Here is a 133,824-nt window from a genome sequence, read left to right as displayed (position 1 = left end):
TTCATGCTGGGGGTTGTGTTTTAGGGTTTAGGATAGTGAAGTGGTGCTTGTGTAGTGAAGGGGGTCGTGCTGGGGTAGATTTATGGTTTAGGGTAGTGCAGTGGTGTTTTTGTAGTGTAGGGGGTCGTGCTGGGGGTAGTGTTTTAGGGTTTAGGGTAGTGCAGTGGTGTTTCTGTAGTATTGGGGGTAGATCTGGGGATAGTGTTTTAGGGTTTAGGGTAGTGCAGTGGTGATTGTGTGGTGTAGGGGGTCGTGCTGGGGTAAGTGTTTTAGGGTTTAGGACAGTGAAGTGGTGTTTGTGTAGGGTAGGGGGTTGTGCTGGGGTAGATTTATGGTTTAGGGTAGTGCAGTGGTGTTTGTGTAGTGTAGGGGGTCGTGCTGGTGGTAGATTTAGGGTTTAGGGTAGTGTAGTGGTGTTTGGAAAGTGTAGGGGGTCGTGCTGGGAGAGTGTTTTTTGGGTTTAGGGCAGTCCAGTGGTGTTTGGGTAGTGTAGGGGGATCGTGCTGGGGTAGTTTTTTAGGGTTTAGGGCAGTGCGGTTGTGTTTGGGTAGTTTAGGGGGTCATGCTGGGGGTAGTGTTTTAGGGTTTAGGACAGTGCAGTGCTGTTTGTGTAGTGTAGGGGGTCGTGCTGGGGGTAATGTTTTAGGGTTTAGGGCAGTGCAGTGGTGTTTGTGTAGTGTAGGGGATCGTGTTTTGGGTAGTGCAGTGATGTTTGGGTAGTGTATGTGGTCATGCTGGGGGTTGTGTTTTAGGGTTTAGATTAGTGCAGTGGTGTTTGGGTAGTGTAGGGGCTCATGCTGGGGGTAGTGCTTTAGGGTTTAGGGTAGTGCAGTGGTGTTTGTCTAGTGTGACATGCTGAGGGTAGTGTTTTAGGGTTTAGGGTAGTGCAGTGGTGTTTGTGTAGTGTACTGCTTGATGCTCGGGGAAGTGGCTTAGGGTTTAGGGTACCACAGTTGTGTTTGGGTAGTGTATGGGGTCGTGCTGGGATAGTATTTTTGGGTTTAGGGTAGTGCAGTTATGTTTGTGTAGTGAAGGTTGTATTGCTGGGGGTAGTGTTTTAGGGTTTAGGGTAGTACAGTGGTGATTGTGTAGTGTAGGGGGTCGTACTGGGTGTAGTGTTTTAGGGTTTAGGGTAGTGCATCGGTGTTCGTCTAGTGTAGGGTTTCATGCTGGGTGTTGTGTTTTAGTGTTTAGGATAGTGAAGTGGTGTTTGTGTAGTGTAGGGGGTCATGCTGGGGTAGATTTATGGTTTAGGGTAGCGCAGTGGTGTTTGTGTAGTGTAGAGGGTCGTGCTGGGGGTAGTGTTTTAAGGTTTAGGGTAGTGCAGTTGTGTTTCTGTAGTATTGGGGTAGATCTGGGGATAGTGTTTTAGGGTTTAGGGTAGTGCAGTGGTGTTTGGGTAGTGTATGGGGATCGTGCTAGGGGTAGTGTTTTAGGGTTTAGGGCAGTGCAGTTGTGTTTGGGTAGTGTAGGGGGTCGTGTTGGGGGTAGTGTTTTAGGGTTTAGGGCAGTGCAGTGGTGTTTGTGTAGTGTAGGGGGTCGTGCTGGGGGTAGTGTTTTAGGGTTTAGGGTAGTGCAGTGGTGTTTGTGTAGTGTGTCATGCTGGGGGTAGCGGTTTAGGGTTGAGGGCAGTGCAGTGGTGTTTGTGTAGTGTACTGCTTGATGCTCGGGGAAGTGTCTTAGGGTTTAGGGTAGCGCAGTGGAGTTTGGTTAGTGTAGGGGGTCGTGCTGGGGGTAATATATTTGGGTTTAGGGTAGTGCAGTTGTGATTGTGTAGTGTAGGGGGTCGTACTGGGTGTAGTGTTTTAGGGTTTAGGGTAGTGCAGTGGTGTTCGTCTAGTGTAGGGTTTCATGCTGGGTGTTGTGTTTTAGGGTTTAGGATAGTGAAGTGGTGTTTGTGTAGTGTAGGGGGTCATGCTGGGGTAGATTTATGGTTTAGGGTAGCGCAGTGGTGTTTGTGTAGTGTAGAGGGTCGTGCTGGGGGTAGTGTTTTAAGGTTTAGGGTAGTGCAGTTGTGTTTCTGTAGTATTGGGGTAGATCTGGGGATAGTGTTTTAGGGTTTAGGGTAGTGCAGTGGTGTTTGTGTGGTGTAGGGGGTCGTGCTGGGGTAAGTGTTTTAGGGTTTAGGACAGTGAAGTGGTGTTTGTGTAGTGTAGGGGGTTGTGCTGGGGTAGTGTTTTAGGGTTTAGGACAGTGCAGTGCTGTTTGTGTAGTGTAGGGGGTCGTGCTGGGGGTAATGTTTTAGGGTTTAGGGCAGTGCAGTGGTGTTTGTGTAGTGTAGGGGATCGTGTTTTGGGTAGTGCAGTGATGTTTGGGTAGTGTATGTGGTCATGCTGGGGGTTGTGTTTTAGGGTTTAGATTAGTGCAGTGGTGTTTGGGTAGTGTAGGGGCTCGTGCTGGGGGTAGTGTTTTAGGGTTTAGGACAGTGCAGTTGTGTTTGGGTAGTTTAGGGGGTCATGCTGGGGGTAGTGTTTTAGGGTTTAGGACAGTGCAGTGCTGTTTGTGTAGTGTAGGGGGTCATGCTGGGGGTAGTGTTTTAGGGTTTAGGACAGTGCAGTGCTGTTTGTGTAGTGTAGGGGGTCATGCTGGGGGTAAGGTTTTAGGGTTTAGGGCAGTGCAGTGGTGTTTGTGTAGTGTAGGGGATCGTGTTTTGGGTAGTGCAGTGATGTTTGGGTAGTGTATGTGGTCATGCTGGGGGTTGTGTTTTAGGGTTTAGGTTAGTGCAGTGGTGTTTGTGTAGTGTACTGCTTGATGCTCGGGGAAGTGGCTTAGGGTTTAGGGTACCGCAGTGGTGTTTGGGTAGTGTAGGGGGTCGTACTGGGATAGTATTTTGGGGTTTAGGGTAGTGCAGTTGTGTTGTGCAGTGGTGTTCGTCTAGTGTAGGGTTTCATGCTGGAGGTTGTGTTTTAGGGTTTAGGATAGTGAAGTGGTGCTTGTGTAGTGTAGGGGGTCGTGCTGGGGTAGATTTATGGTTTATGGGTAGTGCAGTGGTGTTTGTGTAGTGTAGGGGGTCGTGCTGGGGTAGTGTTTTAGGGTTCAGGGTAGTGCAGTGGTGTTTGTGTAGTATTGGGGATAGTTCAGGGGGTAGTGTTTTAGGGTTTAGGGTAGTGCAGTGGTGTTTTTGTAGTGTAGGGTTCGTGCTGGGGATAGTGTTTTAGGGTTTAGGGTAATACAGTGGTGTTTGTGTGGTGTGGGGGTGTCGTGCTGGGGTAAGTGTTTTAGAGTTTAGGGTAGTGCAGTGGTGTTTGGGTAGTGTAGGGGGTCATGCTGGGTGTAGTGTTTTAGGGTTTAGGGTAGTGCAGTGGTGTTAGTCTATTGTAGGGGTTCATGCTGGGGGTTGTGTTTTAGGGTTTAGGACAGTGAAGTGGTGTTTGTGTAGTGTAGGGGGTCGTGCTGGGGTAGATTTATGGTACAGGGTAGTGCAGTTGTGTTTGGGTATTGTAGGGGGTCATGCTGGGGGTAGTGTTATAGGGTTTAGGATAGTGAAGTGGTGTTTGTGTAGTGTAGGGGAGATCGTGCTATGGGTAGTTTTTTAGGGTTTAGGGCAGTGCAGTTGTGTTTGTGTAGTGTAGGGGGTAGTGTTTTAGGGTAGTGCAGTGATGTTTGGGTAGTGTAGGGGGTCATGCTGGGGGTTGTGTTTTAGAGTTTGGGGTAGTGCAGTGGTGTTCGTCTAGTGCAGAAGTTCATGCTGGGGGTTGTGTTTTAGGGTTTAGGATAGTGAAGTGGTGTTTGTGTAGTGTAGGGGTTCGTACTGGGATAGATTTATGGTTTAGGGTAGTGCAGTGGTGTTTGTGTAGTGTGGGGGGTCATGCTGGGGTAGATTTAGGGTTTAGGGTAGTGCAGTGGGGTTTGGAAAGTGTAGGGGGTCGTGCTGGGGGTAGTGTTTTTGGGTTTAGGGCAGTGCAGTGGTGTTCATCTAGTGCAGAAGTTCATGCTGGGGGTTGTGTTTTAGGGTTTAGGATAGTGAAGTGGTGTTTTTGTAGTGTAGGGGTTCGTACTGGGGTAGATTTATGGTTTAGGGTAGTGCAGTTGTGTTTGTGTAGTGTAGGGGGTCGCGCTGGGGTAGATTTAGGGTTTAGGGTAATGCAGTGGGTTTTGGAAAGTGTAGGGGGTCGTGCTGGGGGTAGTGTTTTTGGGTTTAGGGCAGTGCAGTTGTGTTTGGGTAGTGTTGGGGGTCGTGCTGGGGTAGTGTTTTAGAGTTTGGGGTAGTGCAGTGGTGTTCGTCTAGTGCAGAAGTTCATGCTGGGGGTTGTGTTTTAGGGTTTAGGATAGTGAAGTGGTGTTTGTGTAGTGTAGGGGTTCGTACTGGGATAGATTTATGGTTTAGGGTAGTGCAGTGGTGTTTGTGTAGTGTGGGGGGTCATGCTGGGGTAGATTTAGGGTTTAGGGTAGTGCAGTGGGGTTTGGAAAGTGTAGGGGGTCGTGCTGGGGGTAGTGTTTTTGGGTTTAGGGCAGTGCAGTGGTGTTCATCTAGTGCAGAAGTTCATGCTGGGGGTTGTGTTTTAGGGTTTAGGATAGTGAAGTGGTGTTTTTGTAGTGTAGGGGTTCGTACTGGGGTAGATTTATGGTTTAGGGTAGTGCAATTGTGTTTGTGTAGTGTAGGGGGTCGCGCTGGGGTAGATTTAGGGTTTAGGGTAGTGCAGTGGGTTTTGGAAAGTGTAGGGGGTCGTGCTGGGGGTAGTGTTTTTGGGTTTAGGGCAGTGCAGTGGTGTTTGTGTGGTGTAGGGGTCATGCTGGGGATAGTGTTGTAGGGTTTAGGGCAGTGCAATGGTGTTTGTGTAGTGTAGGGGGTCGTGCTGGGAGTAGTGTTTTAGGGTTTAGGGTAGTGCATTGGTGTTTGTGTGGTGTAGGGGTCGTGTTTGTTGGGGGTCATGCTGGGGGTTGTGTTTTAGAGTTCAGGGTAGTGCAGGGGTGTTTGGGAAGTGTAGGGGTCGTGCTTGGTGTAGTGTTTTAGGGTTTAGGGTAGCACAGTGGTGTATGTCTAGTGTAGGGGCTCATGCTGGGGGTTGTGTTTTAGGGTTTAGGATAGTGAAGTGGTGTTTTTGTAGTGTCAGGGGTCATGCTGGGGGTAGATTTAGGGTTTAGGGTAGTGCATTGGTGATTAGGTAGTGTAGGGGCTAGTGCTGGGGGTAGTGTTTTAGGGTTTAGGATAGTGAAGGTGTCTTTGTGTAGTGTAGGGGGCAGTGCTGGGGTAGATTTATGGTTTAGAGTAGTGCAGTGGTGTTTGTTTAGTGTAGGGGGTGGTGCTGGGGGTAGATTTAGGGTTTAGGGTAGTGCAGTGGTGTTTGGAAAGTGTAGGGGGTCGTGATAGTGGTAGTGTTTTAGGGTTTAGGGCAGTGCAGTTGTGTCTGTGTAGTGTAGGAGGTCGTGTTTTAGGGTAGTGCAGTGATGTTTCGGTAGTGTAGGAGGTCATGCTGGGGGTTGTGTTTTAGAGTTTAGGGTAGTGCAGTGGTGTTTGGGTAGTGTAGGGGGTCATGCTGGGTGTAGTGTTTTAGGGTTTAGGATAGTGCAGTGGTGTTTGTCTAGTGTAGGGGTTTATTCTGGGGGTTGTGTTTTAGGGATTAGGATAGTGAAGTGGTGTGTGTGTAGTGTAGGGGGTCGTGATGGGGTAGATTTATGGTTTAGGGTAGTGCAGTGGTGTTTGTGTAGTGTAGAGGGTCGTGCTGTCGGTAGATTTAGGGTTTAGGGTAGTGAAGTGGTGTTTGGGTAGTGTAGGGGGTCGTCCTGGGGGTAGTGTTTTAGGGTTTAGGATAGTGAAGTGGTGTTTGTGTAGTGTAGGGGGTTGTGCTGGGGTAGATTTATGGTTTAGGGTAGTGCAGTGGTGTTTGTGTAGTGTAGGGGGTCGTGCTGGGGGTAGTGTTTTAGGGTTTAGGGCAGTGGTGTTTGTGTAGTGTAGGGGATCGTGCTGGGGGTAGTGTTTTAGGGTTTAGGGTAGTGCAGTGGTGTTTGTGTAGTATTGTGTGTAGATCTGGGGATAGTGTTTTAGGGTTTAGGGTAGTGCAGTGGTGTTCGTCTAGTGTAGGGGTTCATGCTGGGGGTCGTGTTTTAGGGTTTAGGATAGTAAAGTGGTGTTTGTGTAGTGTAGGGGGTCATGCTGAGGTAGATTTATGGTTTAGGGTAGCGCAGTGGTGTTTGTGTAATGTAGGGGGTCGTGCTGGGGGTAGTGTTTTAAGGTTTAGGGTAGTACAGTGGTGTTTGTGTAGTATTGTGTGTAGATCTGGGGATAGTGTTTTAGGGTTTAGGGTAGTGCAGTGGTGTTCGTCTAGTGTAGGGGTTCATGCTGGGGGTCGTGTTTTAGGGTTTAGGATAGTAAAGTGGTGTTTGTGTAGTGTAGGGGGTCATGTTGGGTAGATTTATGGTTTAGGGTAGTGCAGTGGTTTTTGTGTAGTGTAGGGGGTCGCGCTGGGGGTAGTGTTTTAGGGTTTAGGGTAGTGTAGTGGTTTTGGGTAGTGTAGGGAGTCACGCTGGGGGTAGTGTTTTACGGTGTAGGTTGTGCAGTGCATTTTGTGTAGTGTAGGGGGTCATACTGGGAGTAGTGTTTAGGGTTTAGGGTAGTGCAGTCTTGTTTTTGTAGTGTAGGTGGTCATGCTGAGGGTACTGTTTTAGGGCAGTGCAGAGGTGTTTGTGTAGTGTAGGGGGTCATGCTGGGGGTAGTGTTTTAGGGTTTAAGGATAGTGCAGTGGTGTTTGGGTAGTGTAGTGGGATCATGCTAGGGTTAGTGTTTTAGGGTTTACGGCAGGGCAGTTGTGTTTGGGTAGTGTAGGGGGTAGTGTTTTAGGGTTTAGGGCAGTGCAGTGGTGTTTGTGTGGTGTAGGTGTCATGCTGGGGATAGTGCTTTAGGGTTTAGCGCAGTGGTGTTTGTGTAGTGTAGGGGGTCGTGCTGGGAGTAGTGTTTTAGGGTTTAAGGTAGTGCAGTGGTGTTTGTGTAGTGTAGGGGGTCATGTTTTAGGGTAGTGCAGTGATGTTTGGGTAGTGTAGTCGCTCATGCTGGGGGTTGTGTTTTAGAGTTTAGGGTAGTGCAGTGGTGTTTGTCTAGTGTAGGGGTTCATGCTAGGGGTTGTGCTTTAGGGTTTAGGATAGTGCAGCTGTGTTTGGGTAGTGTAGGGGGATCATGCTAGGGTTAGTGTTTTAGGGTTTACGGCAGGGCAGTTGTGTTTGGGTAGTGTAGGGGGTAGTGTTTTAGGGTTTAGGGCAGTGCAGTGGTGTTTGTGTGGTGTAGGTGTCATGCTGGGGATAGTGTTTTAGGGTTTAGGGCAGTGCAGTGGTGTTTGTGTAGTGTAGGGGGTCGTGCTGGGAGTAGTGTTTTAGGGTTAAAGGTACTGCAGTGGTGTTTGTGTAGTGTAGCGGGTCGTGTTTTAGGGTAGTGCAGTGATGTCTGGGTAGTGTGGGGGATCGTGCTGGGATAGATTTAGGGTTTAGGGTAGTGCAGTGGGGTTTGGAAAGTGTAGGGGGTCGTGCTGGGGGTAGTGTTTTTGGGTTTAGGGCAGTGCAGTGGTGTTCATCTAGTGCAGAAGTTCATGCTGGGGGTTGTGTTTTAGGGTTTAGGATAGTGAAGTGGTGTTTTTGTAGTGTAGGGGTTCGTACTGGGGTAGATTTATGGTTTAGGGTAGTGCAGTGGTGTTTGTGTAGTGTAGGGGGTCGCGCTGGGGTAGATTTAGGGTTCACGGTAGTGCAGTGGGGTTTGGAAAGTGTAGGGGGTCGTGCTGGGGGTAGTGTTTTTGGGTTTAGGGCAGTGCAGTGGTGTTTGGGTAGCATAGGGGGATCGCGCTAGGGGTAGTGTTTTAGGGTTTAGGGTAGTGCAGTGGTTTTGTGTAGTGTGTCATGCTGGGGGTAGTGGTTTAGGGTTTAGGGCAGTGCAGTGGTGTTTGTGTAGTGTACTGCTTGATGCTCGGGAAGTGTCTTAGGGTTTAGGGTAGCGCAGTGGAGTTTGGTTAGTGTAGGGGGTCGTGCTGGGGGTAATATATTTGGGTTTAGGGTAGTGCAGTTGTGATTGTGTAGTGTAGGGGGTCGTACTGGGTGTAGTGTTTTAGGGTTTAGGATAGTGAAGTGGTGTTTGTGTAGTGTAGGGGGTCAAGCTGGGGTAGATTTATGGTTTAGGGTAGCGCAGTGGTGTTTGTGTAGTGTAGAGGGTCGTGCTGGGGGTAGTGTTTGAATGTTTAGGGTAGTGCAGTGGTGTTTCTGTAGTATTGGGGTAGATCTGGGGATAGTGTTTTAGGGTTTAGGGTAGTGCAGTGGTGTTTGTGTGGTGTAGGGGGTCGTGCTGGGGTAAGTGTTTTAGGGTTTAGGACAGTGAAGTGGTGTTTGTGCAGTGTAGGGGGTTGTGCTGGGGTAGATTTATGGTTTAGGGTAGTGCAGTGGTGTTTGTGTAGTGCAGGGGGTCGTGCTGGGGGTAGTGTTTGAAGGTTTAGGGTAGTGCAGTGGTGTTTCTGTAGTATTGGGGTAGATCTGGGGATAGTGTTTTAGGGTTTAGGGTAGTGCAGTGGTGTTTGTGTGGTGTAGGGGGTCGTGCTGGGGTAAGTGTTTTAGGGTTTAGGACAGTGAAGTGGTGTTTGTGTAGTGTAGGGGGTTGTGCTGGGGTAGATTTAGGGTTTAGGGTAGTGTAGTGGTGTTTGGAAAGTGTAGGGGGTCGTGCTGGGATAGTGTTTTTGGGTTTAGGGCAGTCCACTGGTGTTTGTGTAGTGTAGGGGATCGTGTTTTGGGTAGTGCAGTGATGTTTGGGTAGTGTATGTGGTCATGCTGGGGGTTGTGTTTTAGGGTTTAGGGTAGTGCAGTTGTGTTTGTGTAGTGTACTGCTTGATGCTCGGGGAAGTGGCTTAGGGTTTAGGGTACCGCAGTGGTGTTTGGGTAGTGTAGGGGGTTGTGCTGGGATAGTATTTTTGGGTTTAGGGTAGTGCAGTTGTGTTTGTGTAGTGAAGGTTGTAGTGCTGGGGGTAGTGTTTTAGGGTTTAGGGTAGTACAGTGGTGTTTGCGTAGTGTAGGGGGTCATACTGGGTGTAGTGTTTTAGGGTTTAGGGTAGTGCAGTGGTGTTCGTCTAGTGTAGGTTTTCATGCTGGGGGTTGTGTTTTAGGGTTTAGGATAGTGAAGTGGTGCTTGTGTAGTGTAGGGGGTCGTGCTGGGGTAGATTTATGGTTTAGGGTAGTGCAGTGGTGTTTGTGTAGTGTAGGGGGTCGTGCTGGGTGTAGTGTTTTAGGGTTCAGGGTAGTGCAGTGGTATTTGTGTAGTATTGGGAATAGTTCTGGGGGTAGTGTTTTAGGGTTTAGGGTAGTGCAGTGGTGTTTTTGTAGTGTAGGGTTCGTGCTGGGGATAGTGTTTTAGGGTTTAGGGTAATACAGTGGTGTTTGTGTGGTGTGGGGGTGTCGTGCTGGGGTAAGTGTTTTAGAGTTTAGGGTAGTGCAGTGGTGTTTGGGTAGTGTAGGGGTCATGCTGGGTGTAGTGTTTTAGGGTTTAGGGTAGTGCAGTGGTGTTCGTCTATTGTAGGGGTTCATGCTGGGGGTTGTGTTTTAGGGTTTAGGATAGTGAAGTGGTGTTTGTGTATTGTAGGGGAGATCGTGCTATGGGTAGTTTTTTAGGGTTTAGGGCAGTGCAGTTGTGTTTGTGTAGTGTAAGGGGTAGTGTTTTAGGGTAGTGCAGTGATGTTTGCGTAGTGTAGGGGGTCATGCTGGGGGTTGTGTTTTAGAGTTTGGGGTAGTGCAGTGGTGTTCGTCTAGTGCAGAAGTTCATGCTGGGGGTTGTGTTTTAGGGTTTAGGATAGTGAAGTTGGGTTATGTGTAGTGTAGGGGTTCGTACTGGGGTAGGTTTAGGGTAGTGCAGTGGTGTTTGTGTAGTGTGGGGGGTCGTGCTGGGGTAGATTTAGGGTTTAGGGTAGTGCAGTGGGGTTTGGAAAGTGTAGGGGGTCCAGCTGGGGGTAGTGTTTTTGGGTTTAGGGCAGTGCAGTGGTGTTCATCTAGAGCAGAAGTTCATGCTGGGGGTTGTGTTTTAGGGTTTAGGATAGTGAAGTGGTGTTTTTGTAGTGTAGGGGTTCGTACTGGGGTAGATTTATGGTTTAGGGTAGTGCAGAGGTGTTTGTGTAGTGTAGGGGGTCGCGCTGGGGTAGATTTAGGGTTTAGGGTAGTGCAGTGGGGTTTGGAAAGTGTAGGGGGTCGTGCTGGGGGTAGTGTTTTTGGGTTTAGGGCAGTGCAGTTGTGTTTGGGTGGTGTTGGGATCGTGCTGGGGTAGTGTTTTAGGGTTTAGGGCAGTGCAGTGGTGTTTGTGTGGTGTAGGGGTCATGCTGGGGATAGTGTTTTAGGGTTTAGGATAGTGAAGTGGTGCTTGTGTAGTGTAGGGGGTCGTGCTGGGGTAGATTTATGGTTTAGGGTAGTGCAGTGGTGTTTGTGTAGTGTAGGGGGTCATGCTGGGTGTAGTGTTTTAGGGTTCAGGGTAGTGCAGTGGTATTTGTGTAGTATTGGGAATAGTTCTGGGGGTAGTGTTTTAGGGTTTAGGGTAGTGCAGTGGTGTTTTTGTAGTGTAGGGTTCGTGCTGGGGATAGTGTTTTAGGGTTTAGGGTAATACAGTGGTGTTTGTGTGGTGTGGGGGTGTCGTGCTGGGGTAAGTGTTTTAGAGTTTAGGGTAGTGCAGTGGTGTTTGGGTAGTGTAGGGGTCATGCTGGGTGTAGTGTTTTAGGGTTTAGGGTAGTGCAGTGGTGTTCGTCTATTGTAGGGGTTCATGCTGGGGGTTGTGTTTTAGGGTTTAGGATAGTGAAGTGGTGTTTGTGTATTGTAGGGGAGATCGTGCTATGGGTAGTTTTTTAGGGTTTAGGGCAGTGCAGTTGTGTTTGTGTAGTGTAAGGGGTAGTGTTTTAGGGTAGTGCAGTGATGTTTGCGTAGTGTAGGGGGTCATGCTGGGGGTTGTGTTTTAGAGTTTGGGGTAGTGCAGTGGTGTTCGTCTAGTGCAGAAGTTCATGCTGGGGGTTGTGTTTTAGGGTTTAGGATAGTGAAGTTGGGTTATGTGTAGTGTAGGGGTTCGTACTGGGGTAGGTTTAGGGTAGTGCAGTGGTGTTTGTGTAGTGTGGGGGGTCGTGCTGGGGTAGATTTAGGGTTTAGGGTAGTGCAGTGGGGTTTGGAAAGTGTAGGGGGTCCAGCTGGGGGTAGTGTTTTTGGGTTTAGGGCAGTGCAGTGGTGTTCATCTAGAGCAGAAGTTCATGCTGGGGGTTGTGTTTTAGGGTTTAGGATAGTGAAGTGGTGTTTTTGTAGTGTAGGGGTTCATACTGGGGTAGATTTATGGTTTAGGGTAGTGCAGAGGTGTTTGTGTAGTGTAGGGGGTCGCGCTGGGGTAGATTTAGGGTTTAGGGTAGTGCAGTGGGGTTTGGAAAGTGTAGGGGGTCGTGCTGGGGGTAGTGTTTTTGGGTTTAGGGCAGTGCAGTTGTGTTTGTGTGGTGTTGGGATCGTGCTGGGGTAGTGTTTTAGGGTTTAGGGCAGTGCAGTGGTGTTTGTGTGGTGTAGGGGTCATGCTGGGGATAGTGTTTTAGGGTTTAGGACAGTGCAATGGTGTTTGTGTAGTGTAGGGGGTCGTGCTGGGAGTAGTGTTTTAGGGTTTAGGGTAGTGCAGTGGTGTTTGTGTAGTGTAGGGGTCGTGTTTGTTGGGGGTCATGCTGGGGGTTGTGTTTTAGAGTTCAGGGTAGTGCAGGGGTGTTTGGGTAGTGTAGGGGTCGTGCTAGGTGTAGTGTTTTAGGGTTTAGGGTAGTGAAGTGGTGTTTGTGTAGTGTCAGGGGTCGTGCTGGGGGTAGATTTAGGGTTTAGGGTAGTGCAGTGGTGATTAGGTAGTGTGGGGGCTAGTGCTGGGGGTAGTGTTTTAGGGTTTAGGATAGTGAAGGCGTCTTTGTGTGGTGTAGGGGGCAGTGCTGGGGTAGATTTATGGTTTAGAGTAGTGCAGTGGTGTTTGTTTAGTGTAGGGGGTGGTGCTGGGGGTAGATTTAGGGTTTAGGGTAGTGCAGTGGTGTTTGGAAAGTGTAGGGGGTCGTGATAGTGGTAGTGTTTTAGGGTTTAGGGCAGTGCAGTTGTGTCTGTGTAGTGTAGGGGGTCGTGTTTTAGGGTAGTGCAGTGATGTTTGGGTAGTGTAGGAGGTCATGCTAGGGGTTGTGTTTTAGAGTTTAGGGTAGTGCAGTGGTGTTTGGGTAGTGTAGGGGGTCATGCTGGGTGTAGTGTTTTAGGGTTTAGGATAGTGCAGTGGTGTTTGTCTAGTGCAGGGGTTTATTCTGGGGGTTGTGTTTTAGGGTTTAGGATAGTGAAGTGGTGTGTGTGTAGGGTAGGGGGTCGTGATGGGGTAGATTTATGGTTTAGGGTAGTGCAGTGGTGTTTGTGTAGTGTAGGGGGTCGTGCTGTCGGTAGATTTAGGGTTTAGGGTAGTGAAGTGGTGTTTGGGTAATGTAGGGGGTCGTGCTGGGGGTAGTGTTTTAGGGTTTAGGATAGTGAAGTGGTGTTTGTGTAGTGTAGGGGGTTGTGCTGGGGTAGATTTATGGTTTAGGGTAGTGCAGTGGTGTTTGTGTAGTGTAGGGGGTCGTGCTGGGGGTAGTGTTTTAGGGTTTAGGGCAGTGCAGTGGTGTTTGTGTAGTTTAGGGGGTCGTGCTGGGGGTAGTGTTTTAGGTTTTAGGGTAGTGCAGTGGTGTTTGTGTAGTGTGTCATGCTGGGGGTAGTGGTTTAGGGTTTAGGGTAGTGCAGTGGTGTTTTTGTAGTGTACTGCTTGATGCTCGGGGAAGTGTCTTAGGGTTTAGGATAGCGCAGTGGAGTTTGGTTAGTGTAGGGGGTCGTGCTGGGGGTAGTATTTTTGGGTTGAGGGTAGTGCAGGTGTGTTTGTGTAGTGAAGGGTGTAGTGCTGGGGGTAGTGTTTTAGGGTTTAGGGTAGTACAGTGGTGTTTGGGTAGTGTAGGGCGTCGTACTGGGTGTAGTGTTTTAGGGTTTAGGGTAGTGCAGTGGTGTTCGTCTAGTGTAGGGTTTCATGCTGGGTGTTGTGTTTTAGGGTTTAAGATAGTGAAGTGGTGTTTGTGTAGTGTAGGGGGTCGTGCTGAGGTAGATTTATGGTTTAAGGTAGCGCAGTGATGTTTGTGTAATGTAGGGGGTCGTGCTGGGGGTAGTGTTTTAAGGTTTAGGGTAGTACAGTGGTGTTTGTGTAGTATTGTGTGTAGATCTGGGGATAGTGTTTTAGGGTTTAGGGTAGTGCAGTGGTGTTTGTGTGGTGTAGGGGGTCATGCCGGGGATAAGTGTTTTAGAGATTAGGGTAATGCAGTGGTAAGTGGGTAGTGTAGAGGGTCGTGCTGGGTGTAGTGTTTTAGGGTTTAGGGTAGTGCAGTGGTGTTCGTCTAGTGTAGGGGTTCATGCTGGGGGTTGTGTTTTAGGGTTTAGGATAGTAAAGTGGTGTTTGTGTAGTGTAGGGGGTCATGCTGGGGTAGATTTATGGTTTAGGGTAGTGCAGTGGTTTTTGTGTAGAGTAGGGGGTCGCACTGGGGTAGTGTTTTAGGGTTTAGGGTAGTGTAGTGGTTTTGGGTAGTGTAGGGAGTCACGCTGGGGGTAGTGTTTTACGGTTTAGGTTGTGCATTGCATTTTGTGTAGTGTAGGGGGTCATACTGGGAGTAGTGTTTTAGGGTTTAGGGTAGTGCAGTGTTGTTTTTGTAGTGTAGGTGGTCATGCTGAGGGTACTGTTGTAGGGCAGTGCAGAGGTGTTTGTGTAGTGTAGGGGGTCATGCTGGGGGTAGTGTTTTAGGGTTTAAGGATAGTGCAGTGGTGTTTGGGTAGTGTAGTGGGATCATGCTAGGGTTAGTGTTTTAGGGTTTACGGCAGGGCAGTTGTGTTTGTGTAGTGTAGGGGGTCGTGCTGGGAGCAGTGTTTTAGGGTTTAAGGTAGTGCAGTGGTGTTTGTATAGTGTAGGGGGTCGTGTTTTAGGGTAGTGCAGTGATGTTTGGGTAGTGTGTTCGCTCATGCTGGGGGTTGTGTTTTAGAGTTTAGGGTAGTGCAGTGGTGTTTGTCTAGTGTAGGGGTTCATGCTAGGGGTTGTGTTTTAAGGTTTAGGATAGTGCAGCTGTGTTTGGGTAGTGTAGGGGGATCATGCTAGGGTTAGTGTTTTAGGGTTTACGGCAGGGCAGTTGTGTTTGGGTAGTGCAGGGGGTAGTGTTTTAGGGTTTAGGGCAGTGCAGTGGTGTTTGTGTGGTGTAGGTGTCATGCTGGGGATAGTGTTTTAGGGTTTAGGGCACTGCAGTGGTGTTTGTGTAGTGTAGGGGGTCGTGCTGGGAGTAGTGTTTTAGGGTTAAAGGTAGTGCAGTGGTGTTTGTGTAGTGTAGCGGGTCGTGTTTTAGGGTAGTGCAGTGATGTTTGGGTAGTGTAGTGGCTCATGCTGGGGGTTGTGTTTTAGAGTTTAGGGTAGTGCAGTGGTGTTTGTCTAGTGTAGGGGTTCATGCTGGGGGTTGTGTTTTAGGGTTTAGGATAGTGCAGTGGTGTTTGGCTAGTGTAAGGGGATCATGCTAGGGTTAGTGTTTTAGGGTTTACAGCAGGGCAGTTGTGTTTGGGAAGTGTAGGGGGTACTGCTTTAGGGTTTAGCGCAGTGCAGTAGTGTTTGTGTGGTGTAGGTGTCATGTTGGGGATTGTGTTTTAGGGTTTAGGGCAGTGCAGTGGTGTTTGTGTAGTGGAGGGGGTCGTGCTGGGTGCAGTGTTTTAGGGTTTAGGATAGTGCAGTGGTGTTTGTCTAGTGTAGGGGTTCATGCTGGGGGTTGTGTTTTAGGGTTTAGGATAGTGAAGTGGTGTTTGTGTAGTGTAGGGGGTCGTGCTGGTGTAGATTTATGGTTTACTGTAGTGCAGTGGTGTTTGGGTAGTGTAGGGGGTCATGCTGGGTGTAGTGTTTTAGGGTTTAGGATAGTGAAGTGGTGTTTGTGTAGTGTAGTGGGTCGTGCTGGGGTAGATTTATGGTTTAGGGTAGTGCAGTGGTGTTTGTGTAGTGTAGGGGGTAGTGCTCGGTGTAGATTTAGGGTTTAGGGTAGTGCAGTGGTGTTTGGAAAGTGTAGGGGGTCGTGCTGGGGGTAGTGTTTTTGGGTTTAGGGCAGTGCAGTGGTGTTTGGGTAGAGTAGGGGGTCATGCTGGGGGTAGTATTTTTGGGTTTAGGGTAGTGCAGTTGTGTTTGTGTTGTGAAGGGTGTAGTGCTGGGGGTAGTGTTTTAGGGTTTAGGTTAGTACAGTGGTGGTTGGGTAGTGTGGGGGTCATACTGGGTGTAGTGTTTTTTGGATTAGGGTAGTGCAGTGGTGTTGGTCTAGTGTAGGGTTTAATGCTGGGGGTTGTGTTTTAGGGTTTAGGATAGTGAAGTGGTGTTTGTGTAGTGTAGGGGGTCGTGCTGGGGTAGATTTATGGTTTAGGGCAGTGCAGTGGTGTTTGTGTAGTGTAGGGGGTCGTGCTGGGGGTAGTGTTTTAGGGTTTAGGGAAGTGCAGTGGTATTTCTGTGGTGTAGGGAGTCATGCTGGGGTAAGTGTTTTAGAGTTTAGGGTAGCGCAGTGGTGTTTGGGTAGTTTAGGGGGTCATGCTGGGGGTAGTGTTTTAGGGTTTAGGACAGTGCAGTGCTGTTTGTGTAGTGTAGGGGGTCATGCTGGGGGTAGTGTTTTAGGGTTTAGGACAGTGCAGTGCTGTTTGTGTAGTGTAGGGGGTCGTGCTGGGGGTAATGTTTTAGGGTTTAGGGCAGTGCAGTGGTGTTTGTGTAGTGTAGGGGATCATGTTTTGGGTAGTGCAGTGATGTTTGGGTAGTGTATGTGGTCATGCTGGGGGTTGTGTTTTAGGGTTTAGATTAGTGCAGTGGTGTTTGGGTAGTATAGGGGCTCATGCTGGGAGTAGTGTTTTAGGGTTTAGGACAGTGCAGTTGTGTTTGGGTAGTTTAGGGGGTCATGCTGGGGGTAGTGTTTTAGGGTTTAGGACAGTGCAGTGCTGTTTGTGTAGTGTAGGGGGTCATGCTGGGGGTAGTGTTTTAGGGTTTAGGACAGTGCAGTGCTGTTTGTGTAGTGTAGGGGGTCGTGCTGGGGGTAATGTTTTAGGGTTTAGGGCAGTGCAGTGGTGTTTGTGTAGTGTAGGGGATCGTGTTTTGGGTAGTGCAGTGATGTTTGGGTAGTGTATGTGGTCATGCTGGGGGTTGTGTTTTAGGGTTTAGGGTAGTGCAGTGGTGTTTGTGTAGTGTACTGCTTGATGCTCGGGGAAGGGGCTTAGGGTTTAGGGTACCGCAGTAGTGTAGTATTGGGGATAGTTCTAGGGTTTACAGCAGGGCAGTTGTGTTTGGGAAGTGTAGGGGGTACTGCTTTAGGGTTTAGCGCAGTGCAGTAGTGTTTGTGTGGTGTAGGTGTCATGTTGGGGATTGTGTTTTAGGGTTTAGGGCAGTGCAGTGGTGTTTGTGTAGTGGAGGGGGTCGTGCTGGGTGCAGTGTTTTAGGGTTTAGGATAGTGCAGTGGTGTTTGTCTAGTGTAGGGGTTCATGCTGGGGGTTGTGTTTTAGGGTTTAGGATAGTGAAGTGGTGTTTGTGTAGTGTAGGGGGTCGTGCTGGTGTAGATTTATGGTTTACTGTAGTGCAGTGGTGTTTGGGTAGTGTAGGGGGTCATGCTGGGTGTAGTGTTTTAGGGTTTAGGATAGTGAAGTGGTGTTTGTGTAGTGTAGTGGGTCGTGCTGGGGTAGATTTATGGTTTAGGGTAGTGCAGTGGTGTTTGTGTAGTGTAGGGGGTAGTGCTCGGTGTAGATTTAGGGTTTAGGGTAGTGCAGTGGTGTTTGGAAAGTGTAGGGGGTCGTGCTGGGGGTAGTGTTTTTGGGTTTAGGGCAGTGCAGTGGTGTTTGGGTAGAGTAGGGGGTCATGCTGGGGGTAGTATTTTTGGGTTTAGGGTAGTGCAGTTGTGTTTGTGTTGTGAAGGGTGTAGTGCTGGGGGTAGTGTTTTAGGGTTTAGGTTAGTACAGTGGTGGTTGGGTAGTGTGGGGGTCATACTGGGTGTAGTGTTTTTTGGATTAGGGTAGTGCAGTGGTGTTGGTCTAGTGTAGGGTTTAATGCTGGGGGTTGTGTTTTAGGGTTTAGGATAGTGAAGTGGTGTTTGTGTAGTGTAGGGGGTCGTGCTGGGGTAGATTTATGGTTTAGGGCAGTGCAGTGGTGTTTGTGTAGTGTAGGGGGTCGTGCTGGGGGTAGTGTTTTAGGGTTTAGGGAAGTGCAGTGGTATTTCTGTGGTGTAGGGAGTCATGCTGGGGTAAGTGTTTTAGAGTTTAGGGTAGCGCAGTGGTGTTTGGGTAGTTTAGGGGGTCATGCTGGGGGTAGTGTTTTAGGGTTTAGGACAGTGCAGTGCTGTTTGTGTAGTGTAGGGGGTCATGCTGGGGGTAGTGTTTTAGGGTTTAGGACAGTGCAGTGCTGTTTGTGTAGTGTAGGGGGTCGTGCTGGGGGTAATGTTTTAGGGTTTAGGGCAGTGCAGTGGTGTTTGTGTAGTGTAGGGGATCATGTTTTGGGTAGTGCAGTGATGTTTGGGTAGTGTATGTGGTCATGCTGGGGGTTGTGTTTTAGGGTTTAGATTAGTGCAGTGGTGTTTGGGTAGTATAGGGGCTCATGCTGGGAGTAGTGTTTTAGGGTTTAGGACAGTGCAGTTGTGTTTGGGTAGTTTAGGGGGTCATGCTGGGGGTAGTGTTTTAGGGTTTAGGACAGTGCAGTGCTGTTTGTGTAGTGTAGGGGGTCATGCTGGGGGTAGTGTTTTAGGGTTTAGGACAGTGCAGTGCTGTTTGTGTAGTGTAGGGGGTCGTGCTGGGGGTAATGTTTTAGGGTTTAGGGCAGTGCAGTGGTGTTTGTGTAGTGTAGGGGATCGTGTTTTGGGTAGTGCAGTGATGTTTGGGTAGTGTATGTGGTCATGCTGGGGGTTGTGTTTTAGGGTTTAGGGTAGTGCAGTGGTGTTTGTGTAGTGTACTGCTTGATGCTCGGGGAAGGGGCTTAGGGTTTAGGGTACCGCAGTAGTGTAGTATTGGGGATAGTTCTGGGGGTAGTGTTTTAGGGTTTAGGGTAGTGCAGTGGTGTTTTTGTAGTGTAGGGTTCGTGCTGGGGATAGTGTTTTAGGGTTTAGAGTAGTGCAGTGGTGTTTGGGTAGTGTAGGGGTCATGCTGGGTGTAGTGTTTTAGGGTTTAGGGTAGTGCAGTGGTGTTCGTCTATTGTAGGGGTTCATGCTGGGGGTTGTGTTTTAGGGTTTAGGATAGTGAAGTGGTGTTTGTGTAGTGTAGGGGGTCGTGCTGGGGTAGATTTATGGTACAGGGTAGTGCAGTTGTGTTTGGGTATTGTAGGGGGTCATGCTGGGGGTAGTGTTATAGGGTTTAGGATAGTGAAGTGGTGTTTGTGTAGTGTAGGGGAGATCGTGCTATGGGTAGTTTTTTAGGGTTTAGGGCAGTGAAGTTGTGTTTGTGTAGTGTAGGGGGTAGTGTTTTAGGGTAGTGCAGTGATGTTTGGGTAGTGTAGGGGGTCATGCTGGGGGTTGTGTTTTAGAGTTTGGGGTAGTGCAGTGGTGTTCGTCTAGTGCAGAAGTTCATGCTGGGGGATGTGTTTTAGGGTTTAGGATATTGAAGTTGGGTTATGTGTAGTGTAGGGGTTCGTACTGGGGTAGGTTTAGGGTAGTGCAGTGGTGTTTGTGTAGTGTGGGGGGTCATGCTGGGGTAGATTTAGGGTTTAGGGTAGTGCAGTGGGGTTTGGAAAGTGTAGGGGGTCGTGCTGGGGGTAGTGTTTTTGGGTTTAGGGCAGTGCAGTGGTGTTCATCTAGAGCAGAAGTTCATGCTGGGGGTTGTGTTTTAGGGTTTAGGATAGTGAAGTGGTGTTTTTGTAGTGTAGGGGTTCGTACTGGGGTAGATTTATGGTTTAGGGTAGTGCAGAGGTGTTTGTGTAGTGTAGGGGGTCGCGCTGGGGTAGATTTAGGGTTTAGGGTAGTGCAGTGGGGTTTGGAAAGTGTAGGGGGTCGTGCTGGGGGTAGTGTTTTTGGGTTTATGGCAGTGCAGTTGTGTTTGGGTAGTGTTGGGGATCGTGTTGGGGTAGTGTTTTAGGGTTTAGGGCAGTGCAGTGGTGTTTGTGTGGTGTAGGGGTCATGCTGGGGATAGTGTTTTAGGGTTTAGGGCAGTGCAATGGTGTTTGTGTAGTGTAGGGGGTCGTGCTGGGAGTAGTGTTTTAGGGTTTAGGGTAGTGCAGTGGTGTTTGTGTAGTGTAGGGGTCGTGTTTGTTGGGGGTCATGCTGGGGGTTGTGTTTTAGAGTTCAGGGTAGTGCAGGGGTGTTTGGGTAGTGTAGGGGTCGTGCTAGGTGTAGTGTTTTAGGGTTTAGGGTAGCACAGTGGTGTATGTCTAGTGTAGGGGCTCATGCTGGGGGTTGTGTTTTAGGGTTTAGGATAGTGAAGTGGTGTTTGTGTAGTGTCAGGGGTCGTGCTGGGGGTAGATATAGGGTTTAGGGTAGTGCAGTGGTGATTAGGTAGTGTAGGGGCTAGTGCTGAGGGTAGTGTTTTAGGGTTTAGGATAGTGAAGGCGTCTTTGTGTGGTGTAGGGGGCAGTGCTGGGGTAGATTTATGGTTTAGAGTAGTGCAGTGGTGTTTGTTTAGTGTAGGGGTGGTGCTGGGGGTAGATTTAGGGTTTAGGGTAGTGCAGTGGGGTTTGGAAAGTGTAGGGGGTCGTGATAGTGGTAGTGTTTTAGGGTTTAGGGCAGTGCAGTTGTGTCTGTGTAGTGTAGGGGGTCGTGTTTTAGGGTAGTGCAGTGATGTTTGGGTAGTGTAGGATGGCATGCTGGGGGTTGTGTTTTAGAATTTAGGGTAGTGCAGTGGTGTTTGGGTAGTGTAGGGGGTCATGCTGGGTGTAGTGTTTTAGGGTTTAGGATAGTGCAGTGGTGTTTGTCTAGTGTAGGGGTTCATTCTGGGGGTTGTGTTTTAGGGTTTAGGATAGTGAAGTGGTGTGTGTGTAGTGTAGGGGGCCGTGATGGGGTAGATTTATGGTTTAGGGTAGTGCAGTGGTGTTTGTGTAGTGTAGGGGGTCGTGCTGTCGTTAGATTTAGGGTTTAGGGTAGTGAAGTGGTGTTTGGGTAATGTAGGGGGTCGTGCTGGGGGTAGTGTTTTAGGGTTTAGGATAGTGAAGTGGTGTTTGTGTAGTGTAGGGGGTTGTGCTGGGGTAGATTTATGGTTTAGGGTAGTGCAGTGGTGTTTGTGTAGTGTAGGGGGTCGTGCTGGGGGTAGTGTTTTAGGGTTTAGGGCAGTGCAGTGGTGTTTGTGTAGTGTAGGGGGTCGTGCTGGGGGTAGTGTTTTAGGTTTTAGGGTAGTGCAGTGGTGTTTGTGTAGTGTGTCATGCTGGGGGTAGTGGTTTAGGGTTTAGGGTAGTGCAGTGGTGTTTGTGTAGTGTACTGTTTGATGCTCGGGGAAGTGTCTTAGGGTTTAGGATAGCGCAGTGGAGTTTGGTTAGTGTAGGGGGTCGTGCTGGGGGTAGTATTTTTGGGTTGAGGGTAGTGCAGTTGTGTTTGTGTAGTGAAGGGTGTAGTGCTGGGGGTAGTGTTTTAGGGTTTAGGGTAGTACAGTGGTGTTTGGGTAGTGTAGGGCGTCGTACTGGGTGTAGTGTTTTTGGGTTTAGGGCAGTGCAGTGGTGTTCATCTAGAGCAGAAGTTCATGCTGGGGGTTGTGTTTTAGGGTTTAGGATAGTGAAGTGGTGTTTTTGTAGTGTAGGGGTTCGTACTGGGGTAGATTTATGGTTTAGGGTAGTGCAGAGGTGTTTGTGTAGTGTAGGGGGTCGCGCTGGGGTAGATTTAGGGTTTAGGGTAGTGCAGTGGGGTTTGGAAAGTGTAGGGGGTCGTGCTGGGGGTAGTGTTTTTGGGTTTATGGCAGTGCAGTTGTGTTTGGGTAGTGTTGGGGATCGTGCTGGGGTAGTGTTTTAGGGTTTAGGGCAGTGCAGTGGTGTTTGTGTGGTGCAGGGGTCATGCTGGGGATAGTGTTTTAGGGCTTAGGGCAGTGCAATGGTGTTTGTTTAGTGTAGGGGGTCGTGCTGGGAGTAGTGTTTTAGGGTTTAGGGTAGTGCAGTGGTGTTTGTGTAGTGTAGGGGTCGTGTTTGTTGGGGGTCATGCTGGGGGTTGTGTTTTAGAGTTCAGGGTAGTGCAGGGGTGTTTGGGTAGTGTAGGGGTCGTGCTAGGTGTAGTGTTTTAGGGTTTAGGGTAGCACAGTGGTGTATGTCTAGTGTAGGGGCTCATGCTGGGGGTTGTGTTTTAGGGTTTAGGATAGTGAAGTGGTGTTTGTGTAGTGTCAGGGGTCGTGCTGGGGGTAGATTTAGGGTTTAGGGTAGTGCAGTGGTGATTAGGTAGTGTAGGGGCTAGTGCTGAGGGTAGTGTTTTTAGGGTTTAGGATAGTGAAGGCGTCTTTGTGTGGTGTAGGGGGCAGTGCTGGGGTAGATTTATGGTTTAGAGTAGTGCAGTGGTGTTTGTTTAGTGTAGGGGGTGGTGCTGGGGGTAGATTTAGGGTTTAGGGTAGTGCAGTGGGGTTTGGAAAGTGTAGGGGGTCGTGATAGTGGTAGTGTTTTAGGGTTTAGGGCAGTGCAGTTGTGTCTGTGTAGTGTAGGGGGTCGTGTTTTAGGGTAGTGCAGTGATGTTTGGGTAGTGTAGGATGGCATGCTGGGGGTTGTGTTTTAGAATTTAGGGTAGTGCAGCGGTGTTTGGGTAGTGTAGGGGGTCATGCTGGGTGTAGTGTTTTAGGGTTTAGGATAGTGCAGTGGTGTTTGTCTAGTGTAGGGGTTCATTCTGGGGGTTGTGTTTTAGGGTTTAGGATAGTGAAGTGGTGTGTGTGTAGTGTAGGGGGTCGTGATGGGGTAGATTTATGGTTTAGGGTAGTGCAGTGGTGTTTGTGTAGTGTAGGGGGTCGTGCTGTCGTTAGATTTAGGGTTTAGGGTAGTGAAGTGGTGTTTGGGTAATGTAGGGGGTCGTGCTGGGGGTAGTGTTTTAGGGTTTAGGATAGTGAAGTGGTGTTTATGTAGTGTAGGGGGTTGTGCTGGGGTAGATTTATGGTTTAGGGTAGTGCAGTGGTGTTTGTGTAGTGTAGGGGGTCGTGCTGGGGGTAGTGTTTTAGGGTTTAGGGCAGTGCAGTGGTGTTTGTGTAGTGTAGGGGGTCGTGCTGGGGGTAGTGTTTTAGGTTTTAGGGTAGTGCAGTGGTGTTTGTGTAGTGTGTCATGCTGGGGGTAGTGGTTTAGGGTTTAGGGTAGTGCAGTGGTGTTTGTGTAGTGTACTGCTTGATGCTCGGGGAAGTGTCTTAGGGTTTAGGATAGCGCAGTGGAGTTTGGTTCGTGTAGGGGGTCGTGCTGGGGGTAGTATTTTTGGGTTGAGGGTAGTGCAGTTGTGTTTGTGTAGTGAAGGGTGTAGTGCTCGGGGTAGTGTTTTAGGGTTTAGGGTAGTACAGTGGTGTTTGGGTAGTGTAGGGCGTCGTACTGGGTGTAGTGTTTTAGGGTTTAGGGTAGTGCAGTGGTGTTCGTCTAGTTTAGGGTTTCATGCTGGGTGTTGTGTTTTAGGGTTTAAGATAGTGAAGTGGTGTTTGTGTAGTGTAGGGGGTCGTGCTGAGGTAGATTTATGGTTTAGGGTAGCACAGTGGTGTTTGTGTAATGTAGGGGTACGTGCTGGGGGTAGTGTTTTAAGGTTTAGGGTAGTACAGTGGTGTTTGTGTAGTATTGTGTGTAGATCTGGGGATAGTGTTTTAGAGTTTAGGGTAGTGCAGTGGTGTTTGTGTGGTGTAGGGGGTCATGCCGGGGATAAGTGTTTTAGAGATTAGGGTAATGCAGTGGTAATTGGGCAGTGTAGAGGGTCGTGCTGGGTGTAGTGTTTTAGGGTTTAGGGTAGTGCAGTGGTGTTCGTCTAGTGTAGGGGTTCATGCTGGGGGTTGTGTTTTAGGGTTTAGGATAGTAAAGTGGTGTTTGTGTAGTGTAGGGGGTCATGCTGGGGTAGATTTATGGTTTAGGGTAGTGCAGTGGTTTTTGTGTAGTGTAGGGGGTCGTGCTGGTGGTAGTGTTTTAGGGTGTAGGGAAGTGCAGTGGTATTTGTGTAGTTTAGGGGGTTGTGCTTGGGGTATTTGTAGGGTTTAGGGTAGTGCAGTGGTGTTTGAGTAGTGTAGGGGGTCGTGCTAGGGGTAATGTTTTAGGCTTTAGGGTAGTGCAGTGGTGTTTATGTAGTGTAGGGGGTCATGCTGGGGGTAGTGTTTTAGGGTTTAAGGTAGTGCAGTGATGTTTGGGTAGTGTAGGGGGTTGTGCTAGGGATAGTGTTTAAGGGTTTAAGGCAGTGCTGTGGTGTTTGTGTAGTGTAGGGGTCCTGCTGGGGGTAGTGTTTTAGGGTTTAGGGTAGTGCAGTGGTGTGTATGTAGTGTAGGGGTAGTGGTTTGGGGTTTAGGGTAGTGCTTTGGTGTTTGTGTACTGTAGGGGGTTGTGCTGGGGGTAGTGTTTTAGGGTTTAGGGTAGTGCAGTGGTGTTTGTGTAGTGTTGGGGGTCGTGTTTTAGGGTTTAGAGTAGTGTAGTTGTGTTTGGTTATTGTAGGGGGTCGTGCTGGGGGTAGTGTTTTGGGGTTTAGGGTAGTGCAGTGGTGTTTGTGTAGTATAGGGGGTTGTGTTTTAGGGTAGTGCAATGGTGTTTGGGTAGAGTTGGTGGGTGTGCTGGGAGTAGTGTTTTAGGGTTTAGGGCAGTGCTGTGGTGTTTGTGTAGTGTAGGGGGTCGTGCTGGGGGTAGTGTTTTAGGGTTTATGGTAGTGCAGTGGTGTGTGTGTAGTGTAAGGGGTAGTGGTTTAAGGATTAGGTTAGTGATGTGGTGTTTGTGTAGTGTAGGGGTCGTGCTGGGGTAGTGTTATAGGGTTTAGGGTAGTGCAGTGGTGTTTGTGTAGTGTTGGGGGTCGTGTTTTAGGGTTTAGAGTAGTGCAGTTGTGTTTGGGTAGTGTAGGGGGTCGTGTTGGAGGTAGTGTTTTTGGGTTTAGGGTAGTACAGTGGTGTTTGGGTAGTGAAGGGGGGTCGTGCTGGGGATAGTGTTTTAGGGTTTAGGGTAGTACAGTGGTGTTTGTGTAGTGTAGGGGGTTGTGTTTGGGGTAGTGTTTTAGGGTTTAGGGTAGTGCAGTGGTATTTGTGTAGTGTAGGGGTTCAATCTGGGCGTTGTGTTTTAGGGTTTAGGGTAGTGCAGTGATGTTTTGGTAGTGTAGGGGGTCGTGCTGGGGGTAGTGTTTCATGGTTTAGGGTAGTGCAGTGGTGTTTGTATAGTGTAGGGGGTCTTGCTGGGGATAGTGTTTTAGGGTTTAGGGTAGTGCAGTAGGGTAGTGGAGTGGTGTTTGTGTAGTGTAGGGGGTCATGCTAGGGTTAGTGTTTTAGTGTTAGGGGAGTGCAGTTTTGTTTCCGTAGTGTAGGTGGTACTGCTGGGGCTAGTGTCTAAGGGTTTAGGGTAGTGCCGTAGTGTTTGTGTGGTGTTGGAGGTCATTCTGTGGTTAGTGTTTTAGGGTTTAGGGTAGTGCTGTGGTGTTGGGTAGTGCATGGGGTACTGCTGGGGGTAGTGTTTTAGGGTTTAGGGTAGTGCAGTGGTGTTTGTGTAGTATTGGAGGTAGTTCTGGGCGTATTGTTTTAGGATTTAGGGTAGTACAGTGGTGTTTGGGTAGTGTAGGGGGTCGTGTTTTAGGGTTTAGGGTAGTGCAGGGGTGTTTGGGTAGTGTAGGTGGTCGTGCTGGGAGTAGTGTTTTAGGGTTTAGGGCAGTGCAGTGGTGTTTGTGTAGTGTAGGGGTCGGGCTGGGGGTACTGTTTTAGGGTTTAGGGTAGTGCAGTGGTGTTTGTGTGGTGTAGGGGGTCGGGCTGGGGTAAGTGTTTTAGGGTTTAGGGTAGTGCAGTGGTGTTTGTGTAGTGTTGGGGGTCGTGTTTTAGTGTTTAGGGTAGTGCAGTTGTGTTTGGGTAGTGTAGGGGGTCTTGCTGGGGGTAGTGTTTTTGGGTTTAGGGTAGTACCGTGGTGTTTGGGTAGTGAAGGGGGGTCGTGCTGGGGATCGTGTTTTAGGGTTTAGGGTAGTACAGTGGTGTTTGTGTAGTGTAGGGGGTCGTGTTTTGGGTAGTGTTTTAGGGTTTAGGGTAGTGCAGTGGTGTTTTTGGAGTGTAGGGGTTCAATCTGGGCATAGTGTTTTAGGGTTTAGGGTAGTGCAGTGGTGTTTTGGTAGTGTAGGGGGTCGTGCTGTGGGTAGTGTTTTATGGTTTAGGGTAGTGCAGTGGTGTTTGTATAGTGTAGGGGGTCTTGCTGGGGCTAATGTTTTAGGGTTTAGGGTAGTGCAGTAGGGTAGTGGAGTGGTGTTTGTGTAGTGTAGGGGGTCATGTTTTAGGGTTTAGGGTAGTGCAGTGGTGTTTGTGTAGTGTAGGGGGTCATGTTTTAGGGTTTAGGGTAGTGCAGTGGTGTTTGGGTCGTGTCGGGGGTCGTGCTGAAAGAAGAGTTTAAGGGTTTATGGTAGTGAAGTGGTGTATGTATCGTGTAGGGGGTCGTGCTGGGGGTACATTTAGGGTTTAGGGTAGTGCAGTGGTGTTTGTGTAGTGTAGGGGGTCGTGTTTTAGGGTTTAGGGTAGTGCAGTGGTGTTTAGGTAGTGTATGGGGTTGTGCTGTGGGTAGTTTTTTAGTGTTTAGGGTAGTGCAGTGCTGTTTGTGTAGTGTAGACGGTCATGTTTTAGGGTTTAGGGTAGTGCAGCGGTGTTTGGGTAGTGCAGGGGGTCGTGCTGGGGGTATTTTTTTAGGGTTTAGGGTAGTGCAGTGGTGTTTAGGTAGTGTAGGGGGTCATGCTGGGGTAGTGTTTTAGGGTTTAGGGTAGTGCAGTAGGGAAGTGCAGTGGTGTTTGTGTAGTGTAGGGGGTCATGCTGAGGGTAGAGTTTTAGGGTTTAGGGTTGTCCCGTAATGTTTGTGTGGTGTAGGAGGTCATGCTGGGGGTAGTGTTTTAGGGTTTAAGGTAATACAGTACTGTTGGGTAGTGTAGGGGGTACTGCTGGTGGTAGTGTTTTAGGGTTTAGGGTAGTGCAGTGGTGTTTGTGTAGTATTGGGGGTAGATCTGGGGGTATTGTTTTAGGGTTTAGGGTAGTGCAGTGGTGTTTGGGTAGTGTGTGGGGTAGTGCTGGGGGTAGTGTCTTAGGGTTTAGGGTAGTGCAGTGGTGTTTGGGTAGTGTAGAGGTCATGCTGTAGGTAGTGTTTTAGGGTTTAGGGTAGAGCAGTGGTGTTTGTGTAGTGTAGCGGTTGTGCTGGGGTTATTACTTTAGAGTTTAGGGCAGTGCAGTGGTGTTTGTGAGGTGTAGGGGGTCGTGCTAGGGTAAGTGTTTTAGGGTTAAGGGTGGTGGAGTGGTGATTGCTTAGTATAGGGGTCGTGCTGGGTCCTGTTTTAGGGTTTAGGGTAGTGCAGTGGTGTTTGTGTGGTGTAGGGGGTCGTACTGGGGTAAGTGTTTTAGAGTTTAGTGTAGTGCACTGTTGTCTGTGTAGTGTAGGGGGTCATGCTAAGGGTACTGTTTTAGAGTTTAGGGTAGTGCAGTGGTGTGTGTACTGTAGGGGTTCGTGCTGGTGGTAGTGTTTTAGGGTGTAGGGAAGTGCAGTGGTATCTGTGTAGTTTAGGGGGTTGTGCTGGGGGTATTTGTAGGGTTTAGGGTAGTGCAGTGGTGTTTGAGTAGTGTAGGGGGTCGTGCTAGGGGTAATGTTTTAGGCTTTAGGGTAGTGCAGTGGTGTTTATGTAGTGTAGGGGGTCATGCTGGGGGTAGTGTTTTAGGATTTAAGGTAGTGCAGTGATGTTTGGGTAGTGTAGGGGGTTGTGCTAGGGGTAGTGTTTAAGGGTTTAAGGCAGTGCTGTGGTGTTTGTGTAGTATAGGGGTCGTGCTCGGGGTAGTGTTTTAGGGTTTAGGGTAGTGCAGTGGTGTGTATGTAGTGTAGGGGTAGTGGTTTAGGGTTTAGGGTAGTGCAGTGGTGTTTGTGTAGTGTTGGGGGTCGTGTTTTAGGGTTTAGAGTAGTGTAGTTGTGTTTGGTTATTGTAGGGGGTCGTGCTGGGGGTAGTGTTTTTGGGTTTAGGGTAGTGCAGTGGTGTTTATGTAGTGTAGGGGGTCGTGTTTTAGGGTAGTGCAATGGTGTTTGGGTAGAGTTGGTGGGTGTGCTGGGAGTAGTGTTTTAGGGATCAGGGCAGTGCTGTGGTGTTTGTGTAGTGTAGGGGTCGTGCTGGGGTAGTGTTATAGGGTTTAGGATAGTGCAGTGGTGTTTGTGTAGTGTTGGGGGTCGTGTTTTAGGGTTTAGAGTAGTGCAGTTGTGTTTGGGTAGTGTAGGGGGTCGTGCTGGGGGTAGTGTTTTTGGGTTTAGGGTAGTACAGTGGTGTTTGTGTAGTGTAGGGGGTCGTGTTTGGGGTAGTGTTTTAGGGTTTAGGGTAGTGCAGTAGTGTTTGTGTAGTGTAGGGGTTCAATCTGGGCGTAGTGTTTTAGGATTTAGGGTAGTGCAGTGGTGTTTTGGTAGTGTAGGGGGTCGTGCTGGGGGTAGTGTTTTATGGTTTAGGGTAGTGCAGTGGTGTTTGTATAATGTAGCGGGTCTTGCTGGGGGTAGTGTTTTAGGGTTTAGGGTAGTGCAGTAGGGTAGTGGAGTGGTGTTTGTGTAGTGTAGGGGGTCGTGTTTTAGGGTAGTGCAATGGTGTTTGGGTAGAGTTGGTGGGTGTGCTGGGAGTAGTGTTTTAGGGTTCAGGGCAGTGCTGTGGTGTTTGTGTAGTGTAGGGGGTCGTGCTGGGGGTAGTGTTTAAGGGTTTATGGTAGTGCAGTGGTGTGTGTGTAGTGTAAGGGGTTGTAGTTTAAGGATTAGGTTAGTGCTGTGGTGTTTGTGTAGTGTAGGGGTCGTGCTGGGGTGGTGTTATAGGGTTTAGGATAGTGCAGTGGTGTTTTTGTAGTGTTGGGGGTCGTGTTTTAGGGTTTAGAGTAGTGCAGTTGTGTTTGGGTAGTGTAGGGGGTCGTGCTGGGGGTAGTGTTTTAGTGTTAGGGGAGTGCAGTTTTTTTTCCGTAGTGTAGGGGGTAGTGCTGGGGGTAGTGTTTTAGGGTTTAGGGTAGTGCCGTAGTGTTTGTGTGGTGTAGGAGGTCATTCTGTGGTTAGTGTTTTAGGGTTTAGGGTAGTGCGGTGGTGTTGGGTAGTGCAGGGAGTACTGCTGGGGGTAGTGTTTTAGGGTTTAGGGTACTGCAGTGGTGTTTGTGTAGTATTGGAGGTAGTTCTGGGCATATTGTTTTAGGATTTAGGGTAGTACAGTGGTGTTTGGGTAGTGTAGGGGGTCGTGTTTTAGGGTTTAGGGTAGTGCAGTGGTGTTTGGGTAGTGTAGGTGGTCGTGCTGGGAGTAGTGTTTTAGGGTTTAGGGCAGTGCAGTAGTGTTTGTGTAGTGTAGGGGGTCATGCTGGAAGAAGTGTTTAAGGGTTTATGGTAGTGAAGTGGTGTATGTATAGTGTAGGGGGTCGTGCTGGGGGTACATTTAGGGTTTAGCGTAGTGCTGTGGTGTTTGTGTAGTGTAGGGGGTTGTGTTTTAGGGTTTAGGGTAGTGCAGTGGTGTTTAGGTAGTTTATGGGGTTGTGCTGTGCGTAGTGTTGTAGTGTTTAGGGCAGTGCAGTGCTGTTTGTGTAGTGTAGAGGGTCATGTTTTAGGGTTTAGGGTAGTGCAGCAGTGTTTGGGTAGTGCAGGGGGTCGTGCTGGGGGTATGTTTTTTAGGTGTTAGGGTAGTGCAGTGGTGTTTAGGTAGTGTAGGGGGTCATGCTGGGGGTAGTGTTTTAGGGTTTAGGGTAGTGCAGTAGGGAAGTGCAGTGGTGTTTGTGTAGTATAGGGGGTCATGCTGAGGGTAGAGTTTTAGAGTTAGGGGAGTGCAGTTGTGTTTGGGTAGTGTAGGGGGTACTGCTGGGGGTAGTGTTTTAGGGTTTAGGGTTGTCCCGTAATGTTTGTGTGGTGTAGGAGGTCATGCTGGGGGTAGTGTTTTAGGGTTTAAGGTAATACAGTGCTGTTGGGTAGTGTAGGGGGTACTGCTGGGGGTAGTGTTTTAGGGTTGAGGGTAGTGCAGTGGTGTTAGTGTAGTATTGGGGCTAGATCTGGGGGTATTGTTTTAGGGTTTAAGGTAGTGCAGTGGTGTTTGGGTAGTGTAGGGGTAGTTCTGGGGGTAGTGTTTTAGGGTTTAGGGTAGTGCAGTGGTGTTTGGGTAGTGAAGGGGGGTCGTGCTGGGGATAGTGTTTTAGGATTTAGGGTAATACAGTAGTGTTTGGGTAGTGAAGGGGGGTCGTGCTGGGGATAGTGTTTTAGGGTTTAGGGTAGTACAGTGGTGTTTGTGTAGTGTTGGGGGTCGTGTTTTAGGGTTTAGAGTAGTGCAGTTGTGTTTGGGTAGTGTAGGGGGTCGTGCCGGGGGTAGTGTTTTTGGGTTTAGGGTAGTTCAGTGGTGTTTGGGTAGTGAAGGGGGGTCATGCTGGGGATAGTGTTTTTGGGTTTAGGGTAGTACAGTGGTGTTTGGGTAGTGAAGGGGGGTCGTGCTGGGGATAGTGTTTTAGGGTTTAGGGTAGTGCATTGGTGTTTGTGCGGTGTAGGGGGTCGTGCCGGGGTAAGTGTTTTAGGGTTTAGGGTAGTGAAGTGGTGTATGTATAGTGTAGGGGGTTTTGCTGGGGGTACATTTATGTTATGTTAAGTTATGTTAAATAGTTTGTAAAGTGTGAATCACCCCCGAAGGGGTCTTTCAGCGCTGGCAGAGCTGTGCGGGGAAGATGGAGAGATGTCATTCTGTGAAAAGGGTGGTTTTTAGTATCTTTCTGAACCTAAGGTAGTCAGAGCATTGTCTGAGCGGGAGGAAAAGCTGATTCCAGACCAACGGTGCTTGGTAGGAGAAGGATCTGCCTCCTAACCGTGCTCTCTTTATCCTCGGAATGAGTAGCAGAGATTTAGAGCATGATCTCAGGTCGCGGTTGGGAATGTATTGGAGGAGCCTTTCAGCCAGATATGGAGGGCCGGGGCCCAACAGTGCTTTATGAGTCAAGCAACAGAGCTTAAACTTGACTCACCGGCAACAAGTGCAGTCGCCGAAGCAGCGGGAGAGAGGTTGATCTGCCCGGAGCTTTGGTAACCAATCGTGCTGCGGTGTTTTGCACCACTTGCAGACGGCTGAGGGCAGATTCATTGGCGGCGACCATAAGGGCGTTGCAGTAGTCCAGTTTATTTAATACAAGAGCCTGAACAAGTGTCTTGCGGAAAGAGTCCGGGAGATAGGGAAGAGCTTTCCTCAGAAGGCGCAGTGTAAAGAAACATGCACTGACTGTGTGAGATACATGATCCTTCATAGACATAACCTGATCGAAGCGAACACCAAGGTTTTTTACTGTTAGTTTAGGCAAAGGAGCGGGGCCCAGCTCAGTTGGCCACCAAGTTGGTGACCACATGATAGGGGCATCTCCGTAGAGGATAATCTCCGTTTTGCTGGCATTCAGCTGCAGGAAATTTCCGCTCATCCACCCCGAAATGGCCAGCATACCTTGGGAAAAAGATGTTTGAGCTGTCAGTGAGGATTTATCAAAGGGGAAGATAAGTTGGGTATCATCCGCATAGGATACGGGGATGAACCCATGGGATCTTAGGAGAGAAGCAAGGGGGGCCACATAGATGTTAAACAACGTTGGGCTCAAACAAGATCCCTGTGGCATGCCCTTGGTCAGACATTCGGTGGTGGAACGAAAGGGGCCTAGGTTAAGGGTTTGTGTGCGGTTAGTAAGGAAGCTAGTTACCCAATTCAGTGCCATGCCCCCTAGTCCTGTCCCTCTTAATCTTCCGAGCAAGGTCAGATGGTCAACCGTATCGAAAGTGGCGGAAAGATCTAAAAGGACCAAGATGGCAGATTGTCCCTGATCAAGCGTCCGTCTGATGTAATCGGTGACAGCTACCAAGGCAGTCTCGGTGCTGTAATTTGCGTGGAACCCTGATTGGAACGGGTCCAGGTAGCCAGTCGCTTCGATATGGTTCGAAAGATGTTTGTTCACATACTTCTCGAGGACCTTGCTTAGATAAGGGAGGAGGGAAATAGGGCGAAGGTTGGAGAGGTCATCCATTGGAAGCTTGTTATTTTTACGCAGTGGAATGACCTGTGCTGCTTTCCAAGAGAGGGGAACTAGCCCCTTTCTTAGAGAGGAGTTAAAAAGCAGGCTGACAGAGTCTGCAAGAGACGTCGCTATTCTTGCAGGCATAACATCTAAGGGGGAGCCTGATTTAACATTACACAATAGTGTGACGGTCTCGTCCCGTGAGAGGGGAGGAAAGGTCAGCAAGGTTGAGTGTTTGACAGTAGGAGATTTCACAGTGTCATCGGACAGTAAAGTGTGACAGGTTTTAGAAAATTTATCATAGATGGTGTCAATTTTTTGTATGAAAAAGGAACTGATTTTATTGCAAAGAGACTGGGAGTGATTATTGTCCAAATCACAAGCTTTCGGACAAGGGAAATCTTGCAGAATTTGATGGAGGATTTTAGGCACATTACCTGCCAGCCTTAGTTGCGAGGCTATATATGCTCTGCGGGCTTGTTTAATTTCCTTATGATAAAGAGTGAGCACGGCTCTAAAGTTCGCTTTATCTGTGTCTTGGTGGGTGCGCCGCCACTTTCTTTCCAGATTTTTGCAGCGGGTTTTCGTTGTACGTAAATCAGGGGTAAACCAGACAGCCAAAGTACTCCTAGGGGCTTTAGTACATATCTTTACAGGGGCAATAGAATTGATGGTCGCTAGAACAGTAGTGTTAAAGAGGGTAAGATTATCTTCAATATTGTTGATCGGGGGTACCTAGGGGGTATGAAAGCTAGTGAAAAGGACTCCGGATTGATTTTAGACCATTGACTGTAGGAAAATTGGGTGTGTGCTGCCGTTGAAGTGGACGTAAGAGGACACTGCACTTGGAAACTGATAAGAGCATGATCCGTCCAACACATAGGGCGGGGAGCTTTAGAGATTAGCCGATCAGTGTTGGAAAAAATTATGTCAATAGTGTGGCCTGCCGTGTGTGTAGGGCCATCATTCTTTTTGGTAAGGTGCAGTGTGGATAAGTCAGAGACAAAGGCTGATATTTCAGGAAGCGAGAGATTATCGCTGTGTATGTTAAAATCACCCAATAATAGGAAGTTCTTAGAAGCAATCACATGGGGGGCTATTATTTCCATTAACTGAGAGGAAAAATCCTTTATAGGGCCAGGGGGTCGATAAACCAATGCCCCTCTCCAAAAATCGTGGGTGACCATTTCCATTTTGAAAATCAAAATTTCAATTTGGGCGTTAATGCGTTGGTCTAGAATGGTAATTTTTGCGCGATCATTATGAATGATTGCAGCCCCCCCCCCCTCCCCCGGTTTTCAGCTGCCTGTCCAGCCGCAGAATCCTGTAACCATCTGGGATGGCGATCTTGATATCGGGGCCGCTAGTGGGTTTCAACCAGGTCTCAGTCAGGAAACCCACATCAGGTAAGTCGGTAGTTAGTATGTCCCAGATCTCTGAGGCATGTTTTGGGAGCGATCTCACGTTATCTAAAAAGCCCTTCCAGTGGTTGTGCTGTAAAGTTTTAGGAGTCGGGATATGGCTATTGCTGGCCATGTTGATATCCGGGGACGCAGGGGGCCCGGTATCATACTGCCCAGAAATAGATGCTGAAGGAGCATTTTGTGGAGTTTCAGCTTCCCAGTTACTCTGAAATCTACATTGAGTTCCAAAGAATGTGGCACCACATTGTGGCATGACAAGCTAGTCAAAGACGACCTAGCACGAATGAGCCTAAGTTGAGCACGGCTGTATACAAGTTTGCACTTACTAGGATTGACAGTGGAAGTGGCGTAGTCCCTAGCGCCTGGCGGTGTCCTGACGCGGACGGGCGCAGACTGGCTTGCCTTTGGCGCGCCTACGGCGCGCCCGCTGCGCACGCCCACTGCGCGCTTGCGCCATGGCCCTCTAAGTAGCGTGAGTGTCTGCTCCGCACGCTACCTCCAAGATGGCGGGCGGGAGGTCAGAAATCGTGTAGTGCAATGTTAATTGTACGTTATATAGGGGGTAAAGGAATGGACAAGCCTCAATACAGTAAAAGGATTAAAATATGGTTTTTTTAAAAGCGACAATCAAGGGTAAAAAGCAATTAGAATACTCGGTAAAAGACAATAATAAAAGCCACCTTCATACAAAAAATTCAGCACACAAACACCTCGCACAGCGCGGCAGTCTCGATCTCCCGGCTCAAGCCTCAGGAGACGTCGATGTCGATTTAGGGTTTAGGGTAGTGCTGTGGTGTTTGTGTAGTGTAGGGGGTCGTGTTTTAGGGTTTAGGGTAGTGCAGTGGTGTATAGGTAGTGTATGGGGTTGTGCTGTGGGTAGTGTTTTAGTGTTTAGGGTAGTGCAGTGCTGTTTGTGTAGTGTAGGGGGTCATGCTTTAGGGTTTAGGGTAGTGCAGCGGTGTTTGGGTAGTGCAGGGGGTCGTGCTGGGGGTATTTTTTTAGGGGTTAGGGTAGTGCAGTGGTGTTTAGGTAGTGTAGGGGGTCGTGCTGGGGGTAGTGTTTTAGGGTTTAGGGTAGTGCAGTGGTGTTTGTGTAGTGTAGGGGGTCGTGTTTTAGGGTAGTGCAGTGGTGTTTGGGTAGAGTTGGTGGGTGTGCTGGGAGTAGTGTTTTAGGGTTTAGGGCAGTGCTGTTGTGTTTGTGTAGTGTAGGGGGTCGTGCTGGGGGTAGTGTTTTATGGTTTATGGTAGTGCAGTGGTGTGTGTGTAGTGTAAGGGGTAGTGGTTTAAGGATTAGGTTAGTGCTGTGGTGTTTGTGTAGTGTAGGGGTCGTGCTGGGGTAGTGTTATCGGATTTAGGTTAGTGCAGTGGTGTTTGTGTAGTGTTGGGGGTCGTGTTTTAGGGTTTAGAGTAGTGCAGTTGTGTTTGGGTAGTGTAGGTGGTCGTGCTGGGGGTAGTGTTTTTAGGTTTAGGGTAGTACAGTGGTGTTTGGGTAGTGAAGGGGGTCGTGTTTGGGGTAGTGTTTTAGGGTTTAGGGTAGTGCAGTGCTGTTTGTGTAGTGTAGGGGTTCAAGCTGGGCGTAGTGTTTTAGGGTTTAGGGTAGTGCAGTGGTGTTTTGGTAGTGTAGGGGGTCGTGCTGGGGGTAGTGTTTTATGGTTTAGGGTAGTGCACTGGTGTTTGTATAGTGCAGGGGGTCTTGCTGGGGGTAGTGTTTTAGGGTTTAGGGTAGTGCAGTGGTGTTTGTGTAGTGTACGGGGTCAAGCTGTCAGTAGTGTTTTAGGGTTTAGGGTAGTGCAGTGGTGCTTGTGTAGTGTAGGAGGTCATGCTAGGGGTAGATTTAGGGTTCAGGGTAATGTAGTGGTGTTTGGGTACTGAAGGGGGTCGTGCTGCAGGTAGTGTTTTAGGGTTTAGGGCAGTGCAGTGGTGTTTGTGTAGTGTAGGGGGTAGTGTTTTAGGCTAGTGCAGTGATGTTTGGGTAGTGTAGGGGGTCATGCTGGGGGTTGTGTTTTAGGGTTTAGGGTAGTGCAGTGTTGTTTGGGTAGTGGAGGGGGTTGTGCTGGGTGTAGTGTTTTAGAGTTTAGGGTAGTGCAGTGGTGTTTGTGTAGTGTAAGGTGTCATGCTGAGAGTAGTGTTTTAGGGTTTAGGGTAGTGCAGTGGTGTTTGTGTAGTGTAGGCGGTCGCATTGGGGTAGATTTAGGGCTTAGGATAGTGCAGTGGTGTTAGGGTAGTGTAGGGGGTCGTGCTGTTTTTTTTTAGGGTTTAGGGTAGTGTAGTGGTGTTTGGGTAGTGTAGGGGGCCATTCTGGGGGTAGTGTTTTAGGGTTTAGGGTAGTGCAGTAGGGTAGTGCAGTGGTGTTTGTGTAGTGTAGGGGGTCATGCTGAGGGTAGAGTTTTAGAGTTAGGGGAGTGCAGATGTGTTTGTGTAGTGTAGGGGGTACTGCTGGGGGTAGTGTTTTAGGGTTTAGGGTTGTCCCGTAATGTTTGTGTGGTGTAGGAGGTCATGCTGGGGGTAGTGTTTTAGGGTTTAAGGTAATACAGTGCTGTTGGGTGGTGTAGGGGGTACTGCTGGGGGTAGTGTTTTAGGGTTTAGGGTAGTGCAGTGGTGTTTGTGTAGTATTGGGGGTAGATCTGGGGGTAGTGTTTTAGGGTTTAGAGTAGTGCAGTGGTGTTTGGGTAGTGTAGGGGTCATGCTGTAGGTAGTGTTTTAGGGTTTAGAGTAGAGCAGTGGTGTTTGTGTAGTGAAGCGGTCGTGCTGGGGGTAGTGCTTTAGGGTTTAGGGCAGTGCAGTGATGTTCGTGTGGTGTAGGGGGTTGTGCTAGGGTAAGTGTTTTAGGGTTAAGGGTAGTGGAGTGGTGTTTGCTTAGTATAGGGGGTCGTGCTGGGAGTAGTGTTTTAGGGTTTAGGGTAGTGCAGTGGTGTTTGTGTGGTGTAGGGGGTCGTAATGGGGTAAGTGTTTTAGGGTTTAGTGTAGTGCACTGTTGTCTGGGTAGTGTAGGGCGTCATGCTAGGGGTACTGTTTTAGAGTTTAGGGTAGTGCAGTGGTGTGTGTAGTGTAGGGGGTCGTGCTGGTGGTAGTGTTTTAGGGTGTAGGGAACTGCAGTGGTATTTGTGTAGTTTAGGGGGTTGTGCTGGGGGTATTTGTAGGGTTTAGGGTATTGCAGTGGTGTTTGAGTAGTGTAGGGGGTCGTGCTAGGGGTAATGTTTTAGGCTTTAGGGTAGTGCAGTGGTGTTTAGGTAGTGTTGGGGGTCATGCTGGGGGTAGTGTTTTAGAGTTTAAGGTAGTGCAGTGATGTTTGGGTAGTGTAGGGGGTTGTGCTAGGGGTAGTGTTGAAGGGTTTAAGGCAGTGCTGTGGTGTTTGTGTAGTGTAGGGGTCGTGCTGGGGGTAGTGTTTTAGGGTTCAGGATAGTGCAGTGGTGTGTATGTAGTGTAGGGGTAGTGGATTAGGGTTTAGGGTAGTGCTGTGGTGTTTGTGTTCTTTAGGGGGTCGTGCTAGGGGTAGTGTTTTAGGATTTAGGGTAGTGCAGTGGTGTTTGTGTAGTGCAGATTGTCGTGCTGGGGGTAGTGTTTTAGGGTTTAGGATAGTGCAGTGGTGTTTGTGTAGTGGAGGGGGTCGCATTGGGGTAGATTTAGGGTTTAGGATAGTGCAGTGGTGTTTGGGTAGTGTAGGGGTCGTGCTGGGGGTATGTTTTTTAGGGTTTAGTGTAGTGCACTGGTGTTTGGGTAGTGTAGGGGGTCATTCTGGGGGTAGCGTTTTAGGGTTTAGGGTAGTGTAGTAGGGTAGTGGAGTGGTGTTTGTGTAGTGTAGGGGGTCATGCTAGGGGTAGTGTTTTAGTGTTAGGGGAGTGCAGTTTTGTTTCCGTAGTGTAGGGGGTACTGCTGGGGGTAGTGTTTTAGGGTTTAGGGTAGTGCCGTAGTGTTTGTGTGGTATAGGAGGTCATTCTGCGGTTAGTGTTTTAGGGTTTAGGGTAGTGCGGTGGTGTTGGGTAGTGCAGGGGGTACTGCTGGGGGTAGTGTTTTAGGGTTTAGGGTAGTGCAGTGGTGTTTGTGTAGTATTGGAGGTAGTTCTGGGGGTATTGTTTTAGGATTTAGGGTAGTACAGTGGTGTTTGGGTAGTGTAGGGGGTCGTGTTTTAGGGTTTAGGGTAGTGCAGTGGTGTTTGGGTAGTGTAGGTGGTCGTGCTGGGAGTAGTGTTTTAGGGTTTAGGGCAGTGCAGTGGTGTTTGTGTAGTGTAGGGGTCGGGCTGGGGGTACTGTTTTAGGGTTTAGGGTAGTGCAGTGGTGTTTGTGTGGTGTAGGGGGTCGTGCTGGGGTAAGTGTTTTAGGGTTTAGGGTAGTGCAGTGGTGTTTGTGTAGTGTAGGGGGTCATGTTTTAGGGTTTAGGGTAGTGCAGTGGTGTTTGGGTCGTGTCGGGGGTCGCGCTGGAAGAAGTGTTTAAGGGTTGATGGTAGTGAAGTGGTGTATGTATAGTGTAGGGGGTCGTGCTGGGGGTACATTTAGGGTTTAGGGTAGTGCAGTGGTGTTTGTGTAGTGTAGGGGGTCGTGTTTTAGGGTTTAGGGTAGTGCAGTGGTGTTTAGGTAGTGTATGGGGTTGTGCTGTGGGTAGTGTTTTAGTGTTTAGGGTAGTGCAGTGCTGTTTGTGTAGTGTAGACGGTCATGTTTTAGGGTTTAGGGTAGTGCAGCGGTGTTTGGGTAGTGCAGGGGGTCGTGCTGGGGGTATTTTTTTAGGGTTTAGGGTAGTGCAGTGGTGTTTAGGTAGTGTAGGGTGTCGTGCTGGGGGTAGTGTTTTAGGGTTTAGGGTAGTGCAGTAGGGAAGTGCAGTGGTGTTTGTGTAGTGTAGGGGGTCATGCTGAGGGTAGAGTTTTAGAGTTAGGGGAGTGCAGTTGTGTTTGGGTAGTGTAGGGGGTACTGCTGGGGGTAGTGTTTTAGGGTTTAGGGTTGTCCCGTAATGTTTGTGTGGTGTAGGAGGTCATGCTGGGGGTAGTGTTTTAGGGTTTAAGGTAATACAGTGCTGTTGGGTAGTGTAGGGTGTACTGCTGGGGGTAGTGTTTTAGGGTTTAGGGTAGTGCAGTGGTGTTTGTGTAGTATTGGGGTATATCTGGGTAATTGTTTTAGGGTTTAGGGTAGTGCAGTGGTGTTTGGGTAGTGTAGGGGTAGTGCTGGGGGTAATGTTTTAGGGTTTAGGGTAGTGCAGTGGTGTTTGGGTAGTGTAGGGGTAATGCTGTAGGTAGTGTTTTAGAGTTTAGGGTAGAGCAGTGGTGTTTGTGTAGTGAAGCAGTCGTGCTGGGGGTAGTGCTTTAGGGTTTAGTGCAGTGCAGTGGTGTTTGTGTGGTGTAGGGGGTCGTGCTAGGGTAAGTGTTTTAGGGTTAAGGGTAGTGGAGTGGTGTTTGCTTAGTATAGGGGTCGTGCTGGGAGTAGTGTTTTAGGGTTTAGGGTAGTGCAGTGGTGTTTGTGTGGTGTAGGGGGTCATACTGGGGTAAGTGTTTTAGGGTTTAGTGTAGTGTACTGTTGTCTGGGTAGTGTAGGGGTCATGCTAGGGGACCTGTTTTAGAGTTTAGGGTAGTGCAGTGGTGTGTGTAGTGTAGGGGGTCGTGCTGGTGGTAGTGTTTTAGGGTGTAGGGAAGTGCAGTGGTATTTGTGTAGTTTAGGGGGTTGTGCTGGGGGTATTTGTAGGGTTTAGGGTTGTGAAGTGGTGTTTGAGTAGTGTAGGGGGTCGTGCTAGGGGTAATGTTTTAGGGTTTAGGGTAGTGCAGCGGTGTTTGGGTAGTGCAGGGGGTCGTGCTGGGGGTATTTTTTTAGGGTTTAGGGTAGTGCAGTGGTGTTTAGGTAGTGTAGGGTGTCGTGCTGGGGGTAGTGTTTTAGGGTTTAGGGTAGTGCAGTAGGGAAGTGCAGTGGTGTTTGTGTAGTGTAGGGGGTCATGCTGAGGGTAGAGTTTTAGAGTTAGGGGAGTGCAGTTGTGTTTGGGTAGTGTAGGGGGTACTGCTGGGGGTAGTGTTTTAGGGTTTAGGGTTGTCCCGTAATGTTTGTGTGGTGGAGGAGGTCATGCTGGGGGTAGTGTTTTAGGGTTTAAGGTAATACAGTGCTGTTGGGTAGTGTAGGGGGTACTGCTGGGGGTAGTGTTTTAGGGTTTAGGGTAGTGCAGTGGTGTTTGTGTAGTATTGGGGGTATATCTGGGGGTATTGTTTTAGGGTTTAGGGTAGTGCAGTGGTGTTTGGGTAGTGTAGGGGTAGTGCTGGGGGTAGTGTTTTAGGGTTTAGGGTAGTGCAGTGGTGTTTGGGTAGTGTAGGGGTAATGCTGTAGGTAGTGTTTTAGAGTTTAGGGTAGAGCAGTGGTGTTTGTGTAGTGAAGCGGTCGTGCTGGGGGTAGTGCTTTAGGGTTTAGTGCAGTGCAGTGGTGTTTGTGTGGTGTAGGGGGTCGTGCTAGGGTAAGTGTTTTAGGGTTAAGGGTAGTGGAGTGGTGTTTGCTTAGTATAAGGGTCGTGCTGGGAGTAGTGTTTAAGGGTTTAGGGTAGTGCAGTGGTGTTTGTGTGGTGTAGGGGGTCATACTGGGGTAAGTGTTTTAGGGTTTAGTGTAGTGTACTGTTGTCTGGGTAGTGTAGGGGTCATGCTAGGGGTCCTGTTTTAGAGTTTAGGGTAGTGCAGTGGTGTGTGTAGTGTCGGGGGTCGTGCTGGTGGTAGTGTTTTAGGGTGTAGGGAAGTGCAGTGGTATTTGTGTAGTTTAGGGGGTTGTGCTGGGGGTATTTGTAGGGTTTAGGGTAGTGAAGTGGTGTTTGAGTAGTGTAGGGGGTCGTGCTAGGGGTAATATTTTAGGCTTTAGGGTAGTGCAGTGGTGTTTATGTAGTGTTGGGGGTCATGCTGGGGGTAGTGTTTTAGGGTTTAAGGTAGTGCAGTGATGTTTGGGCAGTGTAGGGGGTTGTGCAAGGGGTAGTGTTTAAGGGTTTAAGGCAGTGCTGTGGTGTTTGTGTAGTGTAGGGGTCGTGCTGGGGGTAGTGTTTTAGGGTTTAGGGTAGTGCAGTGGTGTTTGTGTAGTGTAGGGGGTCATGTTTTAGGGTTTAGGGTAGTGCAGTGGTGTTTGGTTCGTGTCGGGGGTCGTGCTGAAAGAAGAGTTTAAGGGTTTATGGTAGTGAAGTGGTGTATGTATAGTGTAGGGGGTCGTGCTGGGGGTACATTTAGGGTTTAGGGTAGTGCAGTGGTGTTTGTGTAGTGTAGGGGGTCGTGTTTTAGGGTTTAGGGTAGTGCAGTGGTGTTTAGGTAGTGTATGGGGTTGTGCTGTGGGTAGTTTTTTAGTGTTTAGGGTAGTGCAGTGCTGTTTGTGTAGTGTAGACGGTCATGTTTTAGGGTTTAGGGTAGTGCAGCGGTGTTTGGGTAGTGCAGGGGGTCGTGCTGGGGGTATTTTTTTAGGGTTTAGGGTAGTGCAGTGGTGTTTAGGTAGTGTAGGGGGTCATGCTGGGGTAGTGTTTTAGGGTTTAGGGTAGTGCAGTAGGGAAGTGCAGTGGTGTTTGTGTAGTGTAGGGGGTCATGCTGAGGGTAGAGTTTTAGAGTTAGGGGAGTGCAGTTGTGTTTCGGTAGTGTAGGGGGTACTGCTGGGGGTAGTGTTTTAGGGTTTAGGGTTGTCCCGTAATGTTTGTGTGGTGTAGGAGGTCATGCTGGGGGTAGTGTTTTAGGGTTTAAGGTAATACAGTACTGTTGGGTAGTGTAGGGGGTACTGCTGGTGGTAGTGTTTTAGGGTTTAGGGTAGTGCAGTGGTGTTTGTGTAGTATTGGGGGTAGATCTGGGGGTATTGTTTTAGGGTTTAGGGTAGTGCAGTGGTGTTTGGGTAGTGTGTGGGGTAGTGCTGGGGGTAGTGTCTTAGGGTTTAGGGTAGTGCAGTGGTGTTTGGGTAGTGTAGAGGTCATGCTGTAGGTAGTGTTTTAGGGTTTAGGGTAGAGCAGTGGTGTTTGTGTAGTGTAGCGGTTGTGCTGGGGTTATTACTTTAGAGTTTAGGGCAGTGCAGTGGTGTTTGTGAGGTGTAGGGGTCGTGCTAGGGTAAGTGTTTTAGGGTTAAGGGTGGTGGAGTGGTGTTTGCTTAGTATAGGGGTCGTGCTGGGGTAGTGTTTTAGGGTTTAGGGTAGTGCAGTGGTGTTTGTGTGGTGTAGGGGGTCGTACTGGGGTAAGTGTTTTAGAGTTTAGTGAAGTGCACTGTTGTCTGTGTAGTGTAGGGGGTCATGCTAAGGGTACTGTTTTAGAGTTTAGGGTAGTGCAGTGGTGTGTGTACTGTAGGGGTTCGTGCTGGTGGTAGTGTTTTAGGGTGTAGGGAAGTGCAGTGGTATCTGTGTAGTTTAGGGGGTTGTGCTGGGGGTATTTGTAGGGTTTAGGGTAGTGCAGTGGTGTTTCAGTAGTGTACGGGGTCGTGCTAGGGGTAATGTTTTAGGCTTTAGGGTAGTACAGTGGTATTTATGTAGTGTAGGGGGTCATGCTGGGGGTAGTGTTTTAGGATTTAAGGTAGTGCAGTGATGTTTGGGTAGTGTAGGGGGTTGTGCTAGGGGTAGTGTTTAAGGGTTTAAGGCAGTGCTGTGGTGTTTGTGTAGTATAGGGGTCGTGCTCGGGGTAGTGTTTTAGGGTTTAGGGTAGTGCAGTGGTGTGTATGTAGTGTAGGGGTAGTGGTTTAGGGTTTAGGGTAGTGCTGTGGTGTTTGTGTACTGTAGGGGATCGTGCTGGGGTTAGTGTTTTAGGATTTAGGGTAGTGCAGTGGTGTTTGTGTAGTGTTGGGGGTCGTGTTTTAGGGTTTAGAGTAGTGTAGTTGTGTTTGGTTATTGTAGGGGGTCGTGCTAGGGGTAGTGTTTTTGGGTTTAGGGTAGTGCAGTGGTGTTTGTGTAGTGTAGGGGGTCGTGTTTTAGGGTAGTGCAATGGTGTTTGGGTAGAGTTGGTGGGTGTCCTGGGAGTAGTGTTTTAGGGTTCAGGGCAGTGCTGTGGTGTTTGTGTAGTGTAGGGGTCGTGCTGGGGTAGTGTTATAGGGTTTAGGATAGTGCAGTGGTGTTTGTGTAGTGTTGGGGGTCGTGTTTTAGGGTTTAGAGTAGTGCAGTTGTGTTTGGGTAGTGTAGGGGGTCGTGCTGGGGGTAGTGTTTTTGGGTTTAGGGTAGTACAGTGGTGTTTGTGTAGTGTAGGGGGTCGTGTTTGGGGTAGTGTTTTAGGGTTTAGGGTAGTGCAGTAGTGTTTGTGTAGTGTAGGGGTTCAATCTGGGCATAGTGTTTTAGGGTTTAGGGTAGTGCAGTGGTGTTTTGGTAGTGTAGGGGGTCGTGCTGGGGGTAGTGTTTTATGGTTTAGGGTAGTGCAGTGGTGTTTGTATAATGTAGGGGGTCTTGCTGGGGGTAGTGTTTTAGGGTTTAGGGTAGTGCAGTAGGGTAGTGGAGTGGTGTTTGTGTAGTGTAGGGGGTCGTGTTTTAGGGTAGTGCAATGGTGTTTGGGTAGAGTTGGTGGGTGTGCTGGGAGTAGTGTTTTAGGGTTCAGGGCAGTGCTGTGGTGTTTGTGTAGTGTAGGGGGTCGTGCTGGGGGTAGTGTTTAAGGGTTTATGGTAGTGCAGTGGTGTGTGTGTAGTGTAAGGGGTTGTGGTTTAAGGATTAGGTTAGTGCTGTGGTGTTTGTGTAGTGTAGGGGTCGTGCTGGGGTAGTGTTATAGGGTTTAGGATAGTGCAGTGGTGTTTGTGTAGTGTTGGGGGTCGTGTTTTAGGGTTTAGAGTAGTGCAGTTGTGTTTGGGTAGTGTAGGGGGTCGTGCTGGGGGTAGTGTTTTAGTGTTAGGGGAGTGCAGTTTTGTTTCCGTAGTGTAGGGGGTAGTGCTGGGGGTAGTGTTTTAGGGTTTAGGGTAGTGCCGTAGTGTTTGTGTGGTGTAGGAGGTCATTCTGTGGTTAGTGTTTTAGGGTTTAGGGTAGTGCGGTGGTGTTGGGTAGTGCAGGGAGTACTGCTGGGGGTAGTGTTTTAGGGTTTAGGGTAGTGCAGTGGTGTTTGTGTAGTATTGGAGGTAGTTCTGGGCGTATTGTTTTAGGATTTAGGGTAGTACAGTGGTGTTTGGGTAGTGTAGGGGGTCGTGTTTTAGGGTTTAGGGTAGTGCAGTGGTGTTTGGGTAGTGTAGGTGGTCGTGCTGGGAGTAGTTTTTTAGGGTTTAGGGCAGTGCAGTAGTGTTTGTGTAGTGTAGGGGGTCATGCTGGAAGAAGTGTTTAAGGGTTTATGGTAGTGAAGTGGTGTATGTATAGTGTAGGGGGTCGTGCTGGGGGTACATTTAGGGTTTAGCGTAGTGCTGTGGTGTTTGTGTAGTGTAGGGGGTTGTGTTTTAGGGTTTAGGGTAGTGCAGTGGTGTTTAGGTAGTTTATGGGGTTGTGCTGTGCGTAGTGTTGTAGTGTTTAGGGCAGTGCAGTGCTGTTTGTGTAGTGTAGAGGGTCATGTTTTAGGGTTTAGGGTAGTGCAGCAGTGTTTGGGTAGTGCAGGGGGTCGTGCTGGGGGTATGTTTTTTAAGTGTTAGGGTAGTGCAGTGGTGTTTAGGTAGTGTAGAGGGTCATGCTGGGGGTAGTGTTTTAGGGTTTAGGGTAGTGCAGTAGGGAAGTGCAGTGGTGTTTGTGTAGTGTAGGGGGTCATGCTGAGGGTAGAGTTTTAGAGTTAGGGGAGTGCAGTTGTGTTTGGGTAGTGTAGGGGGTACTGCTGGGGGTAGTGTTTTAGGGTTTAGGGTTGTCCCGTAATGTTTGTGTGGTGTAGGAGGTCATGCTGGGGGTAGTGTTTTAGGGTTTAAGGTAATACAGTGCTGTTGGGTAGTGTAGGGGGTACTGCTGGGGGTAGTGTTTTAGGGTTTAGGGTAGTGCAGTGGTGTTAGTGTAGTATTGGGGCTAGATCTGGGGGTATTGTTTTAGGGTTTAAGGTAGTGCAGTGGTGTTTGGGTAGTGTAGGGGTAGTGCTGGGGGTAGTGTTTTAGGGTTTAGGGTAGTGCAGTGGTGTTAGTGTAGTATTGGGGCTAGATCTGGGGGTATTGTTTTAGGGTTTAAGGTAGTGCAGTGGTGTTTGGGTAGTGTAGGGGTAGTGCTGGCGGTAGTGTTTTAGGGTTTAGGGTAGTGCAGTGGTGTTTGGGTAGTGAAGGGGGGTCGTGCTGGGGATAGTGTTTTAGGATTTAGGGTAGTACAGTGGTGTTTGGGTAGTGTAGGGGGTCGTGCTGGGGGTAGTGTTTTTGGGTTTAGGGTAATACAGTGGTGTTTGGGTAGTGAAGGGGGGTCGTGCTGGGGATAGTGTTTTAGGGTTTAGGGTAGTACAGTGGTGTTTGTGTAGTGTTGGGGGTCGTGTTTTAGGGTTTAGAGTAGTGCAGTTGTGTTTGGGTAGTGTAGGGGGTCGTGCCGGGGGTAGTGTTTTTGGGTTTAGGGTAGTTCAGTGGTGTTTGGATAGTGAAGGGGGGTCGTGCTGGGGATAGTGTTTTTGGGTTTAGGGTAGTACAGTGGTGTTTGGGTAGTGAAGGGGGGTCGTGCTGGGGATAGTGTTTTAGGGTTTAGGGTAGTGCATTGGTGTTTGTGTGGTGTAGGGGGTCGTGCTGGGGTAAGTGTTTTAGGGTTTAGGGTAGTGCAGTGGTGTTTGTGTAGTGTAGGGGGTCATGTTTTAGGGTTTAGGGTAGTGCAGTAGTGTTTGGGTCATGTCGGGGGTCGTGCTGGAAGAAGTGTTTAAGGGTTTATGGTAGTGAAGTGGTGTATGTATAGTGTAGGGGGTTTTGCTGGGGGTACATTTATGTTATGTTAAGTTATGTTAAATAGTTTGTAAAGTGTGAATCACCCCCGAAGGGGTCTTTCAGCGCTGGCAGAGCTGTGCGGGGAAGATGGAGAGATGTCATTCTGTGAAAAGGGTGGTTTTTAGTATCTTTCTGAACCTAAGGTAGTCAGAGCATTGTCTGAGCGGGAGGAAAAGCTGATTCCAGACCAACGGTGCTAGTAGGAGAAGGATCTGCCTCCTAACCGTGCTCTCTTTATCCTCGGAATGAGTAGCAGAGATTTAGAGCATGATCTCAGGTCGCGGTTGGGTTTAGAGTAGTGCAGTTGTGTTTGGGTAGTGTAGGGGGTCGTGCTGGAGGTAGTGTTTTAGTGTTAGGGGAGTGGAGTTTTGTTTCCGTAGTGTAGGGGGTAGTGCTGGGGGTAGTGTTTTAGGGTTTAGGGTAGTGCCGTAGTGTTTGTGTGGTGTAGGAGGTCATTCTGTGGTTAGTGTTTTAGGGTTTAGGGTAGTGCGGTGGTGTTGGGTAGTGCAGGGAGTACTGCTGGGGGTAGTGTTTTATGGTTTAGGGTAGTGCAGTGGTGTTTGTGTAGTATTGGAGGTAGTTCTGGGCGTATTGTTTTAGGATTTAGGGTAGTACAGTGGTGTTTGGGTAGTGTAGGGGGTCGTGTTTTAGGGTTTAGGGTAGTGCAGTGGTGTTCGGGTAGTGTAGGTGGTCGTGCTGGGAGTAGTGTTTTAGGGTTTAGGGCAGTGCAGTAGTGTTTGTGTAGTGTAGGGGTCATGCTGGAAGAGGTGTTTAAGGGTTTATGGTAGTGAAGTGGTGTATGTATAGTGTAGGGGGTCGTGCTGGGGGTACATTTAGGGTTTAGCGTAGTGCTGTGGTGTTTGTGTAGTGTAGGGGGTTGTGTTTTAGGGTTTAGGGTAGTGCAGTGGTGTTTAGGTAGTTTATGGGATTGTGCTGTGCGTAGTGTTGTAGTGTTTAGGGCAGTGCAGTGCTGTTTGTGTAGTGTACAGGGTCATGTTTTAGGGTTTAGGGTAGTGCAGCAGTGTTTGGGTAGTGCAGGGGGTCGTGCTGGGGGTATGTTTTTTAGGTGTTAGAGTAGTGCAGTGGTGTTTAGGTAGTGTAGGGGGTCATGCTGGGGGTAGTGTTTTAGGGTTTAGGGTAGTGCAGTAGGGAAGTGCAGTGGTGTTTGTGTAGTGTAGGGGGTCATGCTGAGGGTAGAGTTTTAGAGTTAGGGGAGTGCAGTTGTGTTTGGGTAGTGTAGCGGGTACTGCTGGGGGTAGTGTTTTAGGGTTTAGGGTTGTCCCGTAATGTTTGTGTGGTGTAGGAGGTCATGCTGGGGGTAGTGTTTTAGGGTTTAAGGTAATACAGTGCTGTTGGGTAGTGTAGGGGGTACTGCTGGGGGTAGTGTTTTAGGGTTTAGGGTAGTGCAGTGGTGTTAGTGTAGTATTGGGGCTAGATCTGGGGGTATTGTTTTAGGGTTTAAGGTAGTGCAGTGGTGTTTGGGTAGTGTAGGGGTAGTGCTGGGGGTAGTGTTTTAGGGTTTATGGTAGTGCAGTGGTATTTGGGTAGTGAAGGGGGGTCGTGCTGGGGATAGTGTTTTAGGATTTAGGGTAGTACAGTGGTGTTTGGGCAGTGTAGGGGGTCGTGATGGGGGTAGTGTTTTTGGGTTTAGGGTAATACAGTGGTGTTTGGGTAGTGAAGGGGGGTCGTGCTGGGGATAGTGTTTTAGGGTTTAGGGTAGTACAGTGGTGTTTGTGTAGTGTTGGGGTCGTGTTTTAGGGTTTAGAGTAGCGCAGTTGTCTTTGGGTAGTGTAGGGGGTCGTGCCGGGGGTAGTGTTTTTGGGTTTAGGGTAGTTCAGTGGTGTTTGGGTAGTGAAGGGGGGTCGTGCTGGGGATAGTGTTTTTGGGTTTAGGGTAGTACAGTGGTGTTTGGGTAGTGAAGGGGGGTCGTGCTGGGGATAGTGTTTTAGGGTTTAGGGTAGTGCATTGGTGTTTGTGTGGTGTAGGGGGTCGTGCTGGGGTAAGTGTTTTAGGGTTTAGGGTAGTGCAGTGGTGTTTGTGTAGTGTAGGGGGTCATGTTTTAGGGTTTAGGGTAGGGCAGTAGTGTTTGGGTCATGTCGGGGGTCGTGCTGGAAGAAGTGTTTAAGGGTTTATGGTAGTGAAGTGGTGTATGTATAGTGTAGGGGGTTTTGCTGGGGGTACATTTATGTTATGTTAAGTTATGTTAAATAGTTTGTAAAGTGTGAATCACCCCCGAAGGGGTCTTTCAGCGCTGGCAGAGCTGTGCGGGGAAGATGGAGAGATGTCATTCTGTGAAAAGGGTGGTTTTTAGTATCTTTCTGAACCTAAGGTAGTCAGAGCATTGTCTGAGCGGGAGGAAAAGCTGATTCCAGACCAACGGTGCTTGGTAGGAGAAGGATCTGCCTCCTAACCGTGCTCTCTTTATCCTCGGAATGAGTAGCAGAGATTTAGAGCATGATCTCAGGTCGCGGTTGGGAATGTATTGGAGGAGCCTTTCAGCCAGATATGGAGGGCCGGGGCCCAACAGTGCTTTATGAGTCAAGCAACAGAGCTTAAACTTGACTCACCGGCAACCAGTGCAGTCGCCGAAGCAGCGGGAGAGAGGTTGATCTGCCCGGAGCTTTGGTAACCAATCGTGCTGCGGTGTTTTGCACCACTTGCAGACGGCTGAGGGCAGATTCATTGGCGGCGACCATAAGGGCGTTGCAGTAGTCCAGTTTATTTAATACAAGAGCCTGAACAAGTGTCTTGCGGAAAGAGTCCGGGAGATAGGGAAGAGCTTTCCTCAGAAGGCGCAGTGTAAAGAAACATGCACTGACTGTGTGAGATACATGATCCTTCATAGACATAACCTGATCGAAGCGAACACCAAGGTTTTTTACTGTTAGTTTAGGCAAAGGAGCGGGGCCCAGCTCAGTTGGCCACCAAGTTGGTGACCACATGATAGGGGCATCTCCGTAGAGGATAATCTCCGTTTTGCTGGCATTCAGCTGCAGGAAATTTCCGCTCATCCACCCCGAAATGGCCAGCATACCTTGGGAAAAAGATGTTTGAGCTGTCAGTGAGGATTTATCAAAGGGGAAGATAAGTTGGGTATCATCCGCATAGGATACGGGGATGAACCCATGGGATCTTAGGAGAGAAGCAAGGGGGGCCACATAGATGTTAAACAACGTTGGGCTCAAACAAGAGGCCTGTGGCACGCCCTTGGTCAGACATTCGGTGGTGGAACGAAAGGGGCCTAGGTTAAGGGTTGGTGTGCGGTTAGTAAGGAAGCTAGTTACCCAATTCAGTGCCATGCCCCCTAGTCCTGTCCCTCTTAATCTTCCGAGCAAGGTCAAATGGTCAACCGTATCGAAAGCGGCGGAAAGATCTAAAAGGACCAAGATGGCAGATTGTCCCTGATCAAGCGTCCGTCTGATGTAATCGGTGACAGCTACCAAGGCAGTCTCGGTGCTGTAATTTGCGTGGAACCCTGATTGGAACGGGTCCAGGTAGCCAGTCGCTTCGATATGGTTCGAAAGATGTTTGTTCACATACTTCTCGAGGACCTTGCTCAGATAAGGGAGGAGGGAAATAGGGCGAAGGTTGGAGAGGTCATCCATTGGAAGCTTGTTATTTTTACGCAGTGGAATGACCTGTGCTGCTTTCCAAGAGAGGGGAACTAGCCCCTTTCTTAGAGAGGAGTTAAAAAGCAGGCTGACAGAGTCTGCAAGCGCATATGCAAGAGACGTCGCTATTCTTGCAGGCATAACATCTAAGGGGGAGCCAGATTTAACATTACACAATAGTGTGACGGTCTCGTCCCGTGAGAGGGGAGGAAAGGTCAGCAAGGTTGAGTGTTTGACAGTAGGAGATTTCACAGTGTCATCGGACAGTAAAGTGTGACAGGTTTTAGAAAATTTATCATAGATGGTGTCAATTTTTTGTATGAAAAAGGAACTGATTTTATTGCAAAGAGACTGGGAGTGATTATTGTCCAAATCACAAGCTTTCGGACAAGGGAAATCTTGCAGAATTTGATGGAGGATTTTAGGCACATTACCTGCCAGCCTTAGTTGCGAGGCTATATATGCTCTGCGGGCTTGTTTAATTTCCTTATGATAAAGAGTGAGCACGGCTCTAAAGTTCGCTTTATCTGTGTCTTGGTGGGTGCGCCGCCACTTTCTTTCCAGATTTTTGCAGCGGGTTTTCGTTGTACGTAATTCAGGGGTAAACCAGACAGCCAAAGTACTCCTAGGGGCTTTAGTACATATCTTTACAGGGGCAATAGAATTGATGGTCGCTAGAACAGTAGTGTTAAAGAGGGTAAGATTATCTTCAATATTGTTGATCGGGGGTACCTAGGGGGTATGAAAGCTAATGAAAAGAACTCCGGATTGATTTTAGACCATTGTCTGTAGGAAAATTGGGTGTGTGCTGCCGTTGATGTGGACGTAAGAGGACACTGCACTTGGAAACTGATAAGAGCATGATCCGTCCAACACATAGGGGGGGGAGCTTTACAGATTAGCCGATCAGTGTTGGAAAAAATTATGTCAATAGTGTGGCCTGCCGTGTGTGTAGGGCCATCATTCTTTTTTGTAAGGTGCAGTGTGGATAAGTCAGAGACAAAGGCTGATATTTCAGGAAGCGAGAGATTATCGCTGTGTATGTTAAAATCACCCAATAATAGGAAGTTCTTAGAAGCAATCACATGGGGGGCTATTATTTCCATTAACTGAGAGGAAAAATCCTTTATAGGGCCAGGGGGTCGATAAACCAATGCCCCTCTCCAAAAATCGTGGGTGACCATTTCCATTTTGAAAATCAAAATTTCAATTTGGGCGTTAATGCGTTGGTCTAGAATGGTAATTTTTGCGCGATCATTATGAATGATTGCAGCCCCCCCCCCTCCCCCGGTTTTCAGCTGCCTGTCCAGCCGCAGAATCCTGTAACCATCTGGGATGGCGATCTTGATATCGGGGCCGCTAGTGGGTTTCAACCAGGTCTCAGTCAGGAAACCCACATCAGGTAAGTCAGTAGTTAGTATGTCCCAGATCTCTGAGGCATGTTTTGGGAGCGATCTCACGTTATCTAAAAAGCCCTTCCAGTGGTTGTGCTGTAAAGTTTTAGGAGTCGGGATATGGCTATTGCTGGCCATGTTGATATCCGGGGACGCAGGGGGCCCGGTATCATACTGCCCAGAAATAGATGCTGAAGGAGCATTTTGTGGAGTTTCAGCTTCCCAGTTACTCTGAAATCTACATTGAGTTCCAAAGAATGTGGCACCACATTGTGGCATGACAAGCTAGTCAAAGACGACCTAGCACGAATGAGCCTAAGTTGAGCACCGCTGTATACAAGTTTGCACTTACTAGGATTGACAGTGGAAGTGGCGTAGTCCCTAGCGCCTGGCGGTGTCCTGACGCGGACGGGCGCAGACTGGCTTGCCTTTGGCGCGCCTACGGCGCGCCCGCTGCGCACGCCCACTGCGCGCTTGCGCCATGGCCCTCTAAGTAGCGTGAGTGTCTGCTCCCCACGCTACCTCCAAGATGGCGGGCGGGAGGTCAGAAATCGTGTAGTGCAATGTTAATTGTACGTTATATAGGGGGCAAGGAATGGACAAGCCTCAATACAGTAAAAGGATTAAAATATGTTTTTTTAAAAGCGACAATCAAGGGTAAAAAGCAATTAGAATACTCGGTAAAAGACAATAATAAAAGCCACCTTCATACAAAAAATTCAGCACACAAACACCTCGCACAGCGCGGCAGTCTCGATCTCCCGGCTCAAGCATCAGGAGATGTCGATGTCGATTTAGGGTTTAGGGTAGTGCTGTGGTGTTTGTGTAGTGTAGGGGGTCGTGTTTTAGGGTTTAGGGTAGTGCAGTGGTGTATAGGTAGTGTATGGGGTTGTGCTGTGGGTAGTGTTTGAGTGTTTAGGGTAGTGCAGTGCTGTTTGTGTAGTGTAGGGGGTCATGTTTTAGGGTTTAGGGTAGTGCAGCGGTGTTTGGGTAGTGCAGGGGGTCGTGCTGGGGGTATTTGTTTAGGGGTTAGGGTAGTGCAGTGGTGTTTAGGTAGTGTAGGGGGTCGTGCTGGGGGTAGTGTTTTAGGGTTTAGGGTAGTGCAGTGGTGTTTGTGTAGTGTAGGGGGTCGTGTTTTAGGGTAGTGCAGTGGTGTTTGGGTAGAGTTGGTGGGTGTGCTGGGAGTAGTGTTTTAGGGTTTAGGGCAGTGCTGTTGTGTTTGTGTAGTGTAGGGGGTCATGCTGGGGGTAGTGTTTTATGGTTTATGGTAGTGCAGTGGTGTGTGTGTAGTGTAAGGGGTAGTGGTTTAAGGATTAGGTTAGTGCTGTGGTGTTTGTGTAGTGTTGGGGTCGTGCTGGGGTAGTGTTATCGGATTTAGGTTAGTGCAGTGGTATTTGTGTAGTGTTGGGGGTCGTGTTTTAGGGTTTAGAGTAGTGCAGTTGTGTTTGGGTAGTGTAGGGGGTCGTGCTGGGGGTACAGTTTTTAGGTTTAGGGTAGTACAGTGGTGTTTGGGTAGTGAAGGGGGGTCGTGCTGGGGATAGTGTTTTAGGGTTTAGGGTAGTACAGTGGTGTTTGTGTAGTGTAGGGGGTCGTGTTTGGGGTAGTGTTTTAGGGTTTAGGGTGGTGCAGTGCTGTTTGTGTAGTGTAGGGGTTCAAGCTGGGCGTAGTGTTTTAGGGTTTAGGGTAGTGCAGTGGTGTTTTGGTAGTGTAGGGGGTCGTGCTGGGGGTAGTGTTTTATGGTTTAGGGTAGTGCAGTGGTGTTTGTGTAGTGCAGGGGGTCTTGCTGGGGTAGTGTTTTAGGGTTTAGGGTAGTGCAGTGGTGTTTGTCTAGTGTACGGGGTCAAGCTGTCAGTAGTGTTTTAGGGTTTAGGGTAGTGCAGTGGTGCTTGTGTAGTGCAGGAGGTCATGCTAGGGGTAGATTTAGGGTTCAGGGTAATGTAGTGGTGTTTGGGTACTGAAGGGGGTCGTGCTGCAGGTAGTGTTTTAGGGTTTAGGGCAGTGCAGTGGTGTTTGTGTAGTGTAGGGGGTAGTGTTTTAGGCTAGTGCAGTGATGTTTGGGTAGTGTAGGGGGTCATGCTGGGGGTTGTGTTTTAGGGTTTAGGGTAGTGCAGTGTTGTTTGGGTAGTGGAGGGGGTTGTGCTGGGTGTAGTGTTTTAGAGTTTAGGGTAGTGCAGTGGTGTTTGTGTAGTGTAAGGTGTCATGCTGAGGGTAGTGTTTTAGGGTTTAGGGTAGTGCAGTGGTGTTTGTGTAGTGTAGGCGGTCGCATTGGGGTAGATTTAGGGCTTAGGATAGTGCAGTGGTGTTTGGGTAGTGTAGGGGGTCGTGCTGTTTTTTTTTAGGGTTTATGGTAGTGTAGTGGTGTTTGGGTAGTGTAGGGGGTCATTCTGGGGGTAGTGTTTTAGGGTTTAGGGTAGTGCAGTAGGGTAGTGCAGTGGTGTTTGTGTAGTGTAGGGGGTCATGCTGAGGGTAGAGTTTTAGAGTTAGGGGAGTGCAGATGTGTTTGTGTAGTGTAGGGGGTATTGCTGGGGGTAGTGTTTTAGGGTTTAGGGTAGTGCAGTGGTGTTTGTGTAGTATTGGTGGTAGATCTGGGGGTAGTGTTTTAGGGTTTAGAGTAGTGCAGTGGTGTTTGGGTAGTGTTGGGGTCATGCTGTAGCTAGTGTTTTAGGGTTTAGAGTAGAGCAGTGGTGTTTGTGTAGTGAAGCGGTCGTGCTGGGGGTAGTGCTTTAGGGTTTAGGGCAGTGCAGTGATGTTCGTGTGGTGTAGGGGGTCGTGCTAGGGTAAGTGTTTTAGGGTTAAGGGTAGTGGAGTGGTGTTTGCTTAGTATAGGGGGTCGTGCTGGGAGTAGTGTTTTAGGGTTTATGGTAGTGCAGTGGTGTTTGTGTGGTGTAGGGGGTCGTAATGGGGTAAGTGTTTTAGGGTTTAGTGTAGTGCACTGTTGTCTGGGTAGTGTAGGGGGTCATGCTAGGGGTACTGTTTTAGAGTTTAGGGTAGTGCAGTGGTGTGTGTAGTGTAGGGGGTCGTGCTGGTGGTAGTGTTTTAGGGTGTAGGGAACTGCAGTGGTATTTGTGTAGTTTAGGGGGTTGTGCTGGGGGTATTTGTAGGGTTTAGGGTATTGCAGTGGTGTTTGAGTAGTGTAGGGGGTCGTGCTAGGGGTAATGTTTTAGGCTTTAGGGTAGTGCAGTGGTGTTTAGGTAGTGTTGGGGGTCATGCTGGGGGTAGTGTTTTAGGGTTTAAGGTAGTGCAGTGATGTTTGGGTAGTGTAGGGGGTTGTGCTAGGGGTAGTGTTGAAGGGTTTAAGGCAGTGCTGTGGTGTTTGTGTAGTGTAGAGGTCGTGCTGGGGGTAGTGTTTTAGGGTTCAGGGTAGTGCAGTGGTGTGTATGTAGTGTAGGGGTAGTGGATTAGGGTTTAGGGTAGTGCTGTGGTGTTTGTGTACTGTAGGGGGTCGTGCTGGGGGTAGTGTTTTAGGGTTAAGGGTAGTGCAGTGGTGTTTGTGTAGTGTTGGGGGTCGTGTTTTAGGGTTTAGAGTAGTGCAGTTGTGTTTGGGTATTGTAGGGGGTCGTGCTGGGGTAGTGTTTTTGGGTTTAGGGTAGTGCAGTGGTGTTTGTGTAGTGTAGGGGGTCGTGTTTTAGGGTAGTGCAGTGGTGTTTGGGTAGAGTTGGTGGGTGTGCTGGGAGTAGTGTTTTAGGGTTTAGGGCAGTGCTGTGGTGTTTGTGTAGTGTAGGGGGTCATGCTTGGGGTAGTGTTTTAGGGTTTATGGTAGTGCAGTGGCGTGTGTGTAGTGTAAGGTGTAGTGGTAAAAGGATTAGGTTAGTGCTGTGGTGTTTGTGTAGTGTAGGGGTCGTGCTGGGGTAGTGGTATAGGGTTTAGGGTAGTGCAGTGGTGTTTGTGTAGTGTTGGGGGTCGTGTTTTAGGGTTTAGAGTAGAGCAGTTGTGTTTGGGTAGGGTAGGGGGTCGTGCTGGGGGTAGTGTTTTTGGGTTTAGGGTAGTACAGTGGTGTTTGGGTAGTGTAGGGGGTCATTCTGGGGGTAGTGTTTTAGGGTTTAGGGTAGTGCAGTAGGGTAGTGCAGTGGTGTTTGTGTAGTGTAGGTGGTCATGCTGGGGGTAGTGTTTTAGGGTTTAGGGTAGTGCAGTGGTGTTTGTGTAGTATTGGAGGTAGTTCTGGGCATATTGTTTTAGGATTTAGGGTAGTACAGTGGTGTTTGGGTAGTGTAGGGGGTCATGTTTTAGGGTTTAGGGTAGTGCAGTGGTGTTTGGGTAGTGTAGGTGGTCGTGCTGGGAGTAGTGTTTTAGGGTTTAGGGCAGTGCAGTGGTGTTTGTGTAGTGTAGGGGTCGGGCTGGGGGTACTGTTTTAGGGTTTAGGGTAGTGCAGTGGTGTTTGTGTGATGTAGGGGGTACTGCTGGGGGTAGTGTTTTAAGGTTTAGGGTATTGCAGTAGTGTTTGAGTGGTATTGGAGGTAGTTCTGGGGGTATTGTTTTAGGATTTAGGGTAGTACAGTGGTGTTTGGGTAGTGTAGGGGGTCGCGTTATAGGGTTTAGGGTAGTGCAGTGGTGTTTGGGTAGTGTAGGTGGTCGTGCTGGGAGTAGTGTTTTAGGGTTTAGGGCAGTGCAGTGGTGTTTGTGTAGTGTAGGGGTCGGGCTGGGGGTACTTTTTTAGGGTTTAGGGTAGTGCAGTGGTGTTTGTGTGGTGTAGGGGGTCGTGCTGGGATCAGTGTTTTAGAGTTTAGGGTAGTGCAGTGGTGTTTGTGAAGTGTAGGGGGTCATGTTTTAGGGTTTAGGGTAGTGCAGTGGTGTTTGGGTCGTGTCGGGGTCGTGCTGGGAGAAGTGTTTAAGGGTTTATGGTAGTGAAGTGGTGTATGTATAGTGTAGGGGGTCGTGCTGGGGGTACATTTAGGGTTTAGGGTAGTGCAGTGGTGTTTGTGTAGTGTGCGGGGGTTGTGTTTTAGGGATTAGGGTAGTGCAGTGCTGTTTGTGTAGTGTAGAGGGTCATCTTTTAGGGTTTAGGGTAGTGCAGCGGTGTTTGGGTAGTGCAGGGGGTCATGCTGGGGGTATTTTATTAGGGTTTAGCGTAGTGCAGTGGTGTTTAGGTAGTGTAGGGGGTCGTGCTGTGGGTAGTGTTTTAGGGTTTAGGGTAGTGCAGTAGGGAAGTGCAGGTGTGTTTGTGTAGTGTAGGGGGTCATGCTGAGGGTAGAGGTTTAGAGTTAGGGTAGTGCAGTTGTGTTTGGGTAGTGTAGGGGGTACTGCTGGGGGTAGTGTTTTAGGGTTTAGGGTTCTCCCATAATGTTTGTGTGGTATAGGAGGTCATGCTGGGGGTAGTGTTTTAGGGTTTAAGGTAATACAGTGCTGTTGGGTAGTGTTGGGGGTACTGCTGGGGGTAGTGTTTTAAGGTTTAGGGTATTTCAGTAGTGTTTGAGTGGTATTGGAGGTAGTTCTGGGGGTATTGTTTTAGGATTTAGGGTAGTACAGTGGTGTTTGGGTAGTGTAGGGGGTCGTGTTATAGGGTTTAGGGTAGTGCAGTGGTGTTTGGGTAGTGTAGGTGGTCATGCTGGGAGTAGTGTTTTAGGGTTTAGGGCAGTGTAGTGGTGTTTGTGTAGTGTAGGGGTCGGGCTGGGGGTACTGTTTTAGGGTTTAGGGTAGTGCAGTGGTGTTTGTGTGGTGTAGGGGGTTGTGCTGGGGTAAGTGTTTTAGGGTTTAGGGTAGTGCAGTGGTGTTTGTGTAGTGTAGGGGGTCAGGTTTTAGGGTTTAGGGTAGTGCAGTGGTGTTTGGGTTGTGTCGGGGGTCATGCTGGAAGAAGTGTTTAAGGGTTTATGGTAGTGAAGTGGTGTATGTATAGTGTATGGGATCGTGCTAGGGTACATTTAGGGTTTAGGGTAGTGCAGTGGTGTTTGTGTAGTGTAGGGGGTCGTGTTTTAGGGTTTAGGGTAGTGCAGTGCTGTTTGTGTAGTGTAGGGGGTCATGTTTTAGGGTTTAGGGTAGTGCAGCAGTGTTTGGGTAGTGCAGGGGGTCATGCTGGGGTATTTATTAGGGTTTAGCGCAGTGCAGTGGTGTTTAGGTAGTGTAGGGGGTCGTGCTGGGGGTAGTGTTTTAGGGTTTAGGGTAGTGCAGTAGGGAAGTGCAGGTGTGTTTGTGTAGTGTAGGGGGTCATGCTGAGGGTAGAGGTTTAGAGTTAGGGGAGTGCATTTGTTTTTGGGTAGTGTAGGGGGTACTGCTGGGGGTAGTGTTTTAGGGTTTAGGGTAATACAGTGCTGTTGGGTAGTGTAGGGGGTACTGCTGGGGGTAGTGTTTTAGGGTTTAGGGTAGTACAGTGGTGTTTGTGTAGTATTGGGAGTAGATCTGTGGGTATTGTTTTAGGGTTTAGGTTAGTGCAGTGGTGTTTGGGTAGTGTAGGGGTAGTGCTGGGGGTAGTGTTTTAGGGTTTAGGGTAGTGCAGTGGTGTTTGGGTAGTGTAGGGGTCATGCTGTAGGTAGTGTTTTAGGGTTTAGGGTAGAGCAGCGGTGTTTGTGTAGTGTAGCGGTCGTGCTGGGGGTAGTGCTTTAGGGTTTAGGGCAGTGCCGTGGTGTTTGTGTGGTGTAGGGGGTCGTGCTAGGGTAAGTGTTTTAGGGTTAAGGGTAGTGGATTGGTGTTTGGTTAGTATAGGGGGTCGTACTGGGGGTAGTGTTTTAGGGTTTAGGGTAGTGCAGTGGTGTTTGTGTGGTGTAGGGGGTTGTACTGGGGTAAGTGTTCTAGGGTTTAGTGTAGTGCACTGGTGTCTGGGTAGTGTAGGAGGTCATGCTAGGGGTACTGTTTTAGGGTTTAGGGTAGTGCAGTGGTGTGTGTAGTGTAGGAGGTCTTGCTGGTGGTAGTGTTTTAGGGTGTAGGGAAGTGCAGTGGTATTTGTGTAGTTTAGGGGGTTGTGCTGGGGGTAATGTTTTAGGCTTTAGGGTAGTGCAGTGGTGTTTATGTAGTGTAGGGGGTCATGCTGGGGGTAGTGTTTTAGGGTTTAAGGTAGTGCAGTGATGTTTGGGTAGTGTAGGGGGTTGTGCTAGGGGTAGTGTTTTAGGGTTTAGGGTAGTACAGTGGTGTGTATGTAGTGTAGGGGTAGTGGTTTAGGGTTTAGGGTAGTGCTGTAGTGTTTGCGTACTGTAGTGGGTCATGCTGGGGGTAGTGTTTTAGGGTTTAGGGTAGTGCAGTGGTGTTTGAGTAGTGTTGGGGGTCGTGTTTTAGGGTTTAGAGTAGTGCAGTTCTGTTTGTGTATTGTAGGGGGTCGTGCTGGGGGTAGTGTTTTTGGGTTTAGGTTAGTGCAGTGGTGTTTGTGTAGTGTAGGGGGTCGTGTTTTAGGGTAGTGCAGTGGTGTTTGGGTAGAGTTGGTGGGTGTGCTGGGAGTAGTGTTTTAGGGTTTAGGGCAGTGCTGTGGTGTTTGTGTAGTGTAGGGGGTCGTGCTGGGGGTAGTGTTTTAGGGTTTAGGGTAGTGCAGTGGTGTTTGTGTAGTGTTGGGATCGTGCTGGGGTAGTGTTATAGGGTTTAGGGTAGTGCAGTCATGTTTGTGTGGTGTTGGGGGTCGTGTTTTAGGGTTTAGAGTAGAGCAGTTGTGTTTGGGTAGTGAGGAGGGTCATGCTGGGGGTAGTGTTTTTGGGTTTAGGGTAGTACAGTGGTGTTTGGGTAGTGAAGGGGGTCGTGCTGGGGATAGTGTTTTAGGGTTTAGGGTAGTACAGTGGTGTTTGTGTAGTGTAGGGGGTCGTGTTTGGGGTAGTGTTTTAGGGTTTAGGGTAGTGCAGTGGTGTTTGTGTAGTGTAGGGGTTCAAGCTGGGCGTAGTGTTTTAGGGTTTAGGGTAGTGCAGTGGTGTTTTGGTAGTGTAGGGGGTCGTGCTGGGGGTAGTGTTATATGGTTTAGGGTAGCGCAGTGGTGTTTGTATAGTGTAGGGGGTCAAGCTGGCAGTAGTGTTTTATGGTTTAGGGTAGTGCAGTAGTGCTTGTGTAGTGTAGGAGGTCATGCTAGGGGTAGATTTAGGGTTCAGGGTAATGTAGTGGTGTTTGGGTACTGAAGGGGGTTGTGCTGCAAGTAGTATTTTAGGGTTTAGGGCAGTGCAGTGGTGTTTGTGTAGTGTAGGGGGTCGTGTTTTAGGCTAGTGCAGTTATGTGTGGGTAGTGTAGGGGGTCATTCTGAGGGTAGTGTTTTAGGGTTTAGGGTAGTGCAGTAGGGTAGTGCAGTGGTGTTTGTGTAGTGTAGGTGGTCATGCTAGGGGTAGTGTTTTAGTGTTAGGGGAGTGCAGTCGTGTTTCTGTAGTGTAGGGGGTACTGCTGGGGGTAGTGTTTTAGGGGTTAGGGTAGTGCCATAGTGTTTGTGTGGTGTAGGAGGTCATTCTGTGATTAGTGTTTTAGGGTTTAGGGTAGCGCGGTGGTGTTGGGTAGTGCAGGGGGTACTGCTGGGGGTAGTGTTTTAGGGTTTAGGGTAGTGCAGTGGTGTTTGTGTGGTATTGGAGGTAGTTCTGGGGGTCGTGTTTTAGGGTTTAGGGTAGTGCAGTGGTGTTTTGGTAGTGTAGGTGGTCATGCTGGGAGTAGTGTTTTAGGGTTTAGGGCAGTGCAGTGGTGTTTGTGTAGTGTAGGGGTCAGGCTGGGGGTACTGTTTTAAGATTTAGGGTAGTGCAGTGGTGTTTGTGTGGTGTAGGGGGTCGTGCTGGGGTAAGTGTTTTAGGGTTTAGGGTAGTGCAGCGGTGTTTGTGTAGTGTAGGGGGTCATGTTTTAGGGTTTAGGGTAGTGCAGTGGTGTTTGGGTAGTGTCGGGGGTCGTGCTGGAAGAAGTGTTTAAGGGTTTATGGTAGTGAAGTGGTGTATGTATAGTGTAGGGGGTCGTGCTGGGGGTACATTTAGGGTTTAGGGTAGTGCAGTGGTGTTTGTGTAGTGTAGGGGGTCGTGTTTTAGGGTTTAGGGTAGTGCAGTGGTGTTTAGGTGGTGTATGGGGTTGTGCTGTGGGTAGTGTTTTAGTGTTTAGGGTAGTGCAGTGCTGTTTGTGTAGTGTAGAGGGTCATGTTTTAGGGTTTAGGGTAGTGCAGCGGTGTTTGGGCAGTGCAGGGGGCGTGCTGGGGGTATTTTATTAGGGTTTAGCGTAGTGCAGTGGTGTTTACGTAGTGTAGGGGGTCGTGCTGGGGGTAGTGTTTTAGGGTTTAGGGTAGTGCAGCAGGGAAGTGCAGGTGTGTTTGTGTAGTGTAGGGGGTCATGCTGAGGGTAGAGTTTAAGAGTTAGGGGAGTGTATTTGTGTTTGGGTAGTGTAGGGGGTACTGCTGGGGGTAGTGTTTTAGGGTTTAAGGTAATACAGTGCTGCTGGGTAGTGTAGGGGATACTGCTGGGGGTAGTGTTTTAGGGTTTAGGGTAGTTCAGTGGTGTTTGTGTAGTATTGGGGGTAGATCTGGGGTTATTGTTTTAGGGTTTAGGGTAGTGCAGTGGTGTTTGGGTAGTGTAGGGGTCATGCTGTAGGTAGTGTTTTAGGGTTTAGGGTAGTGCAGTGGTGTTTGTGTAGTGTACGGGGTCAAGCTGGCAGTAGTGTTTTAGGGTTTAGGGTAGTGCAGTGGTGCTTGTGTACTGTAGGAGGTCATGCTAGGGGTAGATTTAGGGTTCAGGGTAATGTAGTGGTGTTTGGGTACAGAAGGGGGTCGTGCTGCAGGTAGTGTTTTAGGGTTTAGGGCAGTGCAGTGGTGTTTGTGTAGTGTAGGGGGTAGTGTTTTAGGCTAGTGCAGTGATGTTTGGGTAGTGTAGGGGGTCATGCTGGGGGTTGTGTTTTAGGGTTTAGGGTAGTGCAGTGTTTTTTGGGTAGTGGAGGGGGTTGTGCTGGGTGTAGTGTTTTAGAGTTTAGGGTAGTGCAGTGGTGTTTTGGTAGTGTAGGGGGTCGTGCTGGGGGTAGTGTTTTATGGTTTAGGGTAATGCAGTGGTGTTTGTATAATGTAGGGTGTCTTGCTGGGGGTAGTGTTTTAGGGTTTAGGGTAGTGCAGTAGGGTAGTGGAGTGGTGTTTGTGTAGTGTAGGGGGTCATGCTAGGGGTAGTGTTTTAGTGTTAGGGGAGTGCAGTTTTGTTTCCGTAGTGTAGGGGGTACTGCTGGGGGTAGTGTTTTAGGGTTTAGGGTAGTGCCGTAGTGTTTGTGTGGTGTAGGAGGTCATTCTGTGGTTAGTGTTTTAGGGTTTAGGGTAGTGCGGTGGTGTTGGGTAGTGCAGGGAATACTGCTGGGGGTAGTGTTTTAGGGTTTAGGGTAGTGCAGTGGTGTTTGTGTAGTATTGGAGGTAGTTCTGGGCGTATTGTTTTAGGATTTAGGGTAGTACAATGGTGTTTGGGTAGTGTAGGGGGTCGTGTTTTAGGGTTTATGGTAGTGCGGTGGGGTTTGTGTAGTGTAGGGGTCGAGCTGGGGGTACTGTTTTAGGGTTTAGGGTAGTGCAGTGGTGTTTGTGTGATGTAGGGGGTCATGCTGGGGTAAGTGTTTTAGGGTTTAGGGTAGTGCAGTGGTGTTTGTGTAGTGTAGGGGGTCATGTTTTAGGGTTTAGGGTAGTGCAGTGGTGTTTGGGTCGTGTCGGGGGTCGTGCTGGAAGAAGTGTTTAAGGGTTTATGGTAGTGAAGTGGTGTATGTATAGTGTAGGGGGTCGTGCTGGGGGTACATTTAGGGTTTAGGGTAGTGCTGTGGTGTTTGTGTAGTGTAGGGGGTCGTGTTTTAGGGTTTAGGGTAGTGCAGTGGTGTTTAGGTAGTTTATTGGGTTGTCCTGTGGGTAGTGTTGTAGTGTTTAGGGCAGTGCAGTGCTGTTTGTGTAGTGTAGAGGGCCATGTTTTAGGGTTAAGGGTAATGCAGCAGTGTTTGGGTAGTGCAGAGGGTCGTGCTGGGGGTAGTGTTTTAGGGTTTAGGGTAGTGCAGTAGGGAAGTGCAGTGGTTTTTGTGTAGTGTAGGGGGTCATGCTGAGGGTAGAGTTTTAGAGTTAGGGGAGTGCAGTTGTGTTTGGGTAGTGTAGGGGGTACTTCTGGGGGTAGTGTCTTAGGGTTTAGGGTTGTCCCGTAATGTTTGTGTGGTGTAGGAGGTCATGCTGGGGGTAGTGTTTTAGGGTTTAAGGTAATACAGTGCTGTTGGGTAGTGTAGGGGGTACTGCTGGGGGTAGTGTTTTAGGGTTTAGGGTAGTGCAGTGGTGTTTGTGTAGTATTGGGGCTAGATCTGGGGGTATTGTTTTAGGGTTTAGGGTAGTGCAGTGGTGTTTGCGTAGTGTAGGGGTAGTGCTGGGGGTAGTGTTTTAGGGTTTAGGGTAGTGCAGTGGTGTTTGGGTAGTGAAGGGGTGTCGTGCTGGGGATAGTGTTTTAGGGTTTAGGGTAGTACAGTGGTGTTTGGGTAGTGTAGGGGATCGTGCTGGGGGTAGTGTTTTTGGGTTTAGGGTAGTACAGTGGTGTTTGGGTAGTGAAGGGGGGTCGTGCTGGTGATAGTGTTTTAGGGTTTAGGGTAGTACAGTGGATTTTGTGTAGTGTTGGGGGTCGTGTTTTAGGGTTTAGAGTAGTGCAGTTGTGTTTGGGTAGTGTAGGGGGTCGTGCTGGGGGTAGTGTTTTTGGGTTTAGGGTAGTTCAGTGGTGTTTGGGTAGTGAAGGGGGGTCGTGCTGGGGATAGTGTTTTTGGGTTTAGGGTAGTACAGTGGTGTTTGGGTAGTGAAGGGGGGTCGTGCTGGGGATAGTGTTTTAGGGTTTAGGGTAGTGCAGTGGCGTTTGTGTGGTGTAGGGGGTCGTGCTGGGGTAAGTGTTTTAGGGTTTACGGTAGTGCAGTGGTGTTTGTGTAGTGTAGGGGGTCATGTTTTAGGGTTTAGGGTAGTGCAGTAGTGTTTGGGTCGTGTCGGGGGTCGTGCTGGAAGAAGTGTTTAAGGGTTTATGGTAGTGAAGTGGTGTATGTATAGTGTAGGGGGTCGTGCTGGGGGTACATTTATGTTATGTTCTGTTATGTTAAATAGTTTGTAAAGCGTGTGAATCACCCCCGAAGGGCTCTTTCAGCGCTGGCAGAGCTGTGCGGGGACGATGGAGAGATGTCATTCTGTGAAAAGGGTGCGTTTTAGTATCTTTCTGAACCTAAGGTAGTCAAAGCATTGTCTGAGCGGGAGGGAAAGCTGATTCCAGACCAACGGTGCTTGGTAGGAGAAGGATCTGCCTCCTAACCGTGCTCTCTTTATCCTCTGAATGAGTAGCAGAGATTTAGAGCATGATCTCAGGTCGCGGTTGGGAATGTATTGGAGGAGCCTTTCAGCCAGATATGGAGGGCCGGGGCCCAACAGTGCTTTATGAGTCAAGCAACAGAGCTTAAACTTGACTCACCGGCAACCAGTGCAGTCGCCGAAGCAGCGGGAGAGAGGTTGATCTGCCCGGAGCTTTGGTAACCAATCGTGCTGCGGTGCTTTGCACCACTTGCAGACGGCTGAGGGCAGATTCATTGGCGGCGACCATAAGGGCGTTGCAGTAGTCCAGTTTATTTAATACAAGAGCCTGAACAAGTGTCTTGCGGAAAGAGTCCGGGAGATAGGGAAGAGCTTTCCTCAGAAGGCGCAGTGTAAAGAAACATGCACTGACTGTGTGAGATACATGATCCTTCATAGACATAGCCTGATCGAAGCGAACACCAAGGTTTTTTACTGTTAGTTTAGGCAAAGGAGCGGGGCCCAGCTCAGTTGGCTACCAAGTTGGTGACCACATGATAGGGGCATCTCCGTAGAGGATAATCTCCGTTTTGCTGGCATTCAGCTGCAGGAAATTTCCGCTCATCCACTCCGAAATGGCCAGCATACCTTGGGAAAAAGATGTTTGAGCTGTCAGTGAGGATTTATCAAAGGGGAAGATAAGTTGGGTATCATCCGCATAGGATACGGGGATGAACCCATGGGATCTTAGGAGAGAAGCAAGGGGGGCCACATAGATGTTAAACAACGTTGGACTCAAACAAGAGCCCTGTGGCACGCCCTTGGTCAGACATTCGGTGGTGGAACGAAAGGGGCCTAGGTTAAGGGTTGGTGTGCGGTTAGTAAGGAAGCTGGTTACCCAATTCAGCGCCATGCCCCCTAGTCCTGTCCCTCTTAATCTTCCGAGCAAGGTCAGATGGTCAACCGTATCGAAAGCGGCGGAAAGATCTAAAAGGACCAAGATGGCAGATTGTCCCTGATCAAGCGTCCGTCTGATGTAATCAGTGACAGCTACCAAGGCAGTCTCGGTGCTGTAATTTGCGCGGAACCCTGATTGGGACGGGTCCAGGTAGCCAGTCGCTTCGATATGGTTCGAAAGATGTTTGTTCACATACTTCTCGAGGACCTTGCTCAGATAAGGGAGGAGGGAAATAGGGCGAAGGTTGGAGAGGTCATCCATTGGAAGCTTGTTATTTTTACGCAGTGGAATGACCTGTGCTGCTTTCCAAGAGAGGGGAACTAGCCCCTTTCTTAGAGAGGATTTAAAAAGCAGGCTGACAGAGTCTGCAAGCGCATATGCAAGAGACGTCGCTATTCTTGCAGGCATAACATCTAAGGGGGAGCCAGATTTAACATTACACAATAGTGTGACGGTCTCGTCCCGTGAGAGGGGAGGAAAGGTCAGCAAGGTTGAGTGTTTGACAGTAGGAGATTTCACAGTGTCATCGGACAGTAAACTGTGACAGGTTTTAGAAAATTTATCATAGATGGTGTCAATTTTTTGTATGAAAAAGGAACTGATTTTATTGCAAAGAGACTGGGAGTGATTATTGTCCAAATCACAAGCTTTCGGACAAGGGAAATCTTGCAGAATTTGATGGAAGATTTTAGGCACATTACCTGCCAGCCTTAGTTGCGAGGCTATATATGCTCTGCGGGCTTGTTTAATTTCCTTATGATAAAGAGTGAGCACAGCTCTAAAGTTCGCTTTATCTGTGTCTTGGTGGGTGCGCCGCCACTTTCTTTCCAGATTTTTGCAGCGGCTTTTCATTGTACGTAATTCAGGGGTAAACCAGACAGCCAAAGTACTCCTAGGGGCTTTAGTACATATCTTTACAGGGGCAATAGAATTGATGGTCGCTAGAACAGTAGTGTTAAAGAGGGTAAGATTATCTTCAATATTGTTGGTCGGGGGGTACCTAGGGGGTATGAAAGCTAGTGAAAAGGACTCCAGATTGATTTTAGACCATTGTCTGTAGGAAAATTGGGTGTGTGCTGCCGTTGAAGTGGACGTAAGAGGACACTGCACTTGGAAACTGATAAGAACATGATCCGTCCAACACATAGGGCGGGGAGCTTTACAGATTAGCCGATCAGTGTTGGAAAAAATTATGTCAATAGTGTTGCCTGCCGTGTGTGTAGGGCCATCATTCTTTTTGGTAAGGTGCAGTGTGGATAAGTCAGAGACAAAGGCTGATATTTCAGGAAGCGAGAGATGATCGCTGTGTATGTTAAAATCACCCAATAATAGGAAGTTCTTAGAAGCAATCACATGGGGGGCTATTATTTCCATTAATTGAGAGGAAAAATCCTTTATAGGGCCAGGGGGGCGATAAACCAATGCCCCTCTCCAAAAATCGTGGGTGACCATTTCCATTTTGAAAATCAAAATTTCAATTTGGGCGTTAATGCGTTGGTCTAGAATGGTAATTTTTGCACGATCATTATGAATGATTGCAGCCCCCCCCCCTCCCCCGGTTTTCAGCTGCCTGTCCAGCCGCAGAATCCTGTAACCACCTGGGATGGCGATCTTGATATCGGGGCCGCTAGTGGGTTTCAACCAGGTCTCAGTCAGGAAACCCACATCAGGTAAGTCGGTAGTTAGTATGTCCCAGATCTCTCTGAGGCATGTTTTGGGAGCGATCTCACGTTATCTAAAAAGCCCTTCCAGTGGTTGTGCTGTAAAGTTTTAGGAGTCGGGATATGGCTATTGCTGGCCATGTTGATATCCGGGGACGCAGGGGGCCCGGTATCATACTGCCCAGAAATAGATGCTGAAGGAGCATTTTGTGGAGTTTCAGCTTCCCAGTTACTTTGAAATCTACATTGAGTTCCAAAGAATGTGGCACCACATTGTGGCATGACAAGCTAGTCAAAGACGACCTAGCACGAATGAGCCTAAGTTCAGCACCGCTGTATGCAAGTTTGCACTTACTAGGATTGACAGTGGAAGTGGCGTAGTCCCTAGCGCCTGGCGGTGTCCTGGTGCGGACGGGCACAGACGCGCTTGCCTTTGGCGCGCCTACGGCGCGCCCGCTGCGCACGCCCACTGCGCGCTTGCGCCATGGCCCTCTAAGTAGCGTGAGTGTCTGCTCCCCACGCTACCTCCAAGATGGCGGGCGGGAGGTCAGAAATCGTGTAGTGCAATGTTAATTGTACGTTATATAGGGGGCAAGGAATGGACAAGCCTCAATACAGTAAAAGGATTAAAATATGTGTTTTTTAAAAGCGACAATCAAGGGTAAAAAGCAATTAGAATACTTGGTAAAAGACAATAATAAAAGCCACCTTCATACAAAAAATTCAGCACACAAACACCTCGCACAGCGCGGCAGCCTCGATCTCCCGGCTCAAGCCTCAGGAGATGTCGACGCTGCGCGCTTGCGCCATGGCCCTCTAAGTAGCGTGTGGGGAGCAGGCGCTAGACTGCTCCCCACGCTACCTCCAAGATGGCGGGCGGGAGGGCAGAAATCGTGTAGTGCAATGTTAATTGTACGTTATATAGGGGCAAGGAATGGACAAGCCTCAATACAGTAAAAGGATTAAAATATGTTTTTTTTAAAGCGACAATCAAGGGTAAAAAGCAATTAGAATACTCGGCAAAAGACAATAATAAAAGCCACCTTCATACAAAAAATTCAGCACACAAACACCTCGCACAGCGCGGCAGCCTCGATCTCCCGGCTCAAGCCTCAGGAGATGTCGATGTCGATTTAGGGTTTAGGGTAGTGCTGTGGTGTTTGTGTAGTGTAGGGGGTCGTGTTTTAGGGTTTAGGGTAGTGCAGTGGTGTATAGGTAGTGTATGGGGTTGTGCTGTGGGTAGTGTTTTAGTGTTTAGGGTAGTGCAGTGCTGTTTGTGTAGTGTAGGGGGTCATGCTGGGGGTATTTTTTTAGGGGTTAGGGTAGTGCAGTGGTGTTTAGGTAGTGTAGGGGGTCGTACTGGGGGTAGTGTTTTAGGGTTTAGGGTAGTGCAGTAGGGAAGTGCAGTGGTGTTTGTGTAGTGTAGGGGGTCATGCTGACGGTAGAGTTTTAGAGTTAGGGGAGTGCAGATGTGTTTGGGTAGTGTAGGGGGTACTGCTGGGGGTAGTGTTTTAGGGTTTAGGGGTGTCCCGTAATGTTTGTGTGGTGTAGGAGGTCATGCTGGGGGTAGTGTTTTAGGGTTTAAGGTAATACAGTGCTGTTGGGTAGTGTAGGGGGTACTGCTGGGGGTAGTGTTTTAGGGTTTAGGGTAGTGCAGTGGTGTTTGTGTAGTATTGGGAATAGATCTGGGGGTATTGTTTTAGGGTTTAGGGTAGTGCAGTGGTGTTTGGGTAGTGTAGGGGTAGTGCTGGGGGTAGTGTTTTAGGGTTTAGGGTAGTGCAGTGGTGTTTGGGTAGTGTAGGGGTCATGCTGTAGGTAGTGTTTTAGGGTTTTGGGTAGAGCGGTGGAGTTTGTGTAGTGTAGCGGTCGTGCTGGGGGTAGTGCTTTTGGGTTTAGGGCAGTGCCGTGGTGTTTGTGTGGTGCAGGGGGTCATGCTAGGGTAAGTGTTTTAGGGTTAAGGGTAGTGGATTGGTGTTTGGTTAGTATAGGGGGTCGTGCTGGGGGTAGTGTTTTAGGGTTTAGGGTAGTGCAGTGGTGTTTGTGTGGTATAGGGGGTCGTACTGGGGTAAGTGTTCTAGGGTTTAGTGTAGTGCACCGGTGTCTGGGTAGTGTAGGAGGTCATGCTAGGGGTACTGTTTTAGGGTTTAGGGTGGTGCAGTGGTGTGTGTAGTGTAGGGGGTCTTGCTGGTGGTAGTGTTTTAGGGTGTAGGGAAGTGCAGTGGTATTTGTGTAGTTTAGGGGGTTGTGCTGGGGGATTTGTAGGGTTTCGGGTAGTGCAGTGGTGTTTGGGTAGTGTAGGGGTCGTGCTAGGGGTAATGTTTTAGGCTTTAGGGTAGTGCAGTTGTGTTTATGTAGTGTAGGGGGTCATACCGGGGGTAGTGTCTTAGGGCTTTAGGTAGTGCAGTGATGTTTGGGTAGTGTAGGGGGTTGTGCTAGGGGTAGTGTTTAAGGGTTTAAGGCAGTGCTGTGGTGTTTGTGTAGTGTAGGGGTCGTGCTGGGGGTAGTGTTTTAGGGTTTAGGGTAGTACAGTGGTGTGTATGTAGTGTAGGGGTAGTGGTTTAGGGTTTAGGGTAGTGCTGTAGTGTTTGCGTACTGTAGGGGGTCGTGCTGGGGGTAGTATTTTAGGGTTTAGGGTAGTGCAGTGGTGTTTGAGTAGTGTTGGGGGTCGTGTTTTAGGGTTTAGAGTAGTGCAGTTCTGTTTGGGTATTGTAGGGGGTCGTGCTGGGGGTAGTGTTTTTGGGTTTAGGGTAGTGCAGTGGTGTTTGTGTAGTGTAGAGGGTCGTGTTTTAGGGTAGTGCAGTGGTGTTTGGGTAGAGTTGGTGGGTGTGCTGGGAGTAGTATTTTAGGGTTTAGGGCAGTGCTGTGGTGGTTGTGTAGTGTAGGGGGTCATGCTGGGGGTAGAGGTTTAGAGTTAGGGTAGTGCAGTTGTGGTTGGGTAGTGTAGGGGGTACTGCTGGAGGTAGTGTTTTAGGGTTTAGGGTTCTCCCGTAATGTTTGTGTGGTATAGGAGGTCATGCTGGGGGTAGTGTTTTAGGGTTTAAGGCAATACAGAGCTGTTGGGTAGTGTTGGGGGTACTGCTGGGGGTAGTGTGTTAAGGTTTAGGGTATTGCAGTAGTGTTTTGAGTGTATTGGAGGTAGCTCTGGGGGTATTGTTTTAGGATTTAGGGTAGTACAGTGGTGTTTGGGTAGTGTAGGGGGTCGTGTTATAGGGTTTAGGGTAGTGCAGTGGTGTTTGGGTAGTGTAGGTGGTCGTGCTGGGAGTAGTGTTTTAGGGTTTAGGGCAGTGCAGTGGTGTTTGTGTAGTGTAGGGGTCGGGCTGGGGGTACTGTTTTAGGGTTTAGGGTAGTGCAGTGGTGTTTGTGTAGTGTAGGGGGTCAGGTTTTAGGGTTTAGGGTAGTGCAGTGGTGTTTGGGTCGTGTCGGGGGTCGTGCTGGAAGAAGTGTTTAAGGGTTTATGGTAGTGAAGTGGTGTATGTATAGTGTATGGGGTCGTGCTGGGGTACATTTAGGGTTTAGGGTAGTGCAGTGGTGTTTGTGTAGTGTAGGGGGTCGTGTTTTAGGGTTTAGGGTAGTGCAGTGCTGTTTGTGTAGTGTAGGGGGTCATGTTTTAGGGTTTAGGGTAGTGCAGCGGTGTTTGGGTAGTGCAGGGGGTCATTCTGGGGTATTTATTAGGGTTTAGCGCAGTGCAGTGGTGTTTAGGTAGTGTAGGGGGTCGTGCTGGGGGTAGTGTTTTAGGGTTTAGTGTATTGCAGTAGGGAAGTGCAGGTGTGTTTGTGTAGTGTAGGGGGTCATGCTGAGGGTAGAGGTTTAGAGTTAGGGGAGTGCAGTTGTTTTTGGGTAGTGTAGGGGGTACTGCTGGGGGTAGTGTTTTAGGGTTTAGGGTTCTCACGTAATGTTTGTGTGGTATAGGAGGTCATGCTGGGGGTAGTGTTTTAGGGTTTAAGGTAATACAGTGCTGTTGGGTAGTGTTGGGGTACTGCCGGGGTAGTGTTGTAAGGTTTAGGGTATTGCAGTAGTGTTTGAGTGGTATTGGAGGTAGTTCTGGGGGTATTGTTTTAGGATTTAGGGTAGTACAGTGGTGTTTGGGTGGTGTAGGGGGTCGTGTTATAGGGTTTAGGGTAGTGCAGTGGTGTTTGTGTAGTGTAGAGGGTCATGTTTTAGGGTTTAGGGTAGTGCAGCGGTGTTTGGGTAGTGCAGGGGGTCATGCTGGGGGTATTTTATTAGGGTTTAGCGTAGTGCAGGGGTGTTTAGGTAGTGTAGGGGTCGTGCTGTGGGTAGTGTTTTAGGGTTTAGGGTAGTGCAGTAGGGAAGCGCAGGTGTGTTTGTGTAGTGTAGGGGGTCATGCTGAGGGTAGAGGTTTAGAGTTAGGGTAGTGCAGTTGTGTTTGGGTAGTGTAGGGGGTACTGCTGGGGGTAGTGTTTTAGGGTTTAGGGTTCTCCCGTAATGTTTGTGTGGTATAGGAGGTCATGCTGGGGGTAGTGTTTTAGGGTTTAAGGTAATACAGTGCTGTTGGGTAGTGTTGGGGGTACTGCTGGGGGTAGTGTTTTAAGGTTTAGGGTATTGCAGTAGTGTTTGAGTGGTATTGGAGGTAGTTCTGGGGGTATTGTTTTAGTATTTAGGGTAGTACAGTGGTGTTTGAGTAGTGTAGGGGGTCATGTTATAGGGTTTAGGGTAGTGCAGTGGTGTTTGGGTAGTGTAGGTGGTCGTGCTGGGAGTAGTGTTTTAGGGTTTAGGGCAGTGCAGTGGTGTTTGTGTAGTGTAGGGGTCGGGCTGGGGGTACTGTTTTAGGGTTTAGGGTAGTACAGTGGTGTGTATGTAGTGTAGGGGTAGTGGTTTAGGGTTTAGGGTAGTGCTGTAGTGTTTGCGTACTGTAGGGGGTCGTGCTGGGGGTAGTATTTTAGGGTTTAGGGTAATGCAGTGGTGTTTGAGTAGTGTTGGGGGTTGTGTTTTAGGGTTTAGAGTAGTGCAGTAGTGTTTGAGTGGTATTGGAGGTAGTTCTGGGGGTATTGTTTTAGGATTTAGGGTAGTACAGTGGTGTTTGGGTAGTGTAGGGGGTCGTGTTATAGGGTTTAGGGTAGTGCAGTGGTGTTTGGGTAGTGTAGGTGGTCGTGCTGGGAGTAGTGTTTTAGGGTTTAGGGCAGTGCAGTGGTGTTTGTGTAGTGTAGGGGTCGGGCTGGGGGTACTGTTTTAGGGTTTAGGGTAGTACAGTGGTGTGTATGTAGTGTAGGGGTAGTGGTTTAGGGTTTAGGGTAGTGCTGTAGTATTTGCGTACTGTAGGGGGTCGTGCTGGGGGTAGTATTTTAGGGTTTAGGGTAGTGCAGTGGTGTTTGAGTAGTGTTGGGGGTCGTGTTTTAGGGTTTAGAGTAGTGCAGTTCTGTTTGGGTATTGTAGGGGGTCGTGCTGGGGGTAGTGTTTTTGGGTTTAGGGTAGTACAGTGGTGTGTATGTAGTGTAGGGGTAGTGGTTTAGGGTTTAGGGTAGTGCTGTAGTGTTTGCGTACTGTAGGGGGTCGTGCTGGGGGTAGTATTTTAGGGTTTATGGTAGTGCAGTGGTGTTTGTGTGGTGTAGGGGGTCGTGCTGGGGTAAGTGTTTTAGGGTTTAGGGTAGTGCAGTGGTGTTTGTGTAGTGTAGGGGGTCAGGTTTTAGGGTTTAGGGTAGTGCAGTTATGTTTGGGTCGTGTCGGGGGTCGTGCTGGAAGAAGTGTTTAAGGGTTTATGGTAGTGAAGTGGTGTATGTATAGTGTATGGGGTCGTGCTGGGGTACATTTAGGGTTTAGGGTAGTGCAGTGGTGTTTGTGTAGTGTAGGGGGTCGTTTTTTAGGGTTTAGGGTAGTGCAGTTCTGTTTGTGTAGTGTATGGGGTCATGTTTTAGGGTTTAGGGTAGTGCAGCGGTGTTTGGGTAGTGCAGGGGGTCATGCTGGGGTATTTATTCGGGTTTAGCGCAGTGCAGTGGTGTTTAGGTAGTGTAGGGGGTCGTGCTGGGGGTAGTGTTTTAGGGTTTAGGGTAGTGCAGTAGGGAAGTGCAGGTGTGTTTGTGTAGTGTAGGGTGTCATGCTGAAGGTAGAGGTTTAGAGTTAGGGGAGTGCAGTTGTTTTTGGGTAGTGTAGGGGGTACTGCTGGGGGTAGTGTTTTAGGGTTTAGGGTTCTCCCCTAATGTTTATGTGGTATAGGAGGTCATGCTGGGGGTAGTGTTTTAGGGTTTAAGGTAATACAGTGCTGTTGGGTAGTGTAGGGGGTACTGCTGGGGTAGTGTTTTAGGGTTTGGGTAGTACAGTGGTGTTTGTGTAGTATTGGGAATAGATCTGGGGGTATTGTTTTAGGGTTTAGGGTAGTGCAGTGGTGTTTGGGTAGTGTAGGGGTAGTGCTGGGGGTAGTGTTTTAGGGTTTAGGGTAGTGCAGTGGTGTTTGGGTAGTGTAGGGGTCATGCTGTAGGTAGTGTTTTAGGGTTTTGGGTAGAGCGGTGGTGTTTGGGTAGTGTAGCGGTCGTGCTGGGGGTACTGCTTTTGGGTTTAGGGCAGTGCCGTGGTGTTTGTGTGGTGTAGGGGGTCATGCTAGGGTAAGTGTTTTAGGGTTAAGGGTAGTGGATTGGTGTTTGGTTAGTATAGGGGGTCGTGCTGGGGGTAGTGTTTTAGGGTTTAGGGTAGTGCAGTGGTGTTTGTGTGGTATAGGGGGTCGTACTGGGGGAAGTGTTCTAGGGTTTAGTGTAGTGCACCGGTGTCTGGGTAGTGTAGGAGGTCATGCTAGGGGTACTGTTTTAGGGTTTAGGGTAGTGCAGTGGTGTGTGTAGTGTAGGGGGTCTTGCTGGTGGTAGTGTTTTAGGGTGTAGGGAAGTGCAGTGGTATTTGTGTAGTTTAGGGGGTTGTGCTGGGGGATTTGTAGGGTTTAGGGTAGTGCAGTGGTGTTTGGGTAGTGTAGGGGTCGTGCTAGGGGTAATGTTTTAGGCTTTAGGGTAGTGCAGTTGTGTTTATGTAGTGTAGGGGGTCATGCTGGGGGTAGTGTCTTAGGGCTTAAGGTAGTGCAGTGATGTTTGGGTAGTGTAGGGGGTTGTGCTAGGGGTAGTGTTTAAGGGTTTAAGGCAGTGCTGTGGTGTTTGTGTATTGTAGGGGTCGTGCTGGGGGTAGTGTTTTAGGGTTTAGGGTAGTACAGTGGTGTGTATGTAGTGTAGGGGTAGTGGTTTAGGGTTTAGGGTAGTGCTGTAGTGTTTGCGTACTGTAGGGGGTCGTGCTGGGGGTAGTATTTTAGGGTTTAGGGTAGTGCAGTGGTGATTGAGTAGTGTTGGGGGTCGTGTTTTAGGGTTTAGAGTAGTGCAGTTCTGTTTGGGTATTGTAGGGGGTCGTGCTGGGGGTAGTGTTTTTGGGTTTAGGGTAGTGCAGTGGTGTTTGTGTAGTGTAGGGGGTCGTGTTTTAGGGTAGTGCAGTGGTGTTTGGGTAGAGTTGGTGGGTGTGCTGGGAGTAGTATTTTAGGGTTTAGGGCAGTGCTGTGGTGTTTGTGTAGTGTAGGGGGTCATGCTGGGGGTAGAGGTTTAGAGTTAGGGTAGTGCAGTTGTGTTTGGGTAGTGTAGGGGGTACTGCTGGGGGTAGTGTTTTAGGGTTTAGGGTAGTGCAGTAGGGAAGTGCAGGTGTGTTTGTGTAGTGTAGGGGGCCATGCTGAGGGTAGAGGTTTAGAGTTAGGAGAGTGCAGTTGTGTTTGGGTAGTGTAGGGGGTACTGCTGGGGGTAGTGTTTTAGGGTTTAGGGTTCTCCCGTAATGTTTGTGTGGTATAGGAAGTCATGCTGGGGGTAGTGTTTTAGGGTTTAAGGCAATACAGAGCTGTTGGGTAGTGTTGGGGGTACTGCTGGGGGTAGTGTTTTAAGGTTTAGGGTATTGCAGTAGTGTTTGAGTGGTATTGGAGGTAGTTCTGGGGGTATTGTTTTAGGATTTAGGGTAGTACAGTGGTGTTTGGGTAGTGTAGGGGGTCGTGTTATAGGGTTTAGGGTAGTGCAGTGGTGTTTGGGTAGTGTAGGTGGTCGTGCTGGGAGTAGTGTTTTAGGGTTTAGGGCAGTGCAGTGGTGTTTGTGTAGTGTAGGGGTCGGGCTGGGGGTACTGTTTTAGGGTTTAGGGTAGTGCAGTGGTGTTTGTGTAGTGTAGGGGGTCAGGTTTTAGGGTTTAGGGTAGTGCAGTGGTGTTTGGGTCGTGTCGGGGGTCGTGCTGGAAGAAGTGTTTAAGGGTTTATGGTAGTGAAGTGGTGTATGTATAGTGTATGGGGTCGTGCTGGGGTACATTTAGGGTTTAGGGTAGTGCAGTGGTGTTTGTGTAGTGTAGGGGGTCGTGTTTTAGGGTTTAGGGTAGTGCAGTGCTGTTTGTGTAGTGTAGGGGGTCATGTTTTAGGGTTTAGGGTAGTGCAGCGGTGTTTGGGTAGTGCAGGGGGTCATGCTGGGGTATTTATTAGGGTTTAGCGCAGTGCAGTGGTGTTTAGGTAGTGTAGGGGGTCGTGCTGGGGGTAGTGTTTTAGGGTTTAGGGTATTGCAGTAGGGAAGTGCAGGTGTGTTTGTGTAGTGTAGGGGGTCATGCTGAGGGTAGAGGTTTAGAGTTAGGGGAGTGCAGTTGTTTTTGGGTAGTGTAGGGGGTACTGCTGGGGGTAGAGTTTTAGGGTTTAGGGTTCTCCCGTAATGTTTGTGTGGTATAGGAGGTCATGCTGGGGGTAGTGTTTTAGGGTTTAAGGTAATACAGTGCTGTTGGGTAGTGTTGGGGTACTGCCGGGGGTAGTGTTGTAAGGTTTAGGGTATTGCAGTAGTGTTTGAGTGGTATTGGAGGTAGTTCTGGGGGTATTGTCTTAGGATTTAGGGTAGTACAGTGGTGTTTGGGTGGTGTAGGGGGTCGTGTTATAGGGTTTAGGGTAGTGCAGTGGTGTTTGGGTAGTGTAGGTGGTCGTGCTGTGGGTAGTGTTTTAGGGTTTAGGGTAGTGCAGTAGGGAAGTGCAGGTGTGTTTGTGTAGTGTAGGGGGTCATGCTGAAGGTAGAGGTTTAGAGTTAGGGGAGTGCAGTTGTTTTTGGGTAGTGTAGGGGGTACTGCTGGGGGTAGTGTTTTAGGGTTTAGGGTTCTCCCCTAATGTTTATGTGGTATAGGAGGTCATGCTGGGGGTAGTGTTTTAGGGTTTAAGGTAATACAGTGCTGTTGGGTAGTTTAGGGGGTACTGCTGGGGGTAGTGTTTTAAGGTTTAGGGTATTGCAGTAGTGTTTGAGTGGTATTGGAGGTAGTTCTGGGGGTATTGTTTTAGGATTTAGGGTAGTACAGTGGTGTTTGGGTAGTGTATGGGGTCGTGTTATAGGGTTTAGCGTAGTGCAGTGGTGTTTAGGTAGTGTAGGGGGTCGTGCTGTGGGCAGTGTTTTAGGGTTTAGGGTAGTGCAGTAGGGAAGTGCAGGTGTGTTTGTGTAGTGTAGGGGGTCATGCTGAAGGTAGAGGTTTAGAGTTAGGGGAGTGCAGTTGTTTTTGGGTAGTGTAGGGGGTACTGCTGGGGGTAGTGTTTTAGGGTTTAGGGTTCTCCCCTAATGTTTATGTGGTATAGGAGGTCATGCTGGTGGTAGTGTTTTAGGGTTTAAGTTAATACAGTGCTGTTGGGTAGTGTAGGGGGTACTGCTGGGGGTAGTGTTTTAGGGTTTGGGTAGTACAGTGGTGTTTGTGTAGTATTGGGAATAGATCTGGGGGTATTGCTTTAGGGTTTAGGGTAGTGCAGTGGTGTTTGGGTAGTGTAGGGGTAGTGCTGGGGGTAGTGTTTTAGGGTTTAGGGTAGTGCAGTGGTGTTTGGGTAGTATAGGGGTCATGCTGTAGGTAGTGTTTTAGGGTTTTGGGTAGAGCGGTGGTGTTTGGGTAGTGTAGCGGTCGTGCTGGGGGTACTGCTTTTGGGTTTAGGGCAGTGCCGTGGTGTTTGTGTTGTGTAGGGGGTCATGCTAGGGTAAGTGTTTTAGGGTTAAGGGTAGTGGATTGGTGTTTGGTTAGTATAGGGGGTCGTGCTGGGGGTAGTGTTCTAGGGTTTAGGGTAGTGCACCGGTGTCTGGGTAGTGTAGGAGGTCATGCTAGGGGTACTGTTTTAGGGTTTAGGGTAGTGCAGTGATGTGTGTAGTGTAGGGGGTCTTGCTGGTGGTAGTGTTTTAGGGTGTAGGGAAGTGCAGTGGTATTTGTGTAGTTTAGGGGGTTGTGCTGGGGGATTTGTAGGGTTTAGGGTAGTGCAGTGGTGTTTGGGTAGTGTAGGGGTCGTGCTAGGGGTAATGTTTTAGGCTTTTGGGTAGTGCAGTGGTGTTTATGTAGTGTAGGGGGTCATGCTAGGGGTAGTGTTTTAGGGTTTAGGGTAGTGCAGTGGTGTTTGTGTAGTGTTGGGATCGTGCTGGGGTAGTGTTATAGGGTTTAGAGTAGTGCAGTTCTGTTTGGGTATTGTAGGGGGTCGTGCTGGGGGTCGTGTTTTTGGGTTTAGGGTAGTGCAGTGGTGTTTGTGTAGTGTAGGGGGTCGTGTTTTAGGGTAGTGCAGTGGTGTTTGGGTAGAGTTGGTGGGTGTGCTGGGAGTAGTATTTTAGGGTTTAGGGCAGTGCTGTGGTGTTTGTGTAGTGTAGGGGGTCATGCTGGGGGTAGTGTTTTAGGGTTTAGGGTAGTGCAGTGGTGTTTGTGTAGTGTTGGGATCGTGCTGGGGTAGTGTTATAGGGTTTAGGGTAGTGCAGTCGTGTTTGTGTAGTGTTGGGGGTCGTGTTTTAGGGTTTAGAGTAGTGCAGTTGTGTTTGGGTAGTGTAGGGGGTCGTGCTGGGGGTAGTGTTTTTGGGTTTAGGGTAGTACAGTGGTGTTTGGGTAGTGAAGGGGGTCGTGCTGGGGATAGTGTTTTAGGGTTTAGGGTAGTACAGTGGTGTTTGTGTAGTGTAGGGGGTCGTGTTTGGGGTAGTGTTTTAGGGTTTAGGGTAGTGCAGTGGTTTTTGTGTAGTGTAGGGGTTCAAGCTGGGCGTAGTGTTTTAGGGTTTAGGGTAGTGCAGTGGTGTTTTGGTAGTGTAGGGGGTCGTGCTGGGGGTAGTGTTTTATGGTTTAGGGTAGTGCAGTAGTGCGTGTGTAGTGTAGGAGGTCATGCTAGGGGTAGATTTAGGGTTCATGGTAATGTAGTGGTGTTTGGGTACTGAAGGGGGTCGTGCTGCAAGTAGTATTTTAGGGTTTAGGGCAGTGCAGTGGTGTTTGTGTAGTGTAGGGGGTCGTGTTTTAGGCTAGTGCAGTGATGTTTGGGTAGTGTAGGGGGTCATGCTGGGGGTAGTGTTCTAGGGTTTAGGGTATTGCAGTGGTGTTTGGGTAGTGGAGGGGGTTGTGCTGGGTGTAGTGTTTTAGAGTTTAGGGTAGTGCAGTGGTGTTTGTGTAGTGTAAGGTGTCATGCTGAGGGTAGTGTTTTAGGGTTTAGGGTAGTGCAGTGATGTTTGTGTAGTGCAGCTTGTCGTGCTGGGGGTAATGTTTTAGGGTTTAGGATAGTGCGGTGGTGTTTGTGTAGTGTAGGGGGTCGCGTTGGGGTAGATTTAGGGCTTAGGATAGTACAGTGGTGTTTGGGTAGTGTAGGGGGTCGTGCTGGGGTATGTTTTTTAGGGTTTAGGGTAGTGCAGTGGTGTTTGGGTAGTGTAGGGGGTCATTCTGGGGGTACTGTTTTAGGGTTTAGGGTAGTGCAGTAGGGTAGTGCAGTGGTGTTTGTGTAGTGTAGGGGGTCATCCTAGGGGTAGTGTTTTAGTGTTAGGGGAGTGCAGTTGTGTTTCTGTAGTGCAGGGGGTACTACTGGGGGTAGTGTTTTAGGGGTTAGGGTAGTGCCGTAGTGTTTGTGTGGTGTAGGAGGTCATTCTGTGGTTAGTGTTTTAGGGTTTAGGGTAGTGCGGTGGTGTTGGGTAGTGCAGGGGGTACTGCTGGGGGTAGTGTTTTAGGGTTTAGGGTAGTGCAGTGGTGTTTGTGTGGTATTGGAGGTGGTTCTGGGGGTATTGTTTTAGGGTTTAGGGTAGTACAGTGGTGTTTGGGTAGTGTAGGGGGTCGTGTTTTAGGGTTTAGGGTAGTGCAGTGGTGTTTGGGTAGTGTAGGTGGTCATGCTGGGAGTAGTGTTTTAGGGTTTATGGCAGTGCAGTGGTGTTTGTGTAGTGTAAGGGTCAGGCTGGGGGTACTGTTTTAAGGTTTAGGGTAGTGCAGTGGTGTTTGTGTGGTGTAGGGGGTCATGCTGGGGTAAGTGTTTTAGGGTTTAGGGTAGTGCAGTGGTGTTTGTGTAGTGTAGGGGGTTATGTTTTAGGGTTTAGGGTAGTGCAGTGGTGTTTGGGTAGTGTCGGGGGTCGTGCTGGAAGAAGTGTTTAAGGGTTTATGGTAATGAAGTGGTGTATGTATAGTGTAGGGGGTCGTGCTGTGGGTACATTTAGGGTTTAGGGTAGTGCAGTGGTGTTTGTGTAGTGTAGGGGGTCGTGTTTTAGGGTTTAGGGTAGTGCAGTGGTGTTTAGGTGGTGTATGGGGTTGTGCTGTGGGTAGTGTTTTAGTGTTTAGGGTAGTGCAGTGTTGTTTGTGTAGTGTAGAGGGTCATGTTTTAGGGTTTAGGGTAGTGCAGCGGTGTTTGGGCAGTGCAGGGGGTCGTGCTGGGGGTATTTTATTAGGGTTTAGCGTAGTGCAGTGGTGTTTACGTAGTGTAGGGGGTCGTGCTGGGGGTAGAGTTTAAGAGTTAGGGGAGTGCATTTGTGTTTGGGTAGTGTAGGGGGTACTGCTGGGGGTAGTGTTTTAGGGTTTAAGGTAATACAGTGCTGTTGGGTAGTGTAGGGGGTACTGCTGGGGGTAGTGTTTTAGGGTTTAGGGTAGTTCAGTGGTGTTTGTGTAGTATTAGGGGTAGTCTGGGGGTATTATTTTAGGGTTTAGGGTAGTGCAGTGGTGTTTGGGTAGTGTAGGGGTCATGCTGTAGGTAGTGTTTTAGGGTTTAGGGTAGTGCAGTGGTGTTTGTGTAGTGTACGGGGTCAAGCTGGCAGTAGTGTTTTAGGGTTTAGGGTAGTGCAGTGGTGCTTGTGTAGTGTAGGAGGTCATGCTAGGGGTAGATTTAGGGTTCAGGGTAATGTAGTGGTGTTTGGGTTCTGAAGGGGGTCGTGCTGCAGGTAGTGTTTTTGGGTTTAGGGCAGTGCAGTGGTGTTTGTGTAGTGTAGGGGGTAGAGTTTAAGAGTTAGGGGAGTGCATTTGTGTTTGGGTAGTGTAGGGGGTACTGCTGGGGGTAGTGTTTTAGGGTTTAAGGTAATACAGTGCTGTTGGGTAGTGTAGGGGGTACTGCTGGGGGTAGTGTTTTAGGGTTTAGGGTAGTTCAGTGGTGTTTGTGTAGTATTCGGGGTAGATCTGGGGGTATTGTTTTAGGGTTTAGGGTAGTGCAGTGGTGTTTGGGTAGTGTAGGGGTCATGCTGTAGGTAGTGTTTTAGGGTTTAGGGTAGTGCAGTGGTGTTTGTGTAGTGTACGGGGTCAAGCTGGCAGTAGTGTTTTAGGGTTTAGGGTAGTGCAGTGGTGCTTGTGTAGTGTAGGAGGTCATGCTAGGGGTAGATTTAGGGTTCAGGGTAATGCAGTGATGTTTGGGTAGTGTAGGGGTCATGTTGGGGGTTGTGTTTTAGGGTTTAGGGTAGTGCAGTGTTGTTTGGGTAGTGGAGGGGGTTGTGCTGGGTGTAGTGTTTTAGAGTTTAGGGTAGTGCAGTGGTGTTTTGGTAGTGTAGGGGGTCGTGCTGGGGGTAGTGTTTTATGGTTTAGGGTAGTGCAGTGGTGTTTGTATAATGTAGGGGGTCTTGCTGGGGGTAGTGTTTTAGGGTTTAGGGTAGTGCAGTAGGGTAGTGGAGTGGTGTTTGTGTAGTGTAGGGGGTCATGCTAGGGGTAGTGTTTTAGTGTTAGGGGAGTGCAGTTTTGTTTCCGTAGTGTAGGGGGTACTGCTGGGGGTAGTGTTTTAGGGTTTAGGGTAGTACCGTAGTGTTTGTGTGGTGTAGGAGGTCATTCTGTGGTTAGTGTTTTACGGTTTAGGGTAGTGCGGTGGTGTTGGGTAGTGCAGGGAGTACTGCTGGGGGTAGTGTTTTAGGGTTTAGGGTACTGCAGTGGTGTTTGTGTAGTATTGGAGGTAGTTCTGGGCGTATTGTTTTAGGATTTAGGGTAGTACAGTGGTGTTTGGGTAGTGTAGGTGGTCGTGCTGGGAGTAGTGTTTTAGGGTTTAGGGCAGTGCAGTGGTGTTTGTGTAGTGTAGGGGTCGAGCTGGGGGTACTGTTTTAGGGTTTAGGGTAGTGCAGTGGTGTTTGTGTGATGTAGGGGGTCGTGCTGGGAGTAGTGTTTTAGGGTTTAGGGCAGTGCAGTGGTGTTTGTGTAGTGTAGGGGTCGAGCTGGGGGTTCATTTAGGGTTTAGGGCAGTGCTGTGGTGTTTGTGTAGTATAGGGGGTCGTGTTTTAGGGTTTAGGGTAGTGCAGTGGTGTTTAGGTGGTGTATGGGGTTGTGCTGTGGGTAGTGTTTTAGTGTTTAGGGTAGTGCAGTGCTGTTTGTGTAGTGTAGAGGGTCATGTTTTACGGTTTAGGGTAGTGCAGCGGTGTTTGGGCAGTGCAGGGGTCGTGCTGGGGGTATTTTATTAGGGTTTAGCGTAGTGCAGTGGTGTTTACGTAGTGTAGGGGGTCGTGCTGGGGGTAGTGTTTTAGGGTTTAGGGTAGTGCAGTAGGGAAGTGCAGGTGTGTTTGTGTAGTGTAGGGGGTCATGCTGAGGGTAGAGTTTAAGAGTTAGGGGAGTGCATTTGTGTTTGGGTAGTGTAGGGGGTACTGCTGGGGGTAGTGTTTTAGGGTTTAAGGTAATACAGTGCTGTTGGGTAGTGTAGGGGGTACTGCTGGGGGTAGTGTTTTAGGGTTTAGGGTAGTTCAGTGGTGTTTGTGTAGTATTGGGGGTAGATCTGGGGGTATTGTTTTAGGGTTTAGGGTAGTGCAGTGGTGTTTGGGTAGTGTAGGGGTCATGCTGTAGGTAGTGTTTTAGGGTTTAGGGTAGTGCAGTGGTGTTTGTGTAGTGTAAGGGGTCAAGCTGGCAGTAGTGTTTTAGGGTTTAGGGTAGTGCAGTGGTGCTTGTGTAGTGTAGGAGGTCATGCTAGGGGTAGATTTAGGGTTCAGGGTAATGTAGTGGTGTTTGGGTACTGAAGGGGGTCGTGCTGCAGGTAGTGTTTTAGGGTTTAGGGCAGTGCAGTGGTGTTTGTGTAGTGTAGGGGGTAGAGTTTAAGAGTTAGGGGAGTGCATTTGTGTTTGGGTAGTGTAGGGGGTACTGCTGGGGGTAGTGTTTTAGGGTTTAAGGTAATACAGTGCTGTTGGGTAGTGTAGGGGGTACTGCTGGGGGTAGTGTTTTAGGGTTTAGGGTAGTTCAGTGGTGTTTGTGTAGTATTGGGGGTAGTCTGGGGGTATTGTTTTAGGGTTTAGGGTAGTGCAGTGGTATTTGGGTAGTGTAGGGGTCATGCTGTAGGTAGTGTTTTAGGGTTTAGGGTAGTGCAGTGGTGTTTGGGTAGTGTAGGGGTCATGCTGTAGGTAGTGTTTTAGGGTTTAGGGTAGTGCAGTGGTGTTTGTGTAGTGTACGGGGTCAAGCTGGCAGTAGTATTTTAGGGTTTAGGGTAGTGCAGTGGTGTTTGAGTAGTGTTGGGGGTCGTGTTTTAGGGTTTAGAGTAGTGCAGTTCTGTTTGGGTATTGTAGGGGGTCGTGCTGGGGGTAGTGTTTTTGGGTTTAGGGTAGTGCAGTGGTGTTTGTGTAGTGTAGGGGGTCGTGTTTTAGGGTAGTGCAGTGGTGTTTGGGTAGAGTTGGTGGGTGTGCTGGTAGTAGTATTTTAGGGTTTAGGGCAGTGCTGTGGTGTTTGTGTAGTGTAGGGGGTCATGCTGGGGGTAGAGGTTTAGAGTTAGGGTAGTGCAGTTGTGTTTGGGTAGTGTAGGGGGTACTGCTGGAGGTAGTGTTTTAGGGTTTAGGGTTCTCCCGTAATGTTTGTGTGGTATAGGAAGTCATGCTGGGGGTAGTGTTTTAGGGTTTAAGGCAATACAGAGCTGTTGGGTAGTGTTGGGGGTACTGCTGGGGGTAGTGTTTTAAGGTTTAGGGTATTGCAGTAGTGTTTGAGTGGTATTGGAGGTAGTTCTGGGGGTATTGTTTTAGGATTTAGGGTAGTACAGTGGTGTTTGGGTAGTGTAGGGGGTCGTGTTATAGGGTTTAGGGTAGTGCAGTGGTGTTTGGGTAGTGTAGGTGGTCGTGCTGGGAGTAGTGTTTTAGGGTTTAGGGCAGTGCAGTGGTGTTTGTGTAGTGTAGGGGTCGGGCTGGGGGTACTGTTTTAGGGTTTAGGGTAGTGCAGTGGTGTTTGTGTAGTGTAGGGGGTCAGGTTTTAGGGTTTAGGGTAGTGCAGTGGTGTTTGGGTCGTGTCGGGGGTCGTGCTGGAAGAAGTGTTTAAGGGTTTATGGTAGTGAAGTGGTGTATGTATAGTGTATGGGGTCGTGCTGGGGTACATTTAGGGTTTAGGGTAGTGCAGTGGTGTTTGTGTAGTGTAGGGGGTCGTGTTTTAGGGTTTAGGGTAGTGCAGTGCTGTTTGTGTAGTGTAGGGGGTCATGTTTTAGGGTTTAGGGTAGTGCAGCGGTGTTTGGGTAGTGCAGGGGGTCATGCTGGGGTATTTATTAGGGTTTAGCGCAGTGCAGTGGTGTTTAGGTAGTGTAGGGGGTCGTGCTGGGGGTAGTGTTTTAGGGTTTAGGGTATTGCAGTAGGGAAGTGCAGGTGTGTTTGTGTAGTGTAGGGGGTCATGCTGAGGGTAGAGGTTTAGAGTTAGGGGAGTGCAGTTTTTTTTGGGTAGTGTAGGGGGTACTGCTGGGGGTAGAGTTTTAGGGTTTAGGGTTCTCCCGTAATGTTTGTGTGGTATAGGAGGTCATGCTGGGGGTAGTGTTTTAGGGTTTAAGGTAATACAGTGCTGTTGGGTAGTGTTGGGGTACTGCCGGGGGTAGTGTTGTAAGGTTTAGGGTATTGCAGTAGTGTTTGAGTGGTATTGGAGGTAGTTCTGGGGGTATTGTCTTAGGATTTAGGGTAGTACAGTGGTGTTTGGGTGGTGTAGGGGGTCGTGTTATAGGGTTTAGGGTAGTGCAGTGGTGTTTGGGTAGTGTAGGTGGTCGTGCTGTGGGTAGTGTTTTAGGGTTTACGGTAGTGCAGTAGGGAAGTGCAGGTGTGTTTGTGTAGTGTAGGGGGTCATGCTGAAGGTAGAGGTTTAGAGTTAGGGGAGTGCAGTTGTTTTTGGGGAGTGTAGGGGGTACTGCTGGGGGTAGTGTTTTAGGGTTTAGGGTTCTCCCCTAATGTTTATGTGGTATAGGAGGTCATGCTGGGGGTAGTGTTTTAGGGTTTAAGGTAATACAGTGCTGTTGGGTAGTTTAGGGGGTACTGCTGGGGGTAGTGTTTTAGGGTTTGGGTAGTACAGTGGTGTTTGTGTAGTATTGGGAATAGATCTGGGGGTATTGCTTTAGGGTTTAGGGTAGTGCAGTGGTGTTTGGGTAGTGTAGGGGTAGTGCTGGGGGTAGTGTTTTAGGGTTTAGGGTAGTGCAGTGGTGTTTGGGTAGTATAGGGGTCATGCTGTAGGTAGTGTTTTAGGGTTTTGGGTAGAGCGGTGGTGTTTGGGTAGTGTAGCGGTCGTGCTGGGGTACTGCTTTTGGGTTTAGGGCAGTGCCGTGGTGTTTGTGTTGTGTAGGGGGTCATGCTAGGGTAAGTGTTTTAGGGTTAAGGGTAGTGGATTGGTGTTTGGTTAGTATAGGGGTTCGTGCTGGGGGTAGTGTTCTAGGGTTTAGGGTAGTGCACCGGTGTCTGGGTAGTGTAGGAGGTCATGCTAGGGGTACTGTTTTAGGGTTTAGGGTAGTGCAGTGATGTGTGTAGTGTAGGGGGTCTTGCTGGTGGTAGTGTTTTAGGGTGTAGGGAAGTGCAGTGGTATTTGTGTAGTTTAGGGGGTTGTGCTGGGGGATTTGTAGGGTTTAGGGTAGTGCAGTGGTGTTTGGGTAGTGTAGGGGTCGTGCTAGGGGTAATGTTTTAGGCTTTTGGGTAGTGCAGTGGTGTTTATGTAGTGTAGGGGGTCATGCTAGGGGTAGTGTTTTAGGGTTTAGGGTAGTGCAGTGGTGTTTGTGTAGTGTTGGGATCGTGCTGGGGTAGTGTTATAGGGTTTAGAGTAGTGCAGTTCTGTTTGGGTATTGTAGGGGGTCGTGCTGGGGGTCGTGTTTTTGTGTTTAGGGTAGTGCAGTGGTGTTTGTGTAGTGTAGGGGGTCGTGTTTTAGGGTAGTGCAGTGGTGTTTGGGTAGAGTTGGTGGGTGTGCTGGGAGTAGTATTTTAGGGTTTAGGGCAGTGCTGTGGTGTTTGTGTAGTGTAGGGGGTCATGCTGGGGGTAGTGTTTTAGGGTTTAGGGTAGTGCAGTGGTGTTTGTGTAGTGTTGGGATCGTGCTGGGGTAGTGTTATAGGGTTTAGGGTAGTGCAGTCGTGTTTGTGTAGTGTTGGGGGTCGTGTTTTAGGGTTTAGAGTAGTGCAGTTGTGTTTGGGTAGTGTAGGGGGTCGTGCTGGGGGTAGTGTTTTTGGGTTTAGGGTAGTACAGTGGTGTTTGGGTAGTGAAGGGGGTCGTGCTGGGGATAGTGTTTTAGGGTTTAGGGTAGTACAGTGGTGTTTGTGTAGTGTAGGGGGTCGTGTTTGGGGTAGTGTTTTAGGGTTTAGGGTAGTGCAGTGGTTTTTGTGTAGTGTAGGGGTTCAAGCTGGGCGTAGTGTTTTAGGGTTTAGGGTAGTGCAGTGGTGTTTTGGTAGTGTAGGGGGTCGTGCTGGGGGTAGTGTTTTATGGTTTAGGGTAGTGCAGTAGTGCGTGTGTAGTGTAGGAGGTCATGCTAGGGGTAGATTTAGGGTTCATGGTAATGTAGTGGTGTTTGGGTACTGAAGGGGGTCGTGCTGCAAGTAGTATTTTAGGGTTTAGGGCAGTGCAGTGGTGTTTGTGTAGTGTAGGGGGTCGTGTTTTAGGCTAGTGCAGTGATGTTTGGGTAGTGTAGGGGGTCATGCTGGGGGTAGTGTTCTAGGGTTTAGGGTATTGCAGTGGTGTTTGGGTAGTGGAGGGGGTTGTGCTGGGTGTAGTGTTTTAGAGTTTAGGGTAGTGCAGTGGTGTTTGTGTAGTGTAAGGTGTCATGCTGAGGGTAGTGTTTTAGGGTTTAGGGTAGTGCAGTGATGTTTGTGTAGTGCAGCTTGTCGTGCTGGGGGTAATGTTTTAGGGTTTAGGATAGTGCGGTGGTGTTTGTGTAGTGTAGGGGGTCGCGTTGGGGTAGATTTAGGGCTTAGGATAGTACAGTGGTGTTTGGGTAGTGTAGGGGGTCGTGCTGGGGTATGTTTTTTAGGGTTTAGGGTAGTGCAGTGGTGTTTGGGTAGTGTAGGGGGTCATTCTGGGGGTAGTGTTTTAGGGTTTAGGGTAGTGCAGTAGGGTAGTGCAGTGGTGTTTGTGTAGTGTAGGGGGTCATCCTAGGGGTAGTGTTTTAGTGTTAGGGGAGTGCAGTTGTGTTTCTGTAGTGCAGGGGGTACTACTGGGGGTAGTGTTTTAGGGGTTAGGGTAGTGCCGTAGTGTTTGTGTGGTGTAGGAGGTCATTCTGTGGTTAGTGTTTTAGGGTTTAGGGTAGTGCGGTGGTGTTGGGTAGTGCAGGGGGTACTGCTGGGGGTAGTGTTTTAGGGTTTAGGGTAGTGCAGTGGTGTTTGTGTGGTATTGGAGGTGGTTCTGGGGGTATTGTTTTAGGGTTTAGGGTAGTACAGTGGTGTTTGGGTAGTGTAGGGGGTCGTGTTTTAGGGTTTAGGGTAGTGCAGTGGTGTTTGGGTAGTGTAGGTGGTCATGCTGGGAGTAGTGTTTTAGGGTTTATGGCAGTGCAGTGGTGTTTGTGTAGTGTAAGGGTCAGGCTGGGGGTACTGTTTTAAGGTTTAGGGTAGTGCAGTGGTGTTTGTGTGGTGTAGGGGGTCATGCTGGGGTAAGTGTTTTAGGGTTTAGGGTAGTGCAGTGGTGTTTGTGTAGTGTAGGGGGTTATGTTTTAGGGTTTAGGGTAGTGCAGTGGTGTTTGGGTAGTGTCGGGGGTCGTGCTGGAAGAAGTGTTTAAGGGTTTATGGTAATGAAGTGGTGTATGTATAGTGTAGGGGGTCGTGCTGGGGGTACATTTAGGGTTTAGGGTAGTGCAGTGGTGTTTGTGTAGTGTAGGGGGTCGTGTTTTAGGGTTTAGGGTAGTGCAGTGGTGTTTAGGTGGTGTATGGGGTTGTGCTGTGGGTAGTGTTTTAGTGTTTAGGGTAGTGCAGTGTTGTTTGTGTAGTGTAGAGGGTCATGTTTTAGGGTTTAGGGTAGTGCAGCGGTGTTTGGGCAGTGCAGGGGGTCGTGCTGGGGGTATTTTATTAGGGTTTAGCGTAGTGCAGTGGTGTTTACGTAGTGTAGGGGGTCGTGCTGGGGGTAGAGTTTAAGAGTTAGGGGAGTGCATTTGTGTTTGGGTAGTGTAGGGGGTACTGCTGGGGGTAGTGTTTTAGGGTTTAAGGTAATACAGTGCTGTTGGGTAGTGTAGGGGGTACTGCTGGGGGTAGTGTTTTAGGGTTTAGGGTAGTTCAGTGGTGTTTGTGTAGTATTAGGGGTAGTCTGGGGGTATTATTTTAGGGTTTAGGGTAGTGCAGTGGTGTTTGGGTAGTGTAGGGGTCATGCTGTAGGTAGTGTTTTAGGGTTTAGGGTAGTGCAGTGGTGTTTGTGTAGTGTACGGGGTCAAGCTGGCAGTAGTGTTTTAGGGTTTAGGGTAGTGCAGTGGTGCTTGTGTAGTGTAGGAGGTCATGCTAGGGGTAGATTTAGGGTTCAGGGTAATGTAGTGGTGTTTGGGTTCTGAAGGGGGTCGTGCTGCAGGTAGTGTTTTAGGGTTTAGGGCAGTGCAGTGGTGTTTGTGTAGTGTAGGGGGTAGAGTTTAAGAGTTAGGGGAGTGCATTTGTGTTTGGGTAGTGTAGGGGGTACTGCTGGGGGTAGTGTTTTAGGGTTTAAGGTAATACAGTGCTGTTGGGTAGTGTAGGGGGTACTGCTGGGGGTAGTGTTTTAGGGTTTAGGGTAGTTCAGTGGTGTTTGTGTAGTATTCGGGGTAGATCTGGGGGTATTGTTTTAGGGTTTAGGGTAGTGCAGTGGTGTTTGGGTAGTGTAGGGGTCATGCTGTAGGTAGTGTTTTAGGGTTTAGGGTAGTGCAGTGGTGTTTGTGTAGTGTACGGGGTCAAGCTGGCAGTAGTGTTTTAGGGTTTAGGGTAGTGCAGTGGTGCTTGTGTAGTGTAGGAGGTCATGCTAGGGGTAGATTTAGGGTTCAGGGTAATGCAGTGATGTTTGGGTAGTGTAGGGGTCATGTTGGGGGTTGTGTTTTAGGGTTTAGGGTAGTGCAGTGTTGTTTGGGTAGTGGAGGGGGTTGTGCTGGGTGTAGTGTTTTAGAGTTTAGGGTAGTGCAGTGGTGTTTTGGTAGTGTAGGGGGTCGTGCTGGGGGTAGTGTTTTATGGTTTAGGGTAGTGCAGTGGTGTTTGTATAATGTAGGGGGTCTTGCTGGGGGTAGTGTTTTAGGGTTTAGGGTAGTGCAGTAGGGTAGTGGAGTGGTGTTTGTGTAGTGTAGGGGGTCATGCTAGGGGTAGTGTTTTAGTGCTAGGGGAGTGCAGTTTTGTTTCCGTAGTGTAGGGGGTACTGCTGGGGGTAGTGTTTTAGGGTTTAGGGTAGTACCGTAGTGTTTGTGTGGTGTAGGAGGTCATTCTGTGGTTAGTGTTTTACGGTTTAGGGTAGTGCGGTGGTGTTGGGTAGTGCAGGGAGTACTGCTGGGGGTAGTGTTTTAGGGTTTAGGGTACTGCAGTGGTGTTTGTGTAGTATTGGAGGTAGTTCTGGGCGTATTGTTTTAGGATTTAGGGTAGTACAGTGGTGTTTGGGTAGTGTAGGCGGTCGTGTTTTAGGGTTTAGGGTAGTGCAGTGGTGTTTGGGTAGTGTAGGTGGTCGTGCTGGGAGTAGTGTTTTAGGGTTTAGGGCAGTGCAGTGGTGTTTGTGTAGTGTAGGGGTCGAGCTGGGGGTACTGTTTTAGGGTTTAGGGTAGTGCAGTGGTGTTTGTGTGATGTAGGGGGTCGTGCTGGGAGTAGTGTTTTAGGGTTTAGGGCAGTGCAGTCGTGTTTGTGTAGTGTAGGGGTCGAGCTGGGGGTTCATTTAGGGTTTAGGGCAGTGCTGTGGTGTTTGTGTAGTGTAGGGGGTCGTGTTTTAGGGTTTAGGGTAGTGCAGTGGTGTTTAGGTGGTGTATGGGGTTGTGCTGTGGGTAGTGTTTTAGTGTTTAGGGTAGTGCAGTGCTGTTTGTGTAGTGTAGAGGGTCATGTTTTACGGTTTAGGGTAGTGCAGCGGTGTTTGGGCAGTGCAGGGGTCGTGCTGGGGGTATTTTATTAGGGTTTAGCGTAGTGCAGTGGTGTTTACGTAGTGTAGGGGGTCGTGCTGGGGGTAGTGTTTTAGGGTTTAGGGTAGTGCAGTAGGGAAGTGCAGGTGTGTTTGTGTAGTGTAGGGGGTCATGCTGAGGGTAGAGTTTAAGAGTTAGGGGAGTGCATTTGTGTTTGGGTAGTGTAGGGGGTACTGCTGGGGGTAGTGTTTTAGGGTTTAAGGTAATACAGTGCTGTTGGGTAGTGTAGGGGGTACTGCTGGGGGTAGTGTTTTAGGGTTTAGGGTAGTTCAGTGGTGTTTGTGTAGTATTGGGGGTAGATCTGGGGGTATTGTTTTAGGGTTTAGGGTAGTGCAGTGGTGTTTGGGTAGTGTAGGGGTCATGCTGTAGGTAGTGTTTTAGGGTTTAGGGTAGTGCAGTGGTGTTTGTGTAGTGTACGGGGTCAAGCTGGCAGTAGTGTTTTAGGGTTTAGGGTAGTGCAGTGGTGCTTGTGTAGTGTAGGAGGTCATGCTAGGGGTAGATTTAGGGTTCAGGGTAATGTAGTGGTGTTTGGGTACTGAAGGGGGTCGTGCTGCAGGTAGTGTTTTAGGGTTTAGGGCAGTGCAGTGGTGTTTGTGTAGTGTAGGGGGTAGAGTTTAAGAGTTAGGGGAGTGCATTTGTGTTTGGGTAGTGTAGGGGGTACTGCTGGGGGTAGTGTTTTAGGGTTTAAGGTAATACAGTGCTGTTGGGTAGTGTAGGGGGTACTGCTGGGGGTAGTGTTTTAGGGTTTAGGGTAGTTCAGTGGTGTTTGTGTAGTATTGGGGGTAGTCTGGGGGTATTGTTTTAGGGTTTAGGGTAGTGCAGTGGTGTTTGGGTAGTGTAGGGGTCATGCTGTAGGTAGTGTTTTAGGGTTTAGGGTAGTGCAGTGGTGTTTGTGTAGTGTACGGGGTCAAGCTGGCAGTAGTGTTTTAGGGTTTAGGGTGGTGCAGTGGTGCTTGTGTAGTGTAGGAGGTCATGCTAGGGGTAGATTTAGGGTTCAGGGTAATGTAGTGGTGTTTGGGTACTGAAGGGGGTCGTGCTGCAGGTAGTGTTTTAGGGTTTAGGGCAGTGCAGTGGTGTTTGTGTAGTGTAGGGGGTAGAGTTTAAGAGTTAGGGGAGTGCATTTGTGTTTGGGTAGTGTAGGGGGTACTGCTGGGGGTAGTGTTTTAGGGTTTAAGGTAATACAGTGCTGTTGGGTAGTGTAGGGGGTACTGCTGGGGGTAGTGTTTTAGGGTTTAGGGTAGTTCAGTGGTGTTTGTGTAGTATTGGGGGTAGTCTGGGGGTATTGTTTTAGGGTTTAGGGTAGTGCAGTGGTATTTGGGTAGTGTAGGGGTCATGCTGTAGGTAGTGTTTTAGGGTTTAGGGTAGTGCAGTGGTGTTTGGGTAGTGTAGGGGTCATGCTGTAGGTAGTGTTTTAGGGTTTAGGGTAGTGCAGTGGTGTTTGTGTAGTGTACGGGGTCAAGCTGGCAGTAGTATTTTAGGGTTTAGGGTAGTGCAGTGGTGTTTGAGTAGTGTTGGGGGTCGTGTTTTAGGGTTTAGAGTAGTGCAGTTCTGTTTGGGTATTGTAGGGGGTCGTGCTGGGGGTAGTGTTTTTGGGTTTAGGGTAGTGCAGTGGTGTTTGTGTAGTGTAGGGGGTCGTGTTTTAGGGTAGTGCAGTGGTGTTTGGGTAGAGTTGGTGGGTGTGCTGGTAGTAGTATTTTAGGGTTTAGGGCAGTGCTGTGGTGTTTGTGTAGTGTAGGGGGTCATGCTGGGGGTAGAGGTTTAGAGTTAGGGTAGTGCAGTTGTGTTTGGGTAGTGTAGGGGGTACTGCTGGAGGTAGTGTTTTAGGGTTTAGGGTTCTCCCGTAATGTTTGTGTGGTATAGGAAGTCATGCTGGGGGTAGTGTTTTAGGGTTTAAGGCAATACAGAGCTGTTGGGTAGTGTTGGGGGTACTGCTGGGGGTAGTGTTTTAAGGTTTAGGGTATTGCAGTAGTGTTTGAGTGGTATTGGAGGTAGTTCTGGGGGTATTGTTTTAGGATTTAGGGTAGTACAGTGGTGTTTGGGTAGTGTAGGGGGTCGTGTTATAGGGTTTAGGGTAGTGCAGTGGTGTTTGGGTAGTGTAGGTGGTCGTGCTGGGAGTAGTGTTTTAGGGTTTAGGGCAGTGCAGTGGTGTTTGTGTAGTGTAGGGGTCGGGCTGGGGGTACTGTTTTAGGGTTTAGGGTAGTGCAGTGGTGTTTGTGTAGTGTAGGGGGTCAGGTTTTAGGGTTTAGGGTAGTGCAGTGGTGTTTGGGTCGTGTCGGGGGTCGTGCTGGAAGAAGTGTTTAAGGGTTTATGGTAGTGAAGTGGTGTATGTATAGTGTATGGGGTCGTGCTGGGGTACATTTAGGGTTTAGGGTAGTGCAGTGGTGTTTGTGTAGTGTAGGGGGTCGTGTTTTAGGGTTTAGGGTAGTGCAGTGCTGTTTGTGTAGTGTAGGGGGTCATGTTTTAGGGTTTAGGGTAGTGCAGCGGTGTTTGGGTAGTGCAGGGGGTCATGCTGGGGTATTTATTAGGGTTTAGCGCAGTGCAGTGGTGTTTAGGTAGTGTAGGGGGTCGTGCTGGGGGTAGTGTTTTAGGGTTTAGGGTATTGCAGTAGGGAAGTGCAGGTGTGTTTGTGTAGTGTAGGGGGTCATGCTGAGGGTAGAGGTTTAGAGTTAGGGGAGTGCAGTTTTTTTTGGGTAGTGTAGGGGGTACTGCTGGGGGTAGAGTTTTAGGGTTTAGGGTTCTCCCGTAATGTTTGTGTGGTATAGGAGGTCATGCTGGGGGTAGTCATTTAGGGTTTAAGGTAATACAGTGCTGTTGGGTAGTGTTGGGGTACTGCCGGGGGTAGTGTTGTAAGGTTTAGGGTATTGCAGTAGTGTTTGAGTGGTATTGGAGGTAGTTCTGGGGGTATTGTCTTAGGATTTAGGGTAGTACAGTGGTGTTTGGGTGGTGTAGGGGGTCGTGTTATAGGGTTTAGGGTAGTGCAGTGGTGTTTGGGTAGTGTAGGTGGTCGTGCTGTGGGTAGTGTTTTAGGGTTTACGGTAGTGCAGTAGGGAAGTGCAGGTGTGTTTGTGTAGTGTAGGGGGTCATGCTGAAGGTAGAGGTTTAGAGTTAGGGGAGTGCAGTTGTTTTTGGGGAGTGTAGGGGGTACTGCTGGGGGTAGTGTTTTAGGGTTTAGGGTTCTCCCCTAATGTTTATGTGGTATAGGAGGTCATGCTGGGGGTAGTGTTTTAGGGTTTAAGGTAATACAGTGCTGTTGGGTAGTTTAGGGGGTACTGCTGGGGGTAGTGTTTTAGGGTTTGGGTAGTACAGTGGTGTTTGTGTAGTATTGGGAATAGATCTGGGGGTATTGCTTTAGGGTTTAGGGTAGTGCAGTGGTGTTTGGGTAGTGTAGGGGTAGTGCTGGGGGTAGTGTTTTAGGGTTTAGGGTAGTGCAGTGGTGTTTGGGTAGTATAGGGGTCATGCTGTAGGTAGTGTTTTAGGGTTTTGGGTAGAGCGGTGGTGTTTGGGTAGTGTAGCGGTCGTGCTGGGGTACTGCTTTTGGGTTTAGGGCAGTGCCGTGGTGTTTGTGTTGTGTAGGGGGTCATGCTAGGGTAAGTGTTTTAGGGTTAAGGGTAGTGGATTGGTGTTTGGTTAGTATAGGGGTTCGTGCTGGGGGTAGTGTTCTAGGGTTTAGGGTAGTGCACCGGTGTCTGGGTAGTGTAGGAGGTCATGCTAGGGGTACTGTTTTAGGGTTTAGGGTAGTGCAGTGATGTGTGTAGTGTAGGGGGTCTTGCTGGTGGTAGTGTTTTAGGGTGTAGGGAAGTGCAGTGGTATTTGTGTAGTTTAGGGGGTTGTGCTGGGGGATTTGTAGGGTTTAGGGTAGTGCAGTGGTGTTTGGGTAGTGTAGGGGTCGTGCTAGGGGTAATGTTTTAGGCTTTTGGGTAGTGCAGTGGTGTTTATGTAGTGTAGGGGGTCATGCTAGGGGTAGTGTTTTAGGGTTTAGGGTAGTGCAGTGGTGTTTGTGTAGTGTTGGGATCGTGCTGGGGTAGTGTTATAGGGTTTAGAGTAGTGCAGTTCTGTTTGGGTATTGTAGGGGGTCGTGCTGGGGGTCGTGTTTTTGTGTTTAGGGTAGTGCAGTGGTGTTTGTGTAGTGTAGGGGGTCGTGTTTTAGGGTAGTGCAGTGGTGTTTGGGTAGAGTTGGTGGGTGTGCTGGGAGTAGTATTTTAGGGTTTAGGGCAGTGCTGTGGTGTTTGTGTAGTGTAGGGGGTCATGCTGGGGGTAGTGTTTTAGGGTTTAGGGTAGTGCAGTGGTGTTTGTGTAGTGTTGGGATCGTGCTGGGGTAGTGTTATAGGGTTTAGGGTAGTGCAGTCGTGTTTGTGTAGTGTTGGGGGTCGTGTTTTAGGGTTTAGAGTAGTGCAGTTGTGTTTGGGTAGTGTAGGGGGTCGTGCTGGGGGTAGTGTTTTTGGGTTTAGGGTAGTACAGTGGTGTTTGGGTAGTGAAGGGGGTCGTGCTGGGGATAGTGTTTTAGGGTTTAGGGTAGTACAGTGGTGTTTGTGTAGTGTAGGGGGTCGTGTTTGGGGTAGTGTTTTAGGGTTTAGGGTAGTGCAGTGGTTTTTGTGTAGTGTAGGGGTTCAAGCTGGGCGTAGTGTTTTAGGGTTTAGGGTAGTGCAGTGGTGTTTTGGTAGTGTAGGGGGTCGTGCTGGGGGTAGTGTTTTTGGGTTTAGGGTAGTACAGTGGTGTTTGGGTAGTGAAGGGGGTCATGCTGGGGGTAGTGTTCTAGGGTTTAGGGTATTGCAGTGGTGTTTGGGTAGTGGAGGGGGTTGTGCTGGGTGTAGTGTTTTAGAGTTTAGGGTAGTGCAGTGGTGTTTGTGTAGTGTAAGGTGTCATGCTGAGGGTAGTGTTTTAGGGTTTAGGGTAGTGCAGTGATGTTTGTGTAGTGCAGCTTGTCGTGCTGGGGGTAATGTTTTAGGGTTTAGGATAGTGCGGTGGTGTTTGTGTAGTGTAGGGGGTCGCGTTGGGGTAGATTTAGGGCTTAGGATAGTACAGTGGTGTTTGGGTAGTGTAGGGGGTCGTGCTGGGGTATGTTTTTTAGGGTTTAGGGTAGTGCAGTGGTGTTTGGGTAGTGTAGGGGGTCATTCTGGGGGTAGTGTTTTAGGGTTTAGGGTAGTGCAGTAGGGTAGTGCAGTGGTGTTTGTGTAGTGTAGGGGGTCATCCTAGGGGTAGTGTTTTAGTGTTAGGGGAGTGCAGTTGTGTTTCTGTAGTGCAGGGGGTACTACTGGGGGTAGTGTTTTAGGGGTTAGGGTAGTGCCGTAGTGTTTGTGTGGTGTAGGAGGTCATTCTGTGGTTAGTGTTTTAGGGTTTAGGGTAGTGCGGTGGTGTTGGGTAGTGCAGGGGGTACTGCTGGGGGTAGTGTTTTAGGGTTTAGGGTAGTGCAGTGGTGTTTGTGTGGTATTGGAGGTGGTTCTGGGGGTATTGTTTTAGGGTTTAGGGTAGTACAGTGGTGTTTGGGTAGTGTAGGGGGTCGTGTTTTAGGGTTTAGGGTAGTGCAGTGGTGTTTGGGTAGTGTAGGTGGTCATGCTGGGAGTAGTGTTTTAGGGTTTATGGCAGTGCAGTGGTGTTTGTGTAGTGTAAGGGTCAGGCTGGGGGTACTGTTTTAAGGTTTAGGGTAGTGCAGTGGTGTTTGTGTGGTGTAGGGGGTCATGCTGGGGTAAGTGTTTTAGGGTTTAGGGTAGTGCAGTGGTGTTTGTGTAGTGTAGGGGGTTATGTTTTAGGGTTTAGGGTAGTGCAGTGGTGTTTGGGTAGTGTCGGGGGTCGTGCTGGAAGAAGTGTTTAAGGGTTTATGGTAATGAAGTGGTGTATGTATAGTGTAGGGGGTCGTGCTGGGGGTACATTTAGGGTTTAGGGTAGTGCAGTGGTGTTTGTGTAGTGTAGGGGGTCGTGTTTTAGGGTTTAGGGTAGTGCAGTGGTGTTTAGGTGGTGTATGGGGTTGTGCTGTGGGTAGTGTTTTAGTGTTTAGGGTAGTGCAGTGTTGTTTGTGTAGTGTAGAGGGTCATGTTTTAGGGTTTAGGGTAGTGCAGCGGTGTTTGGGCAGTGCAGGGGGTCGTGCTGGGGGTATTTTATTAGGGTTTAGCGTAGTGCAGTGGTGTTTACGTAGTGTAGGGGGTCGTGCTGGGGGTAGAGTTTAAGAGTTAGGGGAGTGCATTTGTGTTTGGGTAGTGTAGGGGGTACTGCTGGGGGTAGTGTTTTAGGGTTTAAGGTAATACAGTGCTGTTGGGTAGTGTAGGGGGTACTGCTGGGGGTAGTGTTTTAGGGTTTAGGGTAGTTCAGTGGTGTTTGTGTAGTATTAGGGGTAGTCTGGGGGTATTATTTTAGGGTTTAGGGTAGTGCAGTGGTGTTTGGGTAGTGTAGGGGTCATGCTGTAGGTAGTGTTTTAGGGTTTAGGGTAGTGCAGTGGTGTTTGTGTAGTGTACGGGGTCAAGCTGGCAGTAGTGTTTTAGGGTTTAGGGTAGTGCAGTGGTGCTTGTGTAGTGTAGGAGGTCATGCTAGGGGTAGATTTAGGGTTCAGGGTAATGTAGTGGTGTTTGGGTTCTGAAGGGGGTCGTGCTGCAGGTAGTGTTTTAGGGTTTAGGGCAGTGCAGTGGTGTTTGTGTAGTGTAGGGGGTAGAGTTTAAGAGTTAGGGGAGTGCATTTGTGTTTGGGTAGTGTAGGGGGTACTGCTGGGGGTAGTGTTTTAGGGTTTAAGGTAATACAGTGCTGTTGGGTAGTGTAGGGGGTACTGCTGGGGGTAGTGTTTTAGGGTTTAGGGTAGTTCAGTGGTGTTTGTGTAGTATTCGGGGTAGATCTGGGGGTATTGTTTTAGGGTTTAGGGTAGTGCAGTGGTGTTTGGGTAGTGTAGGGGTCATGCTGTAGGTAGTGTTTTAGGGTTTAGGGTAGTGCAGTGGTGTTTGTGTAGTGTACGGGGTCAAGCTGGCAGTAGTGTTTTAGGGTTTAGGGTAGTGCAGTGGTGCTTGTGTAGTGTAGGAGGTCATGCTAGGGGTAGATTTAGGGTTCAGGGTAATGCAGTGATGTTTGGGTAGTGTAGGGGTCATGTTGGGGGTTGTGTTTTAGGGTTTAGGGTAGTGCAGTGTTGTTTGGGTAGTGGAGGGGGTTGTGCTGGGTGTAGTGTTTTAGAGTTTAGGGTAGTGCAGTGGTGTTTTGGTAGTGTAGGGGGTCGTGCTGGGGGTAGTGTTTTATGGTTTAGGGTAGTGCAGTGGTGTTTGTATAATGTAGGGGGTCTTGCTGGGGGTAGTGTTTTAGGGTTTAGGGTAGTGCAGTAGGGTAGTGGAGTGGTGTTTGTGTAGTGTAGGGGGTCATGCTAGGGGTAGTGTTTTAGTGTTAGGGGAGTGCAGTTTTGTTTCCGTAGTGTAGGGGGTACTGCTGGGGGTAGTGTTTTAGGGTTTAGGGTAGTACCGTAGTGTTTGTGTGGTGTAGGAGGTCATTCTGTGGTTAGTGTTTTACGGTTTAGGGTAGTGCGGTGGTGTTGGGTAGTGCAGGGAGTACTGCTGGGGGTAGTGTTTTAGGGTTTAGGGTACTGCAGTGGTGTTTGTGTAGTATTGGAGGTAGTTCTGGGCGTATTGTTTTAGGATTTAGGGTAGTACAGTGGTGTTTGGGTAGTGTAGGCGGTCGTGTTTTAGGGTTTAGGGTAGTGCAGTGGTGTTTGGGTAGTGTAGGTGGTCGTGCTGGGAGTAGTGTTTTAGGGTTTAGGGCAGTGCAGTGGTGTTTGTGTAGTGTAGGGGTCGAGCTGGGGGTACTGTTTTAGGGTTTAGGGTAGTGCAGTGGTGTTTGTGTGATGTAGGGGGTCGTGCTGGGAGTAGTGTTTTAGGGTTTAGGGCAGTGCAGTCGTGTTTGTGTAGTGTAGGGGTCGAGCTGGGGGTTCATTTAGGGTTTAGGGCAGTGCTGTGGTGTTTGTGTAGTGTAGGGGGTCGTGTTTTAGGGTTTAGGGTAGTGCAGTGGTGTTTAGGTGGTGTATGGGGTTGTGCTGTGGGTAGTGTTTTAGTGTTTAGGGTAGTGCAGTGCTGTTTGTGTAGTGTAGAGGGTCATGTTTTACGGTTTAGGGTAGTGCAGCGGTGTTTGGGCAGTGCAGGGGTCGTGCTGGGGGTATTTTATTAGGGTTTAGCGTAGTGCAGTGGTGTTTACGTAGTGTAGGGGGTCGTGCTGGGGGTAGTGTTTTAGGGTTTAGGGTAGTGCAGTAGGGAAGTGCAGGTGTGTTTGTGTAGTGTAGGGGGTCATGCTGAGGGTAGAGTTTAAGAGTTAGGGGAGTGCATTTGTGTTTGGGTAGTGTAGGGGGTACTGCTGGGGGTAGTGTTTTAGGGTTTAAGGTAATACAGTGCTGTTGGGTAGTGTAGGGGGTACTGCTGGGGGTAGTGTTTTAGGGTTTAGGGTAGTTCAGTGGTGTTTGTGTAGTATTGGGGGTAGATCTGGGGGTATTGTTTTAGGGTTTAGGGTAGTGCAGTGGTGTTTGGGTAGTGTAGGGGTCATGCTGTAGGTAGTGTTTTAGGGTTTAGGGTAGTGCAGTGGTGTTTGTGTAGTGTACGGGGTCAAGCTGGCAGTAGTGTTTTAGGGTTTAGGGTAGTGCAGTGGTGCTTGTGTAGTGTAGGAGGTCATGCTAGGGGTAGATTTAGGGTTCAGGGTAATGTAGTGGTGTTTGGGTACTGAAGGGGGTCGTGCTGCAGGTAGTGTTTTAGGGTTTAGGGCAGTGCAGTGGTGTTTGTGTAGTGTAGGGGGTAGAGTTTAAGAGTTAGGGGAGTGCATTTGTGTTTGGGTAGTGTAGGGGGTACTGCTGGGGGTAGTGTTTTAGGGTTTAAGGTAATACAGTGCTGTTGGGTAGTGTAGGGGGTACTGCTGGGGGTAGTGTTTTAGGGTTTAGGGTAGTTCAGTGGTGTTTGTGTAGTATTGGGGGTAGTCTGGGGGTATTGTTTTAGGGTTTAGGGTAGTGCAGTGGTGTTTGGGTAGTGTAGGGGTCATGCTGTAGGTAGTGTTTTAGGGTTTAGGGTAGTGCAGTGGTGTTTGTGTAGTGTACGGGGTCAAGCTGGCAGTAGTGTTTTAGGGTTTAGGGTGGTGCAGTGGTGCTTGTGTAGTGTAGGAGGTCATGCTAGGGGTAGATTTAGGGTTCAGGGTAATGTAGTGGTGTTTGGGTACTGAAGGGGGTCGTGCTGCAGGTAGTGTTTTAGGGTTTAGGGCAGTGCAGTGGTGTTTGTGTAGTGTAGGGGGTAGAGTTTAAGAGTTAGGGGAGTGCATTTGTGTTTGGGTAGTGTAGGGGGTACTGCTGGGGGTAGTGTTTTAGGGTTTAAGGTAATACAGTGCTGTTGGGTAGTGTAGGGGGTACTGCTGGGGGTAGTGTTTTAGGGTTTAGGGTAGTTCAGTGGTGTTTGTGTAGTATTGGGGGTAGATCTGGGGGTATTGTTTTAGGGTTTAGGGTAGTGCAGTGGTGTTTGGGTAGTGTAGGGGTCATGCTGTAGGTAGTGTTTTAGGGTTTAGGGTAGTGCAGTGGTGTTTGTGTAGTGTACGGGGTCAAGCTGGCAGTAGTGTTTTAGGGTTTAGGGTAGTGCAGTGGTGCTTGTGTAGTGTAGGAGGTCATGCTAGGGGTAGATTTAGGGTTCAGGGTAATGCAGTGATGTTTGGGTAGTGTAGGGGTCATGTTGGGGGTTGTGTTTTAGGGTTTAGGGTAGTGCAGTGTTGTTTGGGTAGTGGAGGGGGTTGTGCTGGGTGTAGTGTTTTAGAGTTTAGGGTAGTGCAGTGGTGTTTTGGTAGTGTAGGGGGTCGTGCTGGGGGTAGTGTTTTATGGTTTAGGGTAGTGCAGTGGTGTTTGTATAATGTAGGGGGTCTTGCTGGGGGTAGTGTTTTAGGGTTTAGGGTAGTGCAGTAGGGTAGTGGAGTGGTGTTTGTGTAGTGTAGGGGGTCATGCTAGGGGGAGTGTTTTAGTGTTAGGGGAGTGCAGTTTTGTTTCCGTAGTGTAGGGGGTACTGCTGGGGGTAGTGTTTTAGGGTAGTACCGTAGTGTTTGTGTGGTGTAGGAGGTCTTTCTGTGGTTAGTGTTTTACGGTTTAGGGTAGTGCGGTGGTGTTGGGTAGTGCAGGGAGTACTGCTGGGGGTAGTGTTTTAGGGTTTAGGGTAGTGCAGTGGTGTTTGTGTAGTATTGGAGGTAGTTCTGGGCGTATTGTTTTAGGATTTAGGGTAGTACAGTGGTGTTTGGGTAGTGTAGGGGGTCGTGTTTTAGGGTTTAGGGTAGTGCAGTGGTGTTTGGGTAGTGTAGGTGGTCGTGCTGGGAGTAGTGTTTTAGGGTTTAGGGCAGTGCAGTGGTGTTTGTGTAGTGTAGGGGTCGAGCTGGGGGTACTGTTTTAGGGTTTAGGGTAGTGCAGTGGTGTTTGTTTGTGTTGTAGGGGGTCGTGCTGGGAGTAGTGTTTTAGGGTTTAGGGCAGTGCAGTGGTGTTTGTGTAGTGTAGGGGTCGAGCTGGGGGTACATATAGGGTTTAGGGCAGTGCTGTGGTGTTTGTGTAGTGTAGGGGGTCGTGTTTTAGGGTTTAGGGTAGTGCAGTGGTGTTTAGGTAGTGTATGGGGTTGTGCTGTGGGTAGTGTTTTAGTGTTTAGGGTAGTGCAGTGCTGTTTGTGTAGTGTAGAGGGTCATGTTTTACGGTTTAGGGTAGAGCAGCGGTGTTTGGGCAGTGCAGGGGTCGTGCTGGGGGTATTTTATTAGGGTTTAGCGTAGTGCAGTGGTGTTTACGTAGTGTAGGGGGTAGTGCTGGGGGTAGTGTTTTAGGGTTTAGGGTAGTGCAGTAGGGAAGTGCAGGTGTGTTTGTGTAGTGTAGGGGGTCATGCTGAGGGTAGAGTTTAGGAGTTAGGGGAGTGCATTTGTGTTTGGGTAGTGTAGGGGGTACTGCTGGGGGTAGTGTTTTAGGGTTTAAGGTAATACAGTGCTGTTGGGTAGTGTAGGCGGTACTGCTGGGGGTAGTGTTTTAGGGTTTAGGGTAGTTCAGTGGTGTTTGTGTAGTATTGGGGGTAGATCTGGGGGTATTGTTTTAGGGTTTAGGGTAGTGCAGTGGTGTTTGGGTAGTGTAGGGGTCATGCTGTAGGTAGTGTTTTAGGGTTTAGGGTAGTGCAGTGGTGTTTGTGTAGTGTACGGGGTCAAGCTGGCAGTAGTGTTTTAGGGTTTAGGGTAGTGCAGTGGTGCTTGTGTAGTGTAGGAGGTCATGTTGGGGGTAGATTTAGGGTTCAGGGTAATGTAGTGGTGTTTGGGTACTGAAGGGGGTCGTGCTGCAGGTAGTGTTTTAGGGTTTAGGGCAGTGCAGTGGTGTTTGTGTAGTGTAGGGGGTAGAGTTTAAGAGTTAGGGGAGTGCATTTGTGTTTGGGTAGTGTAGGGGGTACTGCTGGGGGTAGTGTTTTAGGGTTTAAGGTAATACAGTGCTGTTGGGTAGTGTAGGGGGTACTGCTAGGGGTAGTGTTTTAGGGTTTAGGGTAGTTCAGTGGTGTTTGTGTAGTATTGGGGGTAGTCTGGGGGTATTGTTTTAGGGTTTAGGGTAGTGCAGTGGTGTTTGGGTAGTGTAGGGGTCATGCTGTAGGTAGTGTTTTAGGGTTTAGGGTAGTGCAGTGGTGTTTGTGTAGTGTACGGGGTCAAGCTGGCAGTAGTGTTTTAGGGTTTAGGGTAGTGCAGTGGTGCTTGTGTAGTGTAGGAGGTCATGCTAGGGGTAGATTTAGGGTTCAGGGTAATGTAGTGGTGTTTGGGTACTGAAGGGGGTCGTGCTGCAGGTAGTGTTTTAGGGTTTAGGGCAGTGCAGTGGTGTTTGTGTAGTGTAGGGGTAGAGTTTAAGAGTTAGGGGAGTGCATTTGTGTTTGGGTAGTGTAGGGGGTACTGCTGGGGGTAGTGTTTTATGGTTTAGGGTAGTGCAGTGGTGTTTGTATAATGTAGGGGGTCTTGCTGGGGGTAGTGTTTTAGGGTTTAGGGTAGTGCAGTAGGGTAGTGGAGTGGTGTTTGTGTAGTGTAGGGGGTCATGCTAGGGGTAGTGTTTTAGTGTTAGGGGAGTGCAGTTTTGTTTCCGTAGTGTAGGGGGTACTGCTGGGGGTAGTGTTTTAGGGTTTAGGGTAGTACCGTAGTGTTTGTGTGGTGTAGGAGGTCATTCTGTGGTTAGTGTTTTACGGTTTAGGGTAGTGCGGTGGTGTTGGGTAGTGCAGGGAGTACTGCTGGGGGTAGTGTTTTAGGGTTTAGGGTAGTGCAGTGGTGTTTGTGTAGTATTGGAGGTAGTTCTGGGCGTATTGTTTTAGGATTTAGGGTAGTACAGTGGTGTTTGGGTAGTGTAGGGGGTCGTGTTTTAGGGTTTAGGGTAGTGCAGTGGTGTTTGGGTAGTGTAGGTGGTCGTGCTGGGAGTAGTGTTTTAGGGTTTAGGGCAGTGCAGTGGTGTTTGTGTAGTGTAGGGGTCGAGCTGGGGGTACTGTTTTAGGGTTTAGGGTAGTGCAGTGGTGTTTGTGTGATGTAGGGGGTCGTGCTGGGGTAAGTGTTTTAGGGTTTAGGGTAGTGCAGTGGTGTTTGTGTAGTGTAGGGGGTCATGTTTTCGGGTTTAGGGTAGTGCAGTGGTGTTTGGGTCGTGTCGGGGGTCGTGCTGGAAGAAGTGTTTAAGGGTTTATGGTAGTGAAGTGGTGTATGTATAGTGTAGGGGGTCGTACTGGGGGTACATTTAGGGTTTAGGGTAGTGCTGTGGTGTTTGTGTAGTGTTGGGGATCGTGCTTTAGGGTTTAGGGTTGTGCAGTGGTGTTTAGGTAGTTTATGGGGTTGTGCTGTGGGTAGTGTTGTAGTGTTTAGGGCAGTGCAGTGCTGTTTGTGTAGTGTAGAGGGTCATGTTTTAGGGTTTAGGGTAGTGCAGCAGTGTTTGGGTAGTGCAGGGGGTCGTGCTGGGGGTATGTTTTTTAGGGGTTTGGGTAGTGCAGTGGTGTTTAGGTAGTGTAGGGGGTCGTGCTGGGGGTAGTGTTTTATGGTTTAGGGTAGTGCAGTAGGAAAGTGCAGTGGTGTTTGTGTAGTGTAGGGGGTCATGCTGAGGGTAGAGTTTTAGAGTTAGGGGAGTGCAGTTGTGTTTGGGTAGTGTAGGGGGTACTGCTGGGGGTAGTGTTTTAGGGTTTAGGGTTGTCCCGTAATGTTTGTGTGGTGTAGGAGGTCATGCTGGGGGTAGTGTTTTAGGGTTTAAGGTAATACAGTGCTGTTGGGTAGTGTAGGGGGTACTGCTGGGGGTAATGTTTTAGGGTTTAGGGTAGTGCAGTGGTGTTTGTGTAGTATTGGGGCTAGATCTGGGGGTATTGTTTTAGGGTTTATGGTAGTGCAGTGGTGTTTGGGTAGTGTAGGGGTAGTGCTGGGGGTAGTGTTTTAGGGTTTAGGGAAGTGCAGTTGTGTTTGGGTAGTGAAGGGGGGTCGTGCTGAGGATAGTGTTTTAGGGTTTAGGGTAGTACAGTGGTGTTTGGGTAGTGAAGGGGGGTCGTGCTGGGGATAGTGTTTTAGGGTTTAGGGTAGTACAGTAGTGTTTGTGTAGTGTTGGGGGTCGTGTTTTAGGGTTTAGAGTAGTGCAGTTTTGTTTGGGTAGTGTAGGGGGTCGTGCTGGGGGTAGTGTTTTTGGGTTTAGGGTAGTTCAGTGGTGTTTGGGTAGTGAAGGGGGGTCGTGCTGGGGATAGTGTTTTTGGGTTTAGGGTAGTACAGTGGTGTTTGGGTAGTGAAGGGGGGTCGTGCTGGGGATAGTGTTTTAGGGTTTAGGGTAGTGCAGTGGTGTTTGTGTGGTGTAGGGGGTCGTGCTGCGGTAAGTGTTTTAGGGTTTAGGGTAGTGCAGTGGTGTTTGTGTAGTGTAGGGGGTCATGTTTTAGGGTTTAGGGTAGTGCAGTAGTGTTTGGGTCGTGTCGGGGGTTGTGCTGGAAGAAGTGTTTAAGGGTTTATGGTAGTGAAGTGGTGTATGTATAGTGTAGGGGGTCGTGCTGGGGGTACATTTATGTTATGTTATGTTATGTTAAATAGTTTGTAAAGCGTGTGAATCACCCCCGAAGGGGTCTTTCAGCGCTGGCAGAGCTGTGCGGGGATGATGGAGAGATGTCATTCTGTGAAAAGGGTGGTTTTTAGTATCTTTCTGAACCTAAGGTAGTCAGAGCATTGTCTGAGCGGGAGGGAAAGCTGATTCCAGACCAACGGTGCTTGGTAGGAGAAGGATCTGCCTCCTAACCGTGCTCTCTTTATCCTCGGAATGAGTAGCAGAGATTTAGAGCATGATCTCAGGTCGCAGTTGGGAATGTATTGGAGGAGCCTTTCAGCCAGATATGGAGGGCCGGGGCCCAACAGTGCTTTATGAGTCAAGCAACAGAGCTTAAACTTGACTCACCGGCAACAAGTGCAGTCGCCGAAGCAGCGGGAGAGAGGTTGATCTGCCCGGAGCTTTGGTAACCTATCGTACTGCGGTGTTTGGCACCACTTGCAGACGGCTGAGGGCAGATTCATTAGCGGCGACCATAAGGGCGTTGCAGTAGTCCAGTTTATTTAATACAAGAGCCTGAACAAGTGTCTTGCGGAAAGAGTCCGGGAGATAGGGAAGAGCTTTCCTCAGAAGGTGCAGTGTAAAGAAACATGCACTGACTGTGTGAGATACATGATCCTTCATAGACATAGCCTGATCGAAGCGAACACCAAGGTTTTTTACTGTTAGTTTAGGCAAAGGAGCGGGGCCCAGCTCAGTTGGCCACCAAGTTGGTGACCACATGATAGGGGCATCTCCGTAGAGGATAATCTCCGTTTTGCTGGCATTCAGCTGCAGGAAATTTCCGCTCATCCACTTCGAAATGGCCAGCATACCTTGGGAAAAAGATGTTTGAGCTGTCAGTGAGGATTTATCAAAGGGGAAGATAAGTTGGGTATCATCCGCATAGGATACGGGGATGAACCCATGGGATCTTAGGAGAGAAGCAAGGGGGGCCACATAGATGTTAAACAACGTTGGGCTCAAACAAGAGCCCTGTGGCACGCCCTTGGTCAGACATTCGGTGGTGGAACGAAAGGGGCCTAGGTTAAGGGTTTGTGTGCGGTTAGTAAGGAAGCTGGTTACCCAATTCAGCGCCATGCCCCCTAGTCCTGTCCCTCTTAATCTTCCGAGCAAGGTCAGATGGTCAACAGTATCGAAAGCGGCGGAAAGATTTAAAAGGACCAAGATGGCAGATTGTCCCTGATCAAGCGTCCGTCTGATGTAATCGGTGACAGCTACCAAGGCAGTCTCGGTGCTGTAATTTGCGCGGAACCCTGATTGGGACGGGTCCAGGTAGCCAGTCGCTTCGATATGGTTCGAAAGATGTTTGTTCACATACTTCTCGAGGACCTTGCTCAGATAAGGGAGGAGGGAAATAGGGCGAAGGTTGGAGAGGTCATCCATTGGAAGCTTGTTATTTTTACGCAGTGGAATGACCTGTGCTGCTTTCCAAGAGAGGGGAACTAGCCCCTTTCTTAGAGAGGAGTTAAAAAGCAGGCTGACAGAGTCTGCAAGCGCATATGCAAGAGACGTCGCTATTCTTGCAGGCATAACATCTAAGGGGAAGCCAGATTTAACATTACACAATAGTTTGACGGTCTCGTCCCGTGAGAGGGGAGGAAAGGTCAGCAAGGTTGAGTGTTTGACAGTAGGAGATTTCACAGTGTCATCGGACAGTAAAGTGTGACAGGTTTTAGAAAATTTATCATAGATGGTGTCAATTTTTTGTATGAAAAAGGAACTGATTTTATTGCAAAGAGACTGGGAGTGATTATTGTCCAAATCACAAGCTTTCGGACAAGGGAAATCTTGCAGAATTTGATGGAGGATTTTAGGCAAATTACCTGCCAGCCTTAGTTGCGAGGCTATATATGCTCTGCGGGCTTGTTTAATTTCCTTATGATAAAGAGTGAGCACGGCTCTAAAGTTCGCTTTATCTGTGTCTCGGTGGGTGCGCCGCCACTTTCTTTCCAGATTTTTGCAGCGGGTTTTCGTTGTACGTAATTCGGGGGTAAACCAGACAGCTAAAGTACTCCTAGGGGCTTTAGTACATATCTTTCACAGGGGCAATAGAATTGATGGTCGCTAGAACAGTAGTGTTAAAGAGGGTAAGATTATCTTCAATATTGTTGGTCGGGGGGTACCTAGGGGGTATGAAAGCTAGTGAAAAGGACTCCGGATTGATTTGAGACCATTGTCTGTAGGAAAATTGGGTGTGTGCTGCCGTTGAAGTGGACGTAAGAGGACACTGCACTTGGAAACTGATAAGAGCATGATCCGTCCAACACATTGGGCGGGGAGCTTTACAGATTAGCCGATCAGTGTTGGAAAAAATTATGTCAATAGTGTGGCCTGCCGTGTGTGTAGGGCCATCATTCTTTTTGGTAAGGTGCAGTGTGGATAAGTCAGAGACAAAGGCTGATATTTCAGGAAGCGAGAGATGATCGCTGTGTATGTTAAAATCACCCAATAATAGGAAGTTCTTAGAAGCAATCACATGAGGGGCTATTATTTCCATTAATTGAGAGGAAAAATCCTTTATAGGGCCAGGGGGGCGATAAACCAATGCCCCTCTCCAAAAATCGTGGGTGACCATTTCCATTTTGAAAATCAAAATTTCAATTTGGGCGTTAATGCGTTGGTCTAGAATGGTAATTTTTGCGAGATCATTATGAATGATTGCAGCCCCCCCCCCGGTTTTCAGCTGCCTGTCCAGCCGCAGAATCCTGTAACCATCTGGGATGGCGATCTTGATATCGGGGCCGCTAGTGGGTTTCAACCAGGTCTCAGTCAGGAAACCCACATCAGGTAAGTCGGTAGTTAGTATGTCCCAGATCTCTGAGGCATGTTTTGGGAGCGATCTCACGTTATCTAAAAAGCCCTTCCAGTGGTTGTGCTGTAAAGTTTTAGGAGTCGGGATATGGCTATTGCTGGCCATGTTGATATCCGGGGACGCAGGGGGCCCGGTATCATACTGCCCAGAAATAGATGCTGAAGGAGCATTTTGTGGAGTTTCAGCTTCCCAGTTACTCTGAAATCTACATTGAGTTCCAAAGAATGTGGCACCACATTGTGGCATGACAAGCTAGTCAAAGACGACCTAGCACGAATGAGCCTAAGTTCAGCACCGCTGTATACAAGTTTGCACTTACTAGGATTGACAGTGGAAGTGGCGTAGTCCCTAGCGCCTGACGGTGTCCTGGCGCGGACGGGCGCAGACGGGCTTGCCTTTGGCACGCCTGTGGCACACCCGCTGCGCACACCCACTGCGCGCTTGCGCCATGGCCCTCTAAGTAGCGTGTGGGGAGCAGACGCTAGACTGCTCCCCACGCTACCTCCAAGATGGCGGGCGGGAGGGCAGAAATCGTGTAGTGCAATGTTAATTGTACGTTATATAGGGGGCAAGGAATGGACAAGCCTCAATACAGTAAAAGGATTATAATATGTTTTTTTAAAAGCGACAATCAAGGGTAAAAAGCAATTAGAATACTCGGTAAAAGACAATAATAAAAGCCACCTTCATACAAAAAAATCAGCACACGAACACCTCGCACAGCGCGGCAGCCTCGATCTCCCGGCTCAAGCCTCAGGAGATGTCGACGCTGCGCGCTTGCGCCATGGCCCTCTAAGTAGCGTGTGGGGAGCAGACGCTAGACTGCTCCCCACGCTACCTCCAAGATGGCGGGCGGGAGGGCAGAAATCGTGTAGTGCAATGTTAATTGTACGTTATATAGGGGGCAAGGAATGGACAAGCCTCAATACAGTAAAAGTATTAAAATATGTTTTTTTAAAAGCGACAATCAAGGGTAAAAAGCAATTAGAATACTCGGTAAAAGACAATAATAAAAGCCACCTTCATACAAAAAATTCAGCACACAAACACCTCGCACAGCGAGGCAGCCTCGATCTCCCGGCTCAAGCCTCAGGAGATGTGGATGCCGATTTAGGGTTTAGGGTAGTGCTGTGGTGTTTGTGTAGTGTAGGGGGTCGTGTTTTAGGGTTTAGGGTAGTGCAGTGGTGTAGAGGTAGTGTATGGGGTTGTGCTGTGGGTAGTGTTTTAGTGTTTAGGGTAGTGCAGTGCTGTTTGTGTAGTGTAGGGGGTCATGTTTTAGGGTTTAGGGTAGTGCAGCGGTGTTTGGGTAGTGCAGGGGGTCGTGCTGGGGGTAGTGTTTTAGGGTTTAGGGTAGTGCAGGAGGGAAGTGCAGTGGTGTTTGTGTAGTGTAGGGGGTCATGCTGAGGGTAGAGTTTTAGAGTTAGGGGAGTGCAGATGTGTTTGGGTAGTGTAGGGGGTACTGCTGGGAGTAGTGTTTTAGGGTTTAGGGTTGTCCCGTAATGTTTGTGTGGTGGAGGAGGTCATGCTGGGGGTAGTGTTTTAGGGTTTAAGGTAATACAGTGCTGTTGGGTAGTGTAGGGGGTACTGCTGGGGGTAGTGTTTTAGGGTTTAGGGTAGTGCAGTGGTGTTTGTGTAGTAGTGGGGGTAGATCTGGGGGTATTGTTTTAGGGTTTAGGGTAGTGCAGTGGTGTTTGGGTAGTGCAGGGGTAGTGCTGGGGGTAGTGTTTTAGGGTTTAGGAGAGTGCAGTGGTGTTTGGGTAGTGTAGGGGTCATGTTGTACGTAGTGTTTTAGGGTTTTAGGGTAGAGCAGTGGTGTTTGTGTAGTGAAGCGGTCGTGCTGGGGTAGTGCTTTAGGGTTTAGGGCAGTGCAGTGGTGTTTGTGTGGTGTAGGGGGTCGTGCTAGGGTAAGTGTTTTAGGGTTAAGGGTAGTGGAGTGGTGTTTGCTTAGTATAGGGGGTCATGCTGGGAGTAGTGTTTTAGGGTTTAGGGTAGTGCAGTGGGGTTTGTGTGGTGTAGGGGGTCGTACTGGGGTAAGTGTTTTAGGGTTTAGTGTAGTGCACTGTTGTCTGGGTAGTGTAGGGGGTCATGCTAGGGGTACTGTTTTAGAGTTTAGGGTAGTGCAGTGGTGTATGTAGTGTAGGGGTCATGCTGGTGGTAGTGTTTTAGGGTGTAGGGAAGTGCAGTGGTATTTGTGTAGTTTAGGGGGTTGTGCTGGGGTATTTGTAGGGTTTAGGGTAGTGCAGTGGTGTTTATGTAGTGTTGGGGGTCATGCTGGGGGTAGTGTTTTAGGGTTTAAGGTAGTGCAGTGATGTTTGGGTATTGTAGGGGGTTGTGCTAGGGGTAGTGTTTAAGGGTTTAAGGCAGTGCTGTGGTGTTTGTGTAGTGTAGGGGTCGTGCTGGGGGTAGTGTTTTAGGGTTTAGGGTAGTGCAGTGGTGTGTATGTAGTGTAGGGGTAGTGGATTAGGGTTTAGGGTAGTGCTGTGGTGTTTGTGTACTGTAGGGGATCGTGCTGGGGGTAGTGTTTTAGGGTTTAGGGTAGTGCAGTGGTGTTTGTGTAGTGTTGGGGGTCGTGTTTTAGGGTTTAGAGTAGTGCAGTTGTGTTTGGGTATTGTAGGGGGTCGTGCTGGGGGTAGTGTTTTTGGGTTTAGGGTAGTGCAGTGGTGTTTGTGTAGTGTAGGGGGTCGTGTTTTAGGGTAGTGCAGTGGTGTTTGGGTAGAGTTGGTGGGTGTGCTGGGAGTAGTGTTTTAGGGTTTAGGGCAGTGCTGTTGTGTTTGTGTAGTGTAGGGGGTCGTGCTGGGGGTAGTGTTTTAGGGTTTATGGTAGTGCAGTGGTGTGTGTGTAGTGTAAGGGGTAGTGGTTTAAGGATTAGGTTAGTGCTGTGGTGTTTGTGTAGTGTAGGGGTCGTGCTGGGGTAGTGTTATAGGGTTTAGAGTAGTGAAGTTTTGTTTGGGTAGTGTTGGGGGTCGAGCTGGGGCTAGTGTTTTAGGGTTTAGGGTAGTGCAGTGGTGTTTGTGTAGTGTAGGGGTTCAAGCTGGGCGTAATGTTTTAGGGTTTAGGGTAGTGCAGTGGTGTGTGTAGTGTAGGGGGTCGTGCTGGTGGTAGTGTTTTAGGGTGTAGGGAAGTGCAGTGGTGTTTGTGTAGTTTAGGGGGTTGTGCTGGGGGTATTTGTAGGGTTTAGGGTAGTGCAGTGGTGTTTGAGTAGTGGAGACAATCATGTTTTAGGGTTTAGGGTAGTGCAGCGGTGTTTGGGTAGTGCAGGGGGTCGTGCTGGGGGTATTTTTTAGGGTTTAGGGTAGTGCAGTGGTGTTTAGGTAGTGTAGGGGGTCGTGCTGGGGTAGTGTTTTAGGGTTTAGGGTAGTGCAGTAGGGAAGTGCAGTGGTGTTTGTGTAGTGTAGGGGGTCATGCTGAGGGTAGAGTTTTAGAGTTAGGGGAGTGCAGTTGTGTTTGGGTAGTGTAGGGGGTACTGCTGGGGGTAGTGTTTTAGGGTTTAGGGTTGTCCCGTAATGTTTGTGTGGTGTAGGAGGTCATGCTGGGGGTAGTGTTTTAGGGTTTAAGGTAATACAGTGTTGTTGGGTAGTGTAGGGGGTACTGCTGGCGGTAGTGTTTTAGGGTTTAGGGTAGTGCAGTGGTGTTTGTGTAGTATTGGGGGTAGATCTGGGGGTATTGTTTTAGGGTTTAGGGTAGTGCAGTGGTGTTTGGGTAGTGTAAGGGTAGTGCTGGGGGTAGTGTTTTAGGGTTTAGGGAAGTGCAGTGGTGTTTGGGCAGTGTAGGGGTCATGCTGTAGGTAGTGTTTTAGGGTTTAGGGTAGAGCAGTGGTGTTTGTGTAGTGTAGCGGTCGTGCTGGGGGTAGTGCTTTAGGGTTTAGGGCAGTGCAGTGGTGTTTGTGTGGTGTAGGGGGTCGTGCTACGGTAAGTGTTTTAGAGTTAAGGGTAGTGGAGTGGTGTTTGCTTAGTATAGGGGGTCGTGCTGGGGGTAGTGTTTTAGGGTTTAGGGTAGTGCAGTGGTGTTTGTGTGGTGTAGGGGGTTGTACTGGGGTAAGTGTTTTAGAGTTTAGTGTAGTGCACTGTTGTCTGTGTAGTGTAGGGGGTCATGCTAGGGGTTCTGTTTTAGAGTTTAGGGTAGTGCAGTGGTGTGTGTAGTGTAGGGCATCGTGCTGGTGGTAGTGTTTTAGGGTGTAGGGAAGTGCAGTGGTATTTGTGTAGTTTAGGGGGTTGTGCTGGGGGTATTTGTAGGGTTTAGGGTAGTGCAGTGGTGTTTGAGTAGTGTAGGGGGTCGTGCTAGGGGTAATGTTTTAGGCTTTAGGGTACTGCAGTGGTGTTTGTGTAGTGCAGGGGGTCTTGCTGGGGTAGTGTTTTAGGGTTTAGGGTAGTGCAGTGGTGTTTGTCTAGTGTACGGGGTCAAGCTGTCAGTAGTGTTTTAGGGTTTAGGGTAGTGCAGTGGTGCTTGTGTAGTGTAGGAGGTCATGCTAGGGGTAGATTTAGGGTTCAGGGTAATGTAGTGGTGTTTGGGTACTGAAGGGGGTCGTGCTGCAGGTAGTGTTTTAGGGTTTAGGGCAGTGCAGTGGTGTTTGTGTAGTGTAGGGGGTAGTGTTTTAGGCTAGTGCAGTGATGTTTGGGTAGTGTAGGGGGTCATGCTGGGGGTTGTGTTTTAGGGTTTAGGGTAGTGCAGTGTTGTTTGGGTAGTGGAGGGGGTTGTGCTGGGTGTAGTGTTTTAGAGTTTAGGGTAGTGCAGTGGTGTTTGTGTAGTGTAAGGTGTCATGCTGAGGGTAGTGTTTTAGGGTTTAGGGTAGTGCAGTGGTGTTTGTGTAGTGTAGGCGGTCGCATTGGGGTAGATTTAGGGCTTAGGATAGTGCAGTGGTGTTTGGGTAGTGTAGGGGGTCGTGCTGTTTTTTTTTAGGGTTTATGGTAGTGTAGTGGTGTTTGGGTAGTGTAGGGGGTCATTCTGGGGGTAGTGTTTTAGGGTTTAGGGTAGTGCAGTAGGGTAGTGCAGTGGTGTTTGTGTAGTGTAGGGGGTCATGCTGAGGGTAGAGTTTTAGAGTTAGGGGAGTGCAGATGTGTTTGTGTAGTGTAGGGGGTATTGCTGGGGGTAGTGTTTTAGGGTTTAGGGTAGTGCAGTGGTGTTTGTGTAGTATTGGTGGTAGATCTGGGGGTAGTGTTTTAGGGTTTAGAGTAGTGCAGTGGTGTTTGGGTAGTGTTGGAGTCATGCTGTAGCTAGTGTTTTAGGGTTTAGAGTAGAGCAGTGGTGTTTGTGTAGTGAAGCGGTCGTGCTGGGGGTAGTGCTTTAGGGTTTAGGGCAGTGCAGTGATGTTCGTGTGGTGTAGGGGGTCGTGCTAGGGTAAGTGTTTTAGGGTTAAGGGTAGTGGAGTGGTGTTTGCTTAGTATAGGGGGTCGTGCTGGGAGTAGTGTTTTAGGGTTTATGGTAGTGCAGTGGTGTTTGTGTGGTGTAGGGGGTCGTAATGGGGTAAGTGTTTTAGGGTTTAGTGTAGTGCACTGTTGTCTGGGTAGTGTAGGGGGTCATGCTAGGGGTACTGTTTTAGAGTTTAGGGTAGTGCAGTGGTGTGTGTAGTGTAGGGGGTCGTGCTGGTGGTAGTGTTTTAGGGTGTAGGGAACTGCAGTGGTATTTGTGTAGTTTAGGGGGTTGTGCTGGGGGTATTTGTAGGGTTTAGGGTATTGCAGTGGTGTTTGAGTAGTGTAGGGGGTCGTGCTAGGGGTAATGTTTTAGGCTTTAGGGTAGTGCAGTGGTGTTTAGGTAGTGTTGGGGGTCATGCTGGGGGTAGTGTTTTAGGGTTTAAGGTAGTGCAGTGATGTTTGGGTAGTGTAGGGGGTTGTGCTAGGGGTAGTGTTGAAGGGTTTAAGGCAGTGCTGTGGTGTTTGTGTAGTGTAGAGGTCGTGCTGGGGGTAGTGTTTTAGGGTTCAGGGTAGTGCAGTGGTGTGTATGTAGTGTAGGGGTAGTGGATTAGGGTTTAGGGTAGTGCTGTGGTGTTTGTGTACTGTAGGGGGTCGTGCTGGGGGTAGTGTTTTAGGGTTAAGGGTAGTGCAGTGGTGTTTGTGTAGTGTTGGGGGTCGTGTTTTAGGGTTTAGAGTAGTGCAGTTGTGTTTGGGTATTGTAGGGGGTCGTGCTGGGGTAGTGTTTTTGGGTTTAGGGTAGTGCAGTGGTGTTTGTGTAGTGTAGGGGGTCGTGTTTTAGGGTAGTGCAGTGGTGTTTGGGTAGAGTTGGTGGGTGTGCTGGGAGTAGTGTTTTAGGGTTTAGGGCAGTGCTGTGGTGTTTGTGTAGTGTAGGGGGTCATGCTTGGGGTAGTGTTTTAGGGTTTATGGTAGTGCAGTGGCGTGTGTGTAGTGTAAGGGGTAGTGGTAAAAGGATTAGGTTAGTGCTGTGGTGTTTGTGTAGTGTAGGGGTCGTGCTGGGGTAGTGTTATAGGGTTTAGGGTAGTGCAGTGGTGTTTGTGTAGTGTTGGGGGTCGTGTTTTAGGGTTTAGAGTAGTGCAGTTGTGTTTGGGTAGGGTAGGGGGTCGTGCTGGGGGTAGTGTTTTTGGGTTTAGGGTAGTACAGTGGTGTTTGGGTAGTGTAGGGGGTCATTCTGGGGGTAGTGTTTTAGGGTTTAGGGTAGTGCAGTAGGGTAGTGCAGTGGTGTTTGTGTAGTGTAGGTGGTCATGCTGGGGGTAGTGTTTTAGGGTTTAGGGTAGTGCAGTGGTGTTTGTGTAGTATTGGAGGTAGTTCTGGGCATATTGTTTTAGGATTTAGGGTAGTACAGTGGTGTTTGGGTAGTGTAGGGGGTCATGTTTTAGGGTTTAGGGTAGTGCAGTGGTGTTTGGGTAGTGTAGGTGGTCGTGCTGGGAGTAGTGTTTTAGGGTTTAGGGCAGTGCAGTGGTGTTTGTGTAGTGTAGGGGTCGGGCTGGGGGTACTGTTTTAGGGTTTAGGGTAGTGCAGTGGTGTTTGTGTGATGTAGGGGGTACTGCTGGGGGTAGTGTTTTAAGGTTTAGGGTATTGCAGTAGTGTTTGAGTGGTATTGGAGGTAGTTCTGGGGGTATTGTTTTAGGATTTAGGGTAGTACAGTGGTGTTTGGGTAGTGTAGGGGGTCGCGTTATAGGGTTTAGGGTAGTGCAGTGGTGTTTGGGTAGTGTAGGTGGTCGTGCTGGGAGTAGTGTTTTAGGGTTTAGGGCAGTGCAGTGGTGTTTGTGTAGTGTAGGGGTCGGGCTGGGGGTACTTTTTTAGGGTTTAGGGTAGTGCAGTGGTGTTTGTGTGGTGTAGGGGGTCGTGCTGGGATCAGTGTTTTAGAGTTTAGGGTAGTGCAGTGGTGTTTGTGAAGTGTAGGGGGTCATGTTTTAGGGTTTAGGGTAGTGCAGTGGTGTTTGGGTCGTGTCGGGGTCGTGCTGGGAGAAGTGTTTAAGGGTTTATGGTAGTGAAGTGGTGTATGTATAGTGTAGGGGGTCGTGCTGGGGGTACATTTAGGATTTAGGGTAGTGCAGTGGTGTTTGTGTAGTGTGGGGGGGTTGTGTTTTAGGGATTAGGGTAGTGCAGTGCTGTTTGTGTAGTGTAGAGGGTCATCTTTTAGGGTTTAGGGTAGTGCAGCGGTGTTTGGGTAGTGCAGGGGGTCATGCTGGGGGTATTTTATTAGGGTTAGCGTAGTGCAGTGGTGTTTAGGTAGTGTAGGGGGTCGTGCTGTGGGTAGTGTTTTAGGGTTTAGGGTAGTGCAGTAGGGAAGTGCAGGTGTGTTTGTGTAGTGTAGGGGGTCATGCTGAGGGTAGAGGTTTAGAGTTAGGGTAGTGCAGTTGTGTTTGGGTAGTGTAGGGGGTACTGCTGGGGGTAGTGTTTTAGGGTTTAGGGTTCTCCCATAATGTTTGTGTGGTATAGGAGGTCATGCTGGGGGTAGTGTTTTAGGGTTTAAGGTAATACAGTGCTGTTGGGTAGTGTTGGGGGTACTGCTGGGGGTAGTGTTTTAAGGTTTAGGGTATTGCAGTAGTGTTTGAGTGGTATTGGAGGTAGTTCTGGGGGTATTGTTTTAGGATTTAGGGTAGTACAGTGGTGTTTGGGTAGTGTAGGGGGTCGTGTTATAGGGTTTAGGGTAGTGCAGTGGTGTTTGGGTAGTGTAGGTGGTCGTGCTGGGGTAAGTGTTTTAGGGTTTAGGGTAGTGCAGTGGTGTTTGTGTAGTGTAGGGGGTCAGGTTTTAGGGTTTAGGGTAGTGCAGTGGTGTTTGGGTTGTGTCGGGGGTCATGCTGGAAGAAGTGTTTAAGGGTTTATGGTAGTGAAGTGGTGTATGTATAGTGTATGGGATCGTGCTAGGGTACATTTAGGGTTTAGAGTAGTGCAGTGGTGTTTGTGTAGTGTAGGGGGTCGTGTTTTAGGGTAGTGCAGTGATGTTTGGGTAGTGTAGGGGGTCATGCTGGGGTAAGTGTTTTAGGGTTTAGGGTAGTGCAGTGGTGTTTGTGTAGTGTAGGGGGTCAGGTTTTAGGGTTTAGGGTAGTGCAGTGGTGTTTGGGTTGTGTCGGGGGTCATGCTGGAAGAAGTGTTTAAGGGTTTATGGTAGTGAAGTGGTGTATGTATAGTGTATGGGATCGTGCTAGGGTACATTTAGGGTTTAGAGTAGTGCAGTGGTGTTTGTGTAGTGTAGGGGGTCGTGTTTTAGGGTTTAGGGTAGTGCAGTGCTGTTTGTGTAGTGTAGGGGGTCATGTTTTAGGGTTTAGGGTAGTGCAGCGGTGTTTGGGTAGTGCAGGGGGTCATGCTGGGGTATTTATTAGGGTTTAGCGCAGTGCAGTGGTGTTTAGGTAGTGTAGGGGGTCGTGCTGGGGGTAGTGTTTTAGGGTTTAGGGTAGTGCAGTAGGGAAGTGCAGGTGTGTTTGTGTAGTGTAGGGGGTCATGCTGAGGGTAGAGGTTTAGAGTTAGGGGAGTGCATTTGTTTTTGGGTAGTGTAGGGGGTACTGCTGGGGGTAGTGTTTTAGGGTTTAGGGTAATACAGTGCTGTTGGGTAGTGTAGGGGGTACTGCTGGGGGTAGTGTTTTAGGGTTTAGGGTAGTACAGTGGTGTTTGTGTAGTATTGGGAGTAGATCTGTGGGTATTGTTTTAGGGTTTAGGTTAGTGCAGTGGTGTTTGGGTAGTGTAGGGGTAGTGCTGGGGGTAGTGTTTTAGGGTTTAGGGTAGTGCAGTGGTGTTTGGGTAGTGTAGGGGTCATGCTGTAGGTAGTGTTTTAGGGTTTAGGGTAGAGCAGCGGTGTTTGTGTAGTGTAGCGGTCGTGTTGGGGGTAGTGCTTTAGGGTTTAGGGCAGTGCCGTGGTGTTTGTGTGGTGTAGGGGGTCGTGCTAGGGTAAGTGTTTTAGGGTTAAGGGTAGTGGATTGGTGTTTGGTTAGTATAGGGGGTCGTGCTGGGGGTAGTGTTTTAGGGTTTAGGGTAGTGCAGTGGTGTTTGTGTGGTGTAGGGGGTCATACTGGGGTAAGTGTTCTAGGGTTTAGTGTAGTGCACTGGTGTCTGGGTAGTGTAGGAGGTCATGCTAGGGGTACTGTTTTAGGGTTTAGGGTAGTGCAGTGGTGTGTGTAGTGTAGGAGGTCTTGCTGGTGGTAGTGTTTTAGGGTGTAGGGAAGTGCAGTGGTATTTGTGTAGTTTAGGGGGTTGTGCTGGGGGTAATGTTTTAGGCTTTAGGGTAGTGCAGTGGTGTTTATGTAGTGTAGGGGGTCATGCTGGGGGTAGTGTTTTAGGGTTTAAGGTAGTGCAGTGATGTTTGGGTAGTGTAGGGGGTTGTGCTAGGGGTAGTGTTTTAGGGTTTAGGGTAGTACAGTGGTGTGTATGTAGTGTAGGGGTAGTGGTTTAGGGTTTAGGGTAGTGCTGTAGTGTTTGCGTACTGTAGTGGGTCATGCTGGGGGTAGTGTTTTAGGGTTTAGGGTAGTGCAGTGGTGTTTGAGTAGTGTTGGGGGTCGTGTTTTAGGGTTTAGAGTAGTGCAGTTCTGTTTGTGTATTGTAGGGGGTCGTGCTGGGGGTAGTGTTTTTGGGTTTAGGTTAGTGCAGTGGTGTTTGTGTAGTGTAGGGGGTCGTGTTTTAGGGTAGTGCAGTGGTGTTTGGGTAGAGTTGGTGGGTGTGCTGGGAGTAGTGTTTTAGGGTTTAGGGCAGTGCTGTGGTGTTTGTGTAGTGTAGGGGGTCGTGCTGGGGGTAGTGTTTTAGGGTTTAGGGTAGTGCAGTGGTGTTTGTGTAGTGTTGGGATCGTGCTGGGGTAGTGTTATAGGGTTTAGGGTAGTGCAGTCATGTTTGTGTGGTGTTGGGGGTCGTGTTTTAGGGTTTAGAGTAGAGCAGTTGTGTTTGGGTAGTGAGGAGGGTCATGCTGGGGGTAGTGTTTTTGGGTTTAGGGTAGTACAGTGGTGTTTGGGTAGTGAAGGGGGTCGTGCTGGGGATAGTGTTTTAGGGTTTAGGGTAGTACAGTGGTGTTTGTGTAGTGTAGGGGGTCGTGTTTGGGGTAGTGTTTTAGGGTTTAGGGTAGTGCAGTGGTGTTTGTGTAGTGTAGGGGTTCAAGCTGGGCGTAGTGTTTTAGGGTTTAGGGTAGTGCAGTGGTGTTTTGGTAGTGTAGGGGGTCGTGCTGGGGGTAGTGTTATATGGTTTAGGGTAGCGCAGTGGTGTTTGTATAGTGTAGGGGGTCAAGCTGGCAGTAGTGTTTTATGGTTTAGGGTAGTGCAGTAGTGCTTGTGTAGTGTAGGAGGTCATGCTAGGGGTAGATTTAGGGTTCAGGGTAATGTAGTGGTGTTTGGGTACTGAAGGGGGTTGTGCTGCAAGTAGTATTTTAGGGTTTAGGGCAGTGCAGTGGTGTTTGTGTAGTGTAGGGGGTCGTGTTTTAGGCTAGTGCAGTTATGTGTGGGTAGTGTAGGGGGTCATTCTGAGGGTAGTGTTTTAGGGTTTAGGGTAGTGCAGTAGGGTAGTGCAGTGGTGTTTGTGTAGTGTAGGTGGTCATGCTAGGGGTAGTGTTTTAGTGTTAGGGGAGTGCAGTCGTGTTTCTGTAGTGTAGGGGGTACTGCTGGGGGTAGTGTTTTAGGGGTTAGGGTAGTGCCATAGTGTTTGTGTGGTGTAGGAGGTCATTCTGTGATTAGTGTTTTAGGGTTTAGGGTAGCGCGGTGGTGTTGGGTAGTGCAGGGGGTACTGCTGGGGGTAGTGTTTTAGGGTTTAGGGTAGTGCAGTGGTGTTTGTGTGGTATTGGAGGTAGTTCTGGGGGTATTGTTTTAGGGTTTAGGGTAGTACAGTGGTGTTTGGGTAGTGTAGGGGGTCGTGTTTTAGGGTTTAGGGTAGTGCAGTGGTGTTTTGGTAGTGTAGGTGGTCATGCTGGGAGTAGTGTTTTAGGGTTTAGGGCAGTGCAGTGGTGTTTGTGTAGTGTAGGGGTCAGGCTGGGGGTACTGTTTTAAGATTTAGGGTAGTGCAGTGGTGTTTGTGTGGTGTAGGGGGTCGTGCTGGGGTAAGTGTTTTAGGGTTTAGGGTAGTGCAGCGGTGTTTGTGTAGTGTAGGGGGTCATGTTTTAGGGTTTAGGGTAGTGCAGTGGTGTTTGGGTAGTGTCGGGGGTCGTGCTGGAAGAAGTGTTTAAGGGTTTATGGTAGTGAAGTGGTGTATGTATAGTGTAGGGGGTCGTGCTGGGGGTACATTTAGGGTTTAGGGTAGTGCAGTGGTGTTTGTGTAGTGTAGGGGGTCGTGTTTTAGGGTTTAGGGTAGTGCAGTGGTGTTTAGGTGGTGTATGGGGTTGTGCTGTGGGTAGTGTTTTAGTGTTTAGGGTAGTGCAGTGCTGTTTGTGTAGTGTAGAGGGTCATGTTTTAGGGTTTAGGGTAGTGCAGCGGTGTTTGGGCAGTGCAGGGGGCGTGCTGGGGGTATTTTATTAGGGTTTAGCGTAGTGCAGTGGTGTTTACGTAGTGTAGGGGGTCGTGCTGGGGGTAGTGTTTTAGGGTTTAGGGTAGTGCAGCAGGGAAGTGCAGGTGTGTTTGTGTAGTGTAGGGGGTCATGCTGAGGGTAGAGTTTAAGAGTTAGGGGAGTGTATTTGTGTTTTGGTAGTGTAGGGGGTACTGCTGGGGGTAGTGTTTTAGGGTTTAAGGTAATACAGTGCTGCTGGGTAGTGTAGGGGATACTGCTGGGGGTAGTGTTTTAGGGTTTAGGGTAGTTCAGTGGTGTTTGTGTAGTATTGGGGGTAGATCTGGGGGTATTGTTTTAGGGTTTAGGGTAGTGCAGTGGTGTTTGGGTAGTGTAGGGGTCATGCTGTAGGTAGTGTTTTAGGGTTTAGGGTAGTGCAGTGGTGTTTGTGTAGTGTACGGGGTCAAGCTGGCAGTAGTGTTTTAGGGTTTAGGGTAGTGCAGTGGTGCTTGTGTACTGTAGGAGGTCATGCTAGGGGTAGATTTAGGGTTCAGGGTAATGTAGTGGTGTTTGGGTACAGAAGGGGGTCGTGCTGCAGGTAGTGTTTTAGGGTTTAGGGCAGTGCAGTGGTGTTTGTGTAGTGTAGGGGGCAGTGTTTTAGGCTAGTGCAGTGATGTTTGGGTAGTGTAGGGGGTCATGCTGGGGGTTGTGTTTTAGGGTTTAGGGTAGTGCAGTGTTTTTTGGGTAGTGGAGGGGGTTGTGCTGGGTGTAGTGTTTTAGAGTTTAGGGTAGTGCAGTGGTGTTTTGGTAGTGTAGGGGGTCGTGCTGGGGGTAGTGTTTTATGGTTTAGGGTAATGCAGTGGTGTTTGTATAATGTAGGGTGTCTTGCTGGGGGTAGTGTTTTAGGGTTTAGGGTAGTGCAGTAGGGTAGTGGAGTGGTGTTTGTGTAGTGTAGGGGGTCATGCTAGGGGTAGTGTTTTAGTGTTAGGGGAGTGCAGTTTTGTTTCCGTAGTGTAGGGGGTACTGCTGGGGGTAGTGTTTTAGGGTTTAGGGTAGTGCCGTAGTGTTTGTGTGGTGTAGGAGGTCATTCTGTGGTTAGTGTTTTAGGGTTTAGGGTAGTGCGGTGGTGTTGGGTAGTGCAGGGAATACTGCTGGGGGTAGTGTTTTAGGGTTTAGGGTAGTGCAGTGGTGTTTGTGTAGTATTGGAGGTAGTTCTGGGCGTATTGTTTTAGGATTTAGGATAGTACAGTGGTGTTTGGGTAGTGTAGGGGGTCGTGTTTTAGGGTTTATGGTAGTGCGGTGGGGTTTGTGTAGTGTAGGGGTCGAGCTGGGGGTACTGTTTTAGGGTTTAGGGTAGTGCAGTGGTGTTTGTGTGATGTAGGGGGTCATGCTGGGGTAAGTGTTTTAGGGTTTAGGGTAGTGCAGTGGTGTTTGTGTAGTGTAGGGGGTCATGTTTTAGGGTTTAGGGTAGTGCAGTGGTGTTTGGGTCGTGTCGGGGGTCGTGCTGGAAGAAGTGTTTAAGGGTTTATGGTAGTGAAGTGGTGTATGTATAGTGTAGGGGGTCGTGCTGGGGGTACATTTAGGGTTTAGGGTAGTGCTGTGGTGTTTGTGTAGTGTAGGGGGTCGTGTTTTAGGGTTTAGGGTAGTGCAGTGGTGTTTAGGTAGTTTATTGGGTTGTCCTGTGGGTAGTGTTGTAGTGTTTAGGGCAGTGCAGTGCTGTTTGTGTAGTGTAGAGGGCCATGTTTTAGGGTTAAGGGTAATGCAGCAGTGTTTGGGTAGTGCAGAGGGTCGTGCTGGGGGTAGTGTTTTAGGGTTTAGGGTAGTGCAGTAGGGAAGTGCAGTGGTTTTTGTGTAGTGTAGGGGGTCATGCTGAGGGTAGAGTTTTAGAGTTAGGGGAGTGCAGTTGTGTTTGGGTAGTGTAGGGGGTACTGCTGGGGGTAGTGTCTTAGGGTTTAGGGTTGTCCCGTAATGTTTGTGTGGTGTAGGAGGTCATGCTGGGGGTAGTGTTTTAGGGTTTAAGGTAATACAGTGCTGTTGGGTAGTGTAGGGGGTACTGCTGGGGGTAGTGTTTTAGGGTTTAGGGTAGTGCAGTGGTGTTTGTGTAGTATTGGGGCTAGATCTGGGGGTATTGTTTTAGGGTTTAGGGTAGTGCAGTGGTGTTTGCGTAGTGTAGGGGTAGTGCTGGGGGTAGTGTTTTAGGGTTTAGGGTAGTGCAGTGGTGTTTGGGTAGTGAAGGGGTGTCGTGCTGGGGATAGTGTTTTAGGGTTTAGGGTAGTACAGTGGTGTTTGGGTAGTGTAAGGGATCGTGCTGGGGGTAGTGTTTTTTGGTTTAGGGTAGTACAGTGGTGTTTGGGTAGTGAAGGGGGGTCGTGCTGGGGATAGTGTTTTAGGGTTTAGGGTAGTACAGTGGATTTTGTGTAGTGTTGGGGGGTCGTGTTTTAGGGTTTAGAGTAGTGCAGTTGTGTTTGGGTAGTGTAGGGGGTCGTGCTGGGGGTAGTGTTTTTGGGTTTAGGGTAGTTCAGTGGTGTTTGGGTAGTGAAGGGGGGTCGTGCTGGGGATAGTGTTTTTGGGTTTAGGGTAGTACAGTGGTGTTTGGGTAGTGAAGGGGGGTCGTGCTGGGGATAGTGTTTTAGGGTTTAGGGTAGTGCAGTGGCGTTTGTGTGGTGTAGGGGGTCGTGCTGGGGTAAGTGTTTTAGGGTTTACGGTAGTGCAGTGGTGTTTGTGTAGTGTAGGGGGTCATGTTTTAGGGTTTAGGGTAGTGCAGTAGTGTTTGGGTCGTGTCGGGGGTCGTGCTGGAAGAAGTGTTTAAGGGTTTATGGTAGTGAAGTGGTGTATGTATAGTGTAGGGGGTCGTGCTGGGGGTACATTTATGTTATGTTCTGTTATGTTAAATAGTTTGTAAAGCGTGTGAATCACCCCCGAAGGGATCTTTCAGCGCTGGCAGAGCTGTGCGGGGACGATGGAGAGATGTCATTCTGTGAAAAGGGTGCGTTTTAGTATCTTTCTGAACCTAAGGTAGTCAAAGCATTGTCTGAGCGGGAGGGAAAGCTGATTCCAGACCAACGGTGCTTGGTAGGAGAAGGATCTGCCTCCTAACCGTGCTCTCTTTATCCTCTGAATGAGTAGCAGAGATTTAGAGCATGATCTCAGGTCGCGGTTGGGAATGTATTGGAGGAGCCTTTCAGCCAGATATGGAGGGCCGGGGCCCAACAGTGCTTTATGAGTCAAGCAACAGAGCTTAAACTTGACTCACAGGCAACCAGTGCAGTCGCCGAAGCAGCGGGAGAGAGGTTGATCTGCCCGGAGCTTTGGTAACCAATCGTGCTGCGGTGCTTTGCACCACTTGCAGACGGCTGAGGGCAGATTCATTGGCGGCGACCATAAGGGCGTTGCAGTAGTCCAGTTTATTTAATACAAGAGCCTGAACAAGTGTCTTGCGGAAAGAGTCCGGGAGATAGGGAAGAGCTTTCCTCAGAAGGCGCAGTGTAAAGAAACATGCACTGACTGTGTGAGATACATGATCCTTCATAGACATAGCCTGATCGAAGCGAACACCAAGGTTTTTTACTGTTAGTTTAGGCAAAGGAGCGGGGCCCAGCTCAGTTGGCTACCAAGTTGGTGACCACATGATAGGGGCATCTCCGTAGAGGATAATCTCCGTTTTGCTGGCATTCAGCTGCAGGAAATTTCCGCTCATCCACTCCGAAATGGCCAGCATACCTTGGGAAAAAGATGTTTGAGCTGTCAGTGAGGATTTATCAAAGGGGAAGATAAGTTGGGTATCATCCGCATAGGATACGGGGATGAACCCATGGGATCTTAGGAGAGAAGCAAGGGGGGCCACATAGATGTTAAACAACGTTGGGCTCAAACAAGAGCCCTGTGGCACGCCCTTGGTCAGACATTCGGTGGTGGAACGAAAGGGGCCTAGGTTAAGGGTTGGTGTGCGGTTAGTAAGGAAGCTGGTTACCCAATTCAGCGCCATGCCCCCTAGTCCTGTCCCTCTTAATCTTCCGAGCAAGGTCAGATGGTCAACCGTATCGAAAGCGGCGGAAAGATCTAAAAGGACCAAGATGGCAGATTGTCCCTGATCAAGCGTCCGTCTGATGTAATCAGTGACAGCTACCAAGGCAGTCTCGGTGCTGTAATTTGCGCGGAACCCTGATTGGGACGGGTCCAGGTAGCCAGTCGCTTCGATATGGTTCGAAAGATGTTTGTTCACATACTTCTCGAGGACCTTGCTCAGATAAGGGAGGAGGGAAATAGGGCGAAGGTTGGAGAGGTCATCCATTGGAAGCTTGTTATTTTTACGCAGTGGAATGACCTGTGCTGCTTTCCAAGAGAGGGGAACTAGCCCCTTTCTTAGAGAGGATTTAAAAAGCAGGCTGACAGAGTCTGCAAGCGCATATGCAAGAGACGTCGCTATTCTTGCAGGCATAACATCTAAGGGGGAGCCAGATTTAACATTACACAATAGTGTGACGGTCTCCTCCCGTGAGAGGGGAGGAAAGGTCAGCAAGGTTGAGTGTTTGACAGTAGGAGATTTCACAGTGTCATCGGACAGTAAACTGTGACAGGTTTTAGAAAATTTATCATAGATGGTGTCAATTTTTTGTATGAAAAAGGAACTGATTTTATTGCAAAGAGACTGGGAGTGATTATTGTCCAAATCACAAGCTTTCGGACAAGGGAAATCTTGCAGAATTTGATGGAAGATTTTAGGCACATTACCTGCCAGCCTTAGTTGCGAGGCTATATATGCTCTGCGGGCTTGTTTAATTTCCTTATGATAAAGAGTGAGCACAGCTCTAAAGTTCGCTTTATCTGTGTCTTGGTGGGTGCGCCGCCACTTTCTTTCCAGATTTTTGCAGCGGCTTTTCATTGTACGTAATTCAGGGGTAAACCAGACAGCCAAAGTACTCCTAGGGGCTTTAGTACATATCTTTACAGGGGCAATAGAATTGATGGTCGCTAGAACAGTAGTGTTAAAGAGGGTAAGATTATCTTCAATATTGTTGGTCGGGGGGTACCTAGGGGGTATGAAAGCTAGTGAAAAGGACTCCAGATTGATTTTAGACCATTGTCTGTAGGAAAATTGGGTGTGTGCTGCCGTTGAAGTGGACGTAAGAGGACACTGCACTTGGAAACTGATAAGAACATGATCCGTCCAACACATAGGGCGGGGAGCTTTACAGATTAGCCGATCAGTGTTGGAAAAAATTATGTCAATAGTGTTGCCTGCCGTGTGTGTAGGGCCATCATTCTTTTTGGTAAGGTGCAGTGTGGATAAGTCAGAGACAAAGGCTGATATTTCAGGAAGCGAGAGATTATCGCTGTGTATGTTAAAATCACCCAATAATAGGAAGTTCTTAGAAGCAATCACATGGGGGGCTATTATTTCCATTAATTGAGAGGAAAAATCCTTTATAGGGCCAGGGGGGCGATAAACCAATGCCCCTCTCCAAAAATCGTGGGTGACCATTTCCATTTTGAAAATCAAAATTTCAATTTGGGCGTTAATGCGTTGGTCTAGAATGGTAATTTTTGCACGATCATTATGAATGATTGCAGCCCCCCCCCCTCCCCCGGTTTTCAGCTGCCTGTCCAGCCGCAGAATCCTGTAACCACCTGGGATGGCGATCTTGATATCGGGGCCGCTAGTGGGTTTCAACCAGGTCTCAGTCAGGAAACCCACATCAGGTAAGTCGGTAGTTAGTATGTCCCAGATCTCTCTGAGGCATGTTTTGGGAGCGATCTCACGTTATCTAAAAAGCCCTTCCAGTGGTTGTGCTGTAAAGTTTTAGGAGTCGGGATATGGCTATTGCTGGCCATGTTGATATCCGGGGACGCAGGGGGCCCGGTATCATACTGCCCAGAAATAGATGCTGAAGGAGCATTTTGTGGAGTTTCAGCTTCCCAGTTACTTTGAAATCTACATTGAGTTCCAAAGAATGTGGCACCACATTGTGGCATGACAAGCTAGTCAAAGACGACCTAGCACGAATGAGCCTAAGTTCAGCACCGCTGTATGCAAGTTTGCACTTACTAGGATTGACAGTGGAAGTGGCGTAGTCCCTAGCGCCTGGCGGTGTCCTGGTGCGGACGGGCACAGACGCGCTTGCCTTTGGCGCGCCTACGGCGCGCCCGCTGCGCACGCCCACTGCGCGCTTGCGCCATGGCCCTCTAAGTAGCGTGAGTGTCTGCTCCCCATGCTACCTCCAAGATGGCGGGCGGGAGGTCAGAAATCGTGTAGTGCAATGTTAATTGTACGTTATATAGGGGGCAAGGAATGGACAAGCCTCAATACAGTAAAAGGATTAAAATATGTGTTTTTTAAAAGCAACAATCAAGGGTAAAAAGCAATTAGAATACTTGGTAAAAGACAATAATAAAAGCCACCTTCATACAAAAAATTCAGCACACAAACACCTCGCACAGCGCGGCAGCCTCGATCTCCCGGCTCAAGCCTCAGGAGATGTCGACGGTGCGCGCTTGCGCCATGGCCCTCTAAGTAGCGTGTGGGGAGCAGGCGCTAGACTGCTCCCCACGCTACCTCCAAGATGGCGGGCGGGAGGGCAGAAATCGTGTAGTGCAATGTTAATTGTACGTTATATAGGGGCAAGGAATGGACAAGCCTCAATACAGTAAAAGGATTAAAATATGTTTTTTTAAAAGCGACAATCAAGGGTAAAAAGCAATTAGAATACTCGGCAAAAGACAATAATAAAAGCCACCTTCATACAAAAAATTCAGCACACAAACACCTCGCACAGCGCGGCAGCCTCGATCTCCCGGCTCAAGCCTCAGGAGATGTCGATGTCGATTTAGGGTTTAGGGTAGTGCTGTGGTGTTTGTGTAGTGTAGGGGGTCGTGTTTTAGGGTTTAGGGTAGTGCAGTGGTGTATAGGTAGTGTATGGGGTTGTGCTGTGGGTAGTGTTTTAGTGTTTAGGGTAGTGCAGTGCTGTTTGTGTAGTGTAGGGGGTCATGCTGGGGGTATTTTTTTAGGGGTTAGGGTAGTGCAGTGGTGTTTAGGTAGTGTAGGGGGTCGTACTGGGGGTAGTGTTTTAGGGTTTAGGGTAGTGCAGTAGGGAAGTGCAGTGGTGTTTGTGTAGTGTAGGGGGTCATGCTGACGGTAGAGTTTTAGAGTTAGGGGAGTGCAGATGTGTTTGGGTAGTGTAGGGGGTACTGCTGGGGGTAGTGTTTTAGGGTTTAGGGTTGTCCCGTAATGTTTGTGTGGTGTAGGAGGTCATGCTGGGGGTAGTGTTTTAGGGTTTAAGGTAATACAGTGCTGTTGGGTAGTGTAGGGGGTACTGCTGGGGGTAGTGTTTTAGGGTTTAGGGTAGTGCAGTGGTGTTTGTGTAGTATTGGGAATAGATCTGGGGGTATTGTTTTAGGGTTTAGGGTAGTGCAGTGGTGTTTGGGTAGTGTAGGGGTAGTGCTGGGGGTAGTGTTTTAGGGTTTAGGGTAGTGCAGTGGTGTTTGGGTAGTGTAGGGGTCATGCTGTAGGTAGTGTTTTAGGGTTTTGGGTAGAGCGGTGGTGTTTGTGTAGTGTAGCGGTCGTGCTGGGGGTAGTGCTTTTGGGTTTAGGGCAGTGCCGTGGTGTTTGTGTGGTGCAGGGGGTCGTGCTAGGGTAAGTGTTTTAGGGTTAAGGGTAGTGGATTGGTGTTTGGTTAGTATAGGGGGTCGTGCTGGGGGTAGTGTTTTAGGGTTTAGGGTAGTGCAGTGGTGTTTGTGTGGTATAGGGGGTCGTACTGGGGTAAGTGTTCTAGGGTTTAGTGTAGTGCACCGGTGTCTGGGTAGTGTAGGAGGTCATGCTAGGGGTACTGTTTTAGGGTTTAGGGTGGTGCAGTGGTGTGTGTAGTGTAGGGGGTCTTGCTGGTGGTAGTGTTTTAGGGTGTAGGGAAGTGCAGTGGTATTTGTGTAGTTTAGGGGGTTGTGCTGGGGGATTTGTAGGGTTTCGGGTAGTGCAGTGGTGTTTGGGTAGTGTAGGGGTCGTGCTAGGGGTAATGTTTTAGGCTTTAGGGTAGTGCAGTTGTGTTTATGTAGTGTAGGGGGTCATACTGGGGGTAGTGTCTTAGGGCTTAAGGTAGTGCAGTGATGTTTGGGTAGTGTAGGGGGTTGTGCTAGGGGTAGTGTTTAAGGGTTTAAGGCAGTGCTGTGGTGTTTGTGTAGTGTAGGGGTCGTGCTGGGGGTAGTGTTTTAGGGTTTAGGGTAGTACAGTGGTGTGTATGTAGTGTAGGGGTAGTGGTTTAGGGTTTAGGGTAGTGCTGTAGTGTTTGCGTACTGTAGGGGGTCGTGCTGGGGGTAGTATTTTAGGGTTTAGGGTAGTGCAGTGGTGTTTGAGTAGTGTTGGGGGTCGTGTTTTAGGGTTTAGAGTAGTGCAGTTCTGTTTGGGTATTGTAGGGGGTCGTGCTGGGGGTAGTGTTTTTGGGTTTAGGGTAGTGCAGTGGTGTTTGTGTAGTGTAGAGGGTCGTGTTTTAGGGTAGTGCAGTGGTGTTTGGGTAGAGTTGGTGGGTGTGCTGGGAGTAGTATTTTAGGGTTTAGGGCAGTGCTGTGGTGGTTGTGTAGTGTAGGGGGTCATGCTGGGGGTAGAGGTTTAGAGTTAGGGTAGTGCAGTTGTGGTTGGGTAGTGTAGGGGGTACTGCTGGAGGTAGTGTTTTAGGGTTTAGGGTTCTCCCGTAATGTTTGTGTGGTATAGGAGGTCATGCTGGGGGTAGTGTTTTAGGGTTTAAGGCAATACAGAGCTGTTGGGTAGTGTTGGGGGTACTGCTGGGGGTAGTGTGTTAAGGTTTAGGGTATTGCAGTAGTGTTTTGAGTGGTATTGGAGGTAGCTCTGGGGGTATTGTTTTAGGATTTAGGGTAGTACAGTGGTGTTTGGGTAGTGTAGGGGGTCGTGTTATAGGGTTTAGGGTAGTGCAGTGGTGTTTGGGTAGTGTAGGTGGTCGTGCTGGGAGTAGTGTTTTAGGGTTTAGGGCAGTGCAGTGGTGTTTGTGTAGTGTAGGGGTCGGGCTGGGGGTACTGTTTTAGGGTTTAGGGTAGTGCAGTGGTGTTTGTGTAGTGTAGGGGGTCAGGTTTTCGGGTTTAGGGTAGTGCAGTGGTGTTTGGGTCGTGTCGGGGGTCGTGCTGGAAGAAGTGTTTAAGGGTTTATGGTAGTGAAGTGGTGTATGTATAGTGTATGGGGTCGTGCTGGGGTACATTTAGGGTTTAGGGTAGTGCAGTGGTGTTTGTGTAGTGTAGGGGGTCGTGTTTTAGGGTTTAGGGTAGTGCAGTGCTGTTTGTGTAGTGTAGGGGGTCATGTTTTAGGGTTTAGGGTAGTGCAGCGGTGTTTGGGTAGTGCAGGGGGTCATTCTGGGGTATTTATTAGGGTTTAGCGCAGTGCAGTGGTGTTTAGGTAGTGTAGGGGGTCGTGCTGGGGGTAGTGTTTTAGGGTTTAGTGTATTGCAGTAGGGAAGTGCAGGTGTGTTTGTGTAGTGTAGGGGGTCATGCTGAGGGTAGAGGTTTAGAGTTAGGGGAGTGCAGTTGTTTTTGGGTAGTGTAGGGGGTACTGCTGGGGGTAGTGTTTTAGGGTTTAGGGTTCTCACGTAATGTTTGTGTGGTATAGGAGGTCATGCTGGGGGTAGTGTTTTAGGGTTTAAGGTAATACAGTGCTGTTGGGTAGTGTTGGGGTACTGCCGGGGGTAGTGTTGTAAGGTTTAGGGTATTGCAGTAGTGTTTGAGTGGTATTGGAGGTAGTTCTGGGGGTATTGTTTTAGGATTTAGGGTAGTACAGTGGTGTTTGGGTGGTGTAGGGGGTCGTGTTATAGGGTTTAGGGTAGTGCAGTGGTGTTTGTGTAGTGTAGAGGGTCATGTTTTAGGGTTTAGGGTAGTGCAGCGGTGTTTGGGTAGTGCAGGGGGTCATGCTGGGGGTATTTTATTAGGGTTTAGCGTAGTGCAGTGGTGTTTAGGTAGTGTAGGGGTCGTGCTGTGGGTAGTGTTTTAGGGTTTAGGGTAGTGCAGTAGGGAAGCGCAGGTGTGTTTGTGTAGTGTAGGGGGTCATGCTGAGGGTAGAGGTTTAGAGTTAGGGTAGTGCAGTTGTGTTTGGGTAGTGTAGGGGGTACTGCTGGGGGTAGTGTTTTAGGGTTTAGGGTTCTCCCGTAATGTTTGTGTGGTATAGGAGGTCATGCTGGGGGTAGTGTTTTAGGGTTTAAGGTAATACAGTGCTGTTGGGTAGTGTTGGGGGTACTGCTGGGGGTAGTGTTTTAAGGTTTAGGGTATTGCAGTAGTGTTTGAGTGGTATTGGAGGTAGTTCTGGGGGTATTGTTTTAGGATTTAGGGTAGTACAGTGGTGTTTGGGTAGTGTAGGGGGTCATGTTATAGGGTTTAGGGTAGTGCAGTGGTGTTTGGGTAGTGTAGGGGTCGAGCTGGGGGTACTGTTTTAGGGTTTAGGGTAGTGCAGTGGTGTTTGTTTGTGTTGTAGGGGGTCGTGTTGGGAGTAGTGTTTTAGGGTTTAGGGCAGTGCAGTGGTGTTTGTGTAGTGTAGGGGTCGAGCTGGGGGTACTGTTTTAGGGTTTAGGGTAGTGCAGTGGTGTTTGTTTGTGTTGTAGGGGGTCGTGCTGGGAGTAGTGTTTTAGGGTTTAGGGCAGTGCAGTGGTGTTTGTGTAGTGTAGGGGTCGAGCTGGGGGTACATTTAGGGTTTAGGGCAGTGCTGTGGTGTTTGTGTAGTGTAGGGGGTCGTGTTTTAGGGTTTAGGGTAGTGCAGTGGTGTTTAGGTAGTGTATGGGGTTGTGCTGTGGGTAGTGTTTTAGTGTTTAGGGTAGTGCAGTGCTGTTTGTGTAGTGTAGAGGGTCATGTTTTACGGTTTAGGGTAGAGCAGCGGTGTTTGGGCAGTGCAGGGGTCGTGCTGGGGGTATTTTATTAGGGTTTAGCGTAGTGCAGTGGTGTTTACGTAGTGTAGGGGGTAGTGCTGGGGGTAGTGTTTTAGGGTTTAGGGTAGTGCAGTAGGGAAGTGCAGGTGTGTTTGTGTAGTGTAGGGGGTCATGCTGAGGGTAGAGTTTAGGAGTTAGGGGAGTGCATTTGTGTTTGGGTAGTGTAGGGGGTACTGCTGGGGGTAGTGTTTTAGGGTTTAAGGTAATACAGTGCTGTTGGGTAGTGTAGGCGGTACTGCTGGGGGTAGTGTTTTAGGGTTTAGGGTAGTTCAGTGGTGTTTGTGTAGTATTGGGGGTAGATCTGGGGGTATTGTTTTAGGGTTTAGGGTAGTGCAGTGGTGTTTGGGTAGTGTAGGGGTCATGCTGTAGGTAGTGTTTTAGGGTTTAGGGTAGTGCAGTGGTGTTTGTGTAGTGTACGGGGTCAAGCTGGCAGTAGTGTTTTAGGGTTTAGGGTAGTGCAGTGGTGCTTGTGTAGTGTAGGAGGTCATGCTGGGGGTAGATTTAGGGTTCAGGGTAATGTAGTGGTGTTTGGGTACTGAAGGGGGTCGTGCTGCAGGTAGTGTTTTAGGGTTTAGGGCAGTGCAGTGGTGTTTGTGTAGTGTAGGGGGTAGAGTTTAAGAGTTAGGGGAGTGCATTTGTGTTTGGGTAGTGTAGGGGGTACTGCTGGGGGTAGTGTTTTAGGGTTTAAGGTAATACAGTGCTGTTGGGTAGTGTAGGGGGTACTGCTAGGGGTAGTGTTTTAGGGTTTAGGGTAGTTCAGTGGTGTTTGTGTAGTATTGGGGGTAGTCTGGGGGTATTGTTTTAGGGTTTAGGGTAGTGCAGTGGTGTTTGGGTAGTGTAGGGGTCATGCTGTAGGTAGTGTTTTAGGGTTTAGGGTAGTGCAGTGGTGTTTGTGTAGTGTACGGGGTCAAGCTGGCAGTAGTGTTTTAGGGTTTAGGGTAGTGCAGTGGTGCTTGTGTAGTGTAGGAGGTCATGCTAGGGGTAGATTTAGGGTTCAGGGTAATGTAGTGGTGTTTGGGTACTGAAGGGGGTCGTGCTGCAGGTAGTGTTTTAGGGTTTAGGGCAGTGCAGTGGTGTTTGTGTAGTGTAGGGGTAGAGTTTAAGAGTTAGGGGAGTGCATTTGTGTTTGGGTAGTGTAGGGGGTACTGCTGGGGGTAGTGTTTTATGGTTTAGGGTAGTGCAGTGGTGTTTGTATAATGTAGGGGGTCTTGCTGGGGGTAGTGTTTTAGGGTTTAGGGTAGTGCAGTAGGGTAGTGGAGTGGTGTTTGTGTAGTGTAGGGGGTCATGCTAGGGGTAGTGTTTTAGTGTTAGGGGAGTGCAGTTTTGTTTCCGTAGTGTAGGGGGTACTGCTGGGGGTAGTGTTTTAGGGTTTAGGGTAGTACCGTAGTGTTTGTGTGGTGTAGGAGGTCATTCTGTGGTTAGTGTTTTACGGTTTAGGGTAGTGCGGTGGTGTTGGGTAGTGCAGGGAGTACTGCTGGGGGTAGTGTTTTAGGGTTTAGGGTAGTGCAGTGGTGTTTGTGTAGTATTGGAGGTAGTTCTGGGCGTATTGTTTTAGGATTTAGGGTAGTACAGTGGTGTTTGGGTAGTGTAGGGGGTCGTGTTTTAGGGTTTAGGGTAGTGCAGTGGTGTTTGGGTAGTGTAGGTGGTCGTGCTGGGAGTAGTGTTTTAGGGTTTAGGGCAGTGCAGTGGTGTTTGTGTAGTGTAGGGGTCGAGCTGGGGGTACTGTTTTAGGGTTTAGGGTAGTGCAGTGGTGTTTGTGTGATGTAGGGGGTCGTGCTGGGGTAAGTGTTTTAGGGTTTAGGGTAGTGCAGTGGTGTTTGTGTAGTGTAGGGGGTCATGTTTTCGGGTTTAGGGTAGTGCAGTGGTGTTTGGGTCGTGTCGGGGGTCGTGCTGGAAGAAGTGTTTAAGGGTTTATGGTAGTGAAGTGGTGTATGTATAGTGTAGGGGGTCGTACTGGGGGTACATTTAGGGTTTAGGGTAGTGCTGTGGTGTTTGTGTAGTGTTGGGGATCGTGCTTTAGGGTTTAGGGTTGTGCAGTGGTGTTTAGGTAGTTTATGGGGTTGTGCTGTGGGTAGTGTTGTAGTGTTTAGGGCAGTGCAGTGCTGTTTGTGTAGTGTAGAGGGTCATGTTTTAGGGTTTAGGGTAGTGCAGCAGTGTTTGGGTAGTGCAGGGGGTCGTGCTGGGGGTATGTTTTTTAGGGGTTTGGGTAGTGCAGTGGTGTTTAGGTAGTGTAGGGGGTCGTGCTGGGGGTAGTGTTTTATGGTTTAGGGTAGTGCAGTAGGAAAGTGCAGTGGTGTTTCTGTAGTGTAGGGGGTCATGCTGAGGGTAGAGTTTTAGAGTTAGGGGAGTGCAGTTGTGTTTGGGTAGTGTAGGGGGTACTGCTGGGGGTAGTGTTTTAGGGTTTAGGGTTGTCCCGTAATGTTTGTGTGGTGTAGGAGGTCATGCTGGGGGTAGTGTTTTAGGGTTTAAGGTAATACAGTGCTGTTGGGTAGTGTAGGGGGTACTGCTGGGGGTAATGTTTTAGGGTTTAGGGTAGTGCAGTGGTGTTTGTGTAGTATTGGGGCTAGATCTGGGGGTATTGTTTTAGGGTTTATGGTAGTGCAGTGGTGTTTGGGTAGTGTAGGGGTAGTGCTGGGGGTAGTGTTTTAGGGTTTAGGGAAGTGCAGTTGTGTTTGGGTAGTGAAGGGGGGTCGTGCTGAGGATAGTGTTTTAGGGTTTAGGGTAGTACAGTGGTGTTTGGGTAGTGAAGGGGGGTCGTGCTGGGGATAGTGTTTTAGGGTTTAGGGTAGTACAGTAGTGTTTGTGTAGTGTTGGGGGTCGTGTTTTAGGGTTTAGAGTAGTGCAGTTTTGTTTGGGTAGTGTAGGGGGTCGTGCTGGGGGTAGTGTTTTTGGGTTTAGGGTAGTTCAGTGGTGTTTGGGTAGTGAAGGGGGGTCGTGCTGGGGATAGTGTTTTTGGGTTTAGGGTAGTACAGTGGTGTTTGGGTAGTGAAGGGGGGTCGTGCTGGGGATAGTGTTTTAGGGTTTAGGGTAGTGCAGTGGTGTTTGTGTGGTGTAGGGGGTCGTGCTGCGGTAAGTGTTTTAGGGTTTAGGGTAGTGCAGTGGTGTTTGTGTAGTGTAGGGGGTCATGTTTTAGGGTTTAGGGTAGTGCAGTAGTGTTTGGGTCGTGTCGGGGGTTGTGCTGGAAGAAGTGTTTAAGGGTTTATGGTAGTGAAGTGGTGTATGTATAGTGTAGGGGGTCGTGCTGGGGGTACATTTATGTTATGTTATGTTATGTTAAATAGTTTGTAAAGCGTGTGAATCACCCCCGAAGGGGTCTTTCAGCGCTGGCAGAGCTGTGCGGGGATGATGGAGAGATGTCATTCTGTGAAAAGGGTGGTTTTTAGTATCTTTCTGAACCTAAGGTAGTCAGAGCATTGTCTGAGCGGGAGGGAAAGCTGATTCCAGACCAACGGTGCTTGGTAGGAGAAGGATCTGCCTCCTAACCGTGCTCTCTTTATCCTCGGAATGAGTAGCAGAGATTTAGAGCATGATCTCAGGTCGCAGTTGGGAATGTATTGGAGGAGCCTTTCAGCCAGATATGGAGGGCCGGGGCCCAACAGTGCTTTATGAGTCAAGCAACAGAGCTTAAACTTGACTCACCGGCAACAAGTGCAGTCGCCGAAGCAGCGGGAGAGAGGTTGATCTGCCCGGAGCTTTGGTAACCTATCGTACTGCGGTGTTTGGCACCACTTGCAGACGGCTGAGGGCAGATTCATTGGCGGCGACCATAAGGGCGTTGCAGTAGTCCAGTTTATTTAATACAAGAGCCTGAACAAGTGTCTTGCGGAAAGAGTCCGGGAGATAGGGAAGAGCTTTCCTCAGAAGGTGCAGTGTAAAGAAACATGCACTGACTGTGTGAGATACATGATCCTTCATAGACATAGCCTGATCGAAGCGAACACCAAGGTTTTTTACTGTTAGTTTAGGCAAAGGAGCGGGGCCCAGCTCAGTTGGCCACCAAGTTGGTGACCACATGATAGGGGCATCTCCGTAGAGGATAATCTCCGTTTTGCTGGCATTCAGCTGCAGGAAATTTCCGCTCATCCACTCCGAAATGGCCAGCATACCTTGGGAAAAAGATGTTTGAGCTGTCAGTGAGGATTTATCAAAGGGGAAGATAAGTTGGGTATCATCCGCATAGGATACGGGGATGAACCCATGGGATCTTAGGAGAGAAGCAAGGGGGGCCACATAGATGTTAAACAACGTTGGGCTCAAACAAGAGCCCTGTGGCACGCCCTTGGTCAGACATTCGGTGGTGGAACGAAAGGGGCCTAGGTTAAGGGTTTGTGTGCGGTTAGTAAGGAAGCTGGTTACCCAATTCAGCGCCATGCCCCCTAGTCCTGTCCCTCTTAATCTTCCGAGCAAGGTCAGATGGTCAACAGTATCGAAAGCGGCGGAAAGATTTAAAAGGACCAAGATGGCAGATTGTCCCTGATCAAGCGTCCGTCTGATGTAATCGGTGACAGCTACCAAGGCAGTCTCGGTGCTGTAATTTGCGCGGAACCCTGATTGGGACGGGTCCAGGTAGCCAGTCGCTTCGATATGGTTCGAAAGATGTTTGTTCACATACTTCTCGAGGACCTTGCTCAGATAAGGGAGGAGGGAAATAGGGCGAAGGTTGGAGAGGTCATCCATTGGAAGCTTGTTATTTTTACGCAGTGGAATGACCTGTGCTGCTTTCCAAGAGAGGGGAACTAGCCCCTTTCTTAGAGAGGAGTTAAAAAGCAGGCTGACAGAGTCTGCAAGCGCATATGCAAGAGACGTCGCTATTCTTGCAGGCATAACATCTAAGGGGAAGCCAGATTTAACATTACACAATAGTTTGACGGTCTCGTCCCGTGAGAGGGGAGGAAAGGTCAGCAAGGTTGAGTGTTTGACAGTAGGAGATTTCACAGTGTCATCGGACAGTAAAGTGTGACAGGTTTTAGAAAATTTATCATAGACGGTGTCAATTTTTTGTATGAAAAAGGAACTGATTTTATTGCAAAGAGACTGGAAGTGATTATTGTCCAAATCACAAGCTTTCGGACAAGGGAAATCTTGCAGAATTTGATGGAGGATTTTAGGCAAATTACCTGCCAGCCTTAGTTGCGAGGCTATATATGCTCTGCGGGCTTGTTTAATTTCCTTATGATAAAGAGTGAGCACGGCTCTAAAGTTCGCTTTATCTGTGTCTCGGTGGGTGCGCCGCCACTTTCTTTCCAGATTTTTGCAGCGGGTTTTCGTTGTACGTAATTCGGGGGTAAACCAGACAGCTAAAGTACTCCTAGGGGCTTTAGTACATATCTTTCACAGGGGCAATAGAATTGATGGTCGCTAGAACAGTAGTGTTAAAGAGGGTAAGATTATCTTCAATATTGTTGGTCGGGGGGTACCTAGGGGGTATGAAAGCTAGTGAAAAGGACTCCGGATTGATTTTAGACCATTGTCTGTAGGAAAATTGGGTGTGTGCTGCCGTTGAAGTGGACGTAAGAGGACACTGCACTTGGAAACTGATAAGAGCATGATCCGTCCAACACATTGGGCGGGGAGCTTTACAGATTAGCCGATCAGTGTTGGAAAAAATTATGTCAATAGTGTGGCCTGCCGTGTGTGTAGGGCCATCATTCTTTTTGGTAAGGTGCAGTGTGGATAAGTCAGAGACAAAGGCTGATATTTCAGGAAGCGAGAGATGATCGCTGTGTATGTTAAAATCACCCAATAATAGGAAGTTCTTAGAAGCAATCACATGAGGGGCTATTATTTCCATTAATTGAGAGGAAAAATCCTTTATAGGGCCAGGGGGGCGATAAACCAATGCCCCTCTCCAAAAATCGTGGGTGACCATTTCCATTTTGAAAATCAAAATTTCAATTTGGGCGTTAATGCGTTGGTCTAGAATGGTAATTTTTGCGAGATCATTATGAATGATTGCAGCCCCCCCCCCGGTTTTCAGCTGCCTGTCCAGCCGCAGAATCCTGTAACCATCTGGGATGGCGATCTTGATATCGGGGCCGCTAGTGGGTTTCAACCAGGTCTCAGTCAGGAAACCCACATCAGGTAAGTCGGTAGTTAGTATGTCCCAGATCTCTGAGGCATGTTTTGGGAGCGATCTCACGTTATCTAAAAAGCCCTTCCAGTGGTTGTGCTGTAAAGTTTTAGGAGTCGGGATATGGCTATTGCTGGCCATGTTGATATCCGGGGACGCAGGGGGCCCGGTATCATACTGCCCAGAAATAGATGCTGAAGGAGCATTTTGTGGAGTTTCAGCTTCCCAGTTACTCTGAAATCTACATTGAGTTCCAAAGAATGTGGCACCACATTGTGGCATGACAAGCTAGTCAAAGACGACCTAGCACGAATGAGCCTAAGTTCAGCACCGCTGTATACAAGTTTGCACTTACTAGGATTGACAGTGGAAGTGGCGTAGTCCCTAGCGCCTGACGGTGTCCTGGCGCGGACGGGCGCAGACGGGCTTGCCTTTGGCACGCCTGCGGCACACCCGCTGCGCACACCCACTGCGCGCTTGCGCCATGGCCCTCTAAGTAGCGTGTGGGGAGCAGACGCTAGACTGCTCCCCACGCTACCTCCAAGATGGCGGGCGGGAGGGCAGAAATCGTGTAGTGCAATGTTAATTGTACGTTATATAGGGGGCAAGGAATGGACAAGCCTCAATACAGTAAAAGGATTATAATATGTTTTTTTAAAAGCGACAATCAAGGGTAAAAAGCAATTAGAATACTCGGTAAAAGACAATAATAAAAGCCACCTTCATACAAAAAAATCAGCACACAAACACCTCGCACAGCGCGGCAGCCTCGATCTCCCGGCTCAAGCCTCAGGAGATGTCGACGCTGCGCGCTTGCGCCATGGCCCTCTAAGTAGCGTGTGGGGAGCAGACGCTAGACTGCTCCCCACGCTACCTCCAAGATGGCGGGCGGGAGGGCAGAAATCGTGTAGTGCAATGTTAATTGTACGTTATATAGGGGGCAAGGAATGGACAAGCCTCAATACAGTAAAAGTATTAAAATATGTTTTTTTAAAAGCGACAATCAAGGGTAAAAAGCAATTAGAATACTCGGTAAAAGACAATAATAAAAGCCACCTTCATACAAAAAATTCAGCACACAAACACCTCGCACAGCGAGGCAGCCTCGATCTCCCGGCTCAAGCCTCAGGAGATGTGGATGCCGATTTAGGGTTTAGGGTAGTGCTGTGGTGTTTGTGTAGTGTAGGGGGTCGTGTTTTAGGGTTTAGGGTAGTGCAGTGGTGTAGAGGTAGTGTATGGGGTTGTGCTGTGGGTAGTGTTTTAGTGTTTAGGGTAGTGCAGTGCTGTTTGTGTAGTGTAGGGGGTCATGTTTTAGGGTTTAGGGTAGTGCAGCGGTGTTTGGGTAGTGCAGGGGGTCGTGCTGGGGGTAGTGTTTTAGGGTTTAGGGTAGTGCAGGAGGGAAGTGCAGTGGTGTTTGTGTAGTGTAGGGGGTCATGCTGAGGGTAGAGTTTTAGAGTTAGGGGAGTGCAGATGTGTTTGGGTAGTGTAGGGGGTACTGCTGGGAGTAGTGTTTTAGGGTTTAGGGTTGTCCCGTAATGTTTGTGTGGTGGAGGAGGTCATGCTGGGGGTAGTGTTTTAGGGTTTAAGGTAATACAGTGCTGTTGGGTAGTGTAGGGGGTACTGCTGGGGGTAGTGTTTTAGGGTTTAGGGTAGTGCAGTGGTGTTTGTGTAGTAGTGGGGGTAGATCTGGGGGTATTGTTTTAGGGTTTAGGGTAGTGCAGTGGTGTTTGGGTAGTGCAGGGGTAGTGCTGGGGGTAGTGTTTTAGGGTTTAGGAGAGTGCAGTGGTGTTTGGGTAGTGTAGGGGTCATGTTGTAGGTAGTGTTTTAGGGTTTTAGGGTAGAGCAGTGGTGTTTGTGTAGTGAAGCGGTCGTGCTGGGGGTAGTGCTTTAGGGTTTAGGGCAGTGCAGTGGTGTTTGTGTGGTGTAGG

Source organism: Triturus cristatus, chromosome 1_1, assembly GCF_964204655.1.
Source record: "Triturus cristatus chromosome 1_1, aTriCri1.1, whole genome shotgun sequence".
NCBI lineage: Eukaryota > Metazoa > Chordata > Amphibia > Caudata > Salamandridae > Triturus > Triturus cristatus.
The sequence above is the reverse complement of the archived record's forward strand: the minus strand, read 5'-3'. Positions refer to the sequence as shown.